This window comes from Salvia splendens, chromosome 21, assembly GCF_004379255.2.
Source record: "Salvia splendens isolate huo1 chromosome 21, SspV2, whole genome shotgun sequence".
NCBI lineage: Eukaryota > Viridiplantae > Streptophyta > Magnoliopsida > Lamiales > Lamiaceae > Salvia > Salvia splendens.
In genome coordinates this window covers 6,438,429-6,580,045 of record NC_056052.1, presented here as the reverse complement: position 1 = coordinate 6,580,045, position 141,617 = coordinate 6,438,429, and the positions used below count along the sequence as shown (strand labels likewise).

General features: G+C 38.4%; 14 protein-coding genes across 21 annotated transcripts; 6 read left to right on the top strand and 8 right to left on the bottom strand.

The window, feature by feature from the left end:
* Positions 1–27,775: 27,775 nt before the first annotated feature.
* On the top strand, positions 27,776–33,698 carry LOC121784986 (heat shock 70 kDa protein 17-like). The gene is made up of 14 exons (XM_042183296.1): positions 27,776–28,586; positions 29,238–29,470; positions 29,569–29,728; positions 30,003–30,248; positions 30,337–30,473; positions 30,564–30,903; positions 30,984–31,145; positions 31,648–31,719; positions 31,835–31,935; positions 32,015–32,084; positions 32,572–32,628; positions 32,740–32,801; positions 32,981–33,053; positions 33,243–33,698. The coding sequence occupies exons 1-14, from the start codon at positions 27,816–27,818 to the stop codon at positions 33,435–33,437; spliced, it is 2,679 nt and encodes an 892-aa protein (XP_042039230.1). The 5' UTR covers positions 27,776–27,815; the 3' UTR covers positions 33,438–33,698.
* A 509-nt stretch (positions 33,699–34,207) lies between these two features.
* LOC121785581 (UDP-arabinose 4-epimerase 1-like) lies at positions 34,208–37,102 on the bottom strand. Of its 3 annotated transcripts, none has more exons than XM_042184055.1 (10): positions 36,987–37,102; positions 36,142–36,301; positions 35,940–36,053; positions 35,736–35,843; positions 35,557–35,648; positions 35,343–35,484; positions 35,178–35,272; positions 34,973–35,102; positions 34,749–34,893; positions 34,208–34,661 (listed from the first exon to the last, which is right to left on the bottom strand). In XM_042184055.1, exons 2-10 carry the CDS (start codon positions 36,295–36,297, stop codon positions 34,438–34,440), a joined length of 1,206 nt encoding a protein of 401 aa, XP_042039989.1. In that variant the 5' UTR covers positions 36,298–36,301; positions 36,987–37,102; the 3' UTR covers positions 34,208–34,437. The 3 variants fall into 3 exon arrangements, with proteins under 3 accessions (XP_042039989.1, XP_042039988.1, XP_042039987.1); XM_042184054.1 differs by lacking the exon at positions 36,987–37,102 and adding an exon at positions 36,792–36,867; XM_042184053.1 differs by lacking the exon at positions 36,987–37,102 and adding an exon at positions 36,607–36,783.
* A 3,059-nt stretch (positions 37,103–40,161) lies between these two features.
* LOC121783212 (protein PAT1 homolog 1-like) lies at positions 40,162–44,658 on the bottom strand. Its single transcript, XM_042181216.1, has 5 exons — positions 44,368–44,658; positions 44,049–44,206; positions 43,595–43,651; positions 42,936–43,011; positions 40,162–42,520 (listed from the first exon to the last, which is right to left on the bottom strand). The coding sequence occupies exons 1-5, from the start codon at positions 44,429–44,431 to the stop codon at positions 40,488–40,490; spliced, it is 2,388 nt and encodes a 795-aa protein (XP_042037150.1). The 5' UTR covers positions 44,432–44,658; the 3' UTR covers positions 40,162–40,487.
* A 7,469-nt stretch (positions 44,659–52,127) lies between these two features.
* On the top strand, positions 52,128–56,899 carry LOC121785327. Of its 2 annotated transcripts, none has more exons than XM_042183712.1 (2): positions 52,128–52,397; positions 53,296–56,899. In XM_042183712.1, the coding sequence occupies exon 2, from the start codon at positions 53,517–53,519 to the stop codon at positions 55,101–55,103; it is 1,587 nt and encodes a 528-aa protein (XP_042039646.1). In that variant the 5' UTR covers positions 52,128–52,397; positions 53,296–53,516; the 3' UTR covers positions 55,104–56,899. The 2 variants fall into 2 exon arrangements, with proteins under 2 accessions (XP_042039646.1, XP_042039645.1); XM_042183711.1 differs by having other exon boundaries at positions 52,128–52,409.
* Positions 56,900–72,540: 15,641 nt separating this feature from the next.
* Positions 72,541–75,888, top strand: LOC121784057 (glucan endo-1,3-beta-glucosidase 3-like). The gene is made up of 3 exons (XM_042182240.1): positions 72,541–72,698; positions 72,771–74,069; positions 75,686–75,888. Exons 1-3 carry the CDS (start codon positions 72,632–72,634, stop codon positions 75,724–75,726), a joined length of 1,407 nt encoding a protein of 468 aa, XP_042038174.1. The 5' UTR covers positions 72,541–72,631; the 3' UTR covers positions 75,727–75,888.
* Positions 75,889–82,008: 6,120 nt separating this feature from the next.
* LOC121784479 (VQ motif-containing protein 22-like) lies at positions 82,009–82,688 on the top strand. Its single transcript, XM_042182613.1, has one exon. It carries the CDS (start codon positions 82,086–82,088, stop codon positions 82,563–82,565), a length of 480 nt encoding a protein of 159 aa, XP_042038547.1. The 5' UTR covers positions 82,009–82,085; the 3' UTR covers positions 82,566–82,688.
* A 3,640-nt stretch (positions 82,689–86,328) lies between these two features.
* Positions 86,329–89,389, top strand: LOC121783488 (choline-phosphate cytidylyltransferase 2-like). Its single transcript, XM_042181577.1, has 8 exons — positions 86,329–86,557; positions 87,050–87,163; positions 87,498–87,593; positions 88,095–88,137; positions 88,252–88,407; positions 88,554–88,634; positions 88,719–88,829; positions 88,895–89,389. The coding sequence occupies exons 1-8, from the start codon at positions 86,379–86,381 to the stop codon at positions 89,084–89,086; spliced, it is 972 nt and encodes a 323-aa protein (XP_042037511.1). The 5' UTR covers positions 86,329–86,378; the 3' UTR covers positions 89,087–89,389.
* A 6-nt stretch (positions 89,390–89,395) lies between these two features.
* LOC121783487 (anthocyanidin 3-O-glucosyltransferase 2-like) lies at positions 89,396–93,042 on the bottom strand. The gene is made up of 2 exons (XM_042181576.1): positions 92,889–93,042; positions 89,396–90,895 (listed from the first exon to the last, which is right to left on the bottom strand). The coding sequence occupies exons 1-2, from the start codon at positions 92,983–92,985 to the stop codon at positions 89,532–89,534; spliced, it is 1,461 nt and encodes a 486-aa protein (XP_042037510.1). The 5' UTR covers positions 92,986–93,042; the 3' UTR covers positions 89,396–89,531.
* Positions 93,043–99,511: 6,469 nt separating this feature from the next.
* LOC121785171 (36.4 kDa proline-rich protein-like) lies at positions 99,512–100,640 on the bottom strand. The gene has a single exon (XM_042183550.1). The coding sequence runs from the start codon at positions 100,608–100,610 to the stop codon at positions 99,633–99,635; it is 978 nt and encodes a 325-aa protein (XP_042039484.1). The 5' UTR covers positions 100,611–100,640; the 3' UTR covers positions 99,512–99,632.
* Positions 100,641–104,449: 3,809 nt separating this feature from the next.
* On the bottom strand, positions 104,450–114,218 carry LOC121783611 (histone acetyltransferase HAC1-like). 4 transcript variants are annotated; one of them, XM_042181735.1, is made up of 17 exons: positions 113,994–114,218; positions 112,754–113,074; positions 112,213–112,324; positions 111,765–112,077; positions 111,169–111,687; positions 109,270–111,101; positions 108,607–108,903; positions 108,242–108,520; positions 107,760–107,888; positions 107,201–107,401; positions 106,974–107,116; positions 106,566–106,878; positions 106,243–106,382; positions 105,955–106,033; positions 105,459–105,848; positions 105,038–105,255; positions 104,450–104,960 (listed from the first exon to the last, which is right to left on the bottom strand). In XM_042181735.1, exons 2-17 carry the CDS (start codon positions 112,939–112,941, stop codon positions 104,849–104,851), a joined length of 5,265 nt encoding a protein of 1,754 aa, XP_042037669.1. In that variant the 5' UTR covers positions 112,942–113,074; positions 113,994–114,218; the 3' UTR covers positions 104,450–104,848. The 4 variants fall into 4 exon arrangements, with proteins under 4 accessions (XP_042037669.1, XP_042037673.1, XP_042037670.1 ...); XM_042181739.1 differs by having other exon boundaries at positions 111,241–111,687; XM_042181736.1 differs by having other exon boundaries at positions 111,786–112,077.
* Positions 114,219–117,767: 3,549 nt separating this feature from the next.
* Positions 117,768–121,116, top strand: LOC121785026 (protein-tyrosine-phosphatase IBR5-like). The gene is made up of 5 exons (XM_042183354.1): positions 117,768–118,177; positions 119,429–119,528; positions 120,045–120,102; positions 120,241–120,347; positions 120,587–121,116. Exons 1-5 carry the CDS (start codon positions 117,941–117,943, stop codon positions 120,895–120,897), a joined length of 813 nt encoding a protein of 270 aa, XP_042039288.1. The 5' UTR covers positions 117,768–117,940; the 3' UTR covers positions 120,898–121,116.
* A 99-nt stretch (positions 121,117–121,215) lies between these two features.
* On the bottom strand, positions 121,216–123,877 carry LOC121784126 (DNA-dependent metalloprotease WSS1 homolog 2-like). Its single transcript, XM_042182310.1, has 10 exons — positions 123,866–123,877; positions 123,727–123,807; positions 123,445–123,531; positions 123,205–123,300; positions 123,047–123,100; positions 122,715–122,945; positions 122,072–122,644; positions 121,935–121,983; positions 121,822–121,861; positions 121,216–121,551 (listed from the first exon to the last, which is right to left on the bottom strand). The coding sequence occupies exons 1-7, from the start codon at positions 123,875–123,877 to the stop codon at positions 122,573–122,575; spliced, it is 633 nt and encodes a 210-aa protein (XP_042038244.1). The 3' UTR covers positions 121,216–121,551; positions 121,822–121,861; positions 121,935–121,983; positions 122,072–122,572.
* Positions 121,403–122,355, bottom strand: LOC121784127. The gene is made up of 4 exons (XM_042182311.1): positions 122,072–122,355; positions 121,935–121,983; positions 121,822–121,861; positions 121,403–121,551 (listed from the first exon to the last, which is right to left on the bottom strand). Exons 1-4 carry the CDS (start codon positions 122,353–122,355, stop codon positions 121,403–121,405), a joined length of 522 nt encoding a protein of 173 aa, XP_042038245.1.
* On the bottom strand, positions 123,733–125,235 carry LOC121785027. Of its 2 annotated transcripts, none has more exons than XM_042183355.1 (3): positions 125,127–125,235; positions 124,425–124,646; positions 123,733–124,179 (listed from the first exon to the last, which is right to left on the bottom strand). In XM_042183355.1, exons 2-3 carry the CDS (start codon positions 124,641–124,643, stop codon positions 123,925–123,927), a joined length of 474 nt encoding a protein of 157 aa, XP_042039289.1. In that variant the 5' UTR covers positions 124,644–124,646; positions 125,127–125,235; the 3' UTR covers positions 123,733–123,924. The 2 variants fall into 2 exon arrangements, with proteins under 2 accessions (XP_042039289.1, XP_042039290.1); XM_042183356.1 differs by lacking the exon at positions 125,127–125,235 and adding an exon at positions 124,821–125,108.
* Between the last annotated feature and the right edge of the window lie 16,382 nt (positions 125,236–141,617).

Sequence of the window (141,617 nt, the reverse complement as noted above, 5' to 3'; positions counted from 1 at the left end):
TATTAACTTATAATATATATTGGATCGAGAAACAAGAAAAACAAAATCAAAAAAATGATGCAGGACGGAATGTTAAATTGAAATAGGTAGTTTCGAGATTGTGGAATGCAAACTCAAAGGTTGGCTGGGAATAATACTATACCGCCCCGACTAATCGATAAAGGCTTTTACCAAATCTTTAAATGTGAAAACTTAGTAGACGGGAAAATGAATGGAATATCGTATGAATTTTCATGGAAGATATGAAGGAGATGAAATCCCATGGATTGATAACATACATAACTTACGCTGATGATTAGTTAGTGGAGAGATGAAGGAGCAAAATTATAGGAACTTTTATAACCAACGACATTATGCAATTGACATAATTAACCTTTTATGAATATTAGTGAATAAATTAATAATATCTAACAAATTAATCTAACCGTTAGATAATCTAATCTTAAGATGAGATTGGTTAATCCTGTGGACAAAAAACCGTCTGTATTTCTTGATTTAAGGCAATACTTGTTTTGATAAAAAAGGTATATATATATATATATAGAGGTGTGATAAACTACAAACCCTCTATAATACAAACTTTAATCCTACTCACTTAATATAATTAATCAACGGTTAATATAAGAGATTTTTCTAATGTCAACATTTCCTACAAATCTATACACTCCGTTGACATCGAACAATCAGAATTTGTACACCCCCGTTGACATAATTTGTACACCCTGTTGACATCAGCCCCCGTTGACAGAATTTGTACACTCCGTTGACATCAGCCCCCCCGTTGACAGAATTTGTACACTCCGTTGACATCAGCCTCCGTTGACATCAGCCCCCGTTGACATAATTTGTACACTCCGTTGACATCAGTTTGTATAGTTTGTATTATAGAGAGTTTGTATTTGATCACACCTCTATATATATATCGATCAATACCATCATCTGTCAGAGCATCTCCAATAGCAATAGCCCAGCCATAGCCCAACCACAAACTCCTCCTGCCACATCATCAGCACTAAAACTCCTTCTACCGCATCATCAGAACAAGCAACTGGACAAGCAATAGCCCAACCATAATAAACAAAATTATAAAAATAACAATCACACAAAATACAGAATTCAACTTACGACACAGATACGGGAAAATGCAATAATTTCATTTAAATTAAAAAAAGGTACATAAAAAAATTACAAAATAAAAAAAAACTAACGCCGTGCAGTCCTCCACGCCCACAACTCTTCAATTAAATCCTTTTGGAGTCGAATATGAGCTTCCACTTGGCGCATGTCGGCATGTGCTTGGAGGTGGCCGGCTTCATCGCGAGGTACCCCACTTCGAACGCTGGGGGTGGCCACGCCGTGGCTTGGACCAGCTTTATTATCGTCGTTGGCCCAACTAGTCAGTTGTACACCTTCATCTTCGACAATCATGTTGTGCATGATAATACATGCGTACATTATATCAGCAATGCAGTCGACATGCCACAAACGCGTTGGACCCCTAATTGCCGCCCATCGAGACTGGAGCACACCAAATGCGCGCTCCACGTCCTTGCGCGCCGACTCCTGTCCGCAAAGTAGGCCTTCCTCTCATCTGATGTGCATCTGATCACCTAGGATATATCTCATCCGCCAAGTAGTAGCCCATATCATGCTGGTTCCCGTTGGCGACAAAACTGATGGTCGGACCGACGCCCTGGCACTGCTCGTTGAAAAGGGGCGACGAGTTGAGGACGTTGAGGTCGTTGTTCGATCCGGCTACCCCAAAATATGCATGCCAAATCTACAGCCGGTAATCAGCTACGGCCTCGAGGATCATCGTGGGATTCTTTCCCTTGTAGCCGGTCGTATAGAACCCTTTCCAGGCAGCGGGGCAGTTCTTCCACTCCCAATGCATACAATCTATGCTGCCTAACATACCCGGGAACCCATGCTTCGCCCCGTGCATCTGCATCAGCTCCTGGCAGTCTTCGGGGGTAGGGCTTCGAAGGTACTGATCACCGAATATTTCAACCACCCCTTGACAGAAATACTTCATACATTCAAGGGCAGTCGACTCGCCGATGTGGAGGTACTCGTCCCACATGTCCGCCGCGCCTCCGTAGGCCAACTGCCTGATTGTCGCAGTGCACTTTTGAATAGGTGTGTGGCCGGGTCTTCTAGCCGCATCGTGCCTGAAGCGGAAACACAGATATCGACGCTCCAAAGCGTCAACAATACGCATAAACAGGGCCCTGCTCATCCTATAACGCCGCCTGAAATGTTGGCGTTAAACCGCGGCTCCGGTGCCAAGTAGTCGTCAAATAGCCGCTGATGTGAGGCTACGTGATCCCGATCAATCACTGCTCGACGGTGGACAACGGGTCAAGGTCGAGGTACCGCCGGCTGCAATGCCCGTTGTATCAGCCGGTCGATCTCTCAGGACGTATAGGCCTCCAACTGTTCGTTCAAACGCCGTTCGAACTCCTCAGCATCCCCACCACTACCACCACTACTACCACCCGCGTTACTCATTTCGCGTTGTTGATCTTGTACAGAAATTAAGATAGAGAGAAAACTCGTTAAAACAAGTGGTGCAAATGAAAATGACGTGCAGATCGCGTATATATAGTGTTTCGAAAATTAAAAAAAAAATGGAAGGCCTCGAGAGGGGCGCGAATTCGGACTAAGTTATACTGAAAATAACTGAACCGATTGGATCAGTTAGCAAATGTCGTTGCCACTTGATCGATTCAAACTCGCTCTCGCTCGTTTCCTACCAATGTAATTTGTAAACTCCCAATTTTGCACTACTTTAACAGTAAAGCGGCAAGTTCGGGGTCGATCCCTCAGAGAAGTTGGTGAGTCGAGAGTGTGTGTAGTGAACAGGGGGTTGGCTGCTGCCACGCTTTAACTTGGGAGTTTTTAACTACTGTTTTTACTCTAGGCAGAATTAAACTTGCTAACTTGATCAAGGTAAATTTAACTACTGGGTCAAGTGAATTGCAGGTGAAAACGTAACAGTAAATGCGAGGATGAAAACGTAATAACATTGATTAAACTAAACTGAGAGCAGTACAACGTGAAATTGAAACTAAGCTAATACTTCGGAAAATAAGAAAGCAAGTAAAACCGAGAAGAATCTCGGCGGGTAATTTAGGAATACGCCGACAGATACCAAGTATTATGCAGCGCTTCTTTAATTCCCCTTTCTAACTACGCATTACTTTATCTAAGCTAAGCTATTCTAGAGAAGTGGACTAAGCTAGAGAACTAAACTAAGCTAAACTAGACGGAAAGTAAAAGATCGGATTCTTTCTTGTGATGGCACACCCTCTATTTATAAGCTCGATTCGGCCTCCAGCTGGATAACGATCTTGACAGGGAATATTCACTCAGCTCCGTCCTTACGTCTCATAAGCTAGCACGTGTCCCTTTCTAGAACGTCGTCCTTGATAACAGAATGGTGTGCCACATCCAACTCATTTCCTCACGTGTTCTTCTTCTAGAAGCCAGCGGTCCCCACCTAACTGCTTGATCACTCCCCCTTGATCAACTCCCCCGATTCTTGGCATTTTATCGCCTTTTGTACTTGCTTGATCAGTTCGGCCTTGCTGCCTTGGTCAAGCGGCATTCCTGCACATTTAACACTTGTTTTGCGCGATAAACCGATCAAGCAGCGTACATTTTACCCTTAAACCGATGCATGAAATGAGCCTTATAAAAAATGCCTCTCGCCGATCGCTCACCGATCTGGAGCCTGCAATGGCGGCCAGGAGATCGCCGAGCGCATCCGTTTTTCTCACCGATTTGGCGCTCGCCGGCTGCAATGGTTCGGTGAGCGCCAAGAATCGGCTAGCCGGTGCACTCGCCGCTATTGGAGATGCTCTCAATAGTTAAGCCGAACATTTTACCTTGACACACGTGACATAACAAATTTGTGATAATTTGCTTTGGATTTTTCTATTCGACATATGGGAAAAAACATATTGGAATACTTATACATATAAAATTATATGTGCTCTCCTTTCTGGGTGATGAAATAATGACTTTTACAAATTTATGGTCAACTGTCATGTTCTCTTGCTAAGACGATCTCCAACCACACATTAAAATTAAATATTGGTATAAAAATCTTCTTCTATCTTACCCTAAATATTGGTGTAAAAATCTTCTTCTATCTTACACTATAAAATATAAATATGGTGTTACTATAAAAATTTTATAAGATAAAAATTCAAATAAGGTATAAATTACTCCATCCGTCCCACCGAAAATGACCCATTTTTCTTTTTTGTTTGTCCCAATCAAAATGAGTCATTACTAAAAATAGATGTATTTTTATCTCTACTTTATATATTCCTCTATTTTACTTTACTCTCTCCACTTAACACACAAAACTATATTGCATAAATTCCTGTGCCGCCCAAGGAAGGGGTCGTCTTCCTTGCGACGGATGGGGTATTAATTTGGTGTAAATAGTTGAAGTAGAACTAATTTTTGATGTGATATATGCTTAAAAAGGGGCATTAACTTGGTGTAAATGGTTGGAGATGCCAAAAAAAGAATATAATCTCATTTTTTATGCATATATTGTTATATTATTTTTTTATACATATTTTTTAGAAGAGTTACATATATACGAACAAGGTAGATTGCTTATCCGGGGTCATTTAAACTTTAAAATGCATCTGCCTAATTTTTTTTCCTAAGCTATATATCGGCTCCTGCCGACAGCTAAAGGACTAACCCTCGTCCCAACCGTCGGTGCACTAAGCTTTAGGGGACTAGCCAAATGGTTTGCTTCATTCCCATTTCTTCCTTTCCACTTCTATTCAACATTAATTAGCTGCAGCGACTTCTGAATATTGATTAAATATTCACTCTGCAGAGACACTCCATTTCTTAGGGTTTGATCCATTGATAGAGAATGCAATTAATAGTGGAATGCACTCTAAGACTAACCACAATGGTTAGGCGCGGCTCGGGGCTAGCTCGGGGCGGTCCTTAGTGGTGGAGGTGTCCGCCCACGGGGCGGACGACGAATTTAGGGCGGTAGGCGGCGGACGACGGATAGGCGAGTTTGGGGCGAGGACGCGGCGACTCCGGGGCGGACGCGGCGGATAGGCGAAGCGCCTATAGTGGAGCGGTGGGCGGACACGGCGGTAGGGCGGCGAATTTTTTAATTTTAATTATAATTTTAATTATAATTTTAATTTTAATTTTAATTTTAATTTTAATTTTAATTTTAATTTTAATTTTAAGTTTAATTCTAATTTCTTCACGTATAGTCGTTTTCTTATAATTACGTATAGTCCGATAAATTTATTCATAATTGCTTGAAACATTAAAATAAAAATTTTGGAGCTATTGGTGTCCACCATAATGGGCGGAAATAAAATTTTGAAGCTATGGAGAAAAAAACTGTGACTATGAACAAAAATTGGGGTGGGGCTATTGGGGTGTACACCCTAAGAGCAAGGGAAATCATCAAATCATAGACAAATTTTTGCTGTCTTTTCATGTTGATGCAAGAACAGTCTGTGCGACCCACCATTTCCAGAAACACATGGAATTATCGTCTCTCTTGTCTGAAATTGCTCGCAACGATTGGATTCAAAATCTACTTGAATTATACCAAAATTGTGTATCGTCATCCACCAATATTGATGAATTAATTTAATCACTACTACTTGCCTTGCAAATCCACATCTGAATATATATAGGCATCGGATAGTGATAAAATGCAAATTCTATTTATTGCATAAACTCCAAACTTTTCAAAACAGTGTCAACACAATGTCAACACAGTAAAAAAATTTCAAGATTTTGATGTCAACACAATGTCAACACGGTGTCAACCGTTGACACTGGGTTGAAATTTTCTATTGATGTTATTTTGTCATCTGTTGGTATTTTTCTAATACTCCAGATCATAGTTTGGAGTTTGTACAATATATATAGAGTTTGCATTTGATTACATCCATATAGGTGTCACTGTCATATAACTTTATAAGTGCTGAAACCGTAATTGTTCGTAAAGGGAGTAATTAAATAACGAGTTTTTAAATAAAAAAAATGAGGATGCAGAATCTTAAACTCCCCCGTTCCAAAGTAGTGGAGTCATTTTGCCATTTTAACACGTTCCATAGTAATAGAGTCATTTCCCCTTTTAGTAAAAGTCAACACATTTCTTCTTACTTACTTTTCCCTCTCTCTTATTTTATTCTCTTTACTTTTTCATCTATCCTACTTTATTAGGAGTATCTTTTTATTTAAACACTACATACATTTTTCTTAATCTCCGTGGCGAAAAGAAATGCTCTACTACTATGGAACGTTGGGAGTAGAATATAGTAATAAATAGTTTATCATTATACTATAATATAATTAGATAATTAAACCTCTAGCGACTAAATAATGTTTTTTTGTGAAAAAGTAGAAGTATAGCTCATTTTTTGTTAAAGAAAGAGAGCCCAGAGCTCTAAGACCACGTGTACTCAATAGATGAGCATTTTAAACCTTATGTATATCGAAGAATAAAATCAATAGTATCGTATAACCAAACAAAATTCAATAGATTTATAATTTTCCAATGTAATTTTGTGTAAAAGCAGCTCCTCAGGGCCTCAGCTACTGCGAAAAGATAAGCAATACGTGATAAATGCGTTAACTTTATTTTTATATAGTGACAAGAGACAAGCATTTGGGTTCCACATATTTTAAGATATTATCTACAACTTTTAATAGCAACAATTAACATTAGTCTTATTATGGTATTTCATGATCCCCGTGATTTTTTAAATTTAATAAATCCGAATTCATTTAGTATTTCGTACACCATGTCATTATCACTAGCGACCTGGCTACAGTGACTTGACAAACGAATTTATTCCACGTGGTAGATAACTTTTTGGGTGTTTATTGATAATATTTTGGAATAAATAACTGAAATGTACTATAATGAAATAAATACAAATAAGCAAAAAAAATATAAAATAAATAAATAATAAAAAATACAAATAAGCACGTGTTGAGGAAATAATAATGCACTAAAAAGTAAAAAGAATACACGCATAAAATAAAGTTTCCTATCATTTTCATAATACGCAGTAAAGTAAAAAAAAATACTACGTAGCTAGGAAATTATATGAGTGGGAGCAAAAATATATAGTACTATAGAGTAATTTTGAGAATTTTTATAAGGCGGCATTTTGTGAGTAATTTCATACTACATATTTGAAAATTAATGCGAAAATAAATTACTTGAATGAAATTCATAGAAAATAAAATGAAAAAATAGAAGATCGAATAAATTAAAGACTAATTGTATTAGTCTCCTGTAATAAGTACCTTTTGATTTTTCATAATCATTGATTGATTCTTACGTTAAATCTTGCTTTCATTGAAATTTTTTTAAAACAAAAATGTTTATTCTCAATAGTTTTTTTTATAATTATTTTGAGTGAAAAAGGCAATGTGTGATCCAATATGACTGTCATGACTATTATGCCATCTTGTATGAATGAGAAATATTATTAAATTATGGGAAGGGGGGTCAAATTTGCATAGAATAAATTTTTTTTAAGAATTTGAGGAGAGGCATTTAGTAGAAGATTAAAAGAAGTAGGAGTAATAATATAGGAAAATATGAGGTGGGGTAATTGCCCCTCATTAGCTCATGTAGAACCACCCTTGAATTAGACTCTATATGTATCATAAAATGCTCACTTTTTTGAATGTTAACGAATATTAGAAGAAGTTGTTATTAAAGGAATTAGAAATATCTTGAATGAGATAAAGATAACAAATACAGTAGATATTATTTATTTTTGTTGATTCAGCACATTAAAGTTTAAACCAAACATCAACTTCGTGGTTTGTACATTTAGCAAACACGTATTCAACAGAAATATCTTAGAAAAACTGAGATATTATCAAAACAATTTGTTTGTCATATGGGCATTTTTTAATAGTAATAAAGAATGTTAATTTGTATTTCAAAAAACATCTTTATTTTTGGTGTCTCAACTAAAATTAGAAAATATAAATAGAAATATTTTAGAAAAGTAAAAAATTAAGACAACTTGTTCTTAATTTAAAAATATTTTCTTTTGCATCCTAAATTGTGGTTATTTGTTAAAATTTCGAACATAATTAATTGCATATTTATTTTTGTGGTCTTATATAAATTTTTTGCAGTTTAGATTATTATTAGTTTCATATTGTTTTGGTGGGAAAAATAAGGTCTGGGCTTAAAAAGTTGAAATATGCACAAATAATTATTCACCCTCCAATTATTCAATTGCATAACAAATAAATAATTACTTTCTAAAAAATTTTTAATTTGACATTTCTTTATGCTTCATTAGTTCATTATAATTAGAGGTGCCCGCGGTTCGTAAACCGGCGTCGGAACCGCCGGTTCCGGTTTTGAGAAAGGTGGAACCGGAACCGAACCGTGAAGCTATTTCACGGTTCCGGTTCGAAAACCTGCGGTTCCAGTTCCGGTTTCGAACCACCGGTTTTCGGATGGATCTCACGGTTCCGGTTCGGTTTTGGCAGTTTTTTTTGGTATGTAATTTGAAATTTGGACTTATACAATAAATTGGAACAAGACAATGGATAATTTAAATTGAAATAAGACGAATAAGGTGAAAATCATATTAATTTTATTGAATTTGAGTTGTAACGGACAACGATACATTACAATTTACAATACATATACAAGTATACAACAATGTGATATAATTTACAAGTGTCGTCGGAACATAAATAAAAAAACATGAAATGGGGGGAAAAAGGAAAAAATTGAAAAGGATTTGAGCTCAACTTAAACTTTCAAAGTTCAACTTTTCAAATTTAAGTTGAGTTGCATACGTATCCACAATTTTATTGAGGAATCAAAGCCCACGTAGTTCTCTTACCTTATTGGTCGGCCGTGCTCGCCATTCATCCCCCCCCCCGTCATTGATATTGTTGAGCGCCCTCGCTTCCGACCTCGACATCGGTGGAAAAGTCTTCACCATCACTCTCTACACGGAAGTCGAAATCCAGCTCTTGTGCTCTCATGTCCGCCTTTGCCCAATCATCAAGTAACATAGTGACTTCCATGTTTTTGGCGGAGAGATTGCTCCTTTTGTCGTCTATGACACAACCGCCGACACTAAAAGCTTGCTCAACGGTGACGGTGGAAGCGGGAAAGGCTAAAATCTCCTTAGCCATTATCGAGAGTATCGGAAACTCTCGATAGCCGATCAGTTCCCAAGAATAGATACGTAAGGTTGCTTTTACGTTTTACCAGTGTTGTCTTGTCTCTTAAATCCAAATCAAATAGTCAAATCCAAACCGCCGATTCCGGTTATAACCGCAGGTTAAATTGATTTTTTTTTGTCAACGGTCATTTTAAAAAGTTACATTACCGATTCCCCTCTCTTCTCTCTCACCATAAATACAGTCGTTTCATTGCTTAAATTCAGCCGATTCTGAACTACACTCACCTTCTTCACTTTTTCAAACCACCATTCCCTTCACAATCCTTCTTTTATTTGCTCAATCTTAGCTATGTCCAGTGTAGGAAGTGAGAAGAGAAAATGCAAGAGGCTGCGAGCGGCGCCACCACCCAAAGGCGACACTCAATTCGAAAAGCTAGTAGATCCGATCGCCGGAGATCTCAAAAATGGGGGAAAATGGATTAATTTGAATTCAAAATCAAAATTAAAAAAAAATTGAAAATCTGCCGAACCCGGTGGAACCGCCGGTTTTTGCCGGTTCTGGTAAAAAAACCGCTTGAAAAAGCTGCCAACGGCTGACGCCTCGGATACCTCGCCGGAACCGTGAAACCGCCGGTTAACCGGCGGTTCGGTGACGGTTTCGGTTTGTAAAATCTTGAACCGGAACCGGCCCGCGGTTCCAAATACGACGGTTCTGGTTCGTAAAAATTGTCACGGTTCTGGTTTGGAACCGGAACCGACGGTTCCGGTTCGGCGGTTAACCGCCGGAACCGGAAACCGTGGGCACCTCGAATTATAATACCTTTCCAAAGCTAAAAAATACTGTAATGTGGTATTTATAATATTATATTTCTTCATTTAAATCCAACTCATTCAGTTTTATTTGTATGAATGAATCACGGATCAAATTCAAACTTTAGAGATTAGACAGACATCATTTTCGAACAGTAATGATTAACCACAATAAAATATACGGAGTATAAGATATTAAAAAATATTGTTGAACTTCTGAAATTGTTTTTAATTAACCAATTATTAATTAATGATATAATATGGATCATTTGATTCATGCAGTGATATTTAAATAGCTAAAGTGTGACACATGTATGATTGTCACTAAATTATTCATTTAGATCAGCTTTTTCTTGAACGCTAACATGTAAAGCTCAAACGTGTGGCGAGAATTTGACTAAAATGATATGGCAATCATCTTGATTAATTTTTTATAATTAAAACATTTTAATAAAAAATTAATAAATTCAAAAACAAAATTAATAAACTCTAATTAAATATTAATAATTTCTTAGGTAAAATTCTCGAATTTTCAGAGTTTTTCATTAAGTCTTGAGTTTATGATCAAATCTATATTACCGTTTAATAATTTTATCAACAATCTCAAGCTTTGAATTTAATCAATTTTATCCCTTTAGCCTTTTGTAATTGTGTCAATTTTTTCCCAAAATTTCAACTTACTTTTCAATTAGTTTATAAATAATCGTTTATAAATAATCGTTTCTAAAAATTAGAAAAACAATAGGTCATCTTTCGATACGTTATATATGGCACGATTCCACCGTTAGCTAGAGTGAAATTATAACAATAAAAATTGATAGACGTTAGAGCATCCACAACCGTGCTCTTGCCAGCGAGCACGGTTGTGGGCCCATCGCCACTATTCCTGTCTGCTATCTGGCAAGAGCACAACACCCACAGCTGTGCTCTTTCGCAAGGACGAGCACAGTTCAATTTAAAATTCAATTAAACAAAAACATTTCCATAATATTAAAATTCATTAAAAAACCACAATAAATATTAAAAATTACAAATAAAATAAAAAAGACATAATTAAAATCCCAACAATTAAAAATTACATAATTAAAATACTAAAAATTAAAATTACATAATTAAACTCCTAAAAATTAAAAATTACATAATTAAACTCCTAAAAATTAAAAATTACATAATTATTGGCTAATATTACCCGTGGAAGACTACTGATCCGGTGGCACTAACCCCAATTGTTTTTGGAGACCCAATATCATGGCCTCGTGCGTTTGAAGTTGTGTGGGGGTCATAGTTGACCTATCGGCCATATTGAGTTGGCCTAAGAGCATCCACAGCGAGTTGTTCGGGGGTGGAGGTGGCGCATAGGGAGCGGGTTCGGCGCGACGGCGGTTGGCCGCTGCCTTCTTCCTTCCTTGCGGTCGACGTTGTGAACCGCTCGGTCCGGCGTCGGGGCTACCCAAGTTAGCTCCGGCGAGTTGGCTAGTCACTTCTTCGGAGCCGGCGTCGGATAGGGATACCGACCTTGACCGTTTGGAGGAGCCGCTAGAGGATGATGTTACGCCTCCCATATACTTCGGGTGCGTCCGCGTATCCTGCCAAACGTTGAGGTACTTGAACGACTTGCAGTTCATGGATTGGTAGGTGTTCAGCGCGGCAGTGATGATGTCGACCTCGCTCCGGCCGCTCCTGACATTCCGCTGTTCCTGGTGGAAATAGCCATTGAACTTGCCAATTTCATCGTTGGCTCGGCCGATGGCGTTGCGCACCATACTCTCGTTGCGCTCGATCATTCCCGACGGCCGGTTTTCATTGTAGCGGCGAGCGACGCGCCACCAAAAGTGCTCTCCGGATTGGTTCGTGCAACCACCGCATCTTCGGAGATTTCCAAGTACGCCTTGAACAATTTATCCATCTCCGCCGGAGTGTACGGTGTGCGGACACCGCGAGTAGGAGGATTCAGAGTTTGGGAAGGGGCGGTCGGCCTAGGCTCCGGTGTCCACCCGTATCGCCCTTCGGAGGCACCTTGATCGTCGATTGGGTATCCGGTAGCCACCCGAAACGCCCGAACTTTGGGTTTGAGGAGGGGCCGAATATTCCGTTTCCGGACTAGGAAACAGTTGTGAACCGAACCATTCGGGGTTCCAACCGTGAGAGGGCGGGTAGTCATCGCCTTGGCCGAACATTGTTATGTTGTAGGGTAGAAGAAAGATTGAGAATGGATATGAGAGAATGAAGATGAGAATGGATATGGGAGAATGAATATGAGAATTGTGTAGTTTGATGTGAATTTTTGGGTGTGAAAGTGAGGGTATTTATAGATGAAAGTGTGTATTTTGGGGGGGGGGGAAATTAAAAAGTGGTAAAAAACGGTAATAAACGGATATATTTTTTTTTGGGAACTGAATTTTTTTTAATTTTTAATCAGCTTTTTTAATTAAAAAAAATATTCAAAGGCAACGGCTATGCCGTTGCCCAATCGCCGTTCGCCACGTGTCCTGCTCGCTGGCACGGCGCGAGCGTAGCGGCGGCGAGCCTCATCCTTGCCAGCGGCGCGGATGGACGCGGGGCCCGGCGCCACCGTTGTGCATGCTCTTAAAAAATTGTGATAACATTTTGAAGTTAAATTAATAACGATACTATTGACCCTTAGATATATTTAATCATTAACCCTAAAATCATTAACATACAAGACCACAAGATACGTACGATGAAAATTAAATATAAATTTAATAGTAAATTTCAAAAGTTGGAATACAATTGATAACCACTTAATGATAGCTAGGACATTCAACTATTAAACCTTAAATCAAATTGAATAGAATACATTCTAATTAGAATCATCATCGATGTGCACCAACTTTTCCACTACTCCTTATAATTTTTATGGATTTTATCATGTTCTTAACTCATTGAGTGTATTTTTCGTGCATAGGTCAAGGATCGAGAAGACGATAATGGAGCTCAGATGAAGTGGGAGACGAAATTGCAACCTATAACAAAACCCATGGTCAATAAGCTAAGGGTTTTTGTCTCAACTTAGTTGGGACGAAAAAAATAGGTCTAAGTTAATTGTTAGTATTTGTTTCATTCCTTGATCTTCGTTCATAATTTTATTCTGCATCATCTTAAGGAGTGGTTATTTAATCCTTATTTAATGTCTTTTTAACTTAGAAATCGAGCGAATACATAACAGAAGAACTTTTAAATTTGATGGTTTGAAAAATAATTTGACACACTAAAAACATTTTTAATGCAGTCTAGGACGCTAATTTGTGTTTCTAAATATACCACCAACAATTCAAAAGGCGTCATTGTCCTTATTGTTGGTGTCACAACTAAAATTAGCAGACGCAAATGGAAGCGTCCTTAAAAACAAAAAAAGATTAAGTTAATTTATTCTTAATTTAGGAACATTTTTATTTTACTTCTAAATTGTTGTTAAAATTTGAAATTTTCCAATCCAAGTAATTGCGTCCAAGTAATTGTGTTTTGATTTTTATGTCCTTGGAAAACAAGTTATGACATAGTAGAGTTCGATCTTGAACTTACTAAACTTTAGTTTAAGTTTAGGATTGATAGAAAAGTCATAGATTAAGGGTTTAACTAATTAATTAATCATATAGCTATAATTTGTTTAGCATGTTCAATGTCAACCTATTACAAAATAAGGCATCCTCTTTAATTAGCATGAAATAGAATTAGAGGTGGAAGATTAAAACATATAGTTAGGAGCAACATGACTTATCTCTTGTCTGATCAAAGTGTTGTGTTTTCAGATTTTATTCACGTGTAGACGTCTCCAAACCGAACCGGCCCGGATGAACCGGCCGGAACCGTCGCCGGCGGTTCCGAACCGGAACCGGAACCGTCACCGGCGGTTCGAACCGGCACCGGAACCGCCGGAACCGCCGGGCCGGTTCCGGTTCCTCATTTTATGCAAACCGTAACCGGCGGGTCGGAACCGCCGGTTCCGGCGAAACCGGCGGTTCCGAACCGGCGGTTCGGCGGTTTCCGACACAATTTCAGGCCTACTCCCTAGCCTTTTCACAATTTCAGGGTTAAACCGGCGGTTCCGGGCCTAAACCGGCGGTTTCCCACCGCAATTTTCAAAATTTGAAAATTCAAACGGTCCGTAAACCGCCGGTTCCACCGAAAACCGGCGGTTTCGGCGGCGAACCGGCGGTTTCGGCGTTATTTTTCAAAATTTGATTTTTTTTTAAATTTTTAATCATAATTTTCCCCTATAAATACCCCCTCCTCTTCCATTTCTACTCACCCCATTCTTGTGTTAATAAGAATTTCTCTCTCAATCTCAATTTCTCTATTCTCCATCCTCATTCTCTCAAGTTGTGTACGTTGTTTGCGCTCATAATTTACTCACGTTGTTCTTGTTCACGTTATCATATAGTCATATTCACATAAACACTACTATCTATTCTCTACTTCCAATTTCCATAATATCATGTCTTCATCTCGTCGTGGTGGTGATCGGGGCAAGGGAATTGCCCAAGATCAAAGTGACTCTCGTCGTCGTCGTGCCCCTTCTAGAGCACATGTTGCGGAGGAGGTGGGAAGGCGAGCCGCTCTTCGATTACAAGTAAGTTCTAAACTTCTAAATTAAATGTTTTACTATGTTAATATGTTATAATAAGTTTTAATATGTTAGTAGTTTTTTAATATGTTTTATTATGTTATATGATATAAGTTTTAATATGTTAGTAAGTTTTAATATGTTTTAATATGTTATATGATAAGTCTTTAATTTGAGAGCACCATTTGGTATACTTGCTCGGAAAAAGATTATGTGCGGACTACCGCCTTTTCTTATATCCTTGTGCAAGATGGCCTATTGTGGAATGCCTCAGCGTGGTCCTTCCTTTGATTTATATGTTAGTATGTTTTAATATGTTATATGATAAGTCTTTAATTTGAGAGCACCATTTGGTATACTTGCTCGGAAAAAGATTATGTGCGGACTACCGCCTTTTCTTATATGCTTGTGCAAGATGGCCTATTGTGGAATGCCTCAGCGTGGTCCTTCCTTTGATTTATATGTTAGTATGTTTTAATATGTTTTAGTACGTTTTAATATGTTAATATGTTTTAATATGTTTTAATATGTTTTAGTAAGTTTTATATGTTTTAATATGTTTTAGTAAGTTTTAATATGTTAGTATGTTTTAATATGTTTTAATATGTTATAATATGTTAGTATGTTTTAATATGTTAGTATGTTTTAATATGTTTTAATATGTTATAATATGTTAGTATGTTTTAATATGTTTTAGTAAGTTTTATATGTTTTAATATGTTTTTAGTAAGTTTTAATATGTTAGTATGTTTTAATATGTTTTAATATGTTATAATATGTTAGTATGTTTTAATATGTTAGTATGTTTTAATATGTTTTAATATGTTATAATATGTTAGTATGTTTTAATATGTTTTAGTAAGTTTTAGTAAGTTTTATATGTTTTAATATGTTTTAGTAAGTTTTAATATGTTAGTATGTTTTAATATGTTTTAGTAAGTTTTAATATGTTAATATGTTTTAATATGTTTTAATATGTTTTAGTAAGTTTTAATATGTTAATATGTTTTAATATGTTTTAATATGTTTTAGTAAGTTTTATATGTTTTAATATGTTTTAGTAAGTTTTAATATGTTAGTATGTTTTAGTATGTTTTAATATGTTACTATGTTTTAATATGTTTTAATATGTTAGTATGTTTTAATATGTTAGTATTATATGTTTTAATGTGTATAATTCTCGTAGGAGGAAGAAGATCGAAATGCGGCCTTGTTACTTGCCACCCTCGGCGACGAAGAGCCACATTCGGCTTCGCGTTTCGAATACGATGTGAATCTATCATCGGACGAAGGCGACGATGGATCGCATCAATTCCCACCTTCTAGCGCCGGCCAAGTTGGCGAAAATGACGAGGAGGCCGAAGCTCCTCCTCCTTCCGGGAGACAAAAGAAGAAGATGCCTCCAAAGTTGAAATCCGACATCTTCACCAAACATTACAAGAAGGTCCAGGGTTGTAATTTCTAATCCTGATGATTCGACCACTACCGTGGAGACAGGCGAGTTCAAAGCTTATTGCAACTATTGCGATAAAGTCTATCCATTTGTAATCGGTGGGGGATATGGTACTCTCACACGCCATTTGAAGGCAAAACACCCCGTGGAATTTGGGCATTCTAGATCCCAAACCCAAATCAACTTCCCCGCCGGCTCATCGTCTCAAACAGGTACGCCACTATTTAAATACGATCCCAAAAATACTACCGATACCATGGTAAGATGGGCGGCAATGAAACATTTGCCGTTCAATTTTTTTAATGACAGAAAATATGAAATGACTATGCAACAAGCTTTTAATGTTGCTGCAAAAAGAATTCCCCCCTCTACTGCTCAAAGATCTAACAACCGGCAGTATTTTAAAAAAAAAATGGAAATTGCAAAGAGTCTATCCACCTTGGGGCACAAAGTTAATATTTGCTCCGATGTGTGGACGGATTCTTTCCAACGAAATTCTTACATGGGTATTTCTTGTCATTTTATAGACAATAGTTGGTCTTTAAATAAACGTTTGATTGGTTTTAGACAATTTCCTTCCCCACACACCGCACAAGCAATTGCTTCTTTAATTATTCAAGTTTTGAATGAGTATGAGTTATGCAACAAGATATTTCGGTTGGTTTTGATAACGCAACCGCCAACACCGCAAGTATATCCGATTTAATTGCGGCTTGCTCTCCGGTGATAAGTGGTAAGTATTTTCATCAACGATGTATTTGTCATATTTTAAACTTATGTGTACAAGATGCTTTGTCTTTATGGCAAAGACATATTCAACCTATTACTACAGCTGTATCCTTGATCCACTGGAAGCCTCAAATTGGCAAGGCGTGGAAGAAGTATTGCCACTCGAAGAAAATAAGGTACACAAAGTTTACTTTAGACGTTTCTACTAGATGGAACTCTACATATGACATGTTGCAATCTACAATGGAGCATATAGACTATTTAGTTGATTTTTATAGAACTTACCATGTTGATGATTTATATCTAACATCTTCTTGTTGGGAACAAAGCCTGAGTTTATTTAAATTATTCAAAAATTTTCGAAGTGCCACTATGGAGTTATCGGGTGTGTATTATTGCACATCCGTTCGTGTTTTAGAACATTGCATGATCATATCACTTGGTTTTAAAACTGCAATGAAAAATTCCGCAAACAATCTTGAGCTTATGTGTGTTTTATATTACATGGTTGAAAAATGGCTCAAGTATTTCAATGAGATCCCAACAGTTTTTTTGCTTGCCAAAGTTTTGGATCCAAAGTGGAAACTAGTTGGTACTTTCAAAATTTTAGAATTTTATTACAACAGTTTAGCTTCTATTGATCTTGAACCACTCCGAGCTTTGCAAACTGACGACGACGACAACTACATAAACCTTGCCCAAACATTCCAAATAAACCTCCCCCACCTCCCAAGCCTCCAAAGAAATTTTGAGTTCGACTTGCGGGCTCTCTTTCACGATTACGAAGTCAAGTACAACACTACCCACCAAGTTCGACCTAGACCCCCCCGTCAAACACAGAACTTTGGCTTCTTCCAAGTTGATGACCCCGACACCCAATCCCAATTGGCGGACCTATACGCCTTCAGCAGCGGAGGAAGGACGGCACATTCGGTAAGTGAGTTAGATTTATATTTAGACTCACACTTTTCATTCAATGAGGAAGAAGGAGGTCCCGTTCCCCAACAAATCGACGTCCTAGATTGGTGGTCTTCACACGAGAAAGATTTTCCCATCCTTGCATCAATGGCCAAGGAAATCTTTTCGGTTCCGGCTTCCACTGTCGCCGTCGAGTCCGCCTTTAGTGTTGGAGGCAACGTCTTGGACGACCGAAGAAGTAGGCTCACCGGACAAAACATGGAAGCCACCATGTTACTTGATGATTGGTGCTCCGCCGAAATTAGAGACCAAGAACCGGATTGGGACAAACTAGTAGTACAACCCGACCAAGACTACTTCCCCGACGAAGAAGAGTAGGCGCTAATACTTCCGATCAAGCCAAATAGGTAAGCAAGGCAAGAGAACTACGTGGACTTTGATTCCAAAATGCAATTGAGCATTGAGGATACGTAGGCATCTCAACTTATATTTCAACTTAAATTTTAAATTTAAGTTTAAATTTAAGTTGAGCTCAAGTCCTTTTCCTTTATTTCTTTTTTCTCCCCTTTATTTCGAATATGTAATTTTGTAAATTGTAATGAAGACTTTAAGTATTTTGTAATTTATAATTTTGAAGTTGTAATTTCTAATTTTTATGTTGTAATTTGTAAATTTTAACTTGTAATTTGTAATTTTAAAGTTGTAATTTGTAATTTTGAAGTTGTAATTTGTATCAATAAAATTACATTTGTACATCGCTTCATTCTAATGTTATTTACGCAAGTTTTTTTACATTTTAAACTTGAATTACAATTTACAAAATGCAAAAAAAAAAAAAAAAAAAAAATCGGATAAACCGCCGAACCGCCGAACCGCCGAACCGGCCCGGAACCGGGTAACAACCGACGGTTAGGCCGGTTCAAGTGAACCGGCGGTTCACGGTTCATAAACCGGAACCGTGCAGTCTTCGACGGGCCGGTTCCGGTTCCAACAAATCTTGAACCGGAACCGCCGGTTCCGAACCGTGAACCGGCGGTTCACGAACCGTGGTGACGTCTATTCACGTGTTTTGTTATCCCCTTTAGTATTCAAAAATCATTCTAAAAACAATTTTTATTTCAATATCGACAACTACTACACTTGAAGATGTGATATTGCAGCAATTGAGATGTTGTTAGGTTAATTTAATTAATCGTGAGTGCATTTTTTTATATTGAATTATTGACTCTAAATTACACCTCACTCATATGTAAAAAATATTGGCTGATAGGTGTTCAAGAGACATTAGGGTTTGTGAATGTGCTGTGTGATTTATTTACGTTCAGTCCAATCCTCTTATAGAGGTGTGTTACATGTATACAAGGAAAGTATACCAATCTATTCTAGGTGAGTATAACCTATACAATGTACAAATCAATTACATATCCATATGATTATTCTCATCCTTCTTCTGATCTTCTTTCCTTATTCTGACACTCCCCCTCAAGTTGAGTAACAATATATCTGATATTCAACTTGTCCAAGACTTCACTAGACATCTTCGCATTCACAGCTTTTGTTAGGATATCCGCCAGTTGTTCCTCTGAACGGACGAAAGGCAGTCCAATGATTCTCCCTTCTAACTTCTCCTTGATGAAATGTCTATCAACCTCGACATGCTTCGTCCGATCACGATGGACTGGGTTCTCTGAAATGCTGATGGCCGCTTTATTGTCACGATACAACATGCTCTTCTCTGTAGGTGGAAATCCGATTTCTGTTAACAATCTTCTCAGCCAAAGAATTTCGGTTATTCCACTCTTGATTACTCGGAACTCAGCTTCAGCACTTGATATGGCTACAACCTTCTGCTTCTTGCTACGCCATGTTATAAGATTTCCTCCAACAAAGGTGAAATATCCAGCTGTAGACCTTCTATCATTTGGATTACTTGCCCAATCTGCATCTGTATATCCATGTACCTTCAAGTGGCTTCCTTTTCTGAGTAGGATTCCAAGTCCTAAGGTTCCCTTAAGGTATCTCACTACTCGCAGTGCAGCATCCATGTGTTCTTCTTGAGGCTGATGCATGAATTGGCTTATTGCCCCTACAACATAGGCAATATCTGGCCTTGCATTTGAGAGATAAATTAGTTTCCCCACCAAACGCTGATACTTCTCTCTGTCTGTCATTCTTGTCCCTTCTTCCCTTTTTAGTCCATGGTTTACCATCATGGGCGTGTCTGTTGGTTTGCACTCCAGCAATCCTGTCTCAGCCAGAAGATCTAGGATGTACTTTTTCTGGCGTAGGAATATCCCTGTCTCGGACCTCAACACCTCAATCCCAAGATAGTACTTCAAATTTCCAAGATCTTTCATCTCGAATTCTTTGAACAAGATCATATCATCTACATAAATGACGAGACACGTTACCTTACCCCCTTTTCTCTTCAGAAATAAGGTATGGTCGGAATTACTCTGGTTGTATCCATGTTTCTGCATAACCTGGGTAAATCTTCCAAACCACACTCTAGGTTACTGCTTCAGGCCATACATAGTCTTCCGTAGTCGACATGCCTCCATCGGTCCAAACCCATCTGTATATCCTGGAGGTGCTTGCATGTATACTTCTTCTTCTTTCTTCAATTCACCATGTAGAAAGACGTTGGTTACATCGAATTGATGGAGAGGCCAGTCCAAATTAGCTGCAATAGAGAGAAGGACTCTTACAATACTCATCTTTGCAACTGGGAATAATGTCTCTTAGCCACCAGTCTAGCTTTGTACCTTTCAATAGACCCATCTGCTCGTCTCTTAATGGTGAACACCCATCGGTATCCTACAGTGCTTTTTCCGTTAGGTAGAATACACTTCTCCCAAGTGTTGTTTCTAATGAGCGCATCCATCTCCTTCTTCATGACTTCCCTCCAATGTTTGTGTTTCATTGCCTCTTCAACTGAGCCAGGTATCTCATCTTCATAGATAGCTGCCTCGAAAACTCTTGCCATCTCCGTCATGTGGCTTTTTACACAGTTGGCTACTGAGTATCGCGCCTTTCTGGCTTTCCAATCCGGAGAGTATCGCTTTGGTGGAACACCTCGAGTACTTCTCTCGGGCAAAGTATACTGCCCAGTGTCACTGTCAACCTCAACAGATTCAATCACCTTCACTTGCATCGTTTCCTTGTCACCATGGTTAGCTTCAATTGCTATCGAGGCATCATCAGAGTTTCTTACCTCTTGGACATCAGAAGAAGATGAGTCTTGCTGGCCATCGACACCAAGTTCTACGGACACTCCTTGTGTGTTTGAAACTTGCTCGGTGGTACCACTAACATCTTTTGTTAGTTCCACAGTTGGTACAGGACTTGGCATAGGAACATGTGACCAACTTAGCGGGTCATCAACCTTATCGGTTGTTTCTTTCTCCCCCTAACAGCTAAGTTGGTGATAAAAGAATTCATTTTCTAAAAAATCACAATTCATTGTAGTGAACATGCGTTTAGTTTTAGGGTCATAGCAGCGATAACCCTTTTTATTTACCCTATACCCAACAAAGATGCATTTGATAGCGCATGGAGACAATTTGGAACGTTCGTGTTTAGAGATATGAACAAAGACGGAACTTCCAAAGATTCGGGGATCAAGAGTGAGTGGAAATGGTATTTTACACTGAGTGGATAGGACTTGAATACGGCTTTCAAGTTTCAGGCTTTTAGTTGGCAGACGATTGAGGACATAAGCAGATGTGGCTATAGCTTCGGGCCAAAAGGTTTTTGGAACAGCTGATTCAATAAGAAATGCTCTAGTCATGTCAAGCAAAGTTCTATTTTTGCATTCAGCTACCCCATTTTGTTCTGGTGTATGCAGACATGTGGTTTGATGGACAAGACCTTGATTGGAACAGAAATTTTTCATGTTAGAATTAACATACTCTCCCACATTGTCTGTCCTAAGTGTTTGGATTTTCCGGCTATATTGTGTTTCAACAAGTGTATAAAACATGGAGAATTTTTCAAAAACCTCATATTTCGATTTAAGTAAATAAACCCACGTCATACGAGAAAAATCACCAATAAATAATAAAAAATACATAAAACCACCCCGCCAACAACCGGGGCAGGTCCCCAAACATCGGAATGAACTAGAGAAAAAGCATTGTTCACAATAGTGTTATTCAGTTTGTAAGGCTGTCTATGACTCTTAGCTAAAAAACATGTGTCACATTTAAATCATGAACCTTTGCAAAATTGGGAAAAAGAATCTTTAAATAACCCATAGATGGGTGTCCTAAACGGCTATGCCATAACCAAGCCTGTATGTCCGTGGAACCGTGACTCAGCAACACAGTACCTTGTTGAGCTATCTCATCCACGTAGTAGAGTCCCGTTTCACTCAGTGCCAAGCCCAACAATCATCTTCGTCCTGATATCCCGCAACATACAAAAGTCGGGTTGCATTAGTAACGTGCAGTTCAAATCTCTCGTCACATGACTGATGGATAAGAGTTTATTGGCAAAGGATGGCACATATAAACAATTATTGAGCTTTAGAGTATGCGAAATTTTAATTGTGCCTGATCCCTCAACTGGGGATAATTCCCCATTCGCAGCTTGAAATACTATTTCTTGGTTTGGTCATCTCAGAAAAATTAGAAATATCATACGACAAAGTATTTGTCGCGCCACATTAAAAAAATCCAGTCTTTATCCTTATAAGCTGTATTAGACACACTGCATGCAATATGTAAATTCCCGAGGATATGAAACCTATTTTTGCAATTAATAAAAGGTCAATCTCAATTTCTCCTAACTTCTGGGGTAAGATTTCATATTTTCTATTATTGGAGGATTGACTGGCAAGAGCATGGGGTATTGTTTTGCAATTTTGAGGAACTAAGGGGAGCATAATATAATTTTGGCAATATATGGGGGTAAAACAAGAGATATCAATTTTTGAGGGATTTAAGTTAAATTCCTCAATACCTTTCGCTGCCCTAGCCGCCACAATCTCCTCCCCTACGATGAACCACTCTCTGTCGTCCTCTCTCCCTGTCACTGGTTCGCCGGCGTTGCTCGCCGATTTCCCGGTGCTGGCAGCCCAGTCGCCAACCACGGCTGCTGCTCTTGCTCCTCCTCCTCAGTTCATCCGGTTCTTGGCCCTGTTCTTTTTCATTTCATCCCACCACTTTGGAAATCTGACCAACAGATAACATGTCTCCTTGGTGTGCCGTTTACCTCCACAGTGGGAGCAAGTCAATCGGCTCTTATCCTCGTCATTCCGTCGATTTCCTCCCCGGTTTGGCGCGTGCCCAGGATAGCTACCGGAGCTCCGTTCGTGGACGGCGAGACCAGTACTGATTCCGCCTTGAGGTTGCTCCGTCACTTTGATGGGTGTCGATTTCAAGACCTCATCGTTGGCGGCGTCCAGTCGTATTATCCCGTAGGCACTCCTCACCGAGAGTAGTAGATTTAGCTTGTGGATTTCCCTCTTTGTCGCCTCATACTTGTCATCGAGGGCAATAAGGAATTGAAACAACCGTGTTTCTTGTATCGCTCTGTTGTGTCTTGTGATATCGCCTGGACTTTCCATTGGATTTGGAGCTAGTCGATATATCGTGATCCATATGTTTTGGAATTAAGTCCACAATTGCTCTAATATCCTCCCTCCTTGGTTTGTTGTGTTTGCTCTTCTACTCAAATCATATATTTGGAAGGAATCTCCTCCGCTGCCATACGTCACGGCTAGTGCATCCCATAGCTCTCTTGCAGTCGTGTATTGGGACACCTCGTTGACGAGATTGTGATCTATATTATTTATGATCCAGTTGAAGACGCAATGATCCGCCTGCTGCCATGCCTCGAACTTTGGATCGGTGGGTGAATGTGGCTCTGTTTTTCCAGAGATGTGAGAATTGAGCCCCTTCCCACCAATCCCTCTTGTCATTAGGTTGGCCCAGAGAAGGTAGTTGTTATCTCCGAGTTTCGTTTGAACGATAACTTCTCCGAATGACTCTGGTTTCGCCACAGGGTTTGGTCGTGGGGCTAATCCTTGGTCTGCCTGGCTGTTCCTAAAGCTTTGACACAAGAAATTTACGAATTGTGTCGCAAATTCGTCTGAAAAATTCATTAGGGGCTTGTTGTCTGACATGTTCTCTTTCCTTCTTTGGCAGGTCACTCCTTGCTCCTAGCCTTTGGGCTGAGAAACATGTATTGGGCAGTGATGAGATTTTTCCTGAACCCTAGATCAATTCCTGATCTGATACCATATTGTCCGAGAGGTGTTCAAGAGACATTAGGGTTTGTGAATGTGTTGGGTGATTTATTCACGTTCAGTCCAATCCTCTTATAGAAGTGTGTTACATGTATACAAGGAAAGTATACCAATCTATTCTAGGCGAGTATAACCTATTCAATGTACAAATCAATTACATACCCCTATGATTATTCTCATCCTTTTTCTGATCTTCTTTCCTTATTCTGACAAAAAATACTTATTAAAATTATAGGAGTACCATGATTCATGAGAATTGCAAAGAATATTACTAAAAATATGATCATATTAGCCACTTTAATTTAAATAAGTGATAAATGGTCGGTTACTCAAACTACATATCTTTAAAATTTAAATAATACAATTAATAGTCCAATTATAAAATTATTATTCTATTTCTTTAAGCAGGATAAACGTGCACATAAATATGCACTTTGCAGATGCTTCACTTCATTCATGTGACATGCTTTACTGTCAGCAAAGGTAAAATATATTTACTGTTCTCAGTTCTCACAATTTCACATGATATTTTCATGGATACTGATACGAGCATATTCCTAGATACTGATACGAGCATATTCCTAGGATTATCCCCATATCTATATTATTTAGTTAGTTATTTATTTACCATATCTTTTCATATTTATTAGGATTATTTTCTTGTTCCTTAAGTTAGGGTATCCACTATTATAAATAGTGGACATTGTTATTCATTTCGATCAATCAAGAAATATCAATTATCCTTCTATTTTATTTTCACACTCTCTTCTATTTTTCATCGTGCACAACGCACAAACCCTAATTTTTGACGCCGGATTGATCGACGGGCAAAAGCTCCCGCGATGTTTGACGCGGAATGTATCGTTGAGGAACTTCTTCCTTAACAATTGGTGCTTTCATTTCGTGCTCATCCTCCATCTTCAATCATCTTCATCCATGAATCCCAATGAGGAAATCATTTTATCTTCACTATGTGACCGGATAATGGCTTTCTGCAACAGATTAAACAAGAGATTGGACAAGCTTGATGAACAGCAACACGCCCATCATCAATACAACCTCCCTGAGCCTGTGCAGCCATTCCATCCCTACCCGCAACCACCGCTGCCTTACACGTTGCCGCGGGCAAACCCAAATTCTTGTTAGGACCCACCATGGGCGCATCTGCTCACTGCGCCGCTGCAATATCAGGCACCGTGGCAAACAACAGTTAAACCCCACTTCGACAACCAGCCACAACCCTACTTCCACAACACTGACCCATACAGGCAGCCGACGTCCCAGACCTACACCGATCCATGGCAGCAGGAGCAGCTCGTCTACAGACCGCCGCCGCAGTACTACTTCCACACTCAGCCACCGCCGTCACACGACTACCACCAGCCGCCACAACTTTCCTCCCAGCAGCCGCTGCTAACAGCAGCCCTACCCCACCAAAATTACCCGAAGGTGCCTCCTCCAAAAACCTACCAGCCGCCGCCACCGTCGCCGTTGATTCCTAATTGTGATCGAGTTGAGGAAGGCTTTGCTGATTCTACCAAGAAGATTCTCGATTCTTCTGTTGGTTTTGGTGGAGTTGAAAAGGTTGAGAAGATGGAGAAGTCTAGTCCGGATTCCGCATGCAAAGAGAACCCAGTTCAAGGTTGCATCGAGATTCAGTGCTCGCGACAATTGAATGCTTCTCGAATCAAAATTCTCCAAGTCCAGATTGGTTTGGGTAGTTCCATTGTGGACAACGCATCACTGAAATTATTGAGTGATTCATCCCATGTCAGGGTTGTCGCAAGTATGAATCATCGATCAACATCGCTCGATGCACGATTAATCCCTCCGCAAAACAACACGCCGTGTTTGGGCATTCATAGACGCCTTGACAAGCTCCAAATTGATCGATTACTTAATTGAGTTCAAATTGAGGAGGAAGAGGCATTGTTGGATGGCGATAGAGATGATGGATCGAAGCTCCTATGCGTCATGGACTTTGATAATTCTCCACTTGGTTATATTTCAACTATATGGAAAAACAGTGAATGGCGAGGGTGCATAGGGGACTTGCCTGAGTCAAATGGATATTTATATGTTGAGTCCAATGGTGGAATGAATCAACATAGCATATCGATTGGGATTGTTGTGGCTATGGCTGCCTACACCAATGCAATTCTAGCCCATTTTGTGAAGTCGGTGGAGCACGATGTTCTTGCTAAGCTGCTTGATGAGAGGATCATAGATGTTCGCCATGCTTCGTGGTTTCCACCTTTAGGACAAGGTGAATTTTAAGCGTGGGGGGGTTGATACGAGCATATTCCTAGGATTATCCCCATATATATATTATTTAGTTAGTTATTGATTTACCATATCTTTTCATATTTATTAGGATTATTTTCTTGTTCTTTAAGTTAGGGTATCCACTTTTATAAATAGTGGACATTGTTATTCATTTGGATCATTCAAGAAATATCAAATTACCTTATTTTCATTTTATCGTATTTTACTTTCTTTTGCAATCGATTTGATCGACGGGCAAAGCTCGTCGATCATTCAAGAAATATCAAATTACCTTATTTTCATTTTATCGTATTTTACTTTCTTTTGCAATCGATTTGATCGACGGGCAAAGCTCCCGCGATTACCATTTATCCCTCTGCCGATCGCCTTTGCGACGCCGAAAACTTGTTAAGAGAAATCATCTCTTAACAGATACCTTAACATTTACTACTATTTCAAAATTGAATATCATTACTACTATTTCAAAATTGAATATCAGTAATAATTGGAAGAACACATTTTCAATATGCAGATTCATGGAAGATCACATTTTCAATGTGAAGAATTCCATACATATATCATTTCAAATTCATCTCTAAATATTGAAATTTATCTTGCAATTTAGTTTGGTATGAATCTACAATTATTAAAAAAAGGCATACCAAAGATTCAATCGAATCATATTCAAATTTCTTTTGCACGAATCTATTGAGTACAGAACAAGTACAACTAAATACAACTTCGTTTGTCCACAAATAAACGTCTTATTTTGCTATTTTTGTCCATCCACCAATAAATGTCCCATTTGCTTTTTTACTACTTTCGGTAATAGACTCCACATTCCACTAATATTTTTTTCACTCACATTTCACTAGGGGCGGACGCAGAAATAAATAACGATAAAGGTTGTGATTTCTAAATTTTAATTTAAAGTATATATTTTAGCATTTTAGATTATTTTTAAGGGCTTTTACATAATAATTGGCTTTAAATTTGGATAAATTATAAAAATTTATAAAAGAAAAAAACTTAAAATACAATTTTATTAAGGGCTTTAGCCCTACCTTATACATGGATCTGCCCCTGCATTTCACTATAAAATTAATATATAAAAGTAGAACTCATCTTCCACTAATCTTTTTCACTCATTTTGTATTATAAAACCCGTGCACAGTCAAACTTGGCCTTGTATTGGTGGACGGAGGAAGAAATAAACCCTATCCATATCACGATTGATCATCCATGAAGTATATTTAAGCCCAAGTTTAATCGTCTAATAATAATGGGCCGGGCTATTATTTAGTGGCCCAATGACTTAATCCATCTTAAAAATTGGGTATAGCGGGCTCATTGACCCGACCCACCCTCCCGCGAAGTCTCGAACCCATTATCACGGCTGCACTGCACACGTTAGTTTGCACTCGGAAACTTTGACAACACCATTCACAACACATCCGGCTACTCACATCCTGCCACGTGTAATTTAATCTACGTGTAATATCTTGATTCGTTGTATGTCCCTGCTCTTTCCACGTGGACTTTAACTCCTTTACAAAAACCCCTTCCCCCAAAATCTCCATTTGATGCAACGGTGAGCTCGAAACTTCCACAACAATGGCGACGCCAAATTCACTGCACGCGCTGCTCTTTCTCTCGCTCTTCCTCCTGCATTCCTTCACCACCGAATCTGCTGTCGCGAGCATAGATCTCGGCTCCGAATGGCTCAAAGTCGCCGTAGTCAACCTCAAGCCTGGCCAGGCGCCGATCTCCGTCGCCATCAACGAGATGTCGAAGCGGAAGACGCCGTCGCTCATCAGTTTCCACGCTGACTCGCGCTTGATCGGCGAGGAATCAGCGAATCTCCTCGCGCGTTACCCTACTAAGGTGTTCTCCCATATCTCCTCGCTCGTCGCTAAACCCTACAGTTTCGCCCACGATTTCCTCAGTAAACTGTATCTGAGCTACGAGATCGCGCCCGAGGACGCCCGGGGCGTGGCGGTTTTCAAGGCCGAGGCTGGGGATAGCGGGAATTTCACGGCCGAGGAGATGGTGGGGATGGTGCTCAAGTACGCGGCGGGGCTAGCGGAGACTCACGCCAGGACGAGTGTGAAGGATGTCGTGATCACGGTGCCGCCGTTCACGGGAGTGGCTGAGAGAAAGGGGTTGTTGGCTGCGGCGGATTTGGCTGGGTTGAATGTACTGGCTTTGGTAAATGAGCACTCTGGAGCAGCTTTGCAATACGGTATTGATAAGGATTTCTCGAATGGATCAAGGCATGTGGTGTTTTATGACATGGGGGCTAGCAGTACTTATGCCGCATTGGTGTATTTTTCTGCTTATAATGCTAAGGAGTCGGGGAAGACAGTGTCAATTAATCAATTTCAGGTAACTTTTTCTTCTGAATAGTATCATATTTGAATTGTTTCATTTCCTTTCGACAATTGAGGTGTAGCATTTGAGGTAGGTGTTTCAATAGATTGAATCTGTTGAACGTACTAATGATGTTCAGGCTTGTTTGAATATGATCGGTTTCTACAAGTTGTTTTGATTAGTTTTCCTTGGCGTTCTGATTCTCTTGTATAAACAAAGTAACAAAGGCGAGTTTTCCTTGGCGTTTCGGTTCACTTGTATATACTTTTGGGCTAGCTGGGAGTATCTTGTAGGGAATTAGGATGAGGTGTTGAACTTTTACAAATGTCATTGAAATGTGTAGTCTTAAGCAATTACATATTTTTCTGTTCTAGTGGTTGTACTAATGATGATCTTGCTGGATTGCATAGCAGCTCTTGATTTTTTAGATGGTTCCTGTTAAAAGTATATCGAGTAGTTTGGGTTGCAATCTTGATGTCTAACACAGTAACACTGAAATCAACATTGGTTTGAGTCAATCTGATAAATGAAAAGGGTGCGTGTGCGTGAAATTATCATAAGTGGCCAAACTTTCCTTGCACGTGAGCCATTCTTTCCAAACATAATCATCATATTTTCTAATTTCAGTTTAGAGTTTGCCGTTTGACATTTGATAGTTATGACCAGGTGAAGGATGTCAAATGGGATGCAGAACTTGGAGGTCAGAATATGGAATTCAGGTTGGTGGAGTATTTTGCGGATGAGTTCAACAAACAACTTGGAAATGGGGTTGATATTAGGAAGTCGCCCAAGGCGATGGCCAAATTGAAGAAGCAGGTTAAGCGCACAAAAGAAATCTTGAGTGCCAATATGATGGCTCCGATATCTGTGGAATCTATTTACGATGATCGTGACTTCAGGTTAGCCCGAGAAACCAGAAAATTGCATTTCTGAAATAATCATTGATAGTTCACTTTTTAGTCCCCCGTTTTAACTTAGTGGAAATTAATTTTTCTAGGAGCTCAATTACTCGTGAAAAGTTTGAAGAGATATGTGGAGATCTTTGGGAAAAAGCCCTTCTTCCCATAAAAGAAGTTCTCAAGCATTCTGGAATGAGCACTGATGATTTGTATGCAGTGGAGTTGATTGGAGGTGCTACTCGGGTTCCGAAGTTGCAGGTACATCTGAATTTTAGAGCCACTATTTTAGGGTGTTGATGCAGTGGCTCGACTTTTCATGCTGTGTAGTGTTTCTTTCTTAGTTTCTGGAACATACCATGTTATGTCGTTCTATAAATAAGAACAGTTTTCAAGTTTGGCTACCACCACGCGTTGACTTACTCTTGGCTTAATGCCAGAGCCTCAGAACAAAACAACAGATTTCTGTTTTGAATCCCAGCTTCTCTCTTGGTATCAATGTATGGTTTGGGCTTGACAATGCTTTTCTCTACAGGCCAAGCTTCAGGAATTTCTTGGGAGGAAGCAGTTGGACAAACATCTGGATGCTGATGAGGCTATTGTTCTAGGTGCCTCACTACATGCTGCAAATTTAAGTGATGGAATCAAATTAAACCGCAAGCTGGGAATGGTTGATGGTTCTACTTATGGTTTTGTGTTGGAGTTGAAGGGTGAGGGTCTTTTGAAAGATGAAAACACCAGACAGCTGATTGTACCAAGAATGAAAAAGTTACCCAGCAAGGTAAGTAAATTACTTTTTGGATGCAGAAGTTTGATGTATCTCTTTCCATCATATTATTTTATGTATCTTCTCTTTTACTTTACTACAGATGTTCAGATCTGTTGTTCACAACAAAGATTTTGAAGTTTCACTTGCTTATGAGAGTGAAGATCTGCTACCACCTGGTGTTACCTCTCTTATGTTTGCAGATTATGATATATTAGGTCTTGCCGATGCTAGTGAGAAGTAAGGATCATTTGAATCATAAGTCTGTTTTCATTCATCAGGTAACTGTATTTTGCCATGAGGTTTTCTCAATGCCCTTGTATGTTCCAGGTACTCATCAAGGAACCTTTCCTCCCCAATCAAGGCTAATTTACATTTCTCTCTGAGTAAAAGTGGTATATTTTATTTGGATCGAGCTGAGGCTGTTGTTGAGATAACAGAATGGGTGGAAGTCCCACGAAAGAATCTCTATGTGGACAACAACTCAACATCTACTTCTGCCAACACGACGGATGCTGAAGCTAAGAATATTTCAGAGGAGAGCACTGACAAGTTAGAGACGAATAATGGCGATATTACCAATTCTGATTCCAGTGCTAATGATTCTAGTAATGTTGATTTGGGTACTGAGAAGAAGCTAAAGAAAAGGACATTCAGAGTTCCCCTTAAGGTTTATAAAATAAATAATTATCAGTTGATAGTTAGTTCATTTCTTAGTGATGTTAAAGAATGTATGTGTGTTGCATGTAGGTTATTGAAAAGACAACAGGGGCTGGAATGCCTCTCTCGAAAGAATCTTACGCTGAGTCCAAACGCAAATTAGAAGTATTGGACAAGAAGGACGCAGAAAGGAGAAGAACAGCTGAATTGAAAAATAACCTTGAGGGCTATATCTATTCTACAAAGGACAAAGTAAGAAGCTTACTTTGCCTGTGCAGACTCTGAACATGCATGAAAAATCCCAGCGCATTGATCGTGCCTGTTACTATGTGATTACTTTATATGTTAACAGTATGGATACCATTAATTTTCATATCATAATAGTCTTTTAGATGTCATCTTAGGATAATCGACTCAAGGTCTTGTGTATATTCTCTCATTGACCTAGAATCGCAATATAACTGATGATATCAGCTAGCTTTGTACCATCAAAATCTCATATGCATGATGCCACTATTTTGACATTAGTTTTTTCCATAAGACTATTATCTTTTCTCACTTTCTAAAGCCCCATTCATTGCTACCCTGGCATCTCTCTGGCTCCGAGGTGGCTTTGCCCTTGTTTTAGTTATTGGGATCATTTAACTCTCTCAGTCTTATTATGATTTTGTTTACTGTTATTTTTAGCTTACTGTGATTCTATTTTTAAAATTTATTAAACTCACACATGCTTACTTGTGTGCTGATATACTAGCTTGAATCTGAAGAGTTCGAAAAAATATCGTCTGAGCAAGAGAGGAAATCTTTCATGGAAAAACTCAACGAGGTTTGCTATCGATCTCTCTCTCCGTGTACATGCGTGCATGCTCATTGTTCCATGGATTGGTCAACACTTTGTGGTATTTGGTTTAGATACTTGTTGATGCTATCCACTGATGCAGGTAGAGGAATGGCTGTATACTGATGGTGAAGATGCTTCTGCCTCTGAATTTCAAAAACATCTGGATTCATTGAAATCTATTGGAGACCCCATATTTTTCAGGTCTTCTTTAATTCCAATGATTCAGTAAATTTATTAATCTCATTGTCTAAGTTGGCCATAATGTCGTTATTTGTTGTAGGCATACTGAACTCACCGCACGTCCTGCTGCATTTGAACATGCACGGACGTATCTAACTGAAATAGACCAGGTAAAATAACTCTAGTTTTGTAAATTTTTGCTCACAGCTGGACATCACAAGAAAAGATGTGATTTAAGTGATCAAATGATGAGAAATTGATATATTTTCTCTACAACTTGGTTTGACTTGACTGTTGGAAACCTTGACAAGCTATGCGATGATTTGTCTTTCATGATATGTTTTTTCACTTGTATGTGCAATTATGCTTATGAACTGCATGAATCGAGTCAAATATTTGAAGAGGCTGAACTTGGGTTTAGTGAACTAAAGGGCTTTTTTTGTGGAAAATTACATTCATTTGCTCGAGTTTTGTTTGCTATCTTCGAGTAAAAGCTATGAAATTTTTTGTCAAGGTTTTACTTTGTAAGATTGTTCACTTGTTTCTAGACCAGGTTTTACTGTATACGTCATTATGGCTTGAATCTTTAGACACATGCTTGAATGTGTGTTATTAGACCAATCTCTGACTACATGTCTGTCACCCTAAACAAATCAGATTGTGCAAGGATGGGAGAAAAATAAGTCCTGGTTGCCAAGAGAGAGAATTGACGAGGTACTCTTAACCTTTTATCTAAAAAGAATGAATTATCTCATGCAGACACACAGTAGACGACTATAAATGTCATGATATGCAATCATCACCTTGACGTCTGCGGTTTTATAGGTCATACGTGAAGCTGATAAGTTAAAAACTTGGTTAAGTGACAACGAAGCTCTTCAGCAAAAGTAAGTTTTACACCTTCTTTCAACCTTGCTAGTACTATTTTACTAATGGACAAGGAGACCCTCTTTTCATTTTAAGAAAATATTGGTTTCTACTACAAAATATATATTAGAAGAAAAATATTTTTTGTTCTTTTTTGAAACTTTCCCATGTACGAAAGCATTAATGTAACCTCTAACAGGACCACTGCATTTAGCAAACCGGCTATCACATCCGAGGAAGTATACGACAAGATTTTAGATCTCCAAGACAAGGTACTTATGTTCATAATCTTTAGTCGTGCCTTGTTTGTTATTCTGGTTCCAAGCCAAGGGTTAGTGTTCGAAACTGAATGCGTACGATCATTTTTAATCCTTTCTACTTGCATACATTTTATAATACAGTATGAATATTTTATCTATTTACTCATTGATTTTTGTTTATGCTTGTCTTCTCATGTACAGGTTGGAAGTGTGAACAGAATCCCCAAGCCAAAACCTAAGGTTGAGAAAACCGTGAAAGTGGAGGCAGAGAAAGATAGCGATAAAGATAAAGCAAACAACACAGATTCTTCATCTGAAGAGACCCCATCTGCAGACGATCCAGCGACGAATGAACCAGAGGCTGAAGCTGCATCCAAAGGCCACGATGAGTTGTGATATCATTTAGGGTACACATACAAAACTGAAGGTGCCAATGCTCATCGATATGCAATACAAGGATAGATATAAATGCTGCTGATGATGATTAGAGGTAGGTACGAATAGGGAAAGCTTAGCGTTGAGCCATTGTTTGGATGGTGGGTTTTTTCTTGTGCCGCCGTGGATCGGATTATACTTATAATTGTATTACTAAGAAACTCACAAGAGAATTGTTATTGATGAGCCATTTTTGATTCACTCATATAATTTTGTTTTGTATGTGCTCGTCTTTGTTTAGTTAGGGGACATAGCCGTTCTATTGTTTGTGTGTGTAAGTTTCTGCTCTTTGTGCTTTGTGTAAATGGAATTGGAAGTCCATTTTGTATGATGTGTGCGATTGATTTGGTTATTTCAATCGGGCTAAGTATAAATGCCATTTTCTAACCCCACAGAAGAATAAATGCAATTATGTAGCCAATATATAATTTGCATTTTTTAATCTTATAAACAGATAAGAATGCAATTATAATTATCTCTTAATTATTTTGAAAATTAATTTTAGATTAAAGTTCAAAATTGGTTTTCCACATTTTCTAAAAGAACATTTTTTATCCTACATATTTAGGGGTGGCAAATCACGTGGGTTGGGTATATAGATATAAAGATTATTATAAAAGAAATCGGACGGGTTGGATCGTTATCGAGTCAACCTTATAAAGACTCGTCCCACTAAGGCCTAATCCGAACCCGACCTGTCAAGAGATTTACTGTAAGTGGCGCAAGACAAATGAGATGACAAAGTATTATATTTTGACATAAATGTCGAATGTATTTTAATATTACGACGATGCAGAATCTCAGCAACCTGTCCGGGACGTAAAATTCGACTAACAAGCCTTTGTTAGTATCAAATCTCCTCAAACTTGCATCACTACTAAATCTCCTCACTCTGTGACAGTTTTTGGCCTTTGCAATGTCCTCAGCAGGAAAAAAATCGCGATTTTGAAGAGCGCGAAGATCAATCATCATAGCCGTTGTGATGCGCCTTCTGCCAGCCCCAAGCAACGCTCAAACTCTGCTCCAGGTCCGTGTACTTAGCCGACCAGTTGAGCTCCCTCAAAATCTTTGAAGGGTCACTGTAAACCTCCGCATAGTCCCCTGGCCGCCGGCTAAGGTAATCCACCTTTATGCTCGCCCCAGTCGCCTTCTTGCACGCCTCCACGAATTCCTTCACTGAACTACCTGTTTTCACACAAACTCTTTTTAGTCCAATCCCCCAACTAATAGTACTACTACATGTTAGATGCTTTCTTGCAAGATATGACAGACCTTTTCCTGTTCCAACGTTGTAGATCCCGACTTTCCCAGGCCTCGAGTGGGCTAAGGCTTTCACATGCGCGTCTATCAAGTCAGTCACATCGATGTAGTCTCTTACGCAAGTCCCATCTCTAGTCTTGTAATCAGTCCCTCTCACCTACATTGTTACATACACGTTGATAAATGTGCGCGTTTTTCTTTTAACATGTACAGATTGTCTCGAGCAGTTATAGTACCTTGAGCCCGGGTATGATTCCCCTGGCTGCATCAAAGCAAGCCCCGGATATTCTCCCTTGCTCTCGTAGCTCGGGTCGTGGAGCTTCTCCAAGCCTTCCCTCGGGATCCGAGCCAATCACGTTAAAGTACCTGATGCAGAGACATGAGTGAAGTGATCAAATTTGACAGCAAATTTTTTCAAGAAAACATGACAAACACCAACACCTCAAGATCATGACAGCCATGTCCGTTGTCTTTGAGAAGTCGATGATTATGTCTTCCGCCATTTTCTTCGCCTTACCATACGGATTTATGGGGACCTGAAACTCAGCCACAGGTTAAAGAGCCATGATCCGAAAACCAAGTATCTCTTGATGCAAAAAAACTCACTTGTGGGGTGGTTTCTGTGATGGGCATCGTGTCGGGCTCTCCATAAGTCGCGCAAGTGCTTGAGTAGATCAATGTTTTCACACCACGAGCCGCCATTGCCTTCACAACCAGCAATGTATTTGATGTAATATTGTGGTAATACCTGCATATTTGGTCTTGAGAATCAACAAAGGATCGATCATACGAAGAATTTAAGCAGACGAGACAAGAACACCTTAGAGGTTCGGATGTGCTCTCGCCTACATAAGCAACAGCAGCAAAATGCATCACAGCATCAAAGGCATTCTCTGTAAATATTTTCTCTACCTGACATCAGACTTAAGGAAGAACTCAATGAACATGCTAAATAGTCGAAACACATGGTAAAATCGGAGAAACAGTAATCAGGGATACAGCTGCTGCATCTCCTAGATCAGCATGTATGAACTGAAGTCTCCCTGGCTCCGGATACAGCCCTTGGAGGACTCTAACGGCCCCCATGTTTCCACGAGAAAGATTGTCCTAACGAAAGATTCAGCGAAGAAAAAGTCACATAATCACACAATATTTGCAAGAATGAAACACAACACTTTTCTGATTGAAAAGTTGTTTAAGTACCACAATAGTCACACGATACGAATCTCTCAGAAGGCGAAGAACAGCATGGGAGCCGATGTAGCCTGCACCTCCCGTCACTAGGACATGTGTCACGCCTACCTCGTGCATAGAAAACTAAAGAGACATTCAAGAACAACAAACACAGTCTATTGTTTTCAACCATACAGATGAAACAGAAGCAAATTAGGCCAATTATATATACCTTTGCAGAGCCACTAATGCTAGAAGGGCGTTTAAACATGAAAATCAAAAGCGCGAAAACAACGCAAACAAAGAGGATCCTTCTCGTGAAGTTGCCCCGTCTCTTCATCTCTATGTAATCCATCCCTGCACTTGAACTCTGATCCTTCAGCAGCATAGCTCTGCACCACAAGAAACCAACAACGTCTAAAAATTGAAAAAAAATCTCATCTTTATCTATCCCAGAAGACAAATTAAACAGAACATCAACAAGAAATATACAGCAACAAGATGTCAAAGAAGCAAGAAAACCTCTTTTTTCTAAAATCAAGGCTACAATTCACAAATAAGCTAAAATAAACAAATGTATTGATTTTGTAATACTAATACTAATCAATTTAGGAAGAAAAATTGCACATTCATATTTGAAGAAGCAATCAACAGAATCATATTACATAAAACAGCAATCTCCAAGTATAGTAATTACATTAGCACATTAAAGAAATCAAATCCACGTGATCAATCAATAGTGATGAAAAATCATATAGTGAGCAACAGATTTTTCCACATATTCTCAACTGAAAATGGTCATTGAGAGAGAGGAAGGTGAAATAATCAACTCTCAAAAATCAAAAATCAAGACTTTTTTTAGAAGAATAATCAACTCTCAACCTAATTAAATATCAAGGTGAAATAATTAAAATCTTTTGACTTTAAGCTTGTTTGCCAAACTCTCGAACAATAACCATGCAAATCAATAAAATAAATAAAAACTAGCTCAAAGCATTAATTTCAAAGTTAAATTGGTATTAATGAGAAGGTTGGTAAATGAAAAAGACTGGATTTTTTTAATGAATAATGACTTACCAGAAAGATGAAGAAAAAGAAGAAGAAGATCCATTGAGGAAAAGTAACTGAAGTTTACACAAACATAATTAAAAACGGCAAGTGTGTGTGTGTGTGTGTGAGTGAGAGAGAAAGAGGGAATGAGATAACTGTGACGAAAGAGGAAAGATGAGAATAGCAACAAGCGGCGATGAAGAAAGCCATGAAATGAGGAGGAATTAAACGTATATTCACAGCGATAAAAATGCATTTGAACCATGCATTGACGTTTTAGTCTGTGTGTGTCTTTGTGCGTGAGAGAGAAAGAGAGAGTCTTCTTTCTTGTAAAAATTGGACTTGGCCATGACCAAAAATTATTTAAACAGCATAATTATGATGTCATTAATTCGCCAAAAGTTTAAACGTTTGAAAAATTAAAATGGTTATACATTACACATAAAGACATGAATTTTAATTTTTGTGCAAAAATTAGAATCAGGACAAATTTCGTATATTTAAACAAAATTATATGAGTCATTCGATGTTATGACTCATTATCATATGATTATTCATTGAAAATAATATTATGAGATTCAATCCCATAAATTAAATATAATACTCCACTAAATAAATATTCAATCATAAGATATAATCTTTTAAACCGAACTTCTTTGTACGTTAATATAACATCACTAGAAGAACTTATGTATACTTTTTAAGATTTCTTGGACCAAAATAACTATAAGAGCATTTTTTTTGTCTTTTTCATTAGAAAGAGAACCGTCATTTCGAATTCACTCACTTATGGTGTATTTCCCCAAGAGAGAACTGTCACTTTGGTTCATTTATTTTCGTTAATGTATGTATCGCAACAAAATAACCCTTATAATTTGAAGGGTATTTTGGTTCAAAATAATATTAAAGTCCTTTCAAACTATTATATCAATGTCTAAGGATGTTCAAACTATTATATCAATGTCTAGGACGTATGTGATATTTAAAAAAAAATAAGAACTATAAACGATAGTTCTCTAACTTCAGTCTATTCTTCTTTTTATGTCCAATCACTATTGAAAGATAACTAAAAGGGTTAAGTGATAGAATAGTATAGGTGCCAAAATTAATTAATAATAGCTGTATAAATGAATAGAAAAGCTTTTCTATGACAAAACTATTCCACGAATGGATATGCTACGTGAATATAACATGTGTATTAGAAGAAATAAACGTGAAGCTGGGGTATAAGGCAAGTTGAATAACTTTAGATAACGACTAAAATTAAATATAATATTTAAAGTAATAATAGTAGTATTAATTAATTTCCTAGCAAAGTCGTTGCGATTTTTCTCATAAACGATTATTAATGAGATAGTACTCTTATAACTTTTTTCACTATTATTTCCAAAAGAGGTCGTTATGGTGTATAAAAAAATTAATTCCCAAATACAAAGAGAAAATAATACTTTAGTCGTATATATCTCTTACCAAATATAATCAATCATAGAACATGTGTTACTACTTACTAGAGCTTCTTTACAATTATAGACCGTCTCAGTTAAAGATTGGGTCGCTAATAAGGTGATGGGAGAAAGTAAAATCGTTAAAAAAATTTACTTTAAAATTCTTTTATAGATATTTCCATGCAATAATCTATTTATATAAAAGAACAATTTCGGCCCAAAGAATTAGTGCGGTCAATCATGATATTTACAAAATAAGACCTCATAAATTTAAGTATTTAACTTAAGTTGAAATTCAAAATAAATTTAAGTCAACCAAAAAGAAGAACACTAGTAGTATTTGTTATTAACTTTGAATATTTTTTCATTTTTCTATTAAACTTTATTTTTAAAATTAAATATACAAACTTTACATTCTTATATTTTTTCCCCCAAATTCATTTTTCTATAAATTAAAGCTAACATGTCCATCAGAAATGTTAGGGTGGAAAAAACGATGATCATTAAAACAACTTCATTTTAATAGGTGAACTTTTGAAATTTTCATATTTTTTCTTGAACTTTTGAGATTTTTTTTTAATTTTTTCAAACGGAAAATGTTTTCCAAATACACAAGAGTTATATAAAAAAGCTAAATCAATTATACAGTTTCAAAAAGAGCCAAATTAGTGCAATGCAAAAAAGAATAAAAAATCCCAAAGTTAATACGTATAAATTCAAAAATAATAGTACGAGTACTATTTAAGTTCGTTTAGAGAAAAAATAAAAAATTATCTAAACTTCGAGTAATTATTGACAAATAACCCGAAAGATTGTCTTCTCATGTTTCACCACGTAAATGGTAGTACTAGTAATACTTATGATATATAGTCCACATCAATTTAATTTGATCGAAAATATTCGTCACGTAAAGAATAAAAAATCTCAAAAAATCTTGAAAATTCGACAGATAACCCAAATAGTATACTAATACTCCAACTAAGTTAATTCAAAACTTTTAGACATAGATATTAAGAAATTGTGTAAAAAAATAGGAGGGAAAAATAGAAAAGATAAAAAGAGAGTAAAGTAGCTGATGAATAAAGTAAAAGTAATTGAATATTTTGTTTTTGGATAAATTGTCTGTAAAGTCATGAACTTTTAAAATAGTTTGATTTTTCCCGTGAACTTTAAATGTCGTATGAAAAGTCATGAACTTTACCGGACTGTGTAAATTTCTCATCTAACCCAACCTGACCAGATAGATTTCCGATACAATTACTTTTCCTACGTGGCGCGCCGGAGGAGTGACATGGCAAAACTCTACTAATTCTGATTGTTTCTTTTCTATCTTTGCAATCTTTGACTCTGGACTTATCACAAAAATACAAGTAGAACAAATGAAAACATACAAATCGAATTCAGCATACAAATCAACATAAACATACAAATCGAATTCCACACAAAAGTAGCATTAATTCCTCAATTAGAATTGAATCATAAATTTGTCATTTGTCAAGTCACGCCTCCGGCGCGTCACGTAGGATAAGTTTTTTTCAGAAATCTATCGGGTCAGGGGAAATTTACATTGTTCGATAAAGTTCATGACTTTTTATGCAATATTTAAAGTTTACGGGAAAAACCAAACTATGTTGAAAGTTCATGACTTTACAAACAATTTGCCCTTTTATTTTTTGTTAAAAAAGTAAATAACTCAACTTTGTTTGGACATCCCAAAAAGAAAAAACAACTCAACTTAGTTGGGATAGAGAGATAAGAGTAATGAAAGAGACGGATCCCTAATCTCGCCGTTTTTTCTCGATGATACTTGTTCATTTACACAGAAAATGGCAAAATGCTTATCCAGACTTTACACAAAGACACCTCCCCGTAAATAACAATAACAATAACAATAACAATAACAATAATTAAATACTAGTAGAAAGACAGCTTTGACATTATCCAAAGCTTGCAAGAAATTTATTACTTATTTGAAAATGAAGACATTTCTTCCCAAACGACAAACTGCAGAGGCATTAAAATTCTGCCAAACCCCAAAGCAGCAGCCGCAGATGCGGTTGACAAGGGAAGCACAGCAAACGCTTTACAGTTCACAGCTCACCGATTCAGGATTCACTTGTCCACCACCCTGCCAGCTTAACCCCGTGGCGGGTATCGACCGCTGCGCAAAATTCAGCAACACTTTCTTCTGGCTCTCGCTCGTGTGTGGTATGCTCGCACGTATAACCTCCACCGGCATCTCTCCGCTTACAGCTCTTGCAGCCTCTGAACCGATCTCCTTGTCTTGAGAGATCAGGGATTGCACTATACTTTCATACTTACTCACACAGTACTTCGTCAGGAGGCCGAAGAAGGCATCGAATGACGCCTGCCAAAGGGCCCGGTTAGGCGTGCTCAAGTTGCTGGCTGGAAGAGGATCTCTCAGTAAATGAGTAGCTCGTTCTAGAACGGACTTCAGGATGACCGCTGCACCATCTCCAGCAGGACTGCCGATTGGACGAAGGGGCGGCTGCTCGGAGGAACAAACAACAGCAACAAGACAAGCACTAAGGGAATTCAGATCCATACCACCAATGCAGATTGAGACCGTTTCAGCGAGATCATTAACTGTTTTTGCATCTTCTGGTACGCCCCCGAACAGAAACCTTAGATGGCAGAAGATAGCCATGCATACTATTCGAGCAAGTTCACTACCGGGTAAAAGGAGCTGAAGAAACCTTGAAATGAGTTTCCGGCCCTTGCCAACAGACACTATCCTTAGAAACACAATATCATCCTTGGGAGATAGGCCGAATGAATTGCCACTTTTACCAAGTGGGTCAACCAGCTGCAGAGAGGCAGCTAATCCTTCCAAGAGGATATGGCGCTTTCGCCTTAACTGGTGTCCACCATCCTGAGTTTGAGTAGCTTGTGAAAGACGATCTATGTCATCCACCTCTAGAAGGACACAAAATCCATCTTCAATTGTGACCCTTGCTGCAAACATCGGCTCCTGTTCCAGAGTCTTATCGAATACTTTCTGCTCAGAACCACTATCTCCACAGGCACATGGAGGGGGTTCAAGTTCAAGAAGAGGGGACGGCCTGCGAATTGAAGAAAAAGAAACCCTTCCAAGAGCATCAACCTGAAGACGTGGTTGTGATTCAATACTGTTACGGGATCGAGTAGACTGTTCCCGAGGGACAGGTGGGCAAAAACAATATTTTGACTTCATTTCAGCAGATTTCTTTGCTAGGCGAGCTTGGTGGTAGTAATCGTCTACATAAGGGTCATTTCCATGTGCATGCTGCATTTTGAGTATGCTCTCTATTTCATCAGCAGTCATGTACTTAGATTTGATTTGTGGGAAATTACTCTCAGCCAGGTGGACACTAGCATCAGAACCTTGATTAGAGAACTGCACAGAATGTTTACCTTTCTGTGATGATTTAGATTTTGACTTGCTCTTCTGAATGAATCTATGTTTGCTCCGATCTGATGAAGAAGGAATACTATACATTTGAGATTGTAAGGCTGAAAGTTGAGCCAAAGAAGGTTGAAGAGAAAGGTGTCGTCTTGGCTGCTGTGGGGATAATATCTGTGGAGGTAACAGTCCATTATGATACTGATGCTGCAGGATATTGTCCAGGAGGATGGATTGATCCCCATGAAGAACACCAGCATGGCTAATCCAGTGGTTTTGCAAATGATTATTATGAGATATATTTGGATACATTAGGTTCAGATTAGCATTATATTGGAACCCTCGAGGCAAACTGGACCAACTGAGGGTAGAGTTAGAAAGCAGAGAGTTATTCTGTGCAGAGAACGGTGACTGAGGTCCACTAGAAAGAGATGACAAATTGAAAGAAGTTTCTTGTGAACCCAGCGGAGGGAAGGAAGTGAATGATGACTTAGGAGGAAAAATAGGTTCGCTTGAAGCATGAAGCAGCTGTGGCTGTTTCTGAGGGTAGGATGATGTTCTACATAATGGTTTGGATTCTGAGAGAAACATTGACGACGTATGGGGCTGAGATGACCATCTCTTATTTTCTTCGTAGCATTCTGAGTCCGACACATGATGATCAAACCATTCAGGAAAATCTGTGTCCCGAGTCCACTCTGTAGCTGATGAACCTGAATCAACATTAATTAATCAGAGGGCCAGAAAACAACCAGAAACAAAAAAAATAAAAATTGAACATAACATGGAATGATGGAACGGAAAGCAAGTTAAAGGCGTGCCTGTGTCAAGAAAAAGTAATCATAACTGTGAAGAAATTGGGGAAAGGGGGTCTGATGCTTATCTTTGCCTTGAGAGCATTCACTCTACACAGGGTATCAGTATTTTAATTGCCAAAAAAAAAGTTAACCGCAAAGAGTCAGATTGAGAAAAAATGCTTTAATATTTTGAAACAAATTTTCTTTAGAAAAAGGGTCAACTAATTTACGCATGTGTGGTGAACCACGGTGCCTGCATATTTACAATCATCAGCATTTGAATCAAACGGAAGGCAGTAATACTGCAAATAGACACAGAGTAAGAACTCACTCTCTCTAGAGAAAGATCCAGATCCTCGATCACCAATAACTCCAGGATGTCTTGGTCCTGAAACAACTTTGTTCAACTGCACAAAACAGCACAATAAATATAAGCAGGTAATAAAGTGATCGAAACTGAGCTAATATTGGACAAATGTAAATACCTACGAGTTAATAAGACTTCAATTAGCTGAGTATTTTATTATTTTGTTTGTACATCCTATTATTGTTGTAAATTTTTAGAATAAATGAATAGAAGCAACTTAATATTGTTCTCTAGTATCAATCATATCATCCCAGATCTTTAACCCAACTGGACTTTCTTGGACATACTATTTTCCCATTTACTCTTTTCATATCACATTCAGCTGCGTTTCTCTTTGTATGTCTTGAAACACCCATCATTCCAACGGTCAAATTCTTTCTGCCGAATGTATTATTTCTTGTACTCCATGTGTGGTGTGGCTATACTTACATTTCTTAATGGTGCATTAGGACATGCTTACAAAGTGCATATTTCCAATGCACCAATGTTATTGAAAGTTGAGATGGAGTGGAGATTCAAGCATACATGATACAACAATAACATGAGCAAGTTGATAGAAAATATCATTCCCATATCACAAAAAAACACTATAAACCAGAAGTACATGTTCCAAAAGAACTCACTTTTGCAAATGTAGTTGCCAGGTCATCAAATTCTGACAAAGATCCCATTCCCGAGCCCTGAAAAATGTAATTGTATTCAACACATTAGATAAAAAAAAAATAGATGTATGCAAGAAGTCCGGGCCTTATACAAGATGTCAAGAAGAATTTCAAAGTGTGACGTAGGAAACAGGATTTCCATAGCTAATAAATAAAACCATCTAAAGAACTCTAGCAGCTCATCTCATCAGAATATGCTAAATATCATTTGAGAGACATCCACTCTTCACTATGCAACATGCAAAACACAGCTATCCTTTAATAGCCTTCATATGCTGATTAAACTTGTTACAAGAACAGCTACAGTTCTAAAACTATGGCTCTACAACAACCATTAAGATAAACAACAGCAAAGGAACATATGATCTAAGTTAAATCAAAATAAGAGTTGCACAACAACCATTCACATATTCACCTCATCTTTCTGAAACAAATGATACTCATTCAATTCCTCTCCACCACAAAATCCTCCCCCAATCGAACGAACAACCTCCTCCCCATCCTCCAAACCCCCCAATTCCACTTCATCCTTGCCGAAAAAGGCATACTGTGACGCGTCAAACATCGCACCACCTGCACGAAGTAAACAGACGTCATATCAGAACCAACCTCGCGTCTACAAATTCCAGCTCAAAAACACATCCACACTCAATTCATAAAGCTCGGAGACAGATCAAAGGCGACAAACGAATGGAATCAAAGCAAAAAATAATCAAAACAGAAAAGCTTGCTACCAGAAGCGGAGCTGCTGGAGAAGTCGGTGTAGTCGTTTAAATCCTTGGCGTCGGATCTCTCCATGACGACGCAATTAAGCAAAACCTAACTCCAATCACGGAGAAGGAGATGATGATTCGCACCTGCTGCTGGTTCCCCTTCGCTTGGAGATTCTCTTTAATTAGGGTTTAGCAGCAGACAAAACAAAGACTCGACAACTGAGATATTAACACAGTTCACACAGTAAGCGGTTAGAGAGAGATTGTGTGTAAATAAAATTTTTAAGTATATATGGATTTGTCAGTTTTAGTGAGAGAGAGAGAGAGTTTATTTGTTAGGACGTGTTTGGCATTTTCAAACAATGCAATGCAAGGTACTTCTATTATGTATAGTTTGTTATATCATTATCATATCTAGAGCGAGTTTTTAATTATCTTGATAGCATAATATTTATATGATGGTAACTATGGAGAGAGAGAATTATATTCTTGATGATTGATTCTTGATTTTCTTTCCCTTTTGACGTGATTTGTTTTCCTTTCTAACAATTTACGTTCTGAACAAATGAGTTCGTGATCAATGTCGAACTAACTTTAAAGACTGAACTAGAGATTAAATTAGGGCCATTAGATCTAGTTTTTTGATGAGATGCGTTGATGTGTAAATTATTTCGGTCTTCATTATAAGTCTATTTTACTTCATTGTAGTAGATTTATTACTTTATTCTCGTACGTAACACCTTAAAACTACAGTATGTTTTTACTTACTTCCAGTAGGTTTTGAAATGATTCAACACATGCTTCATTCAAATTCATTGAACTGTATTTTTACTTTATTCACTTTAAAAATACAATTCATTCAAATAGGTTTATTACTTCATTAAAAAAACGTTATTACTTTATTAGACAAGGTTTTTACTTCATTTCATTCAAATATATTAGACAAGAATAGCACAATAGTCCTAAGTCAAAAGTTTAAAACCGGAAAGGTCAAAGCTTTTGTCCGTTTTTGAGTGAGTTGATGCAAGAAAACTAAGTAGACGCACATAAGAGTGAGAAAGTTTTAGACAAGAATAGCAAGTCAAAAGTTTAAAACCGGAAAGGTCAAAGCTTTTGTCCGTTTTTGAGTGAGTTGATGCAAGAATCCTAAGTAGACGCACATAAGAGTGAGAAAGTTTTAGACAAGAATAGCAAGTCAAAAGTTTAAAACCGGAAAGGTCAAAGCTTTTGTCCTTTTTTGAGTGAGTTGATGCAAGAAAATTAAGTAGACGCACATAAGAGTGAGAAAGAACTTGGAAGGCACGCTGGCACGATGACGGTCTGTTGTGTGTATTTACTGGAAATATGAAGTTGTTAAAGTGCAATTACACCACTTTTCATACATACATATACATTCTTGATACAAACGAAAGAGTTAGGCCCCCAACTACTAATGTTTTGAGTTTTAAATATTTTCATTTGCAAAAATTCAATCTCTTTTTACATTAATAGTGTGTAATTTTAAGATATAATTGTACTTATAAATGGATTATATTCCCAGCAGTGACGTCGGTTTAACTTTTACTAGTGGTTATTAAATGATGATTATTCTTACTATTGTCTTTTTTTATTTTAGGGAATCTTATGATAAATGTCAATGAAAATATATCGAGTATATTGCACAAAATAATATGTATTTAAATAATAGAAATAGTGATTTGGTCGAGTCAACTTTTTCATCTGTTAAATTAAATTTCAACTTAGAATTGTACTTTTTTTTTCATATTTTCGATATATGTATCTTTAGATCTGATTATACATTATATAAAAACTAGAAGAATAAGGGTGGGTAAGTCTATACAAAATTTGTTTTTACTTTATTTTGTTTTAGAAAATCATTTGAATTGGACTATTTAACCGTTTGCAGTTCTTCGATTGGTCTTTTGTGTGTTACTAAATATGCATAAAAAAAGCTAATGGGAAAAGCAAAAGACATGCTACCAGAATGGCACCCAAGTGCAAGTAAACTAAGTTTACAGTGGTGGTATCAGTGATTCGTAGATTTCAATTTTGAATCAATTCAATAAAGACTAAAGGTCCAATTTGGCCTTAATATATTGCAATTTATTGATTTTGGTTTAAAATATTATTTTTTGAATTATTCGGTCCCTCATAAATAAAAACGGGTCATATTTGGTCTGAATTTGATGGAACCGTTAAAAGTTAACGGTCAACGAATCTTAATTCTATTTTGACCGGATTAAGTTAATAATTATGTTTTATTAATGTCTACTATTTAATTAAATAAAAACTAAAAAATTAAAAATGTTAAGTTAATATTTTAAGCTTGACGAGAACCTCGCGGTAGACGCCGAGATATTGCAGTTTTCATTATCAACCATAATTGGACCAAAATGGACCTACTCCGTTCCTCTCGATGTAGTAATCCGGCGGGTTTGACACAGATTTTAAGATATATTGACGCTGAGATATATCTTAATAAGAGCCTACTATGTTCCTCTCGATGTAGTAATCCGGCGAGTTTGAGTACCAGAATTCGTGAGCATCGTGGGCGGAGACGTAGACCTCGATCACTGCTCTGTACGTGTTGCTAGGGATTTGAATCTCCCTGGAAACGACGTCGTTCTCGCTCTGGATTCTGAACCAGAACCTTCCTCCCCTGCGGCCGACACCGGGATGATCAAATCGGCAGGGATTTGGTCCAATTCGAGCGACGCAGTGGGAAAATTGCGTATGACTTTTCTAGGGCTTGAGATTGGGGATTTTCTGATGTTGTGAAGAGGAGGGTGATGTTGACGTGTAAGATGCCAGTGTATGTGTCGTTGATGATGTTTCTCGAGCATGACGGAGAGGGTGAGGTTGGAGCGGCGGAGGAGGGAAGAGTAGCGGATGATGTCTTTGCGGAAGGTCCAGGAGATTCCGTGAGGGGTGGGCTCGGGGGTGCTGGTGGGGAGGAGCTCGGTGCCGGCGAGCCAGACGGCGGAGATGCGGTCGTATTGTGAGCCATTGGAGGCGCCGGAGAATTGGAGGGCGGCGTTGGACCAGGTGCAGTCAAGGGGGGAAGAGTAGTTAGTGGCGGCGGGGGGAGATTGTAGGTATTGCTGAAGCTGTGGGTGAAGAGGGGGAGGCTGCAGGCGGCGGGGGCCAGGGGGAATTATAATTTTTTAGTTTTGGATTAATTAAGTATTAGACATTAATAAAATATAATTATTAACTTAATCCGGTCAAAATCGAGTTAAGATTTGTTGACCGTTAACTTTTAACGGTTCCGTCAAATTCGGACCAAATGTGACCCATTTTTATTTGTGAGGGAGCGAATAATTAAAAAGATAATGTTTTGGGCCAAAATCAATAAATCGCAATATGTTAAGGACCAAATTGGGTCTTTACTCTTCAATAAAATAGTAGTAACATTTTCATCCAAATTTATTAATTTTTATTTGAACTACTTCATGTTATTGATTCTAACCTTATTTTAATATAACAATTTGCCATTTGCAGAATTGATGTTCATACCTTGTCCAATTCTAACTCTAGCTCAATTTATCTGATGTTTACGGGACCCCAAAACGACAACTTCGGATGTTCGACTACAGAATGATGAAAAAGGAAATACACGCTTTGGGGTGGTCAAAACATCCACAGTCGACATCACTTCTTATGAAGCAGGCATGGTCTCCAAATGGATTGTATCATTGTATGTATCTTGTGGATCAATTGGCCATGAAATTAAGATCTTTGATATCAGAAACAACGTTCAGACTCCATGTCAGTTGATAGGAGGCCATAGGCGACGAGTCTACAAGGCAGCATGGCACCATGCTATCTCGCTCTACAAAACCAATTTAATATACATCATTTTATCATTTCTTGAATTTGAAAACTGAAAAAAAACTAAGCTTGCAAAAATTAACATCTAGGCATTTACAAAATATTTATAATAGACATATATATAGAATACATGTGTTTTAAAGTTTTCATCCTATTTTTTCTCTTCTAGTATTCTCTACTTTTTTCTTATATATTCTATTAATTCCTAGATGTTTCTATTATAAATTATCTTCAATTTGAATTCCAAAAATTAGGTTTATTGTTTATTTGAACACATTTCATGCAATGAAAATACTATTCAAAGGGACGACGTCGTTTCTGCTCTTTCTTGCTGCGTTTTTTTTCTTTTTACTTTTTTCCTAATGCTTTTTCCTTCCTTACATTTAGTTATGCTACTTCAGAATAATAATGGTAAAATACACCACATTCTTTTTTTATGCGTTTCTTTTCTTCCTTTTTTATACTTCCATTTCTTTGATAATTAAATTTTTATTTAGTTTTTTATTATATTTTTGTAACAACAAAACAAAAGTTAGTTTAATAAAATTTGCATAATACTATTAGTATTTTTTAATACAACAAAAAACTAAAATAAATTGAATTTGGAATTAAAAAAGAATTATGGGCTGAAATTATATACTCCCCCTATTCGCGAATTTGAAATTTTATAGTAATTATGAACTGGGACTCCTATTCGCAGACAGACTAAAATGAAAAAATGGAACTCCTATTCACGGACGGAGGGGGTAATAGAATTAGGGGATCCAATCTTTATTCATATCAAAATCCTATATTTTGTCAATCGTCAAACCATGTGCATTTTATGTCGTTTAATGTACATTTTATGTACTTATAATGTATTATCATGTAATAATGTAAAATATAATTATGTACATTATTAGAGATAGTACATAAAATGTACATTACTAGTGTGTATAATGTACATTAATAACGTTTTACATGTATAAATAATTAATTAATTGCTCAAAGAAAAAATTATATTTTTTACTAAACACTTAATTTAATTTGGTTATAGAACTTTGGAAAATAAATAAATTTGTTAAACCAATCGAAGGAGAAGTCCATATGTTAGAATAGTGAATGTTTAAAAATTATTTTGCTATGATTTTAATGTATTAAATTTTATTTCAGATTAGTATTTTTGGTATATTAAAAGAAACTATTTTTCAACTTGCATTTTTCTATTATAAACATTTTGTAAAATTGTTGATTAAAATTAAATACTGTAGACATATATAATCCTGACAAAATACTACTACTAGTATTATACAGATATTATTAAACTATCTTTCATTTCCTAGTTAAAACATATAATAAAATAACTAATCACAAATTTTATTATCAATGAAATAGAAATATAAAAATGAAGAACAGAAACACATAAAAAATGCGGCGTCTTTTATTAATTCTAGTTATTAAGAGCATCCACAACCGTGCTCTTGCCAGCGAGCACGGTTGTGGGCGCAGCGCCACTATTCATGCCTGCTCTCTGGCAAGAGCACAACACCCACAGCTATGCTCTTCCTCAAGGACGAGCACAATTCAATTTAAAATTCAATTAAACAAAAACATTTCCATAATATTAAAATTCATTAAAAACCACAATAAATATTACAAATTACAAATAAAATAAAAAAGACATAATTAAAATCCTAAAAATTAAAAATTACATAATTAAAATACTAAAAATTAAAAATTACATAATTAAACTCCTAAAAATAAAAAATTACATAATTATTGGATAATATTACCCGAGGAATACTACTCATCCGGCGGCACTAACCCCAAATATTTTTGGAGACCCAATATCACGGTCTCGTGCGTTTGAAGTTGCGTGGGGGTCATAGTTGACCTATCGGCCATATTGAGTTGGCCTAAGAGCATCCACAGCGAGTTGTTCGGGGTGGAGGTGGCGCATAGGGAGCGAGGGAAGATGGAGTCGCGGCGCGACGGCGGTCGGCCGCCGCCTTCTTCCTTCCTTGCGGTCGGCGTCAGGAACCACTTGGTCCGGCGTCGGGGCTACCCAAGTTAGCTCCGGCGAGTTGGCTAGCCACTTCTTAGGAGCCGGCTTCAGATAGGGATACCGACCTTGACCGTTTGGAGGAGCCGCTAGAGGAGGATGTTACGCCTCCCATATACTTCGGGTGCATCCGCGTGTCCTGCCAAACGTTGAGGTACTTGAACGACTTGCCGTTCATGGATTGGTAGGTGCTCAGCGCGGCAGTGATGATGTCGACCTCGCTCCGGCCGCTCCCGGCATTCCGCGTCTCCTGGAGGAAATAGCCATTGAACTTGCCAATTTCTTCGTTGGCTCGGCCGATGGAGTTGCGCACCATACTCTCGTTGCGCTCGATCGTTCCCGGCGGCCGGATTTCATTGTACCGGCGAGAGACGCGCCACCAAAAGTGATCTCCGGATTGGTTTGTGCCAACCACCACATCTTCGGAGATTTCCAAGTACGCCTTGAACAATTTATCCATCTCCGCCAGAGTGTACGGTGTGCGGACACCGCGAGTAGGAGGAGGCGGAGTTTGGGAGGGGGCGATCGGCCTAGGCTCCGGTGTCCACCCATATCGCCCTTCGGAGGCACCTTGGTCGTCGATTGGGTATGGCCGGTAGCCACCCGGAACGCCCGAATCTCGGGTTTGAGGAGGGGCCAAATATTCCGTTTCCGAACTAGAAAACGGTTGTGAACCGAACCATTCGGGGTTCCAACCGTGAGAGGGCGGGTGGTCATCGCCTTGGCCGGACATTGTTATGTTGTATGGTATGAGAGAATGAAGATGAAAATGGATATGGGAGAATGAAGATGAGAATGAATATGGGAGAATGAAGATGAGAATTGTGTAGTTTGATTTGAATTTTTGGGTGTGAAAGTGGGGGTATTTATAGATGAAAGTGTGTATTTTTGGGGGGAAAAATAAAAAAAATTAAAAAGTGGTAAAAACGGTAAAAAAACGGATATATTTTTTTTGGGAAGTGAATTTTTTTATTTTTAATCGGTTTTTTAATTAAAAACTGATTTTTTTATTAAAAAATGTATTCAAAGGCAACGGCTATGCCGTTGCCCAATCGTCGCGCGCATCGAGCAGCGCCGTGCCAGCGGCGGCGAGACACATCCGTGCCAGCGGCGCGGACGGACGCGGGTTGGGCCACTACCGTTGTGGATGCTCTAAGAATCGCTAATTAACTAGTACTATCAGTAATAAGTACTCCATATCGAACTAAACACTTGCAGCAAGAAAGAGTAAATACGACGTCGTCCCTTTGCACAGCATGGTGTTGTGATTCCTCCCCATTACAGAGGATCCAGTCCCTAGTACTAAAGGCTAAAGCTAAGTACAAAGATGGAGTAGTTAATATTTGGTCAGTTAATTGTAATTTTGGCTAATGCATTTTTTGCAAATTTGGTCAAATTGCTAATTCAATAAAATTTAATAATGATGATGTGTATTTTTCGAGCTTCTATATCAATGAACTAATAACACACAAGTATAACAAATAGCTCTAAAATTACAACCTTTCTACAAGAGTACAAATGTAGTTATAGTAAAAGAGTGTCGAACCACAGGGAGGCTGATAAACTCGTGGTTTGGCAAGTATTTTGGATGTTTAACGTGAACATTTCAGTGTTTATGTAGCATACTACTTGAGTTTACATCCATTATCCACTACATAAGTGTTTTGACGAGTTTGTCGAGTGTTTGGAGCTAAAACAGGTGAAAATGACTTGAAAACAAGCTTGAAGGAAGAATCGCCTGACCGGGCGCGCTTCAATGCGCGACCTTCGTATAATAGCCATAACTCTCTCATCCGGACTCCGATGGGGGCGTGCAAGATACTCACGCGAAGCCCTTTCGAAGACGAAGACAATGCTTTTGGAGGATTTCAGAGAAAACGCCCGACCGGGCGATTTTTAAGGGGAAAACGCCCGACCGGGCGTTTTGGTCGCGACTCCAGAAAGTTCGCCCGACCGGGCGTTTTGGCGACTTAAAATCGCCCGGCCGGGCGATGTGTTCTGCGAGATTGAATATTTCCGCCCCGGGTATAAAAGGAGACCTAGGTTTTCGACCTCAAGAGATCAGACACGCCCCATAGCAGCTTTTGAAGGTTTGGAGAGTGGAATTGAGAGGAAAGGCGTCCCAATCCTCAACAAGATTGAAGACGAAGACGAATTTCCATTCAATCCACCCTTGGGAGTATTTTCATTGGTTTTCATGTTTTATTCAATTACTATGGTTTATTCCTATGTTTTTGAGTTGAATATGAGTAGCTAAATCATTTGTAGAGTTTTGGTGAAGACTACAATGAATACTTGTGATTGATTCAATAGCTTTTGATTACCTATGCTCTTGTGATTATTTTGTTTCATTCTTGTGCCTTTCAATTCAATTGCCTAGCTACCAATTGGATATATTGACCTAGTTTTGAGTAATCGAGAGATACCTAATTAGGATTGATAAAAGAATGAATAACACCTAGATAATTTGCATTCGAGAGAAGGAATTCTAGAGTGAGGACTTGAATCTTTTGAGTATAGGAGTTAATTGTGAAGTATAGAAGGAGACTTCAATATTAATAGTTAATCAACGGGTTGAGTGCACTCGAGAGGGGGCTTAGCCTAGAATAGCGATTGTCCTTCTAATCCTAGAGCCTTCAACGGGTAATCAAAGTTGTTGAGTTGTTTACATTGTGGGTATTGTAGTCGGATCCAAAGCTCTACCCCGTTCTCTTATTTGAAACCTATCCTTTGTTGCGTGCTTTTAACTTGTTTATGTTTAATTGTTTTTCCAAGAATCAACCAAACCTTTGAATCGTCTAGATAGTAGTTAAAATCGGTCCGTGGTACTTGAGTTTATACATTTTGTCTCTGTGGGATACGATACTCTTGCTTGCTTTGTGCTACATTAGCCCCGTACACTTGCGGGAATTTCTTGTGTTAAAATAAGTTGAGTCAAGTTTTTGGCGCCGTTGCCGGGGACAATTTGTGTTACTTTAGCTCAATATCGTGGTAAAGATAGAGATTACTAGTTTAGACTTTATTGTTTTCATTTTTATTTTATTTTTAAGCTCTCACATTGTGTTTTCTTGTTCCAGATTGTATGCACACACGCTCTAGAGGTCTACCTTTAGAGCCTATCGATCTTGAGATCGAAGCATCCAACAGAAAGAGAAACGCTTTGAGAAGGCTAAATCAAAGGATCTGAGTCTCTTCTCCGGTCCATAGACGATCACCTTCACTGGTTCAAGAATCACTGTCACCTACTCCGTCACCAGTTCACTCCCCTATTCAGTTTGAGCCACATTCTCCTATTCTGATGGAGAACGGAGACGAGAATAATGTTCCACCACCGCCTCCTCCAACGAATGCTCAACTTCAACAACAACTCGAAGACTTGCAGAGGCAGTTAAATCAAAGGCAGAATGTGGTACCTGTTCAAAACATGTATGCCTATCATGGGGTGGCAAACCCAACTGTTGGCAACAATGTCAATGCCAACACATTTAAACTCAGAAGAGGACTACTTCAGATGGCTGAGAACAATGCTTTCAGAGGCCGACCCACCGAGGATCCTAACAAGCATCTCACTAAATTCATCCAGATTTGCAACACGACGAAGATAAATGGAGTCACAGATGAGCAGATCAGACTAAGGGTGTTTCCTTTCTCTCTGGAGGATGATGCCAAGGATTGGCTGGACAGTATGGAGCCCAACTCCATTCGTACGTGGGAGGCAATGGTGGAAAAGTTCTTAGAAAAATACTACCCACCGAGTGAGGCGTTGAAGAGGCAGTCAGAAATCATTTCTTTTGAGATGACTCCCCAAGAGAGTATTCGAGGAGCTTGGGAAAGATTTAAGGGACTGATGAAGAGGTGCCCCAACCATGGATTGAATCCGACGCATCAAGTCCTGACATTCTATAGGGGGTGCCTGCCTGAAGCAAAGCGGGAACTAAATTTGAGCGCAGGGGGATCACTGCTAAAGAAGGGAGAAGCAGAGGCCATGGAGGTGATTGAGAAGGTGACCTCTAATGATGAAGGCTGGAACAATGAGAGGAGTAGAGTGCACAGGGTAGCCTCTGCCACAGAGAGTAGCCAGATAGACAATATGTACAAACATATGGAGCTCCTCCACAAGAAGTTAGATCTCATGGGGATGGGACCGGTGGTGCAGGAGCGACAAGAGGGTGTAGAGGATGTTAACTACATACACCAAGGGGGCAACAACTACTATAACAACTCCCGCCCCACTCTAGTGGGTGGGGGCTACAATCATTTTGGGAACAAGGCGCATCCTAATCTGTCGTATGGGAACCCCAACAATTCCCTCCAGCCACCATCGGGGTTCACAGTTTCCCAAGGGATGATCACTGAGCCGCAGAAGAAAAGTACAGAAGATATACTGAGTGCATTCATGTTACAGTCACACAAGAACATGGAGCATACCAATCAAAGGCTGGAGAAGGTTGAGAATGATGTCCACAGCATGACATTACATATGAAGGGCATAGAGACGCAGATGAGTCAGATTGCTCAAGCTGTGAGCAGTCAGCATAAGCCAGGGCAGTTTCCAGGACAGCCAAATGTGAACCCCAAGGATTGCAAGGCAATCTACTTAAGGAGTGGGACAAGCTATGAGAATCCTCTTATGCCCGAGGTGGAAGCTAAAGAAGTACCCGAAGAGAAAGAAGAAGAGGAGATTGAGATGGAAGCACCTCTTATGCAGTCTGAGATTCAACCCGAGGCAATTTCTCCTCCCACGCCACAAGAGGTTAAAATTCCTTTTCCTCAAGTGGTGCAAAAGAAGAAGTTGGATGAGAAGCTTGTTAAGTTCCTTGAGATCTTCAAGAGAGTGCACCTCAATATTCCTCTTATTGAGGCTCTCCAACAAATGCCCGGCTAACTCAAGTTTTTGAAAGAGATTGTGTCCAAGAAGAAGAGGTTGGTTGATTATGAAACCGTAAACTTGACCGAGAATTGTAGTGCAATCATCCAAGAAAAGATGCCGGCAAAGATGAAAGATCCGGGGAGCTTTAACATTTCTTGTGTGATCGGGAATGATAGGCAAACTAAGGCCTTGTGTGACTTAGGGGCAAGCATAAATCTCATGCCTTTAAGCTTCTTCCGAAAGTTGAAATTTGGTGTCTTGAAGCCAACTACATTTACCCTTCAAATGGCGGATAAATCCGTCAAATACCCGAATGGACTCCTTGAGAATGTATTAGTAAGGGTAAATGATTTTATCTTCCTCGTGGATTTTGTTGTTTTGGACATGAAGGAGGATCCAAATGTCCCTCTCATCCTTGGAAGACCATTCCTAGCAACTGGAAAAGCTCTAATTGACGTCACTAAGGGAGAACTCACCCTTAGGCATGGAAACAAGACGGTCATTCTCTCCTTGTTGGACAAGATGAAACGTCATGAAGTGGAAGAGTTCAAGAGAGTGAAAGAGGTGCCCTTAAAAGTTGAAGAGTGCAAGATGATACAAGCGGCACATGTGAGGGCTACGGATGATGAGGTTGAGAATCCTTTGGAGGAAATATTTATGCCTGAATGGATGTTTAAAGATGAACATGGATTGGGGGGTAAAAAGATGAAGGTTGCCAAAGTGGAAATTGGAATACCTAAAGAAGGTGTTGTTGGGGCCGATGTGAAGCCCACTTGGTGGAAGAAACGTCTACACAAGCTCTACTTGACCGCTAAAGTGAAGAAGGGTCCCGATGACATTATCCGAGTGAGATTGGATCATTAAGTGAAAGCTTGAAATCCGTCGGGCAAACGACGTTAAACAGTTGCGCTATGGGGGAGGCAACCCCTAGTAGGTAAATTTTTTATTTTTGTGTGTTTTGGTGTGCTTTTGTTTTGTTCTCGTTTTGGTGTGTTTTTGTGTTTTCTTTGTGTTTTGAGTGGAACAGGGAAATAGGCTTTGATGGGTGAAAAACGATATCAATGCTCATGGCCAGTGGCGCCTCTTCCTCGGTAGTGAAGGTACATGAGAGATCCACTATCTTTCAAACTTATCCCAGCTTTGCTTGGAATAAGTTTGGGGGGGTGTCTAGTGGATTCCTTCTTTTACCTCTCTCTCTCTTTATTTGATGGTACCGTAATTGATTTGTTGATTAGTGAAGTTTTCCTTGTGTGTGCTTTGTTAGTTTGTGTTGTTTCTTTTTGTATACTCCCTTGGGTGAAATTGAATGGGAAGTTGGAGACATTTGGAGATGAATTAAGTAGGTTTGTTGGATGAATTGCCTATGATGAGAACTTGCGTAAAATGTTTGTGAAAACTTGTTGATTTAGCTAAGTAACTCGTATTTCCTTCTTGTGATTTGCCTAGAGTGAATTGCTCGTTGCTTTGTCATTTGCCGAAAAATACCATGTGAGAATTGAGCCAATATCTTTTTCCAAAAATGTGTGATTTTTCATCAACTATGTTATATGTTTCTAGAACTTGCTCGCGGTCTTCTTGAGTCTACATAGTGATTATAGGAATAGGAGAGGACGTTAGGCCATCCTTCTTAGCTACTTTTGATATCCAAATTTATGACCTTATTCATAATATTTTTCCCTAGCTAGCCACTTTGAGCCTTTAAAGCCTTTTTCTTTGGAAGCTAAATAAAAGGGAATATCCATACACTCTTGGTGAATTTTAGTTTATATTTTGTGAAAAGAGTTGGAGAGATAAGGTAGAAAGAAAAGTAGCGCGTTTACTTGTGAAAAGTGCATAGACATCTTTGTTTGAATGAAAGAATTGGTTGGGCATAAGAAAAAAAGGAAATGATGCACACAAAAAAAGATCTTGAAAAGAAAAAAAAATTAAAGGAAATGGGAAGTGAGAAGAAATCTTGACAAAGTCTAGAATTTACTGAGATTCGAATGGTTGGTGGGGTACTAAGTTTGATGTAGTGAAATTGATCACTTTTGCTATAATTGGGTTTAATCACTTTTTAGCCAAATATTTTCTCACCTTACCAAAGAGCCTTACATTACAACCTCTAGTAAAGACCTTTCGGATCCTAAATCTGTAGTCACAACACAGTAGAGGAGAGTCTAGACTTCGAGCAAGCTTATGGTAAGCTATACATTTTTGATTGATTTGAGAGGTCCATTTTATACACATACACTTTGAGAGTGAGAGAAAGAAGAAAAAATTTTATCACACTATATACTTCCGGTGAGGGCAAATTGACAAAGTGGAATACGTGCTAGTAGCATGAAGCAATGTTCATTTTGGTGTACTAGTATGCGAAGTTATTGATGCATGATAATTCTGTTTTCTTTTACTGAGGCAGTGATGACAATCCAACATACTTACACGAGTTCGCATTCTATGTTTTCTACTTCTTATTTGAGGACAAATAAGTGTTTAAGTTTGGGGGAGTTGATAAACTCGTGGTTTGGCAAGTATTTTGGATGTTTAACGTGAACATTTCAGTGTTTATGTAGCATACTACTTGAGTTTACATCCATTATCCACTACATAAGTGTTTTGACGAGTTTGTCGAGTGTTTGGAGCTAAAACAGGTGAAAATGACTTGAAAACAAGCTTGAAGGAAGAATCGTCTGACCGGGCGCGCTTCAATGCGCGACCTTCGTATAATAGCCATAACTCTCTCATCCGGACTCCGATGGGGGCGTGCAAGATACTCACGCGAAGCCCTTTCGAAGAAGAAGACAATGCTTTTGGAGGATTCCAGAGAAAAATCCCGACCGGGCGATATTTAAGGGGAAAACGCCCGACCGGGCGTTTTGGTCGCGACTCCAGAAAGTTCGCCCGACCGGGCGTTTTGGCGACTTAAAATCGCCCGGCCGGGCGATGTGTTCTGCGAGATTGAATATTTCCGCCCCGGGTATAAAAGGAGACCTAGGTTTTCGACCTCAAGAGATCAGACACGCCCCATAGTAGCTTTTGAAGGTTTGGAGAGTGGAATTGAGAGGAAAGGCGTCCCAATCCTCAACAAGATTGAAGACGAAGACGAATTTCCGTTCAATCCACCCTTGGGAGTATTTTCATTGGTTTTCATGTTTTATTCAATGACTATGGTTTATTCTTATGTTTTTGAGTTGAATATGAGTAGCTAAATCATTTGTAGAGTTTTGGTGAAGACTACAATGAATACTTGTGATTGATTCAATAGCTTTTGATTACCTATGCTCTTGTGATTATTTTGTTTCATTCTTGTGCCTTTCAATTCAATTGCCTAGCTACCAATTGGATATATTGACCTAGTTTTGAGTAATCGAGAGATACCTAATTAGGATTGATAAAAGAATGAATAACACCTAGATAATTTGCATTCGAGAGAAGGAATTCTAGAGTGAGGACTTGAATCTTTTGAGTATAGGAGTTAATTGTGAAGTATAGAAGGAGACTTCAATATTAATAGTTAATCAACGGGTTGAGTGCACTCGAGAGGGGGCTTAGCCTAGAATAGCGATTGTCCTTCTAATCCTAGAGACTTCAAAGGGTAATCAAAGTTGTTGAGTTGTTTACATTGTGGGTATTGTAGTCGGATCCAAAGCTCTACCTCGTTCTCTTATTTGAAACCTATCCTTTGTTGCGTGCTTTTAACTTGTTTATGTTTAATTATTTTTCCAAGAATCAACCAAACCTTTGAATCGTCTAGATAGTAGTTAAAATCGGTCCGTGGTACTTGAGTTTATACATTTTGTCTCTGTGGGATACGATACTCTTGCTTGCTTTGTGCTACATTAGCCCCGTACACTTGCGGGAATTTCTTGTGTTAAAATAAGTTGAGTCAGAGGCGAATGATTATTTAACAAGGTTTGACAAGATTAATAAACTAAATTTTAAAACTAAAGTACGAAAATATAGAAACTCAAGAGATAAAGAACATCGCTCCTAACAACATACGGATGAATCACTATTGTATTGATTCTATATTCAAGTTCATAAGCTATTGAGAACGATGTATCAATTTTACATTCTAAAAGTATTGAACATACTTAAAGAATTATAGTACTAGTGCTAGCTGAACACATAGCCAAAAGTACCTACTCATTAGACTATTATTCCCGCGGAAGCGCAGTAAATGCTAGACTAACTTCTCAAAGCCAACAAATATTATGGTTAGTTGAACACTAACACATAAAATCTTCTCATCAAACTAAAACTCTCACGGAAGCGTAGTAAGTATTAATTCAACTTTGAATACTTTTTTACATCAATATTCACTTATGCATTTTTCTCTGAACAAGGTAAAATTCATAAGTTTTTCATTTATATTATCATCCAATTTACAAGCTGAAGAGACATTAGAAAGAGGCAAATAATATATTACTACATTATAGCACCCTCAACGCTTGGGGACGGGCCGCAATGAGCGAGTCCCGGCCCGAGACTTGCGTTAAATGGAGGAGATTTGCGGCCTGGGACGGTCCCGATGCCGCAGTTGCATCCCGGGGCCGCTCCCGGGGTCCGGCCCGGCACATGGTTAAGCGAGACGGGACGTGAAGCGATGCGGTCCGGCCCGATATTATATGGGGTTCGGGCCGGACCGGAACTTCAATTCTTTTTTTTTAATTCAAAAAATTATCTATACATACCGCTCCATCCATTTTCATTTTTATTCAACTTCATTTCTCTCCCTCTCACTCAATAAAATTCAAAAAATGCCTCCTCGCCGTGAAGGTCAATGAGAAATCGAAGCTCAAATGGCTCGAATGTTAGAGACGGAGATGCCCGCAATCCAAGAAGAAATCAACAACGAGGTAGAACGCTACCAAGCTGCTATTTAAGCTTGGAACGAACAACACGTCCGGTTACCACATACTCGGATGTATATCCACCGAGACCGTGAACAAGCTGGTTTGCGGCTTTTCACGGATTATTTCTCTAGAGATCCTCGATGGAGTGATCAGATGTTCCGGCGTCGGTTCCGGATGCGTAGGCCTCTGTTCATGCGCATCGTCAATGCAGTTGTTGCTCGTGACTCGTATTTCATGCAAATCGTCGATGCTGTCGGGCGGCAAAGTATATCGACTTTGCAGAAATGCACATCCGCCCTACGCCAACTCGCTTACGGAACGACTGCAGATATGTTTGATGAGTACCTCCATGTGAGCGAGCAAACTAGACGCGATTGCCTAGCTAGATTCTGCCAAGCAGTGGTCGAAGCATTCAAGGATACATACTTAAGAAAGCCAACGACCGACGATGTTTGCAAGTTGGTGAACATACACGAGCAGACCCACGGCTTCCCGGGGATGCTGGGCAGCATCGACTGTATGCACTGGCAGTGGAAGAATTGTCCAATGGCTTGGAGAGGACAATACACTAGCGGGCACAAGGGCACACATCCAACGATTGTGTTAGAGGCCGTTGCCGACGAACGATTGTAGATTCGGCATGCCTACTTTGGTGTCGCTGGGTCGAACAACGACCTCAATGTGTTGAACGAGTCTCCATTGTTCAACGACTTGTGTGTCGGGCGAGCGCCGGACGTAGAGTTCATGACCAACAATCGTCGGTACAACATGGGGTACTATCTGGCAGATGGGATCTACCCTCGATGGCCCGTGTTCGTGAAGACAATCACATGTCCGACAACGGATAAGAGGGCATTGTTTGCCCAAAAGCAAGAGGCAGCTCGGAAAGATGTGGATCGTGCATTCGGAGTCCTCCAAGCACGGTGGGCCATGGTGAAGGGAGCGGCGCGTGGTTGGCACCGTCCACTGATCGTCGACATCATGTATACATGTATTATAATGCATAACATGATCGTTGAGGACGAGGGAGAAAAAGTCACTTTGTGTAGCGACAATCCACTCTCCAGCACCAGCAGTAGCTACACTATCACTGACCCGCCCGTGCAGGGTGTTCCTCCCGACGTGTGCAATGTCATGGCCCGTTCAGAGGCGATACACCAAGAAGAACTACACACTCGCCTCCAAGCGGATCTAATTGAAGAAATTTAGACACGCAACTACGTTTTCCAGCATTGACTTTATGTTTTAATGTTTTTTTGTTTTGGGAATTTTTAAATTTCAATGTTGTAATTTTCTATTTTCGATTGAACAATGAATTTTCTCAGTTTTAATTGTTCAACGTATTCTATTTTACGAGTAAAATAGGTTGGAGTTGTGAATAATGCAATTTAATAGGTGTGGCCCGGGTTGGGGCCTGCAGGGTTAAAGCAGTTGTGGCATGAGACTCAAATTTAGGAAAATGATAACGTGGAGGGGACTTGGGGCCTGAATTGGGGATGGGGTTGGGGATGCTCTTATATGCATTAAAACATAGCATATATAAAAAGCAAACTATAGACGAAAACCAAAGCGAATGATTAAATATAGAATCTCTACAATCAATTCATCCTACTAGTGTTAGGAGCAATGAAGACAAACTAGCCACACATGCTGAAAGGAACCAGGCGGAAGCAAGAAGATGATTGTATTTTCATATTGAAAGTGTTGATTCAATGTATATCAAATTATCACAATCCGTTTTTTTACATAAGTCAAAAGATACAAATGACATGGCTATATATAGATATAGCCTAAATTCCTATCAACTAGATACACGTCAATAGCAATGAACAATTACATCAACAAACTTGACTTGCCACTTCTTTCACAACTATTTTTTGTCAGTTACCACTTCTTTAACAACTCCTCTAGTTATCATCGTCTCTTGATGGATGTCTCTCCAATTCTCACGTTAGCACGATCTTGAACATTACTCACGTTCATGGCTCCTTGGTCAGTTGAGGATGCATCGCTAACACATGCTAAAGAAGAAAAATCGTAAGACTAATGGTGTTCCCCGATAACCGGCAGTAGTCCATCTCCGAGATGATGAAGATTGGATGCCGGATCCTCCTCCCTTCTTCTTCCTCTTCTTCTCCCTTCTTTTCTCTCAAACTTCAGTCCAAACCGTCCCACCAAAGAATCTACCCACGTCTCCTTTTTTTATATCCCCACACGTCCACTTCTCTATCTTTTTCACATAAAGAAACAAACTCCAAAACTGCTCCAATAATTTATTTAGTAACTGCCGGACTACAGCAAATCTGGCGGGTCGCCAGATTCACCTCAAATCCAACCCGGCGAGTCGCTAGGAGGCTGCGGGATTTTGAAGTGCATTGCCGGCTAGTCGCCGGCTTCGTCCGTCTCCAACCTGGCGGGGCGCCGGTGCTGTTCTGAGCTGATTACGGAGCAGCAACTGTGTTGATCTTTGCACATGTAGATCGATCGCCTCACGCAGTACCCAACTGCTTATGTCCTTCTCTTTTCCCTCCTCAAGTTTCTGATGCAACTCATCTATCTCTTTGACATCTCAGTTCTTCCATCCCCTGCTCCATCATGTTCACTTGAGCATTGTTTGTCACTTCCTTTGCCCTGATAAACAAATGTGTTACGAGATTGTTCCACATGACTTGTTGCTGGACTCAAAGTAAATACAATGAAGAAATTCACTTTTACTCTCAGATTGTTTGATGAAAAGCTTCAAACAGAATTCATTATTGTTAAACTATATAGAAAACCACTCAAAGTTAGAGGATATAAATATTGAATATTTGATCTGCATCAAATGACTTTTAGAAAAATGGCTACACATATAACCATTTATTTATAGTTTTCTTTTCTTCATTCAGTTTAATATTATTCATTTCGATCCAACTTACTCGAGTCGTTTATTTGGATATGAAATTTTAAAAATTTATGTTTGGATATTGAGTGAGATAAAATAGAACGGATATTATGATTATGATGATAGATAATATGATAGGCAAAATGTCAATATTGCATGTTCATTGGATAAGAGCATCCACAATAGTGGATGAGCGCGCGACAAGCGACCTGCGAGCCGCTTGTTCGCCACGCTCATCCACTATTGCAACCGGCGAGCCCGCGACGGACGAGAGGTCGTCCGTCCGCTCGTCCGCTATTGTGAGTGCTCGACGGACGAGAGCATTTTTCGATTTTTTTTTCAAAACTCTATATATACGGCTCGATGCACTCCATTTTCATTTGCACCACTTGTATTAACGAGTTTCTCTTCTTTCTCTCTACATTTCTCTCTACATCCCGAAATGGCTAGCGGTAATGGTAGTGGTAGTAGTGCGGGTGGTAGTGGTGGGGATGCTGATGACGTAAGCCGGTGAATTAACGAAGAGTTGTGGGCCTATACGCCTGTGGAGATAAATCGCCTGATACAAGCGGCCTTGCAGCAGCAGCAGCAGTCGGCGGTACCTCGCCCCATCCAGCATCGAGTTGTAGTACCCCGGGACCACGTCGCTGCACACCAACGGTTGTTTGACGACTATTTCACTAAGCAGCCGCGGTTTGAGGACAACTTTTTCAGGCGGCGTTTTAGGATGCACCGGGATCTATTTATGCTTATCGTGAATGCTTTAAAGCATCGGTACAAGTATTTCCGGTTCAGGTTGGATGCGATGGCAGACCCGGTCACTCGCCTATACAGAAGTGCACTACCGCAATCAGGCAGTTTCCCTATGGAGGCGCGCCCGACATGTTCGACGAGTACCTCCACATCGGCGTCATCTAATCGTCGCCCCTTTTCAATGAGCAGTGCAAGGGCGTTGGTCCGGCCATCAGTTTCGTCGCCAACGGCAACCAGCACGATATGAGCTACTATTTGGCAGATGGGATATACCCTAGGTGGTCCGTCTTTGTGAAGACGATCAAATGCCCAATTGATCCAAACAAGATCTACTTTGCGCAACGTCAGGAGGCGGAGCACAAGGATGTGGAGCGGGCATTTGGTGTGCTCCAGGCTCGATGGGCAGCGGTGAAGGGTCCAACACATTTGTGGTATGACTACTGCATTGCTGATGTCATGTACGCGTGTATTATCATGCACAACATGATTGTCGAACAAGAAGGTCCAGAACTGACTGATTGGGCCAATGAAGATGTTGATGTTGCCGGTCCAAGCCACGGCATGGCCATCGCCAATGTACGAATAGGGATACCTCACGGGGACGCCGATCGGGTCCGTGTATTTGCCGATCGTCGACAATAAGAAGCCCATATTCGACTCCAGAAAGATATAATTGAAGAGTTATGGGTGCGGAAGAGTGCACGTTGATATTTATAATGTAATTTGTGGAAATTGTTGTTTTTTTTGTTGAATTGTACTTTTTAAATTTTTTTATTTAATGAAATTATGATTGCACTTTCTCCGTCCGTATTTGAAATTTTAATTTCGTATTTGTGAATTTGTTTGTTGGGATGTCCTAGTACTTGTCCACTATTGTGCAGTGGGATGTCCTAGAGATGTGATATACCCGGATTTTGCACGGTTTTAAGGCCATTATTTGATCTGTTTTGAATATCAAAGTTGCAATACATGTCTATTATTTGCATGGTGGGAACTCGGGAGAAAAGCGCGCAGATTGGATCAAGCTATATGGAAGATAACCGAACCGAGTGGATCAGTTAGCAAATGTTGTTGACACTTGATCAAGGCGTTATCTCTTGCTCCACCGAAAGAAATATTTATAACTCCCAAATTTGCACTACTTTAATAGTAAAGCGGCAAGTTCGGGGTCGATCCCACAGAGAAACCGGTGTGTTGAGTGTGTGAATAGTGAACAGGGGTCGGCTGCTGCCACGCTTTAAGTTGAGAGTTTTTAAGCTACTGAATTACGCTAGGCAGAATACAAACTATCTACTTGATCTAGTAACTCATCATGCTGGAAAAGGACTTAACTACCTAGGCTTGCTATGAAAACACAAAACACTTTGCCATTCATCATGATTAAACACTGGATCACAGACTTTAACGTTGAACTAGACTGGAACAATAATCGAGATGACGAAAACAAAATAACTTTGATTTTTATACTCCATGCTCAAAACAGAACTGTAAACATGCGGAATACAAAAAGATCGATTCTTTAACTACGGAACAACACGGAATTAAACTAAGCTAACAACTTCATAAATAAGAAAGCGAGTAAAGCCGAGAAGCTCTCGGTCGGAAACTCGAGACGGCGCCGAACAGATATTGAGTATTCTGTCGCGCTCCCTTCGATCGCTCTCTCTCTAACTGACCATTTCTCTAACTAAGCTATCTTCGGAACTGGAAACTAAACTAGAAACGGAAAAGAGAAGATAAAAAGGAAGATCAAAAAAAGAAGATAAAAAAAGAAGCTCCTCATTATGGTGGCACATCCTCTATTTATAAGCTCGTCGCAACAATCTCCAGCTGGGGTAACGTCTTTGGCAGCGAATATTCATCCTTGCTGGGATTGAGCACCTTATCGATTGATACGTGCTCTTCTTCTAGAATGCATCGGTTCTTCAATAACGGAATGGGGATTTTGCTTCGTCCTTGCGTCTTACGCATCAACACGTGTCCCCTTCTAGGATGTCGTCCTTGATAACCGATTGATGATCGCCATCCAGCGCATCGGCCTCACGTGTCTTTCTTCTAGAATACAGTGGTCCCCACCTAACTGCTGGATCACTCCCTTGGTCATTCCACCCGATTTTTGGCCTTTTTCGCCTTTTGTACCAACTTGATCAGCTTTTCCTTGTTGCCCTTGGTCAAGCGGCATTCCTGCACAATTAACACTTGCTTTACGCGATAAACTGATCAAGTAGCATACATTTTACCCCTAAACCGATGCATGAAATAGGCCTTATCATTGCATATTTTATATATTTTGGTATTTTGACATGTTTTGTGAGAAATGTGCATATTTGAGCTTAAAAAGGGAGTCAAAACGCGAAATAAGAAATCTAGAGTTTTTGGGAGCGACCAGCGACCGCCACAACACTTCCGGCGACCACCATATCTGTAGCAGTCCGCTTCGAAAAATTTGTGCATAGAATGAAGACACGCCCAGCGACCGCCACCCAAGAGTCAGAAGCCTCGGATCAATGCATGGCGACCGTTGGCCAAGGTGCAACGGTCCGCCCCAAAAGAGCGGCGAGCAGATTTGCCCTAATTTTCTCTCCAAGATTTACCATATTTTGCAACCATTTTCCTTATTTGAGAAGGGGCGATTTTTCCCTTATAAATACTCCCTCAAGCTTCATCATTAGAGATCCTCTTTTTGCAATATATTTCCTAGAGATTAAAAGTTAGAGTGCTTCATTGTGCAAGGAGTTGAAGAAGGATTCAAGAGCATCAAAACTACAAGGATTCAACCTTTGGGTTTTATTTGCTTTAGTTTTATGTTCCAATTGTTTTCCCTTCAATCTGTCTTTAGATTATTCTATCATGTGTAACTAAATTCATAGGATTCTAGGGATGTGTTAGTAACGACTTTAGTTATACAATTCCTTTTCTTTTTTAATATCAGTTTTGTTCTTACTTTGTTTCTTTCTTAAGTTGTTGGATAATGTTTCACGTTTGAGTGACACATATTGTGATGATTTAATATAACTTGCTACATAATCGTGAGAGGAGCTTGGCGAGTTAGATCCACTTAATAGACACTACAATTAGCTTCCTTTAAAACAACACTGTTAATTGAGAGTGAGGGCTTTTCAAGGCTCTTAGGAGCTTTTAGGAGTTACGTATTTATGATTGACAACCCTAATGTTTGTAACCAACGTTTGCATCGCATTAGCATAAACTAGGTGACTCATTCTATCAAAGTAAGAACAGTGCTAGGTATTATAGTTGGAATTTTTATAACCATAACTGTGAACACACATCCTAGGAATTCTCTTATCTCTGTAATTTATCTGCAATTAGTTGTTTATTGCTTTCAAACTGTTCTTTGTTTTCAAAAATCCAAAAATCTTTCGGTTCTCCAAATAGTAATTGAGTTTTAGTAGAAGATAGACAGTTTGTGTATGTTTTCCCCGTAATCGATATCCGGTACTAATCTTTAGCTATACTATACATACTCTGTATATTTGCAAGTATTTATAGTGCTAAAAAAAAGTGCATCAAGATGTGGTAGTGCAGTGGGATGTCCTAGTGACGTGGAAGGATGTGTTTTTGAGATGTCCTAGTGCTTGTCTGCCAGGATATCCGCCCTATTGAGTATGCTCTAAGTGCTAACTCATCGTTAACTGTTGATTATACGATATTTGCGGACTTGGAAAATTTTAGAGAAGTTTAAGGATTAGAAAACATGGTGTATATTCCAGTACAATAAAATAAATCTTGTGCATAAGATACGACTGAATAATTTGATAGTGCCTGAAATCTAATTTCATAACATACATTGGTCATATTTTCGAATTTGTTTGAGTTTAAGTCTTTAATTTCATCATATCTTATCTTTATTTTTACCATATTTTGTAATTACAAATTGTTCTTAGTTTTAGGAGAAATTGAGAGGGGCCATGAGTAGTGCCTTAAATGGTAATGCCTATATATTTCAGTATTGGTGATTTTACATATACAATAGAAAAACTTAAAATTAAATAATTGCTTAACCCAGTGATGGAAATGAACAGTTTTTCCTTTAATTAAATTTTGGAAAATATGAGTAAAAACATAAAACATATGAAATGTGTAGTAAAGTGAGAATCATCTTTTTATCTCTTTTTTTTACTTTGTCATTTTCTATCCACAGATAAGAATGAAGTTAAAAAGTATTTTAGAGTACTTATCAAAATTGGGAAATTAAATAGTGAAATTTTACATTATTATTGTCACTATTATTAATATACAAAAATAAATAAATAAAATATTTTCGTAAGATATGCATTTCCTTTATTTCTGGTTTTCTAATAACTGGCAGATCCAGATTTATAATTCTGGAGTATTACAAGGTTTTAATTCTATCTAATCTAATCATACACACACATATTCTTCTCCAACATTTTGACTTTATACGATGTCCATTACTAATAGATTCTTCTTTACAATGCCCTTTATAATTCTTTATGCACTAGTTCAACTTTCTTGATTTGCTAAAGATTAGATAAACTAAAGTAAAAAAGGGATTGTTATTTTCTCTTTTTTGGATATTCAGTCCATCTTTTGCCAACTCATTCGTAATATATTTTTTTGGTTATTTTTGGAATCTATAATATATGAATGTAATTCATGTGACTAAAGAGAGATCGAGCTTATCTAAAATACACCAGTCTAGCTCCAAAGTAGTAATTTTATTGCATTAGTGATGGATTGGATTGTTAAAAGAATAATGCTATGCGGCCACATTATGGCCAGCCATAAATTAAGTAAATAACAAAAAAAATTGATTTTTTTTCAAATTTTTAGTTTAATACTATTTGATTTTACTTTTATATCATCTTCATTATATGTTGCTCAACATGTTAGTGTTGTTCTTTCGTAGTTTTTGCTTAACTTATTACTACTGTCATTTCTTGATTGTTGCTCAACGTATACAGTAATTCGTGATATTAATGTGTTTTACGTAATGGAATTCAAAGATAAGTATCAACTCACAAGTTCATTCACACACATATAAGTTTATATCGGTAATTCTAATTTTTTTATACATATAAATGGACTAAATTAACTTTTTATGGCCGGCCACATTATGACCATTTAGCATCACTCTTGTTAAAAACAGTTGGCATGAATTTGGCTTACTTTGATAAATTTTGATTGGATTATATTTGACCTTATTTAATCATCATATCTGCGATAATCGTATACTATTATTAATGTTAGCGCAATCGTAGCGGCCATGAAACTCAACATTGAGTACACCGAGTAAGCACAAGGTCACGTGCTTCGTAACGCCTACACATAATTATCTTTCTCTAATAACAGATTCTCAAGCTGGTGGCATGATTTTATCTTTTTACTTAATTTAAAATTTTTATTTAAAAAATTATTGTCAACTAGTACTCTCTCCGTCATAGTTGAGTCATTTTTCCATTTTGGGAAGTTTCCTCATAGTTAAGTCATTTCCCTATATAGTAACTTTTTTGCTCTCTTACTTTATTCTCTCTACTTTATTCACTTTCTATTTTATTCTCTCTACTTTTTTCCCTCTCTTACTTTTTTATCTATTTATTTAACACATTCAGCGTCCCTTTCTTAAACTCCGTGCTGAAAAGTTTTGCCTCAACTATGAAGAAACGGAGGGAGTACTAAATACGTTTCCTTCTCATTCTATTTTTTCATAATCTTACATTACCCATACATAGACTAATTACCCAGAAAAAAAAATATGTCAAATCAAATACTGAAAAGTTGATTTAAATGGAGTACTACTAAATTGTAAATATGGACTAGACGTTATCAATTTAATGCAATCGAACGGCTACTATGAGACTGAAGTGAATGCTAATTAATCAGCATAACAGTTTCCTAACCCTATTCTACCTAAATTATTCTCTCTCAAACTGATTTATGGATCTCAAAACAAGTACTACTACATTATTTTTAATGATGTTGATGATAATATCTTTGGTTTTGTGTATGGAATGTGAATATGTGATGACATTTTTGTGGTGATATATGCATTTACTTTTTCAAAATATTAAAATTTTTTAGGGAATACTTTTAAAAATCAGTTAGATCGAAAGATAAAATAATACTACTCCATAAGCTTATTCATATTTAGTTGAATACATTGGAAATTTAAAATATCTCAAGGTCACTGATAGTAATTTCTATATTATTCTAGCTAATTTTGTTTATTTCATATTATTGGAAAATGACTGACAATTAGAATAAAACTATTTACTCATGAATTTTATCAACCATGAAAAGTAAACCGTCATTTACATGATTTTAAAATATTTAAGTGTGTTGTAATTTAAAAACATGTATACTAGCAATCATTGATTGGGAAATGAATGTGAAACCTCATAGATCTGTCCACAATAAGACATTGAAAAAATATATTTACAATATGCAATCCAATCATCCCATGTTGATTAAAACTCATGTGACCCATACAACCTAAATCAAGGAATACCATTATACTATTATTATTGAACACTTAAAAAAAGTATTGAAAAGTTTAGTTCGAGAAATATATAAGACGATACCCATATTTATAGACACAAAAGATCAGTAAAAGTATAAATATACGGCTTCATACAAATTTGCTTTCAAATCAACAAATCCCATTATCATTTCATTAATAAAACAAAGTCTTCATATCGAAATTATGATATCATCCACATCAAGTCATCAACTAAAGTGAGCTTTAAGTAACGGCACACTCAATTTTGCCCACTAATTTAATAATAATTCCAATTACCCAACTTAAAGAAAAATAAAAAAAATTCCTTGTGATGGGAAAAGCAAATTAAAAAGGTCTTTTATTTCACAGCAGTAGTCAATAATTTCCGACTAAATAGATACTCCCGGGGAAGTATTCTGCCACGTGGCACGCATCATAGCCGTTGATGCTGCATCACATCGTAATTCACCAAATTACACAATCATAATTCCATTAAATTCGACTTTAAACTACAATTAAATTAGAAAACGGTCGACTCTAGTGGGGCCCAAACAGCCGGGACCATGTGCTGCAGCCTACAGGTTTCCGTGGGACCCGCTAGCCTCGAAAATTCACTTTTTAGCAATATTTTGAAAGTTTTCTTTAATTCTTAATTATACTGTACTATTTTAATACGGGAAAATTGATATTTAATAACTGAACTGCTACTGTAATTAATTTTGGATTAATTTCTTCCTTTATAAAAAAACACTAATAATAATGCCTTGTTTAATTACATGGGTACATTTTTTATACTCCATTTCTTATGCAGCGAAAAAATTATTGCTCATACGATTCTATCTCTACTATAAATTATATAATGTGATTATCTTAAAATTATGAAAGCTAAATAGTCAAATTTATGGCTATAAATAAATTGTGAAAATATATTTATTGTCAGTTTATAAATTTTATGATAATGTTGAAATTATACTCCACATCAGTATATGTAAGCTACATAGTCTTATTGTGGCTATGAATAAATTATGAAGATATATTTATTAGGTTATAAATTATAAATTCGATTCTGTTAACACGTACAAGAAATCTAAATAGTCTTGTTGTCGCTATACATAAAATGTGAAGATATAGTTTTGTTGTGGCTGTAACTAAATTGTGAAGATAGTATACTATATTTTTTGAGTTTTGAGGTTTGGTATTAGTATATCTGATTGATTATGTGATTGGAAATAAAATAGTTCGACTATTAAAATATAACTCTTCCTTAAAAATAGTTGTAATACTTACGATATTTAGTTTTAGCAAAAAGATTTCATTAAATAGTAGAATAAAAATCAATAGTGGTCTTAAGAGCATCCACAATGGGGCGCCCGAAGGCGCGCCCGATGCGTGCCATCGGGCACCATTGTGGGTGCCCGGACGATGCGACGCCCTAAGCCCACGCCCTATGCTTCGTCCGCGGTAGAACCATGCTCGATAGGCCATAGGGCGTGCCATCGTCCGCGCCATCGGGCGCCATTGTGGGCGACACGGACGATGACACGCGTTTTTTTTTAATGCTAAATTCGAAAAATTTGTTTAAATACCACATACCCCACCTTCATTTGTAACATTTCATTTCACGATTCCACTCTCGAAACTCACATTTACTACGAAATGGATTCAAGTCCCAATAATCTCAATAAACGCGGACCTCAACCGGACGTACGCAGAGGATGAGAGTTCCGGCACACCAATGTCCTCTCGGCGTTCCATATGCGTCAAGGCTGCGAAGAACAAGGGGAAGGCGACGGCGACGGCGACATCATCCTCGACTGCCGCAGCCCCATCGCCGATCCCGGTCCCGATCCCGACCCCGAGCCCGACGGCCGCCGCGTATGTGGAGTTGGCAACAACCTCAATGGCACAGATGTTGTTGCAGACGCACAAGGCCCTCGAGAAGTGTACGGACCCCGCCAAAGTCGAATACCTCCAGGGGTTGATCGATGAGCTGCACCGGAAGTTGTGAATTTCGTAGATTAGCCAACTTGAATCGTGTAACTTTTATAAGTTCTAAAACAAAAATGAATGAATTAAAAGATATACTGAAACTACGATTCATTATTTGAATGATGGACCAACTATTGAAAATAAATACAGTATATTGTATTTTTCAATGCCTGAATAGAGTTTGTATGTACTCCCTCCGTTCTATTAAATATGACTAATTTTCCTTTTTAATTTATTTCAACTAAAACGACTCATTATTAAAAATAGAAACACCTTTCTCTCTACTTTATTAGATCTATATTAGTTTACTCTCTCCACTCTAAATACAAAATAAAATTATATAAATTCTCATTCTAGTTAAATCTCTACGCTGAATAAATAACGTACGACACTTCTCATAATTCGCGCACATTCGTAACAAACATTAGTTATGTTTATTGACCAAATGTATCAAGTATGTATATGTCCATTACAAAATTAATAATAGAAATTCTAAAAATAAAACCAATAAATCTCCACTCCACCCCCAGGCCCCATCCTCCCCACACTCTCCACTGTCTCAGTCTCTCTCTAAAACAGAGAAAAGAAGCCCAGCTCGATGCATTCACCATCCGCATCAATGGCGCCAATCTTCATCCTCTTCCTCTTCCTCATCTCCGCCTCAGGTAAAAATCTCTCACCACACCTCACATTTTACACACACAATTCACTCACCTATCTCAATTTTCCCTCCACAGACGCCGCCACCGGCGCGATTGGCGTCAACTACGGCCGCATTGGCAGCGATCTACCCTCCGCCACGCGCGTCGTCCGCCTCCTGAAATCCCAACGCATCGACCGCGTCAAGGTCTACGACTCCGACCCCGCCGTCCTCAAAGCCCTAGCCGGCTCCGGCATTAAACTCACCGTCAACCTCCCCAACGAGCTCCTCTCCTCCGCCGCCCGCCGCCCCTCCTACGCCGCCGCCTGGGTGAAAAACAACATCGCCGCCTACCACCCCGCCACCGCAATCGAGGCCGTCGCCGTCGGAAACGAGGTCTTCGCCGACCCTCACAACACCACCCGCTTCCTCCTCCCCGCCATCTACAACGTTCAAAAAGCCCTAGCGAAGTACAAGCTGGATGACGTCATCAAGGTCTCATCCCCCTTCGCTCTCTCCGCTTTACAGAATTCCTACCCCGCCTCCGCCGGTTCGTTCCGCCACGATCTGGTCGAACCGATCATCAAACCCTTACTCGAGTTTCTCAAAAAAACCGGATCTCCTCTCATGATAAATGTTTATCCCTTTTTCGCATACGAGTCCAATGCTGACGTCATCCCCCTCGATTACGCGCTTTTCCGCCCCAACGCCGGCGTCGTAGACGCCGGCAACGGCTTAAAATACTTCTCCTTATTCGACGCGCAGATCGACGCCGCATTCGCGGCAATGTCCGCACTCAAATACGACGACGTTCCGATCGTCGTGACCGAGACAGGCTGGCCGTCGAAGGGCGATTCAAACGAGATCGGCGCCAGCATTCCAAACGCCGCGGCGTTCAACGGAAACCTAGTCCGCCGAATCCTAGGCGGCGGCGGAACTCCGCTCCGTCCGAAGGCGAAACTGACCGTTTTCCTCTTCGCTCTATTCAACGAGGACAGAAAATTCGGGCCGACGTCGGAGAGGAATTTCGGTATATTCTACCCGGACGGGAGGAAGGTCTACGACATTCCTCTGACAGCGGAGGGGCTGAAGGGGTACGTGGAGTCGGCCGCGCCGCCGCTGAGCGACGGGGCGAGGATGAAGACTGGGAGCGGGGAGACGTGGTGCGTCGCGAAGGGGGAAGCGGGGAAGGATAAGCTGCAGGAGGGTTTAGACTTCGCGTGTGGGGAGGGAGGGGCTCACTGCCATCCGATTCAACCGGGATCCACGTGTTTCGATCCTAACACGGTGGAGGCCCACGCGTCGTATGCGTTCAATAGCTACTACCAGAAGAATGGTCGCGCCACGTCAGCCTGCTTTTTCGGTGGGGCCGGCTCCATCGTAACGCAACAGCCTAGTGAGTTTTTTATTTCTTATTCATCAAAATGCTACTAATATTATTGCTGTTGAATTGAATTTATAGCTGTGGATGCCATAATAATTGATTGTTTCAGTAATGGGGCATACAAAATGTTGGGCTCAGTTTCTGTTATCCACTACTGTTGGATCGCAATAAATGAGACCAATATTTATTCAACTATATAAATCAATAGTTGGATCCAATTAAAAACCAGACCATTATCTTGTGAATTGGTATGGGCAAAATGGGGGTCAGGTGAATTTATGGAAAATTGAAATTAGTGCATTGGTTATAGAGAATATTGAAGATTCCAGAGAATAGATTGTGTTGTGTTTATTATAGGTAATTAAAGTGGGCGTAGGTTAGGAAGTGGGGGGAGGAGTGGCTAACATGTGCGGGGGGTGAATAATGGTGAATGAGGTGGGGGCCCACTAGCACAAGGAAAAGTGGTGGTAATTGAGTAGCACGTAATTGACGGACACACCTTTTCTGACATGTCTCATTGTCTTGTGCTACTTGAGTCTTGAGCCACCCATCTAAAAGGAATAAGTTTTTTTAAGAGTATAAATAAATAAACAAAACATTAGTTTTGGAGTATGTTTATTAACTTCTATATTAGGGCATTAGCAATGGGGCGCCCTAAGGCGCGCCCTAAGGCGCGCCCTATGGCGCGCCACGTCAGCAGTTTTATCCTCCTACCTCCCCACCTGCAGTGGGGCGCCCTAAGGCGCGCCCTAAGGCGCGCCCTATGGCGCGCCACATCATCATTTTATTTATTTGTTTAATTGATTTAAATGTTTTCAACTAACAATTAATAACGAGTAAATAAAAAGGTCGAAATAACAAACGGGGACACATTAATAAAAAAAGAAGTTACACCGTTCAACTTACAAAAAAAAAAACTAAGTCGGTGCAATTCCCAACTTCCGACGCAGTTCATCTATCAATGCCCGGAGGTATTCGGCTTCGTCGGGGTCGGTACACTTCTTGAGGGCCTTGTGCGTCTCCAACAACGTCCTCGCCATCGACGCTGTCGCCAACGACGAATACACTTCGGCTGCCTGGGGCGGGAGCATTTCCGGGAGCGGAGGTGGGGTTGCAGCGGTCGAGGATGAGGTCGCGGCCGCCTTCCCTTTGGCCTTCGCAGCCTTGACGCCGGGAGGACGTCGGGAGGACATCGGTGTGCCGGAACCGCTGTCGTCCGCAGCCATCGTCCGTGTACGCCACAATGGGGCGGACGATGGCGCGGACGATAGGCATCGGGCGCGCCATCCTCCGCGCCCTTAGTATCGGCCGCGACGATCGTCCGCGACCTATCGTCCGTATCCGCAATGGGCGCGGACGATCGATGGCGCGGACGATGCGCGCCATCGGGCGTGCCATCGTCCGCCCATTGCGGATGGCCTTAGAGCATTTAAATGTATTCTTGCAAAAAAAAAAAAGAGTGAATATTTATTTTTCAAGTCTAAAGTTTTGAATTTGAAATACTAGAATAATGCTTTGACTATACAGTATTTATTTTCTTTGTATGCTTTTGTGGTTATTTCAGTGGTATATTGATTTCTTTGATTAATTGAAGTATTTTGTTACTAATGTATTCTTGGTTCTTGTAGAGTACGGCAAATGTGCGCTGCCCTCTGGAAATGAAAATTGAAGAGAAGAAAGAGAGGGGCAATGAAACTAGAGCTCAAGTGAATTGAGAGTAATATAATTCCATTGTAGGTATAATATTATATTAATTTGCTTTTTTGGTTCCTATAATTACTACTAGTGTTACATAACTGCCTGCCCCAATCAAATGAACTTTCTTAAACTAGCTTTTCCTACTTATTTCGTATTAGTATTTCTTTATGAGCAATGCTAACACCAATAATGTGGCTAGTTACCAAAAATTTTAATTTACAATCTTAACTTTTACATTAAACTAGTATCACGCCCGTACGATGCACGGATCATTTTAATTTCTTCATATTTATTTCATTATGCGAAATAAAATTTGTGAAATGATAAACAAAAGAATATTAGACATATTCTTACTTTGGATTATACTTTTTCAATCACAATAACCCCACATGGCCACAAGAGTGCGTTTAAATGCTAACTTTTCTTTAAAATGTCAATACGATCACATTAAAATTTTAATACTTATTTGTGTTGACATTTAAATAGCAGACTTAAAATTAAAAAGCATTTTAATTCTGTGAAAATATGAATTAACCGTTGAGTTATAACTGCATGAGCAAGTTTACGTTGCAATAATTTAAGATTGCACTGGTGAGACACTTCCTAGTCGAGCTTCATTTCATTGCAATATAGTGACCCTATACACTAATAACCAAAACCTTGAAACCTAAATCATAAACCCTTAACTTTAAAATATACTCATCATGACCAACAAATGAGCCAAATATCAATAAAATTCTCCCTCCGCCCCAGTTAAGAAAAATTTAATATCAGACCAACTATAATTAAATTATTTATATTTTAGTATATATTCAATAACTCAATAATAACAAATTTATAAAATTAATATGCAATAAACAATCAATTAAAATGTAATTAACTAACAATTCTGATAATATTAAAATAACAAAATTTCATAAAAAACATAAAGAAAAAAATTCAAAATCTATCGTGCTTCCAAATCCAAAAAAATTAAATAGGAATATCACCTTATATCAAGATGCAGATACAAATGGTTCTTGTAAATTACAAAACTTCCCCAAAAAAATACTCCAAATATTTGTAGATATCCCAAAAAGTCATTGATTTTATAGTTTGTACATGTTATAAAAATGCACAACATAATACATAATGAAAAGGTGGTTACAAAGTAAAGATGGAAAGGATTACAAATTTAGGATTCATACAGCCATTTCATCTTGGCTTAGAGTCTTTACGACCAAGCCATCAAATTCATTAGACACCCTTGTATCAGTACAACGATAAATTGATTCTTGAGACAAGAAAGCGACGTCACCAAAAATCCTATGATGATATCACGTGGATGTTAAGACCACGTGATATCATCATAGGATTCAAATACGTTATGGCTGTGCAAAAAAGCATGTTATGGCTGCGGAAAAAAGGGGTTCAAATACGTTCTAAAAATAACAAAGCAAAACAATTTTCAACACTTACTCAGAAGGCTAAATTCATTTATTCCAAAAAATACCTTCATATTCTAAAACTTGAGCTCTTCTCATGCGTTGCATCTCCATGGCGGCCTTGACTCCTCTTGGCGGAGATATATCCCCTAATTTGGTAAAAGAAGTACCCAAGAAAGCACATTAGATGGAGCAGAAACTTAAATGATTTTTTTCAAATGCACACACAAATATTTCTTCTGATAAAATCTACCAACTTATTTCACAACCAAGGCATTGTAATCCCCAACTTTTATAAGAAAAACTCCACAATAATAGATAAAAACTAAAAGTTAGCATAAATTTTCTAAACCTTTAAAATTCTACCGTACATCATAGAAACACATAATGTAACCCTACATTCAAAATATACATCATACAACTTCGATGCAGCAAACAAACTTACTGTATCTTGCGAAATAGTCTAGCAATATAAAAAAAATATAAGCATCTATGGTTGAATTTATAATACATGCATTCAATTAGCACTCCACTTTCCTTAAGAACAAAATCATGCCATAATATCATCTCTTCATCTTCTAGTCACTTCAAATCCATTCCCATAGAAACAAAACTTTCCACATTCATAATTTTAATAAAAATCTATATTGTCTTATTAAAAACTTTTCACTATCCCTAGTTATTACAAAAATAAATAATATTGTACACTTTTATTTAGAAATGTGATACTACCATTTAGTATAAATTAAATCATAATGAATGTCTTATAGCACTTTTTTTCACACTTTCAAATCACGTTCGTATAACTGCCATATCTAAAAAATCTATTGATAATACTAATTTTAATCAATATATAGCTTCTTAATTAAAATGGCATTTTTGTAAATATACCCAAAACTCTCCTTTTATATATGTATAGATTGTCGTCATATGATTATGAATCTATATTAGTTACGAGGCACATGTTACACTTGATGACCCATATGATTTTAAAAGATGTTTAGTGTGTTAAATAAAGAGTGAAGTAATATGTGAATGTATTAATAGTGAAAATTAAAATAATTACTCATTTCGTCGTCCCATTAAAGATGATTTATTTTTCTTTTTGGTTTGTCCCAATCAATATGACTTATTGCTAAAAATGAAACACATTTATCTCTATTTTATTCTTTTTTTTAATTCATAACAAATAAAGCTGCATAAAATCTTTTCTTTTGTGAGGTAGAGGGAGTATTCAAAAAAAAAATATAACATGTTTTTAAAACAAATTTAAAAGTAAAGTGACATATCTATATCCTGATTGTATTCTTATAATTATATTACCAATAATTAATGTAATAACACAAGTTATCATATTGGTCCAATAATTGTATCACTAATAATTAAATCATATGCTAGGCGATATATTAATATAAACAAACCAATGATAATATAATATACTTACTATAACTGAAATTAATATTACTAGTTTAAAATAACAAAACATGTAGCACCGTTCGTATTTCAGAATCAAAATTAGCATCCTGTGTTTATGAAGTTTAGTCCTGATTATTGATTTTCAATTAAAGAAGTGAGGAGGAATAAAGGAAACGAGATATGAATGTAGGATAAAAAAAGTTTTTAATAATTTTGTGTGGGTGGATATAATGTGACTGCAGAGTTTTATTGTTACTATAATTATTTTCAAATTTTCCCCTGTTTCATCCAAATTAATATTTTGCTACTAGTATTATTATAGAGAAAATGGAATTATATTTCTCTCGTTTCACTGAAATTACAAAAATGATTAAGTTCGGCAAAAGTAAATCTAGTAATTACTATCTAAGTTAGTTATATGACCTTGAACGAAAAAACATATACTCTAATATTGAAGGATAATTGTAAGAATAAGAATTTGACATAAATGGCTAACGAAAAAGAATTTAGTATACATGACAAAAAAATACTTACGTTTAGTTAATTAATTCTTCAATATTTTTGCAGTAAACATGTACCCCAAAAAATTGTAATCACATTCCTCATAATCCCTAATTCCAGTTACTCTTTTATATAATTTGGTCAAAGATAACTCGGTGAAAATTGCAATAGTCTTCATACAATTCGTATAATAGCCATTTTTAAATAATGTACATTTGAAATTTCATAAATAGGCGTCACTGCTGACGTGCTTCTGATGTTCACCCCTTTCAATATCAGTTTAAGTTAAACTTGAATTATACCCAATTTTTACTACTATTACTAATCATCATAGAGAAGATTGCATGAATTCTTTAATTTGACCAAATTAAAGTTCTAATCTGCGTCGACTCGAATAGTACCAGTTCTAGAATGCTTACCATTATGTACACATATTAAGAGCACCCGCAACGCTGTGTCGTTGCGGTGCCTAGGCTGTTCCGGAGGAACGGTTCCGCGGCGGCACGCGTTGCAGCCGCCGTGTCGTCGCCAAACCGTGCCCATGCCGTGCCGGGAGTCGTTGCCGCGGCCCGCGGCACGACACGTTCCGCCACGCGCCGAGGCGACGTGGCGGCCTCCCATTCGACGCGTGACGCCCACTCGCTGCTCCGAGAGTGGGTTTCGTCACGTGACGCAATAATTCATTTTTTAAAAAAAAAATCGAATTTTAATTTAAAAGAAAAAAATTTGCAACAATATTGTTACCGTTTTTTTAGCCATTTTGTAATTTTTTTTATTTTTTTTATAATTTATTTACTCTATAAATACTCCTATTTTATATTCATTTCACTCACAAACACACATCTATTCATCTCAAATCCTCTCTATTTCCACCCCAATTTTCATCTCAAATCAACTTTGTTTTTCTTCTCCCAAATTTAATCAAATTAATGGATCCTTTTGAACAAATGCGTCAAATATTGGAACAATCACTTGAAGAAGATCGACGACGGGAGGCGGAAGAAGCCGCGCCACCCCAACGACGCTCCCGTACGTACATCCATCGTAACCGGGAGGAAGCCGCCGCAAGGTTAGTACACGACTACTTCTGCGATAACCCGGTTTGAGGAGATACGTACTTCCGTCGTCGTTTCCGCATGGGGAAACCGTTATTTCTCCACATCGCGAATACTTTGGCAGCCCGGGAAGAGTTCTTCCAGGAAGGGTTCGATGCGGTCGGCCGTCCCAGCCACACGACGCTGCAGAAATGTACTGCAGCAATCCGCCAGCTTGCGACTGGACAAACGACCGACATGTTCGACGAATACCTCCACATCGGAGACAGCACTGGGCGAATGTGTTTGCTCAAATTCTGCAAAGGCGTCCGGGCACCCTTCACCGACGAATTTCTCCGGAGGCCAAGCACGACCGATTGTCAGTTCCTGCTCAACCTTCACGAAACAGTGCACGGATTCCCCGGGATGCTCGGCAGCGTCGATTGCATGCTCGGCAGCGTCGATTTCATGGAGAACATGGTCGACATCATGTATACGTGCATAATCTTGCACAACATGATTGTCCAAGACGAAGGACCCGAGGCGGGAAATTGGTTCGACCCCGAATCCCCTGGAAGCTCAACCGCAAGTAGTCCGCCTCGAAGTGGAGCGCATCCGTCTATACAAGAACGGTTATCTATTCGTGCAAGGACACGCGACTCTAGCGCCCACACCCAACTCCAACAGGATCTAATTGAGCACATTTGGGCAAACTTTGGCGGATGAAATTATTAAAATTGTGTAATTTTATTTTTTTAGGATTTTAATTGTGTGCTTTTTATTTTTTTTAAGTTTAAGTTGTAACTTTGTTTGAATGTTGTGTGTTTTTTATTAAAGTGTGTTTTTTTAATTGAATTGAGTTGGAAATAAAAATAAAAAATGAAATTGAATGAATAGTAATTTAAGGAATGGTTAAGGAACGGTTAAGGAACGGAGGGTTGCAGGTTCCGTTCCTTAGTTAAGGAATGGAGTAAAAAAGTACAGTGGGGCCCGCAAATAGTAGTTTAAGGAACGGTATAAGAACAGCGTTGTGGATGGCCTAACACACATCACTCTCACCTTACATTCTTTTTGGTTTATAAGTTGATATTAGTGACGATAATCTAAATTACTAAATATTAAAGAAAAGTCATTGCTTTGACTAGTCTACAAGTTTCATCAACTCTTCTTTAAAAATACTTCTTGTGTCCGCAATTAGAAGTCTCATTTCTTGGTGACACGAATTTTTAAAAATATTAAAAAAGTGAGCGGAATTTTTGTCCTACACTTTATACATTGGTCCATAGTTCACTACAGAAAATGGTGGTTTCCTGCTGACATCACCGACGGAGGACAATTCCTCGGCAATTACTGATGATGGTAAACAATGTTACCGACGAAATATACAACGAAATGACCGTAGCCGGTCGCTAAAAACTTACCAACGGAAACGAAAAATTTCCGTCAGAACACTGTTATCGAAGGAAAAATAATTGTCTTTATTTGTTTAATGGTCAATCGTGATTTTTAAAATTCAAATTTTGTCTTGTATATTTGCACGAAAAAATCTATTTGGTCATATAGATCAAGTGTTTTAGCTTCCGATGCTAGAAAATATGTTTAGATATATTTCACTCATTAATTAGGTAAAAATGTGGTTGGGCGTTAATTTTTAACGAAAATTTTAAACAAGAATTAAAACATATTGTTTAGGACCAGGAGATAGCATATTTAATATGTAGATCTAAAAAACCACCAATTTTAGAGTTTTAGCCTTTCAAAATTCTAATTTGCATAAAAATTCTTGTTACGTATACCTAACATCATACTACTAGCAACATTATAACTATATATATTACATGGAAATCGAACAATCGTAGTCCTCAATAAATACTCCTAACCACCCCAATCAACTATTCAATCTTCCCAATTTATCAAACATCAAAAATAAGGCAAAGGAAAAAAAAAGCACTCAAATGTCATATCCTCACGATTGGATGCAACTCAATTTCACCAATGAAAATCAAACAAACACCCCTCCAATTACCGCCGCCGCAAGTAACAACACTCCGGCCGCCGACGAAGGCCGCGGAGCGAGGCCAATCCGGCGGCGTTCGAGGGCCTCGCGGCGAACTCCCACCACCCTGCTCAACACCGACACCACCAACTTCCGCGCCATGGTGCAGCAATTCACCGGCATCCCCGCCGCCACGTCCACCGCCGCGCCGCCCGGCCACCTCGTCAACGCCGCCGGGATGTTCGATTTCACGCAGCGGTCCAATTTGTATCAAGGGAGAGGAGCTCAATCTCATGTCCAATATCCGATCCATATGCAGCAGCGCCATGTGCTCACGGTAGCCGACGTGCATGGGCGCGGCGGAGGCGGTGGCGGTGGCGCTCCGCCGGAGTCTTCTTCGCCAAATGAAAGTCGTGATTATGAGAGCTACATGCTTTGATCAGCTGACTTTTCATTTCTAGGTTTTGTAAATTCTTTTCTCATACAAATAATGCTGCCTATTTTAGGCCACTTTGTTTTTTTTTGATGTTGAATTGAATAAGAGGGATTACATTTATACTAAGATCTTTCGAGATTAAAAAATTTGTAGTAATAAAAAATTTCAAAAATATTTGATCCGAATTGGTATGTATTTAATTAGATTTATCCATTTCATATGCGTTTTGCATAATTGGACACAATAATTTGCTTTGTTCCAAAATCATGTGTTATTTTTTTGTTAGTAGTAGTAATTGATATGAACCGGCAATTTTTTCCAGCTTGAATATTGACTCCATTTCACACTCTAATTTAGTAGTAGAATAATAACTGGTCGCCTAGCTATGATATTTATAATTTCAAAATCTTATTTATTATAGTAGTAAGTACTCATTTTAACATGTATCGTGTCAAATAGGCATATTTTAATTAATTGGTGCTAAATATAATTCTACCTCCATTTATAAAAATATTGTTAGTTGTGAAGGACACAATTTTTAATGTAAAAAATTGATAAAGGAAGAGAGGTAGAAAAAAAAATAAGGGAAGTGTTGCTATTAGGCCATCCACAACGTTGTTCCTATACCGTTCCTAAACCGTTCCTTAAACTACTATTTGAGGGCCCCACTGTACTATTTTACTTCATTCCTTAACTAAGGAACGGAACCTGCAACCCTCTGTTCCTTAACCGTTCCTTAAATTACTATTCATTCAATTTCATTTTTTATTTTTATTTCCAACTCAATTCAATTAAAATAAACACGATTTATTAAATAACAAACACACTTTATTTAAAAACACACAACATTAAAAAAAATTACAACTAAAACTTAAAAAAATAAAAACCACACAATTAAAATCCTAAAAAAATAAAAAACACACAATAAAAAACACACAATTAAACGTGGGAAAATTAAAAAACTACTCCGCCGGCGAATCATCCTCCGGAGGCGGTCGAGGTTTAGGGGGAGTCGGAAGGTCAAGTTGTGCTGCCATAGCAACAATTCCGTTCCACCAGGCCGTGAATTGGGCGTACGAGAAGCGGGAAGTGTCCGCCATTGTGGCGGTGATGTACGCCACCATAAGTGTGTCCGAGCGTCCCCGCGAGCCCGATCCCGAGGCCGGCTGGCTTGATTCGCCTCGGCCCTTCCTCGCTCTAGCCGCCTTCGCCGCCTTCGTCCCTTGCGGCCGACGGCGCCCACGGCTGGATCCGCCGTATTCGTCGGGCGTTGGATACCCCGTACTCCCAAACACCTGCGGTTCACCCTGGCTGGCCTCACCGGTGTCACCAGACGAGTAGTTGCCGGTCGCCGTGTGCTTCGTGCGCTTTGAGGTTGAGCCCGAGCTGGAGCGGACACCGTCGGCCCACCTTTCCTCGTCCTTGACGAGCTGCCAAATATCAACATATTTGTATTGGTTACCGGTGTCCTGGTGGAAGGCGCGCAAAGCCGCCCTCAGAATGTCGGTGCCAGAAGCTCCGCTTTGGTATTGCGCCGCTTCTTGCGAGTAGATGCCGCAGATTTTTTTACCTGTACGTCGACTCGGCGAAAGTGAGCACAGAGCATTGTATATTTGCGCTTCCGGGCCCCTTTCGGCTTAGTCTGGTGGTAGACATCACAGACCTTTTCCCAGAAGCACTTGGCGGCCTGTTGATTCCCGACGATGGGATCGTACGAGACGGTGAGCCAGGCGTTGTACACCGCCTTTGTTTCTTCGTTGCTGTACGGATGCCGACCCAGATCCTCCGGTTCATCCTCATGTTCCTCCTCCTCCTCCTCCTCCTCCTCCTCCTCGGCCGCCTCAGACGCAGCCCTAGAGCTTCCACCGCCTCGGCCTCCTCCCTGGGTGGGTGCAACGGGGATATCCTCCCGAATCTGGGACAATCCCTGCGAAGGCCGCGAGGCAGAGGGTCGAGCGTATGCATCCACATCGAAAGTGGGTGGTTGGTACCCACCCGGCGTCGCCGACCCCTGGGTGCCCGGCGTCGACGAATTGGAACCACCAAGTGTGTTGTACATGGTCTCCCAATCGCCGAACGCGTTGAGATCCCACCCACCGGAGCCGCCACCGCCGTAGTTGCCGTCGCCGGACATTTTGTGAAGAGATTGAATATGAAAATTGGAGAGGAAATGAAGTTGATTTAGGAAGAATAGATGTGTAGTTGTGTGTGAAATGAGGATGAAGTAGTATGAGTATTTATAGAATAAGAAAATAAAAATAAAAATTAAAAAAAAATGAAAAATGTTAAAAAAACGGTAATATTACGGTTAAAAAAAAATTTAAAATCGAATTTTTTTAAAAAAAATGAATTATTGCTTCAGCAAGTGACGACGCCCACTCGCGGACTGGCGAGTGGGCGTCACGCACGACGCGGGGAGAAGCCACGTCGCCGAAGCGCGTGGCGGCGCGGACCGTGCCGCGGGTCGTGCCGTCGGCACCCGGCACAGTTTGGGAACGGTTTGACATCGGAACGGAGGCTGCAATGCGTGCCGCCGCGGTTTCGTTCCGGCGGAACGGCCCGCGGAACGCCGACGGCCCGCGTTGCGGATGCCCTTATGAAATAAGATCTACCTAATTAAAGATAAAATATTTACCATAAATAGATAAATGTTGATGTTAGTGGACGGTCCAAAATAAAAAAAAATGATTATTTTTCATAGACGAGGATAGTATATTTCGAATACTTTACTACTACTGGAATTAATTTATATATTTAAAATTTTAATATACTTATTTATTCAAAATTTTTAATTAGTTGCACTTGAGATGGTCCTAAGAGCATCCACTATAGGGAATATGGGGCGGACGCCCCGGAGGGGGCGACGACGGGGCGGCCTATAGTGGGAGGGACGTCCGCCCCGGGGCGGACGAAAAAATGGGGGCGAGGCGGGGCGATAGACGGGGCTATCTATAGTGGGGCGGCGTGGTGATAGGCGTCCGCCCCCTTGAATTTATTTATTTATTTTTTTTTTTCAAAAATTTCCCATATAAATACCACTCCTCCACCATCCATTTACCCCATTTTCACACACTCTCCCTTCATTCACTATCTACACTTTCACTCTCTAAAAATGCACGGTAGAGACGACGAATCCCCCCGACTCGCACGAATCGGGATATGGCGGCAGCGAGGGAGACGGAGAAGGCGACGAAGAAGAGGATGAGGAATCAGACTCCGCCACCGATTAGACGGTGGCAGCGTTTTTATTTGTATTTTTTTTAACGTTTGTTGTATAATTTTACCTTTGCCAATACAACGAATATTCTGTCTTAATTACCTCGTTTTATAATTATTTCAATTTAGCTGATTTAAAAACGAAACAAAAAAATTAAAATGAAAATTGTTTATAAAATTTCGGGGCTATTGGAAGTGTCCGCCTATAATGAGGCTGTGGACAAAAAAATTAGGACTATGGACAAAAAAAGGGGGCGGGGCTATTGGGGAAGACTGCCTATAGTGGATGCTCTAAAACATATTTTATCCAAATTTTACACTCCAGTTAGTTACTTTTTTCATAATTTATGTGGTATTTTGATTTGATAAGATAAAATCAATCAACCAAGAAATCACACATTTAAGTAAAAAAAAAACAAATGATAATATATTAATTTTTCCATATTAAGGAATTTACTAAGATTTTCATTCTCTTTAATTTGCGATTAATAATAAGCGACCGTATGAGGCATGAAGCGGTAATATCGGAATGATGTCGAATAAATTAAAATGCTAAAGTTATAATCACAGAGAGATTTAGATAAAAAAAAAACGGTTGCGATGGGAGATAAAGTTACCGGAAAAGCAGAGGAGAAGCAGCAGGGGACCAGCGCCGGCGATGCTGCGAGCTCGAAAAACGGCGGGCCTCCGGTTGATCGCCCCGTACGCGTCTACGCCGATGGAATCTACGATCTCTTCCACTTCGGCCACGCTCGTTCCCTCGAACAAGCGAAGCTCTCGTGCGTTTTTCCCCTTTTTTGCGCTGTTGTTATTCTCGCTCTCATTGATTCAGTTTACGATCACCTGATTTCGCTTAATTGCTGAGAAATCCGCTTTCGACCGTGATCGCGGCTGCTAGCTTGATTGCAGTTCGGAGGTCGCGTCATTGATTGTGAATTGTTTGTGATGATTGTTTCCAATACTTTCGGCTATTGAATGAAATTTTTGTTTCTCAATTTGTGTTGCTGAAGGGGAGAATTGTGATGATTGTTTCCAATTTCGATTACTTTCGACAATTGCATGAAATTTTGGTTGCTCGATTTGTGATGTTGAAGGAGAGAATCTGAAGCATTATATTTCAGCTTTTTACTTCCGTTTGCATTGGAGTATTATTTTGAGATGAATTTATGAATGTCTTGATGAATTTGATGTTAAGCCATCAAGAGACGATGCTTAAACGTATTCTCTCACTCAATTACTATTAGTCTGAGTGGTGATACCTTTCTCCGTAGGTTTCCCAATACGTATTTGCTGGTTGGATGCTGCAATGATGCCACTACGCATAAGTACAAGGGAAAGACTGTTATGAATGACGCTGAGCGATATGAATCCCTTCGTCATTGCAAGTTTGTTTCCAACTCCCTTGCACTTCATGTTTATTTTCGTATGTATTTCTTGGTGATACACTAGATGATGCATTATTAATCCTAATCTTGCCAGTCTCTAGATTGTGGTTCCATTATTCCATGCACGAATTATTAGTGTACTTATATGCATCTATTATGGATATGCCATCTGGATCAAGTTCCTTTTGGGAGAGAATTGTTTATGATTTAATGTTTTCATTGTTTCCAATCCCATGTCATCTGGATACTAATTAGTATGCGTATGTCTAAATGCTTGGTTGCACGAGATATTCCGTAATTTAACATGTTAAGGTTTTCTACATGACAATGGCAGGTGGGTGGATGAGGTTATCCCTGATGCTCCGTGGGTAATTAATCAAGAGTTTCTTGACAAGCACCGTATCGATTACGTGGCTCATGATTCTCTTCCGTAAGCCTTTCTCATCTAGAAACATCCTTTTCAGGACAGGAATTTGACACAGTTACTAAAAGTTTTTAAAACTATAGACTATATATATGTGGTTCTTTGATTTGTAACATTTGTTAGATTTATTTGTCGAGGCTGTAGCAATTTGATACAGAAGTAATAGTGTCTTTTGAGGTCTGATATTAATGTGCCAGGGATTTACAATGGATATGAGATTAGATCAGTTGAAGTTCCTAAAACCAATACTAATGGCTACAAACATTAGTCTTCTAAACCTTAGTGATCATGTTAAACATTATCCCCGGCTATGCTGCCAAATAATCTTTTTGGTGAATGTTCGTTAACTTTTCAACACTGGAGCGAAATTTAGTGGATTTGACATCTAATAGCTGGTCTAGTTGTTGTTGTGAACTGGAGTAGTACATAAGTATAGTTGAAAACGTGTTTGAACTTCCAGTAACCGAGCATTTACTCCCCTATGATGATGTAACCTCTATTTTTCAGTTACGCAGATACTAGCGGAGCTGGAAATGATGTTTATGAATTTGTAAGCATTGCTTCTGTTCGCATATTGTCCTTTTGGTTACGTAGATGTTATTTCTGATGTCTTTTTTGCACTTCTGAAGCCTACTAATCATCTTTTACTTATATCTAAATTCAGGTGAAAGCTGTTGGACGATTCAAGGAGACTAAAAGGACTGATGGGATTTCAACTTCAGATGTAATTATGAGGATAGTGAAGGATTATAACCAATATGTGATGCGCAATTTAGACCGTGGGTATTCAAGGAAGGACCTTAATGTCAGCTACGTTAAGGCATGATACTCTTGTTCTTGTTTTGATGTCATCAATTGATTTAATGTACCTCGATTCGTCTATCTGGTTACGTGCCAAAGGGATCAGTGGTATTAGTTTTCAGTGAGGCTGGCGTTTTTATGATATCGTTCTTTTCTCATTGGCAGGAAAAGCGACTGAGAGTGAATATGAGACTGAAAAAGTTGCAAGAGGTTGTCAAGGAACAACAAGAAAAAGTGGGAGAAAAGGTTCACTTTCTTTCAGATGGAAAAGTTGGATTACGACCGACATTTGTTGTTTCATGTTTTCATTCTAACATCATCTTCTTTCAGATACAAACTGCAGCGAAAACAGCCGGCATGAATCCCAATGTGTGGGTCGAAAATGCTGATCGATGGGTTGCTGGGTTTCTTGAGATGTTTGAGGAACGTTGCCATAAAATGGTAAGCAGTACTGTTATGGATTTAGATACATGCTCCAATTTTTAATCTTCTGAACTTCTTCTCAGGGGACAGCCATTAGAGATCGTATTCAAGAGAGTTTAAGGGGACAGCCAGCATTGGAGTATGAGACCAGTGAAGAGGAGGAGGACGACATCTATGGAGATGATGAGTATTACTACGACGGTGGAGACCTCAACGACGAGGAGGAATATTACGAAAGTGATCTCAAATGTGATGACAAAATCGAAGCCAAATGATTGTAAGTTAACCAGTTGATTGCTGCAGCAAGGTGCAACCTGCATGCTAGTAAACCTGTATAAACTATTCTAGAATTCTTTCTTTTGTTTTGTCGATTTCATAGGTTGTTACTGTATTTTGTTCGTTTTGTTTTTCGTTCTTTAAAGCCGTTCTTTCGTCTAGAACTCGGCCTCTGGCGAATCATATAGTTTTATACTGGTAAGGTTGGAAAGGAAACTGTATATGCTTATGAAACTTAGTTTGTATTTGGTGTTTATGTTCATTTGCAAAGTTGTAATTTCAACCTCTTTTGATCTTTGCTAGAATCCTTTTTAACAAAAACTCAGCATATAATGTTGCATTCGTGACTCCAGTTTTCAACTAAAAAGTTGCTGTCATGTTTTAGTGTTACATTTATTACAAATCAAGTCTCTCAATGTGTCACGAAAATGATTGATGAATTCATTAGGTTGAAGCATAGCTCATCATATCATCAATTAACCTCTTGAAAGAAGCATATGAAGATCCACCTTCAACCACAGTCATCCTACTCTTCTCCTTCATCTCTCTCACTCTCTCCTTCACCTTACTCCCACTCTCCATCACCTCCCTTATCCCTCTCTCCACCTCCGCCACGGCCACCACTGACCCATCCCTGCTCCTCTCCAAGTAGCTCAGCGTGATCTCCACCGCCAGCCCCAACTCCCTCACCAGCTGGAACGCGTTCATCTGTTGCTCTGAGTGCAAAGGCCATGTCGCCACGGGCACGCCACACCAGAGGCTCTCGAGCACCGAGTTCCACCCACAGTGCGACACGAACCCGCCCACAGCTGGATGGGATAACACCTCCAGCTGTGGTATCCACCCCACAACCTTACCCACTCCACTAGTTCTGTCTAGGAACCCCTCCGGCAGGACTTCTCTGTAGCTCTCGTACTCTCCCGGGAAGCTCGCCTTCTGGCTGCTCGGTGCCTGGCGCCGGAGCGACCAGAGGAAACGCTGGCCGCTCCGCTCGAGCCCGATTGCCAGCTCCCGTATTTGAACCTCGCTCAAACTCCCCTGGCTCCCGAAACAGATCAATACCACTGATCCAGAATGTTGCTCATCCAGCCACTTCAGAACCTCAGGGGAGCTTTTATGAGAAGGGCCACGGTTCAAAATCGGGCCAACAGAGTACACCGGTGGGACCGGTGCAGCGCCATATGCCGAATCCACGACGAACGATCCCAACGCATGAGGCTCGAGCTCAACAAAAGTGTTGACAATGATTCCTCTAGCCTTCCTATAATCACGAGCATAGTGAAGGAACCTATCCTCCCACTGGCTCCTAACCACCAGCACCTGAGACAGGACGCTAGGAGGCAGGGGGAGGCTGAAGCTCGGGATATCCAGCTCGGATCCCGAGTCCTGGAGTGCGCAGACGTCGTCGTTTTGCTCGTCGTGGAGGGTCTGGAAGTGGAGCATGGCGCCGAGGAAACTGGCGGGAGAAGTGAAGAAGATGTAGGCAGGGATGCCGAGCTCGGCCGCGACGCCGATCATGGAGGTGCAGAGCATGTCGACCACCACGGCGGCGACGTTGGGGAGGCGGGAGCGGAGGAAGTCGGCGACGTTGGGCTGCTGGCTCACCACGAGGCTGTGGACGAAGTAACCCCGAGTTCTGGCGCTCCACTCGGGCGTAGGCTCGGTTGCGGGGAGGTGGACGAAGTTGAGGTGCACGGCGGCGCCGGCTGATGTGGAGGAGGAGGAGAGTAAGTCGGCGTAGGAGCTGCTGACGGAGTCGATGTAGTCAGGGAGCTTCATGAGGAGGACGGTGACTGAGAGAGTTTTACCTGCATGCTTCCAAATCCAATATTGATGCATAATCTTTTCATTTCAAATCTCACCATATTTTGCAGTTATTTGTAAAAATTACTACTAATTTACAAAATATAGTACTAGTAGTATTCTTATAATCGCAAATTATAAGAATACACTGTCCGTTAGCATCACACTTGTTTAATGCAGGTTAACAGTTGTTTATTTGTTTTACACACGTAACAAGATAAATATACGACAATATGTAAAAATCGTTTCTCAAATTGTCATTTATTTCATTTATATGAAGTTATAGAGAAAATGAATAAATTAGATGTTGATAAAATGAAAATTTTAGTAATGTACTTAAAATCAAACAAAAGGAATAAAATAAATAACGCTAAACGTGTAGTATTAAAAATAAGTTTGGTGCTATGGATGATACCCATTTAAAGTATCTAGCATATCATTTTTAATTGTTACTCATACTATAAAACACTCATTTCGTTCTATAAGAGTATGTACTCTTTTTTTTAGTCCGTCTCATAATAGTACTCTCTCCGTTCCACTATAAACGAGACACTTCTTTTTTGTACTCGTTTCAGAAAAACTATACTTATAAAATAGTTAAAGTAGAAAGAATGTAGAGTAAGAGAAAATAATGTGAAAGAATGTAGAGTAAGAGAAAATAATGTAGAGAAGAGTCAATAGTTAAAGTGAAGAGAATGTAAGCTAAGAAAGAATAATGTAGAGAAGAGAAGAGAAGAGTCCACTTTAACTATTCTATCATCATTTTTCCAAAACGAGTGCAAAAATGAAGCGTCTCGCTTATGATAAGGGGGTATGCATTTTTGAATTTTGGAAAGTCTTTTCTCTCTAATGAGTTGATACTAATTTTCCGCTAATAATATTTTAATTATTTTTTTTCTTTCTGTTTCTTTCTTACTTTATCGATGTGCATTAAAATCTATATCTAACCAAATACACATATTCTTGTGGAACGGAGAGAGTAATAACTTTTACAATTACGGACGTTCTCCCTCCGTCTTAACGAAGATGACCCACTTTTCTTTTTGATTTATCTCAATCAAGATGATCCATTACTGAAAATGGAAACACTTTTATCTCTCTCTCATACTTTACTCTCTCTCCATTTAATATATAAAATAAAGTTGTATAAATTTCTGTGTGCCTCAAGGAAGGTGTCATCTTTCTTAGGACGAAAGAGTATTATTCACCACAGCACTTATTGGACGTAAATTGACCACATTTTTTCTATAACTCGCAATCATTAAAATGACTATATTTTGCGTAAAATTTAAAACCACTAAACCCATTAATTATGATAGTAGTATATTTCACAACCACAAAAAGTTCTTGGTTGTGAATTAAGGTTAATTAAAAATCAATATAGTTTTTTTACGCACTCCCTCCGTTCGCTAATATGAGTCCCAATTCTTTTCGACAAGAATTTTAAAAAATGCTAAAAAAAAGTAGATTGGAAAAAAATTAGTGGAATTTAAGTCTCACTTGTATATATTAGTTTTAAATCAAATGCGAGTAGAATGACTTAGTAGAATGTGAGATTCTATTAAATACCACCATTTATAATAAAGATGAACAGAACTTCTGTTCGCGGTAGGACTAAAATAGAAAAATTAGACTCCTAACGACAGACAGAAAAGTATAACTAGCTTTAATAGTAGTAGATTCTTTTTTTATAACTATTTTTAAATTTGATAAAATAAACAACTTTTAGCCGAATCTACTGGAAAAGTACGTCCGCCATAGTAGACTGTGGAAGAGAAATCATTAACATTTAATATTTAAAACTTGACTATCAAACCATAGTATAATAATGAAGGTCGTAGATCTCAAAAATGAATCAATGTAACGCAAATAAAATAAAGAGAGGTAAGTATTGGATGCATTCACGACTATACTGATAAACGAAGAGTAGAAATAAAAAATAAACAAAGAAGAAAAGTTTATTGTCTGCTAAAAAAGAAGCAAGTGAAATATGCATACCGGGAGGAAGAAGAGTTTGACGGTGGATGATGAGCTTCGCAAACTCCACGATTTGCACGTGCCCCATCACTGGCCATGGGATCAACACCACCTCCATTAAAACAACCTCTTTGATTTTCTCTTTATCCAACTGCACTCTGTCCTAAATACTGGAGAGCTGGGCCTCCCCACTCAATAATTTAACCTACTACTTTTTATTGGGATATTATATTTTATATCTCCATCCTTTTCACTATATTATTTATTTTCTAAAGGAGAATAGTGATGAATAATTACAGAGCGGGAATACATATATGCATGTGAGCTATAAGAATCATACTTGAAGACTAACTTTATGTATCCCTAAACCTATCTTAACAAACTCTATTCGGAAAGGGAATATAATCTATAACACTAGCCATTTTATTTCTACTTTACTTGGCCTCATTTCCACGTTATTCATTTTAGACTCTTACACGATACTCCCCCCTCCCCGTCCGCCGTTAAATGTTCATTTTTCCTTTATGTCCGTCCGCCAATAAATGTCTTATTTCACTTTTATTATATTTAGAAAATGTACCTTTCATTCCACTGACATTTTCTTATAAAACCAACGTATAAAAGTATCCTGCATTCCACTAACTTTTTCTGCCGGTCATATATGAGGCATTTAATCATGGACGGAGGGAGTAATCTCTTATTTGCAAGGATTCTTACGAAATCCTAATTGTTTAATTATATATACTATATTTGACTGTAAATTTTTTTATATGAAAATACAAAAATCTGGATTTAATTTGTACTCTAAAAAATCAGTATATGCACCATCGATAATCCTCATATTTAAGATGCTAATATGTATACAATGAATCTGTATAAAAAAAGTAGTACTAGCTAAAAATGCCAAAATCAGAAAATAATCTCAGAACCGACTTCAAATTCACATGGTGGGTGCAAAACTGGCCAGGGAGATCGTTTAAGGGTCGAAATCGTCGTTTTATTATTATTTTTCCAATGAGTATTTTCATTTGTACAAATTTGGCTATATATTGATTTCAATATGTGATACATGTTGATTGAGCTTGTAATATATGTTGATTGTAATTTTTTTTATTGTGTTCATAGTATATGTTAGATTGAGTTTTTAATGTATAATGATTCAATTCTTAACATATGTTTATTGAGTTTTGGACATATGTTGATTTAGTTATTGTGCTGATTTACATGATTCGATATGGATGAGCCGGCCGTCCACTAGCTAGATCCATTTAAATCGAATTCATCGAACAAGGTACCTCGTGCGATTTGATCAAACTAATAATTTAACATGAAACACAATTATGTTGGGAAATAAACACAGACAATCACGAATATGAAAGAGAATGAACACAAGAAATTGTTGACCCAGTTCGATACAATGTGTATCTACGTCTGGGGGCGATGCCAAGCCAGAGATTTCACTATATAATTTTAGAATAAGCATAATTTAACAATGAGGGAGCACCTCTATTTATAAGCAACTAGAGAGCCCTAATTCTAGTCAAACAATGAAACATATATCACAAGGAAAAAATACTTCAAGGAAACAAATCCTAAACATGGTACGAGATAAATTAGGCTCCATAATTAACAATCTCCCACTTGGAGACTAACAACTCCTAAACAACCATTTCCTCGTGATCTCATCCCTTCATCCGCTTAGCATCGCCTAACTTTCTCTTCAAGTTCCAAGGCCAATTGAAGCTATGCATAGCTTCAATTTCTCTAAGGTCACCACCTTAGTAAACATGTCTGCAGGATTCTCACTTCCAAGTATCTTCACAAGTTGCAGGATTTTCATCTCCACTAGGTGTCGGATGTAATGATACTTCAACTCCACATGCTTTGTCCTAGAATGAAACGCTGGATTCTTCGCCAAGAAAATAACACTCTGACTATCACTATAGAGTATGCTACTCTTGTTCTCCTTCCAAAGTTCATCAAAGAAACTCTGCAACCACACCATCTCCTTGCTTGGCTCTGTCGCAGCTACATATTCAGCCTCCGTAGTAGACAAAGCAACAGTCTTCTGCAACTTAGAAGTCCATGAAATAGCAGTACCACCATAAGTAAATACATACCCGGTTGTGCTTCTTCTCCCATCAAGATCATTGGACGCCAAGACTGCATCCACATAACCTGCCAGCTCGACATTCTTGCCATTGAAGCATAAGACACTTTCTGTAGTACCTCTCAAGTATCGAAGGATCCATTTAACTGCTTCCCAATGTTGCTTGCCCGGATCACCCATGAACCGGCTCACTACTCCCACTGCTTATGCAATATCAGGCCTCGTACACACCATTGCATACATAATACTGCCAATTGCTGAAGCATAAGGAATTTTCTTCATTTCAGCACGTTCTTCTTTTGTACTCGGCGACTCCTTCTTCGACAGCTTAAAGTGACTGCCTAAAGGCACACTTACTGGCTTCGAATTATCCATGTTGAATCTTTCCAAAACCTTACCAATGTAAGCAGCTTGCGAAAGATACAATTTTCCTGCCGCCTTGTCACGCTCGATTCTCATGCCCAAACTTTGATTAGCCTCTCCAAGATCTTTCATGGAGAATCGTTCAGACAATTGCCTTTTCAACTTATCCATCTCCTTTTGATCACCTCCTGCGATCAACATATCATCAACATATAATAACAGGATAAGATAGCTCTTGTCAAACCTCTTGTAGTAACAACAATGGTCAGCGTTGCATCTTTATAGCCAATCTCCATCATGAATCCATCAAACTTCTTGTACCACTGCTTTGGAGCTTGCTTTAAACCATACAAGCTCTTCTTCAACTTGCACACAAGATTTTCCATTCCTTTTACTACGAGTCCTTCAGGCTGTGTCATGTACAACTCATCCTCCAAATCACCATGAAGGAATGCCGTCTTTACATCAATCTGATGTAACAATAGATTTTCTGCAACTACCATACTCAACACTAAACGAATAGTAGTTAGTTTCACAACAGGAGTGAACACATCTGTATAATCAATACCGTATCGTTGCTCAAATCCCTTGACAACCAGCCTAGCCTTGTAGCGCTTGCTACCATCAGCTTCACATTTGATTCGATAGACCCACTTGCAATGAAATGCCTTTTTCCCTTTAGGAAGTTCCACAAGCTCCCATGTGCCATTCAGGAGAAGAGAGGCAAACTCATCATCCATGACAATTTTCCACCTTCGTTTATCAGGGCCTTCTCCTGCCTCTGCATAACACTCGGGCTCACCACCATCAGTAAGTAACAAATAGAAATTAGAGGGCGAGTACCTATCAGGTGCACGTCGCTCTCTAGTCGATTTAGGCAGCGGAATAGTCGGTGGTGGAGTGCTTGGTTCTTCTTCAAGCACCTCTTCAGTATTCTGACTCTCCTTGCTCCCACTCGAGTTTGAGATGTCTAGCTCGACCACTTGTGGCTCAGAACTGCTGGGACTCGACGCCTCCAATCTATCCTTGTACAATACTTGTTCATTGAAAATGACATCTCTACTGCGAATAACCTTACGGTTCTGCTCATCCCAGAGTCTATAACCGAACTCATCGCCTCCATAACCAATGAACGTACACTTAATAGATTTAGCATCCAACTTACTTCTCTCAACGGAACTAACATGAGCATAAGCAACACAACCAAAGATGCGTAGGAAAGATAGATTTACCTCTTTTCCTGTCCAAACCTCCTCGGGTATCCGAAACTCCAAGGGAACTAATGAACCTCTATTAATTAGGAATGCAGCTGTGTTGAATGCATCTGCCCAAAAACTCTTTGGCAATCCACTTTTCAATCTCATGCATCTTGCTCGCTCGTTCAACGTTCTGTTCATGCGCTCTGCGATTCCATTCTGCTGTGGAGTTCCTTTCACAGTTTTCTCCATGCGGATTCCATTCTCGGTGCAGTACTCCTTGAACTTTGCAAGTTCATATTCTCCTCTATTATCGGATCTTAGACACTTCACCTTCAGCCCGGTTTCAGTTTCAACAAGGGCTTTCCACTTCCTAAAAGCGTCAAACGCATCGGATTTACTCTTCAGAAAATAAACCCATAGCTTTCGAGTAGAGTCGTCAATGAAAGTCATATAATATTCAGAGCTTCCTAGGGACTTCACAGGTGCTGGTCCCCATAGATCCGTGTGGACCATCTCCAACTTCTGTGTCTTCAATTTTCTGCCTCCTCTTGAGAAACTCACCCTTTTCTGTTTCCCAAACACGCAATCCTCGCTCAGGCCAACTTCAACAGTTTTCAGGCCAGGCAGTAAACCTCTTGAGCACATTATCTTCATCCCTTTCTCGCTCATGTGGCCAAGACGACAGTGCTTCAAATCTGTATTATTTGCCTCACTTGCAATATCAATGCAATCTTTGGAGTTAGTTGTGGTATACAACGTACCCTCCTTCTTACCTCGAGCTACTATCATAGCTCCCTTGGTAATCTTCCAATTGTTGCAGCCAAACGTCACGGTGTACCCTTCAGCATCAAGCTGCCCAATCGAAATCAAACTTCTCTGCAATCCAGGAATGTGTCTGACTCCATTCAGTTTTATCACGGATCCATTTCACTACCTTCACGTTTCCCTTTCCCATGATATCTAAGGGCTCGTCATCAGCCAAATGTACCTTCCCAAAATCGCCAGAAACGTAGTCTTCCATTATCTCCACATTGCTGCAGGAGTGGAACGACGCTCCAAAATCCAATACCCACGATTCCATCGGAATACTGACACTCAAGACCAACGCCTCACCATCGTCATCAGACATGGTAGCGTTTGCTGTCTTCTTGTTCTTCTGATCCTTATTCTTATACTTCTTCGGTGCCTCACACTGATTTCTAAAATGCCCAAACTCATCACAATTCCAGCATTTAACTTTATTCAAATCCTTCTTGGATTGGCTCCTTCCTCTGGAATTTGATCTTCCACGATTTTGCTTTCCCTTCGATCTGTCTCTCTATTCTGTATTCAGTGCTGATCCCGAAGTAGAAGATCCTGATTCTCTCCGGCGAACTTCCTCACCAATCATCAGATCTCTTACTCTGTCAACTGTTAGGTTTGTCTCTGCAGCAGTAACTGCTGTCACTGTGCCAGCCCAACTCTCAGGCAGAGACGATAGCACAATCAGGGCACGAATTTCATCATCGAATTTTATATCAACCGAGTTCAGTTGCGAAGTAATCATGTTGAACTCGTTGAGATGTTGTTGCACCAGCTTTCCCTCTTGCATTCTAAAATTAAACAATCGTCTAATCAGATGTACCTTGTTTGTCGTTGATGGTTTCTGATACATGTCCTCCAAGATCTTCATCATCTCCTTTGTCGACTTTGCTGCAGTCGTGTGATAAGCCACATCCTTGGACAACGATAGCCTAATCGCGCTCATCACTTTTCTATCCAGCAGCTCCCACTCCTCTTGTTCCATCTTTTCGGGTTTGGTTTTTAAAGGCTTCCAGAGATCTTTACCGTACAGGTAATCCTCAATCTGCATCTTCCAAAATCCGAAATCAGATCCGTCGAACTTCTCTACAGCAATTTTCTCGTCGATCCCCATCGTGATTTCTGCCTCTTAAACCCTAGGCTATTGATACCAGTTGTTGGGAAATAAACATAGGCAATCACGAATATGAAAGAGAATGAACACAAGAAATTGTTGACACAGTTCGATACAATGTGTATCTACGTCTGGGGGCGATGCCAAGCCAGGGATTTCACTATATAATTTCAGAATAAGCATAATTTAACAATGATGGAGCACCTCTATTTATAAGCAACTAGAGAGCCCTAATTCTAGTCAAACTAGGAAACATATATCACAAGGAAAAAATACTTCAAGGAAACAAATCATAAACATGGTAGGAGATAAATTAGACTCCATAATTAACAAATTAGACAATAATTTTAAGACAATTAAAAATTCCACTCAACAAATTGAATTTTTAATTGGACTGAAAACAAAGGTACTAGTATATAAATCCCTATTGGGCTCAGAATTCTACTCAACATATTATATAGTATAATCTCAGAATGTTTTTGGGCCTAATCCCGAATTCATTTCTCGGCCCTCATCACACTTTTTACAAATAAACCAATATATCAAGTTCGTACTATTTTGCACTTTTAAAAAGCTTTTTTCTTTTTATATTTAGGTGACATATATTACAAAATTTCTGATAATTATTTTTAGATGATAACTATCCACAGTTATTCTGATAATATTAGTTTAGATAACAAAGCCCACTCCCTCTTTCGACCTAATATATGTTGAACACGATTAATTCCTTATGTAAATTGTCATGTACACTAAGGAAATGACACTCGACAAAATTAAAATACTATGGAAATGACAAATGACTAAATGAGGCACGTGAATAATATAGAAATAAAGGCATCGGATAAAATCAGGAAAAAGCCAAAATACATGATTTAACACTGCCATAAAGGTTGACGATGGCCCATAAATTTCTAAATTGATTAAATATTATCCGTGAACCTTTTTTGTGCACAGTGAATAATCAAGTAGGCTTCAATAATTCATGCCTGCACGTTGTTACTAATAATTCATTTGCATCAAATCTCAAGTAAAAAAAAAGCAAAAAAAGATAAATCCATGTTACGAATAGTAGTACCAACGTTCGTTTCGAATCAGAAAATTACAACGCAAATTCAAAAAAAAAAAGGAAACGATAAGCCCTAACACAATTAATTTTGGAGAAAGGTAGCATAGATTGTTCAAGCAGCGCATTGGAAGCCAGAAGGTGGAGTCTTCCCGCATTCGAGGAGGAGTTGAAGAGCTATAGGAATGATGATGTTGATGTTGAGCAGCTTCGCTTTAATGGTCGTGCAGAGGCACAGCGCCGCGTCTAGGTCCAGCAGCCCGCCGAGGACCGGGCAGCACGTCTCCTTCGCCCCGCTTCCGATCCCTATGTGGATCAAGCCGCCTAGCACGTCCACACACGCGTCTAGCTTCAGCGTCGGGCATGTTTGTGGCGGCGACACGGGCGGTGGAGGCGGCGGACATGGCGTCTCTGGCGGCGGTAGGGTTGGAGTTGTCGGTGGGGTCACGGTTGGGGGGCCGGGATTGGTTGGTGGGGCCGGGGTGACCGGAGGGTATACAACGGGCGGTTTAGGGTTAACCGGGGGGTATACAACGGGCGGTTTAGGGTTTACCGGGGGATAGACAACGGGTGGTTTAGGGTTAACTGGGGGGTATACAACGGGTGGTTTAGGGTTAACTGGGGGGTATACAACGGGCGGTTTAGGGTTTACCGGGGGATAGACAACGGGTGGTTTAGGGTTAACCGGGGGATAGACAACGGGTGGTTTAGGGTTAACCGGGGGGTATACAATGGGTGGTTTAGGGTTGACCGGGGGGTATACAATGGGTGGTTTAGGGTTGACCGGGGGGTATACAATGGGGGGTTTAGGGGTATGTGGCGGTTTAGGGTTGAGCGGGGGGCGGGGAACGGGGGGTTTAGGCACGTGCGGTGATGGGTTCGGGTGGTTAGGGGGGTGGTGGATGGGTGGCTTAGGCACATGAGGGGTATGGTGATGAGAGGGTGGCGACTCGGGCGGGCAAGGCGGCGGTGGCTTGACCTTTGGTGGGTGTTTAGGGCTTGGGTTTGGACAATATGGGCATGCTAGGGAGAGGTGCAAAAACCCCAAGTTGAGAAGAAGAATTAGGGTTTGGAAGAGATTGGGGTTGCCCATGATTGAGAGGGGTAGGTATGGATGTGTTGCAAACCAATTCTTTTATAGGCAAAATGGAGTCCAAAACTATGTGCTGTCTTAGATTGTCTACAAAACCACAAGATGTTTACTTTTTTTGAGATATCATATCAAAATTATGAGTTTCCACTAAAATTCTTCTTAATTGAAATTATAAGTACTACATTGCATATAGTGGTTAAGGCATGATTGAGTAGTGACAGCAATCTTGACATTAAACAGGCAGAAGTGGGCCCCAAAAAATTGAAGCTTTGCAGCTGCAAAATTTTAACATTTTGTGAAGCTGTTGAACCCGTGATTGGTCAAATTCAAATGTGTATTTATTTTGATGGAATATATATGTGAGCCAATGAAATTACCTAAACTAAAAAAGTAAGGCTACTGCATGTGAACTTGCATGCGAATCCACTTTGGTGTACAAAGTTTTGGGTGTCACAAGACGCCATTGTTTCACAAGAATGCAATAAAAATCTTATCCTTTGTCGACAAGTTGAGTGATGAGAGAGAAGAAATTGCCGAAATCAGCGTAAATTGCGTCGGATCTGTCCATTTTTATATGTTTCTACCAAAATGTCATATATAGATAATATATTAAAGCATTACGTATATTAATTATTCAACCAGCGAGTATTTACTACTCCTATTTACAATGAAGATCTTGGTAATGATTACACGGATTTTAATATAAAATTAATAATTAAAAAAAATTGTAGATTTGTATAGCATATAGTATCCACGATAACATTGTCCTTTTCAGCCACAATATAGTTTCAACCGCAACGATATGCAATATAGTAAAACTCTATTTGTTGTGGAGTTTCCGGAGATCGTGAAACTTTCTTTCTATTGGTATATTTGATGATTTGGCATTTGTGTTGGAGATTGTAATGAATGTTATGGTGATGATTTTATCGAGATCAAAGAATAAAGAGTTTAGAATTTTGGTGTAGAACAATAAAAAATAAAGATATGTGGAAAAGTATAAACATAGTAGAGAAAACTTAGTAAGTGTGTCTCGTTGCTCAACATAGCACATAGTACTAAACATCCGTATCCAAAGAATATGCACTTTGGGTTCAGTGGGGGTTTTAATGCAAAATTGGTAAAATAAGAGAGAGGTAGAGAGAAAAAGTAATTAAAGTATTATTAGTGGAGAATGAGTCTCACCTCATTAGAGAAAAAAAGAGTTACCAAAATTAGAAAGTGCATATTCTTGTGGAACGTACTAAAAAAGAAAGAGTGCATATTCTTGTGGGACGGGAGAGTATAATATTTGGAGTTTTGGTTTTAGAATATTTTTATGCAATTTTGGATATTTTAGTTATGACCTGTTTTCTTGGTTCGGATTTCCAATTTTTGGATTCAGATTTTCAGATTATCAATTTGATTCGGATTTAATTTTTTTTATAAAAAATTAGATTGTAGAATCAGATGAGATTAAGAAAAAATCAGAACAGAAATTCGAACACTCACCCTTTCAAGCATCATCATCTAAATTCTCATATAGTATTTTTTTTCTCGAGCAGCCGAATCAGTGTATGATGACATTGTCGCTCGATTTTCAGACATCACCAGCATGTCCTTGAGGATCGATGACTTGTACGTCTTAAGGCCATTCACAGTGGGGCGGACGATAGCGCGCCCGATGAGGATCGATGACTTGTACGTCTTAAGGCCATCCACAGTGGGGCGGACGATAGCGCGCTGGATGCATCGGGCGCGCTATCGTCCGCCACTGTGGCTCCGCGGACGATAGGGCATCGTTCACGCCATCGTCCGCCCACTGTGGGCGACACGGACGATGCAATGCATTATAGTTTTTTTTTTAATTCGAAAATTTTGTTATATATATACCCCAGCTTCACTGTTCATTTGTAACTTTTTGATTAACTTTTACACTCTCAAATTACTATAAAATGGATTCCGGTGGATACTCAAGTCCTAGTAGCCCGATGTTTGGAGATGGCGCACGATGGCCGGGTACACAACCTGGTGAATATCGGTCGTTCGACGCCAACACGCAGTACGATCCGGACTTCAGTACGGATTCGTACGGTCTCTCCGACATGGAGCTGTCTCCAACTCGCCCTGCCGACGCCGCCCCCGCCCCCGCCAGAAAGAAGCGGACCAAGCACTGGGCGCACAAGTTGCCACCTCCGACAACTTGTGAAGAGTACGCCCCGGCCGTACGAACTACCAGCCGGATGAAACCCTCGTCTTGGCGAGGTGTTGGGTGGATATATCGGAGGACCGGATATTCGCGAACAACCAAAGGCAGCTCGCGTACTAGGAGCGCATCGCTGAGCGCTACAATGAGGCGAAGCCGCCGAGCGCGTACAAGCGCCAACGGAAGCAGCTCTGCAAGCACTGGGATCAGGTGAAGAAGCAAGTCAACCTGTTCGCGGCGGAGTACGAGAAGTACTCGAGGGATCAGGGAAGTGGCGAGAGCTTGAGCGACGTGCGCGATAGAACGTTGTTGTCGTACCAGTCCATGTACGACGACTTCAAGCATTTCAACATCTAGGCACTTCAAGGCGGGATTCTGTACACCGGTGCGGCGAAGAGGACGAAGACCACCGACACTGGTGGTTAGACTACCAGCTAAAGCGGAACTCGTCCGGTGGACCTCAACCAGACGTGCACGGAGGAAGAGACTTCCGGCACACCGATGTCCTCCCGGCGGCGTCCCATAGGCGTCAAGGCTGCGAAGAACAAAGGGAAGGCGAAGGCGACATCCTCCTCGCCCCCCTATCGCCGATCCCGACCCCGACCCCGGTGACACTTGCCTACGCGGATTTAGCAACGGCTTCGACGGCACGAACGTTGTTGGATACGCACAATGCCCTTATGAAGTGTACGAATCCGGCCAGAGCCGAATTCCTCCAGAGGTTGATCGATAAGTTGAGCCGGAAGTTGGGGCTTTTGTAGCATAGTCAATTTTTTTATTTCTAACCCGTGTAACGTTTTTTATAATCAATGAATTTTTTGCCGTTCTTAGTTAATCGTTGTGTTTTTTCTAAGTTTGCATTTATATATTTGGAAACATTTAAATTAATTAACAAAATAATAGTAAAATGCTTAGGACGCTCCACTGCAGGTGGAATAGGAGGAAGATAAAATACTGACGTGACGGTGCATAGAGCGGGCTTTAGGGCGCCCCACTGTGGAGGCCCTAAGAACCATCACATTGATCTGAAGGGTCAAGTTGGAAGCCACTTTGACTGGGGCTGGGCTGATTGTGTGGAGGCAGATGCATCAGAAAAATTACAGAGAAAAATAGTGAGAATAAGATTGAAGTTTGACAATTTGATATGAAATGGGTGATATCAAAAAACGATTTTTTTTACAAAAATAATAATAAATCAGCCACCCCACACCCTTGGTCACCATGCATTGACCGGCCGATAGAAAAAACAGAATATTAAAAATAGTAGAGTATAAATTTAATTAATTTTTTGCATTGAAATGCAAAAAAATAATTTGGGTTGCTGTTATTACAGCAATTCCAACACTAGGCTTTTTTTTAGGAAATCGAAATTTAATCAATTTCTCAATGAAATGAAAATTTAGCCAAAGCAGCATCATTCATTCAAAATATAGATATAGATTGAAATAAACCGAAATTAAACAATGTCATGGTAAAACAGAAAAAAAAATGTAAGATAGTGATGCGCACTTTGCAATTCCTAAGAAAGTGTTTGTGATTACAATATTTTTTTAAATAGTTAACCCCTTATTACCAAGACAAATCCAACTCTCTCTCAACCACACACTCTTAAAAGTGAAAATTAAATATATCTGCAATCACAAATGGAGGAGGATGAAGAAATCAATATACATATATATAATAAACTATGGTGAAAAACTGAGAATTTCTCTTGTTTCTTTGCAAGTTGGAATCTTATACATATCAAAACAGCTATGTTACACTCGGCCATCAAATGATGATAGCAAAACAGATGAAAGTACAACAAAATCAATGAATAACTTATCAACTCTCCTAACTTACAAACTTCCCTAGCAACCTTACCAGGACAAGTTATGAACAAAAAATATTGAGCTTCGTTGTCATCGGAGAACGCAGGTTGGTCATGCGGTGAGAAACACAGATTTCATCTTCTTTAAAGTCGAATAAAACAGTTATATCAACATCAAATTACCTCTATGCAAGAGCTTTTTTCCCCTTTGAAATGCTGCCAATATATGTACCTTGTTGGGCATCAAGAACTGCCACCGACCTCTGTGGCCCGTTGCCTCATCATTTCCATCACAGCAGCCCTTCGTCGAGAATCGGACTGCTGCTGCAACCTTCTCATGTGCTCATTCAAGTCTCTGCATAAGTATGTTAGTATGAATGTGGGTTTTATGATGATGTGTGAAAATGAAAGAATAGTGAGGCATGAGTTTACCTGCAACGTGGCACACTGCATTTTGATTCTTTGCATGCCCGTGAGTGAAGCTGAAGGAGATACCACATTTTCTTGCATAGAACACAACCTCCTGAAGCACGTATCTTGCAGCTCATACCGTGTCGGAAGAGTCCCTTCACCTTGCGACAGTTTGGATATTGGCAGTGTAGCGTACGGCATTGAGAGGCGTGCACCAAGAGCTCGAGCATTTTTCTCAACTGCAAGTTCAAACATTAAGGATTACATTACTTCCTGTAAAGCACCAAACAAATAACCACAGCATAAAAAGAGAAGCAACTTCACTTGATTTTCGTTGCAACTGTTTAAGCAATTTTGATAGTATTTAGATAACACTTAGTTATACCATTTCCAATCTAGTAGTGCATCTCATTTACGTTGTTATGATTACTAGCATTAGTACCTGTGTCACTCTCATCTGGCGGGCCTCTTTGTTCTGTGCATCACGGTCATTAGACGGATGATTTGTCAATACGTGAGGATGATTGATTCCCCCATCCTTCGAGTAACACGCATTGCATACATCATATTCGGGGCATGTCTCGCAGCGCCAACCTTGTCCGGTTTCAATGTCAAGGTTACATACATTACATGTTGTCACAAAAGCTGGAGCAGTCGGATTATGGAGGTGATAGAGGACCATCATCGACGAATGCTTAGCTCGGCGAAGGGTATCATACTGATAATGGTTTCCTTGACAAAGACTAAGGAAAGCCTGTCTGGTGTCAAAGAATTCACTCTCAAGAATCTCATCTTTGTCTTTAGTATCATCTGGAACACCGTTGATTTCCACCTACCGATCCATGAATTGCTTAGTTAAAATGTTAAGTATCTGAATAAACAGAGTAAGATAAGTGCAGAAGAGGAAACGTACTCCCATGTAACGATAAGGGACTTACAGGATATAGTGAATGCTTGTCCTTCTGATTGATTGGGTGTCTCTCTCTGTCGTCACGCTTTCTTTCCACATCATAGCACCTGAAGTGAAAAAGATACGTTCACTTCGATGAATTAACCGGCTGGATTCACATCATGATTAGTGTACCCTAAATCCATTAGCTCTCATAGATTGAAAAATTATGATTTCCACCGTGGATGATTCCAAAACAAAATTATAGTATTATTCACAGCAAGCAGTAATTAATCTCTCAATTGGCAAAGCGAGACAGAGGCGAAAAATTCCTCACCTGTCACAAAGCTGAAAATTCTTGCACTGTCTGCAAGCCCAACTTTTTCCCGAGTACATCAGAATGCAGCAATGTGAGCATGAGGGCTGCAAGTGAACCATGATAAAGTCTTCCTTCATTGTAAGTATTGTCTCGCCCAGCTGCGGAAAGAAAGTTAGTAAGAAGAACTAGAAGAAACAAGCAAGACTTACACTTCAATAGGCGTTAGCCAAAAAAAGGTTGTTTCGTCATAAACAACAAAAATAACAATAACATAAAAGACATACTATATGCTAAAATTTAATAATAGCATTTGTTGATAAAAAAGAAGCAGTTGACATTACTTTATGCATTAACATCAAATCCTTCGATGCATTGCCAGATAGATCTGTTTGGCCAGATGCTTTGAGAGATCTTTTGGTAATGGTCTTTTTTAAAGGTCCTCTTTTATGCTGTTTTCTCCCATCCTCATCTTGTTGCAATTGGAATATGATGTCCTCTGCAGCACCAGGCCAATAATCTCCATCGAAGTATGGCAACCTAGCTGCAGTTACCTTTGCTCTACATTCAGCAGTGGTGACAAAGAAATGATCATACAGATTAGTAAGTTCGACAACAATATTTTCCTTTGCAGCTTTCCTCAACATGGCTAGATACCTGAAACCAAAATAAGATTCAAGGGTGTGTATTAGGCTATGAGCAAACAACCCAAGACTACAGTCTCCTCATAACCATAAAAGTATCGAACTAACCACTCCCGAAGTTTATCAGATTTTGGAGTCTTCTGAATTTCTGGATGGCAATACAAAATGTAGTCTTCTCCCTTCAAAGGGGGGCAAGCCCAAATATAGCAGCTAGTAAAACCACGCTTCTTACAATAATCCAAGTATCCAATCTGAAAAAAAGAAGACAATATACTTGGTAACTGAATGCAAACAACAACTTTGTATTGCAAAATAACGAATATCTAGAAGCTTGCCAGAATTTCATGGTACACATATGTTCGAAGAGCCTCTCCACTCAATGCCTTGACATCTGGCCTGAAATACTTAACAGAGTCCAAGTAAGAAAGGTAGACCCTGCGGTGATTGGGTTGTTGACATTCTGATCCAAATTCTTGAACATACATGCCAAACAGGCATACTTCAACACCTTCTATCTTTTGAAATAATAATATAACCTGGAGCATAGAAACGGAAGTGTTAATAATTACAGATGTCACATAAATCAAATACTACCAGTTAACATTACCTTCGTTTGCTACACGCAAAATAGCACACTAATCTAAGTTAGCATATAAGGATTCCATCAAATCAAAGCAATAATAGTAACCTGTTTAGTTTGGGCATATTTTAGAGCTGTCTTTCAATTAAAAATGACAATCTCTTGTATGCCCGGGTGAACGTTTTATAATGATAAATTATTAAAACTGGACGCTCTGCCAATTTTTGATTGCTTTTAATGTACTAGATGAACAAAACAAGGTACTGAAACTCTTGTATTGGGTAATTCCCAATAAATACATGTATATATCCCACCTTAGACTTATACGGGTACTCCATTGGATAATTTTCCTCCTGGAAAATTTCAAGAAATCTTGGTTTAACTTCCAACTTCTTGTCCACTGATGACACCACTCTAACAACAAGTGATTCTGCTCCTGGGACCTGGAAAAGTAATAACAATAACATATTAACTGGAATCACAAAAAACTTGGAAAATTATTTTTTATATTTAGATTCAAGTCAAATAGTTTATTTTCCACTGAAGGAAATTGATATTCAGTTCAGCATACTCTTAACATCTTCTCGCATCATAATTTGAAATTGGAGATATTTGTTAACCCATGTAAGCTTAATGGAGAATATGTGAGGTTTCAAACTAGGTGTATCACATGCACATATCTCAGACAACTTATAACAAATCTCAATATTCAGATAAACACATTATTAGCAAACAACTCATCATGTCCATAGGAGTGGAAACAGAAACGCAAAAAACATAAGCAAAATCAGATCACCTCATCATAACTTTTTCCTTGAGCCCTTGCTCTATCCTGCCTTTCTTGCTTCAGCTTTGCAAACAATCGCTGCTCCATATGATCACTCAAAATTGTTCTAGGCAAATCTTTTGCTCCTAGAACAGCACTCTGTGGTAATGGCACCCGTTCTCCTCTTTCAACTTCTTCCACATAACAATTTGGACAAGTATATTCAGCTTGTCCGCCATCATTTCTTTTACCATTGAATAATGCACAGATCTGGTGCTGCCAAGCTTCACATTTGTCACATTGAACCCACTGCATATAGTACATTTCAGTAACACATTGAAAATTTACTAAGTCATGGTCAAAACAGAACATGTGGTCGAGAAGATATGACATACCCATTCTTCAGTTTCCTCGTCATTTTTCTTTTTCTCCATCCTTGCTTTTGGAATAGGAGTTCCATCAGCCACTATGGTGTCCCCACGGGTCTCATTATAGCATAAAATGCAAAAGAAATGACGAGTATCACCAGCTCCAATGGTATAATACATATTATTCCTTTTGACCCGGGCACCACAGGGTGTACAATATATAGGGGGTGGTTCAAAGGCAAGCTTCTCAACTGCGCACAACTGGCAAGAATTTTCACTCATTGAATGCTCCATTGCCTGGTTCTTTTCTGCTTTTGCTTTGCTCTATGAACAAAAGGTGAAACGTATTTCAGCACAGTGATGAATAAGGGTTAAGTTTCATAAGATGTAAAGGCAAAATGTACCAAGTTCAGCTGAAGACACCACATATTTGTAAAATCTTTTTTCCAATGCCAAAATATTGAAATCATATTAAAAGGTTGAATACAAACAGAAACAAAAGAAGAAAGTAAGGGTAGCGAACAACCACATAAATTAACAAAAAATATGCTTCCACATGTAAATGATAATCAGGTGCATATAAAGGACACAAACATCCATGTAGCATGTCTGCAGAAATCTTATCAATAAGAAAAAGAACGCAATTATAGGCCTCGTAAAGTAGACATGACAGAAGAGTACTAAACTGACCTGGCCAACCCAACGTCTAAGACCTGCAATATGCTGCCGGACTTGCTCAGGAGTGAACAACTCTGTCAATGATACTCCCTTGATTTTTGGCTTCCCGGACTTGGATGTACTCTCAGAAGGTAACGGTGGATTTTCCATCTTAGGTAGTCCCATCTCCTTTTCACTCTTAACAATCTCAAGTGTACCATATCCAATAGGATTTTTCAATGCAGTAGTATCCCCTTCAGGTTTTGGGGGCTTTTGGACATACTTATCGTCTGAGTTATCCCCTTTCATTTCGATGTTCTTGGAACTCAACTGTCCAAGACTTCCAGGAATTTCCACTTTTACTTGAGTACTTTCATGCTCCATAGGAATGTGAGGATCATGATACTGTTCAGGATGCTGTGAGTCCTGAATGGGAGATTCATTTACTGCAAAAGACAGTGCAGCGGGAGTTCCAGTTTCAGAGACTACAGGCTGCGGGACTTGTTCAATTTTCATGCGTTTAATGGAAGGATGTATGTCTTCAGGAGTTTCATGCATCACAGGACTCATCTTAGGCATTGACATTCCACTAATTTCAGCAGCATCGCATGATTTACTGGAACCATTGACAGAGTTAGCCTGCCGAGAATTGATCTCAGCACGAGCAAGTGCCTTCATTTGTGCCTGTTGCACATAACTCTTCACAGGAACACAGACAGGACAGCTTACATCACGACAGCGTCTATGATGATTGAGTAAAACTCTAGTAGCACAACAACGTGGATACGGACACTGAAATACATTGCAATATTCCATATGTTTTAATAACTTTTGAACTGTCAAGCAGTTAGACTCTTGGCATTTGCCTTCTGGAGCAGGACATCGACGAGCATGCCGCAAAAACAAGAGCCATCGCTGTTGGTTCTTGAACTGTCGTTCACGATTAAGGTTATTAGATCGGCGTGTACCGTTGCTCGTGCTGGGAGGTTCAGCTGATCGAAAAGCATCCGATTGACCAATTACTGATCCTTCAGATGATAAATTATTTAATTGAGCTACATCTTGGCCTACTAATCTATGCTGGAATTCATCTTGCACATTTTGGTCCTGTGAGAGTCTTCCAGATACATGAGACACATCTTGAGAATTGGAATACCACTGACCATGCAAGGCTGCATCTGGTTGAACTCCACCAGGAGGACCACCAAAATCACTTTCTGAATTAGAAATCTGTGGTGGAAGCAAAAACTGTTGCATCTGATCAGAAGATTGACTGAGTGACGAAGTCATATCCTGTGGACCAGATTGGTTGGACAGCATCTGACCTCTAGATCGGTCTTCCATAGAGTTATGTTGGAATTGATTGTGTATATCAGAGAAACCGAAGGGGTCAGAGCCTCGTGATTGCATACTTCCATCACGATTCTCTGACCCATGCCCTGGCTTTGCCTCGGAAACTGTATTTGTCGAAAGGTGAGGTTGAGTAAAAGGTTCATTCTTTACCGCAAGCTGGTTCTGAGTTAGCCTTTGTTGGACCTGATTCTGGACAAGGTGCTGGCGCTGAAATTGATGAGACTGCTGCTGTAATTGTTGGTGTTGATGAGGCTGCGCAAGATTTTCTCTAATTGAATACTGTGGCTGAAAATTCATTTTCTCCGATTGATCAATTGGCTGAGACACTGTTGTCGTCGGTTGTTGCACAGAGTGTACATGTGACTGACTATTAATCATCATAGGAGAGTTTGTCGTTGGCATTGACTGGATGGACACACCATTCAAGCTCTGATTATTTATCATTGATCCAACTGATGAATACAAGTCTCCCGACCCTGAGGCCTCAGAAGCACTAATTCCATATCCATCACCTATCACACAAAATACCTTGCAGTGAGAACAAAACCTAAGAGCTCAATTGAAATAAAGTTTCCATACCCTGCATTGCTGGTTGCTGCTGTTGATCAAAATTTTGATGCATGGGCTTGTTGGAGTTTCCATACACTGTACCTGATAAGTAGCCCTCCGTTGTTCCAGGTCCATTCATCATGGACATATTGTTACCCATCATGCCCAGCCCTCCATTTAAGGGCCCATTTGATAGTCCATAAGACTTCTGCTGCAGTGTCGATCTGATTCCACCACCCATGTGACCGCCAATATTATGTAGGATACGACTGTTTTGACCAATACTGCGCTGCTTTTGCTGCATAGGCTGTGATGGCATAGAAGATTCACCAGCTTGAAATGTACCAACATTATTGGATGACTCCATATTCATGAACGACTGGTTATTAGCATTGCTATTCACTTCACTCGTGTTGGAGTTATTGAATCCAGGAGTAGGCATCATTTGACTGGCCATCCTCTGAGAACCCATGGATGTCACCATGCTATTTCCCCCAGAATTGACAGAGAAAGCAGAGGATGACTGTTGATATCCACCAGAAAGAGCTCCTAAAAGAAATAACGTGTGAGATAAAAGTGGATGGTCAAGTCAAGACTAATGCCATAGATCAGAATACAAAAAGTACCATCAGATGAACTAAAAGTACCACCACGAACATGGCTAGAAGACCCATTTCCATGCATCATGTAGTTCCCAGAATTGACACCGTTTGGTCCAACCGCATTGGAGTTACTGTTAACCATAGGTGAGCTATCTACAGACTGAGTCCCCTTTATGTTAGAACTTCCACTTTGTTGCAATCCAGGAGTTGGAATCATTGTACCAATAGAAGGAGACGAACTAGTATGAGAGAACTGCTGGCTGTGATTACTCATAGGCAGTCGTTTGATCAGAATATGGAGACGGCTTTCCAAAGTTGCTAGGTTCAAGTACTCATCCTGACACAATCCGCAGGAAAATGAATCTTAGTTCTACTTAGATACACCTGAAAACACTTTAACACATTTTTTTCACAAGAAACAATGGTGCAGTATAAGAATAATGTCATTAGAGAAGAATAGCATGCAACACACCGTTGTCATGGCACTCTTAAACAAAGCCTCTTCTAAGCGTTTAACTAAATCGATCATCTTCTTACGGGAAACCTCATGAGACTGTTGACGCCGCTGCATAAGAAATTCCCATCTGCAAAAGAGCAAAGCATTAACTTAGTATCTCGGGGAAAGTATAGCAGCACGTATACAAAGTGATATATAGCGCTTAATTCATGCGAAACATGGAATCTTTCCAAGAAGCTTGTCTTCCATTACAAGTTAGCAAGTGCAGAAGTTTATCAGGCTAATATTTTTTAGAATGCCTTGTTTTGGATAAGTCTAAGGCAGACATGTATCTGACAGCTCATCTATTGTCAAAAATCAATAGAATGTGATCGACTACCTGGAATTAAATACTGCATTCTTAAAAACACATTTCCAAGAAGTAGCTTTACATATTTTGTATTTCCAAAAATTCAAAATCATGTAACCTGACATTGAGAAAGCATAAACTAGTTCCCTGTAGCAATCATAAAACATGGAAGTATTTCTATAATAGATAAAATAATGAAATTCTTACATCTTTTCTTGCATATATCTGCGTATTTTCACATATTCAGGATCTGTATTCTGAATACCGCGGATTATACTCTGATTTTGAATCTGGTTGGGCATAGGATTGCCATTTTGCTGTGGTAGCCCAGGCAACATGGTACCAGCTTGGTTCGGTACCTGCCCTGGGAACTGCCCAGAATGGTGCGTTTGCATGTTCACAGTTTATTTGGCTCAACATATATGTAGTCAGAGTTCCATATAGAAACCATTAATAACTAGTTGGATGCCTGCAGCTATAAATAGTCAAAGTTCCACTGATCGACAGAATCCAATCTGACCAGAGTTCCTGTAAAATGAAACCGTTAAGAACTTCAGAAAGAAAGGGTATCAAGCTATCAACTGAGATTTCAAAAATATATACTCCCTCCGTCCCACAATTAGAGTCACATTTTGCCATTTTGGTCCGTCCCACAATAGGAGTCACACTTCACTTTTACCATAAATGGTAAGTAGGTCCACATTCCACTAACTCACTTCACTCACATTCTATTATAAAACCAATATAAAACAGTGGACTTCATATTCCACTAACTTTTCCAACCCACTATTCTTTACATTTCTTAAAACTCGTGCCCACACCAAATGTGACTCCTATTGTGGGACAGAGGGAGTAACAAAGTTCAGCATGCACACATGATGCAATCCCATTGCATGCAGGGAGCTATTCGTGTACTTGTGTAGCAAATCACAAACTTAATCTTGAGTCCTGAAGTTTCTATGCAACATTTAATTCACATAGTTTCAAGGGTCACACTATTTAGAACATCAACTAGGATATTATCACTTCAAACAAAAGTTATGATGGAAGCATCCCAGTAAATGCGATGCATCTTGGTGGTGGCACAAGTGAAAAGTCTGAAGCCCCTTAAGTCCAATAACGAAAAAAACTCAATCTTCAACTGATAGATACATGCCGGGGGACAATCTTAAGCATAACATAAACATTAAACAAGATTAGTACCAATTGCTTGACCAGCATCAAGCCACAACTAAATCAATAGCTAATAGCATCATAAAAATAGTCAAATGAAGCATCCCAATCAAATTCCCAGGCTCAAATAGATCGCATAGAGCCGGCAAAGCTAAACGCGACATCCAGCTAGGGCTTAATCAAATGTGGGGGAATTCGAATTCGAGCATCAAGTTTGATAAAAAACAACATCAATTGACAGATGAATCCAACAAATTGTCAAAAATCAACTAACCCAGTGAAAATCAATGACGGCGAGCAAAAACGCAATCGCGACAAGCAGAGGGTGAGGCAAGCAATCAATTACGCAAACAAGCAATTCAATGGCCAGCAGAAGATGGCGGCGCCGAGTGGGTTGAACGGCGTCGTTCGTTGTCGCGGTGGAGTTGATTTAGGGAGGAAATGGATTGATTTAGGCGATGGGCATTTTCGTTAATTGTTTCTTTAGTGGACGGCAATTTCTACAATTTCATCAATTTAGTCCCAATATTAAAACTAATTATTTTCTAATTGACACCATTACTTTTACTGTATATTGAGTTAGTCCGTATTTATAAGGTGTAATGTCAATTTAGCCCGTAACCCGTGGGCTGGCCCGAATAGCCCGCCAAATTTATAGGGTGAGGGCTGAAAATTTTCAACCCGATAAAATTACAGCCCGATTAGCCCGCAACCCGTTAGGGCCAGACCCGAAAACCTGATGGGCTGGGCCGGAAACCCGATAAAATTTCTATTGTTCTATTTATTTGACTCTAATTCGACACTTCATTGATTATTTTATAATATAGATTACTGAAAAAATAACTTTCCATTTTATATATTAAATATATAAATTATATATTAAGTTTTTATTAATATAATAATAGATAAATGAATTAAAAACTTCAAATTCACTAAAAAATATATTTAAATTTTTAAACATGCTTTAAAATTTCTTGATGTTTATGTTTTATTTTGCATAAATCTCAAATATTAGTATTTGATCATATTTATGTTTGAGTTTAAGCATATATCTCAAATTTATCATAATTAAATATTTTACATTTTAAAATTTTAACTAATTTCCACCATTATTTATTGGATTGATCGCATGTTAATTTTATTGGTAGCAACCCGATTAACCCGATGAGCTAGCCCGAAACCCGAGCTTTTAGGTTTAGGGTTGAACTTTTATAACCCGGAAAAATCACAACCCGATTAGCCTGCACCCGATTGACCCGCAACCCGAAATTATGAGATTTACTATTTCAGTATGAAGATATAAACTTTATTTTGTGCATAGTATCTAAAATTCTGAAATTTATTATATCTTAACTTTACTTTGGACATAGTATCTAAATTTTGAAATTATGTGATAGCCATTACTATTACAATTAATTTCAAAATTATTACTATATCGATATGATATAGGGGTCCATTTCAAACTATCATTGAGAAAAATATGATTGTGAGTGTGAATTCTATTAGAGGAATACTAGTAGGAATTCCTACTAAGACCATACCAATTATATAATCGATATGATCGTTGTTATAGATTTCTTATTACAGTTTCTATGATTTAACAAATTGAATTTGATGCATATACAAACATCATACTTACTATTTTAAGTTTATCATCAAGCTAAAATATGGGAGTTATTTTAGTCATTATAGTATTTAATTAATTTTGTTTGCATCCCGGCAAAATCTATCTATCTAGTAGTATAAAATTACATAGTATACTAGTAACTGTAAAGTTATCATGACACTACTATAAATCTATTGTCATAGTTATAATATTAAGAGTGAACTTCAAAATTAGTCCATAAAAAATGAGATTTGCACCTTTTTTTAGTTCCTAAAATAGGAAAAATCACATTTAATGGCCTTGACACGTTTGATATACACCAACTAACTATTTTTAGTTATAACTATTTCATCATTACATTGTTTTTTCAATAGTTATTAATGTAATACTCCCTCCGTCCCACTATAGGAGTCCCGGTTTACCATTTTTGGGTATCCCATTTTATGAGTCTCGGTTGGAATATTACATAAATAATATTAGGCTCCACATTCCACTAACATTTTTCCACTCACATTTTATTATAAAAATGTAGGACACATGTTCCACTATTTTTTTTCACCAACTTTCTTTTACATTTCTTAAAACTCTTGTCGAATTCAACTGGGACTCCTAAAATGGGACGGAGGGAGTAGTTAATCCACTAATGACATTTTGACTTTTAACAAGATAAATTTGACATATAACAGGATAAATTTGATACTATATTTTCTTGTTTTCTTAATTCCCACATGAATCTTGTCAAAAGTTAAGACGTTATCACTCACTAGTGAGCTAAGTATTTGCATTAAATAATTGTTAAAAAAGCATTGTAATGATTAAAAAATTGACATTATTAACTTCATCAATGATAATTGTATAAAAATAAAAATGAAATGAATAAAATAACTTACACACACTTCACAGCTTCAGCCTTCAGGTCTTACAAACGTAATTTTTTTTATTTAAAAACCCAAAAAGTGTAAATCTCTAAACAATTTTGAAGTTTATTACTCCCCCTCTGTCCCACTATAAGTGAGATGTTTTTTTCGGCAGTTAATTTGTGAAGATGATACTAAACGCTAGAAAATAAAGTAAGAAAAAGAATAATATTGAAGAGAGTAGTATCTACATTACTTTCTTACTTACTTTACTTTCTATCCACTTTAACTATTTAGTATATCATTTTTGCAAACACTAACGGCTGAAAAGAAACGCCTCACTTATAGTGAGACGGCGAGAGTATAATTAATCAATAAAGTTATCTTATTCATTACATGTTGACCATATTATCATTTTTATGAAAATCCAAAAATTAGTAAAATTAAAATAACCTAATATAATGAGCAAAATTTTAGAATTATAAATAATCCTTATCTATTGATTTGAATTAAACTGATTGTTATATGTACAAAAATTTAGTCCCTATAAATACTAGAATTATGTCAAAATTTGTGATTTTATGGACGAATAATATCTCTATATATAGTTTTATATTTACTTATAAAAAATAATCACAATTTTATATTTTGGATATTTTATCAAATTAGTCTCTATTTATTTATAGTAATTTTTTTCTTTCTAAGACGCGTTCCATTTACATAGACAATACTTCATTTATTTATTTTTAGGAAAATTGTCCTGTAAAGTCATGAACTTTTAAAATAGTTTGATTTTTCCGATGAACTGTAAATGTTGCATGAAAAGTCATGAACTTTATCGGACTATGTAAATTTCTCATCCGACCCGACTCGATAGATTTTCGACACAAACTTACGCTACGTGGCACGCCTGAGGTGTGACTTGGCAAATGACAAATTTAGGGTTCAATTCGAATTGCGGAATTAATGCTACTTTTTTGCTGAATTCGATTTATGGAACTCGATTTGTATGTTTTCATTTGTGCTACTTGTATGTTTGAGATAAGTTTGGGGTCAGAAATTGTAAAGATAGAAGAGAAACAATCAAAATTAGTGGAGCTGCCAAGTCACATCTCCGGCGCACCACGCAAGGACGGATCCAATGTATTGGCAGGTGGGACATATGCCCCACCTCAAATTTTTCAACATACATATACATATCTATATTTTTTGCTAATTTACTCCATTCATTCACTAATTGCCCCTTCTTAAATTCTTCAAAAATATTCTCCATATATATTTTTGCCCCTCTTGAGATTATTTTCTGGCTCCGTCCCTGGCGCCACGTAGAATAAGTTTGTGTCAGAAATCTATCTGGTCGGATGAGAAATTTACATAGTCCCATAAAGTTCATGGCTTTTCATGCAACATTTAAACCTTACGGAAAAAACCAACCAAATTTGAAATTTCATGATTTTATAGACAATTTACCGTTTATTTTTTCTCTCTCATTTAGTACCAGTATTTTATTAATATTGCTATTTAAACTAACTTCTTTTGTATTTAAGTTTATTTTTTGTGAATAAGAAAGTTAATATTCAAGCAAACCCCGTTACTATATCACTGTTGGAGAATATTCAGTTCTCCTGAATCAACCGCTATTTGTAGAGAAGATCAATCAATTCAGCCATCCAAATCTCAAAATCAACGATTCAATAAATCTCAAAATCAATTATTCAATCCAGTGACGGGTGCATTCGGTCAGCAGCAGTTGGGACTATGAGGAAGAGGGAGAGAGAAAATCCCTGCGCGATTTGCGGCCACTACCACAAGTTCGAGGAGGGCGAGGTCTGCGGCATCTGCGGCCACCGTATGCCCGCCGGCGCCGATAAATCCGCCGCCCACGTCAGCGCCTTCCCCTCCGAGATCCTGTCCGAGTTCCTCTATTTAGGCAGCTTCGACAATGCTGCCCGCAGCGAGCTTCTCAAGTCCCAGGGCATTTCCTGTATTCTCAATGTGAGCTGATTTTAATCGATCACGAATTCTCAATTCTGGAATTTGATTTTTTGCTCGTTATTGATGGTTGATTTAATTAGGTTTCCGATTCGGATTGAGTATTTGCACTCGATTTGTGTTGTGTAATTGAATGTGCAGATGAAACCAATTGTTTTGGTTGAATTAGGATTTTATGGAGTCATGATAATTGAATCTCCTAGTTTTATCGACTGTCTTGAATTTCAAAATTTTGTGGAAACAATTACTATGAGAAAGTATTGTTATACTTAGTTGTGTACTCTGTGTTTGTGGAGTAGTAATGGTGTATATGTTGTTTTCTTGTAATGCTTATAGTAATGAAGCTGGGAGTGAGGGTTTTACCTCACTCGGGTGGAGTGGAAGCTCGTCTTTGTCTATAATTAACTTGTAGATTGAGTGGTGGCTCGTCCGATCCATTCCTTTTTATACTTGTGAAACTGATAGACAAGTGGATGATTGGTGTTAGTATGGTTTACACAGCATATAACTCAGACGAGCTTCTAAATTAGAATCTCAATTGTTCAAATTCTCTCTTTATTGATTGTCTATTGTCATTGGGAGGATACTCAATAAAACGTGTTGGATTTGCAAGTATCTCGATCTGAGACTATTTAGGACACCTATGAACGCATCAAGAGGTGGAAAGCTAGAAGTGTAGAAATCTATCTTCAATTGTTGGAAGTCTTATCTTCAAATGATAGAAGCTATAAGTCTTATCTTTATTTTATTAGCCTTTTGAGAGTTCTAATCCTATAAATATAAGTCCCTTTATATGTTGAATCTTTAGTTTAATTTAAGGACTAATTACTGTAGAGCCTTGTAAGAAGATTGTTCATCAATATTGTTTCAGTTCATTGCATTTCGTTTTGCATCCATTTTCTGTTCTTACTATTCCTTCCAGTTCCCTCGCCTCTTTTGTATGTACTCTTAACAACGTAATTACTCTATTAACTACTTTCCACTCTTATGATTGGAGATGACATGATGAGCAAGTTAGTTTTTCCTTAAAAGCATGGGCTCTTTCATACACAATTTTCAACATTATAAGTAGTTTTCATTATTACCATTAAAGAGAACAGTCTGTTTCTTTCTAGTTGCTTGAATTTGATAGTCTCAATTCAGTTAGTATTTTCAATATGCTGAACTTTAACATACATTTTCTGTGTGCTATTCGATCATATGGTAAAAATTAGCTTTTCATTCTTTTTGAAGATACTATTTTCTGTGGTGCAGACTGTCCCTGCTTGTCAGAATTTGTACAGGAACACTTTTACCTATCACTGTCTACAGTATGATCAAAAATTGCCATTTGAAGATGCAATTCAGTTTCTGGGTAAGTTTACCTGACTAAGAGCAATGATTCTGCTCAAAGGGATCATAAGAAGTAGAAATATCAATTTTAGGATACTAATGATGACTTAATTAAGATGTAGCATAATCGGAGTTCCAACTGTATGTAAATTCTCTAGAAATTAAATGGTCCGGTGAGATACCATTCACAATGCGTGTCAGTGTATTTTTTATTTTCACTGAAAGATTAAGAAACATAGGGCATCTCGAGTTTTTTGATGTTTGTTGCTATGCAGAAACGAAGTTGTGAATTCCTATTATGAGTTTCCATATTCTGCAATCTCGTTGGTCTCTTAACCAAAATATGCCTTTTCAGTTTCTTATCCTTCATTCTGCCCTCGTAATCCACTTCTTGTTTTGATCCCTATGATTTAACTCTCTTGAAGCTACAAATTTTGCACAATTCACTTATTCTTTTTTTCGCATCTGCCATTGCTCCATAGCATTTGTATACATTCTATAATTTGATTGAGTCATCACAGTTAACATGTTTATGCAGAGCAATGCGAAAAAGAGAGGGCTCGTGTTCTTGTGCACTGCATGACTGGTAAAAGCAGGTGAACTTATCATCGCAATAACGATGTTATTTCGCCTTAATTTCCTCATGCATATATCAATTGCTCTTGCACTTAATAGTATTTTGAGTGGAGATTATAGTCGAGATTCCTATGAACGTGACATAATATATTCGACAGGTCTCCTGCCATAGTAATGGCTTTCTTGATGAAAAGCAAAGGCTGGAAACTCTCACAGAGCTATCAATGGGTGAAAGAACGCCGGCCTTCGGTCGAACTACATCCAGGTTTTGGTCACACCTTTCTTGATGAGCTTGTATTAGCTTCAATCATCTCTAATATATAAATATTTTTTTTTATCAAAATTAAAGATTAATATCAAATAATTGGATAAGAAAAGCTACGGTTCTTCAAGAAATACGATCATGGTTTGTGCTTGGGATCTCACATGTATATATATATATCTATTATGTTGACCCACACAACCTCGTTTCATCTAACGTGTTCAAGCTCCGATTAAATGTAGCTGTGCACCAACAACTCCAGGAATTCGAGCAGAAACTGTTTGACTCAATACAAGATAGTGCTGCGGGCATGTCTTCTTTAAGCTTTGGCGTTTCAAGGGGAAATGATACACCATTAGCCCCAGCAGCAGCTCCAGTTTTCACAAACACTAGCAGTGCGTCGGTTTTCGCCTGTCCCTCACTCAACGTGCCATCTCAAGAATTCACCTTCGGAGCAGGCCTAACTCCAGAAGCCACACCACATAACTCTGGTGTCACAACCAGCACCGCCAATATCCCTGCTGTCAACGACATTTCCATGGATGGTTCTTGACTGGTTGGGTTCAAATCACACGTTGCTCACGAGAAGTAGGGTTTTATAGCGAAGGTGGGATGGTGAAGTGATGATTTTCAGCACTCTAGCCTTTGATGAACTCATTGGAACCTAGCCACCCGTCTGTCTCTCTTGTGAAAATCCATATAGATGAGAATTTCTTGGTGTTGAATTTTATTTGTTTTTTGTTTTATTTAATAAAATACGTTGCTTTCTAAATTCATATATTGGTCCTGTTGTTACAGATATGACTGATCAGCTAATGAATTAGTAATATCTGAAAATGAAGTGAATTTATTTACCTGCACAGTTATCGCGTACGAAATGAATGTTTACATTTTATTTCGAATTCAGTTCATATTATACATAAATGGCTCTTGCAAACCACTTGAATGGTGATGCTATTACAGTAGTAAAAATGTAAATATTATAAACAACAAATCCTGCAACACCAAACCATTCTCAGTGTGTCTGTATATGGACGAGATGAACCCCGTTCCTGCAGCTACAAAATGCATGTCTCGAGGGATGATTTGGCAAGCCACAACAAGCCTCGATCGTTTCTTTGGAGCACAAAATAAGGTTCAGTGTTCCCTGATTCGACGACGATGGCTTGTTCATGGAAGCCGATCAGTTTGAGTGTTTCCATAGCAGCTGCAGGGCAAATAATCTACTATTAATAGGGCACTTAATTTGACATAGAAAGGAGAATATACTGTAGTAATTTCATTATCTTGAATTCCCCTTTACAAACTTAATCCACTAAAGGAGTGTTTAGCTTGTGTGATAAGATGATCAAAAGAGTTCAAAATTAATCAATCCATCAAAGTGATTGATAGTTTAACCTATATATATTATCTCTGTCTATCTTATTACAAGAAGATGGAGAATAGAAGTCGACCGGGATTACGGGTAAAATCATACCTTTGTAAGTAACAATATTTCTTTGGATTAATGGATTAGCCTGCAACATTTAATCGGAAATATTAGTTTAGAAATAGGTGTAGGATCTAGTGGACTAACTGCAGGTAACATACCTTTCTGAGTTTTCTGAACTTCACATCATTCGGGTATTCCATTGCGTTACTGCAAGCAATGAAAGAGAACATCCCTCATTCCTTTTTCAATGTCTGATTACATAAAATAAGTTGATGTTAAGACAAACTAGGCATACCTGACTATCTTGATTAAAGTTTGTAGAACCCTTTCAGTTACCGAGGGCATAGCTTCATTTTTTAATGACTGCACAGCACTTTGAAGACGATCACAAAACTCGGTAACAGGGTCTTGAATCATCCACAGCTCAGGATCATCAAGATCAGGTTCAGTGATGTGGCTTCTTATTGCCAACCCACTGGAATCGGGCTCTGTTTTAATCTCTTCTGGATGAGAATTGCTTGGACGTGCTTCACCAGGAGTCCCACTTGCATGATTTGGTAACTCTGAAGTCAAGTCCATCTGAATCGGCCCAGCGTTTTGATCTCTTGGTTGATTTGGGTCTGCTTCAGCACTATCAAGTTCAGGTTCTAGTATAGCGAGCCTTTTGTCAAAATCTCCATCAAGGCTGGATTCAATGGGACTAGTCCCGGAATCATTGGGATTATTAGATTGTTCATCTCAGGCAGACTCAAGGTGGTCTCGCCCTGATCCCGTGTAAGGCTCAAGTTGCATGTAATCATTCTCCATCACAGCCATCTGGATTAGGTTTAGACTCATTTGGAATGTCGTTGATATTTGGATCAGGTGCCTGCAAAACCATCTGTTAGCTGAGATCTCTTTCTTTATTTGAAATCAATATCTAGAGTGCCATCACATACCACAGATGACCCTGAAAGAGGAGTGGATGTGTCAGCCAAACGAGCAAAAGCTGCATACGCTGAAGCAGCACGAGCAGTAGGAAGAACAGAAACTCGGCCTCCAAGCTTGTGTGATGAAACTACATTACTGCCGGGGTCAAACTCCTCATCATACTGTTTGGAAGGGGTACCTCCAGTAAGAGTGTGACCCCTTGATTTAGTCCAATCGAGAGTAATAGCTTCTTTGTTAAGCTGTTGCACCAGATATACATCAAATGAGCCGTTCAAGCACTATATGCAAGAATCGGTATGCAATAGGGATTGAAGAAAAGCAAAATCTATTCTCTCCATACCTGTGAATCCAGAGCAAGGAAATTTGAATCATGCTCGGAAAATACCATATGTGCCTAAAAGAATACACATGCCCAATAATTAGCTTTTTGTAAGTAGTAGCTGTAGAACGTAGAGGAACACAATGAAGAAGACGTGTATATAGGAAATGAGAACGTACTAGCTCATGCAAAAGAGTCTTCTTAATTTTTTCATATTTCCTGAAACCCTTGAGGTCATCAGTTCGAAGTCTGAGTGAGATCTCTTCTCCATGATTCTATGAATTCACACACAAAGAGTTCCAAAAAGACATGGTCAATTGTCAATTGATTCGTGATACATGAAGTTCGAGGATAACTGAGGGGAGCAGAATTTTAAGCAGCCACAATAGAATAAATCAACCTCTAATGACAAACGTTACCTTGTTGAAACCAAGGATGCACTCAGGACTGATTCCAACATAACCTTCAGGTGCCATCTCAGTCAAAATTCCCACCCGCCAACGATGCTTTAAGAAGGAAATTTCAAAAACATTTCATCACAATTAAGATAATTTCTAAGTTACAAAAAAGAGAGGGTGAAAAAGAGTATGAAACAAGAAACACAAATCTGTTATCCCACTATATGGGGTTGGCCATATAGATTATATTTAACAATCACTATGCATTACTACAAGCCAACAGTAAAACTACATGTAAGGTACCTTATTCATAATTGCAACAATTCCTGGATCTGAAGCAAGCTTATGCAGCAGTTCTAGTGCCTTCGATGCAGGAGGGTTCAACTGCAATTATCCAGAAAACATCAGTTAGCTAATATGGATTTCAAATCCTAGTTAATGCATCATTTACCATTACCTAAAACACGGCTCTCCACGTAAATTAGAAAAGTTCAAAACTGATTAGCAGACACGAATATTGATTATTGAGTACTGAAAAACATAACAAAATATTCCAGTAAGGCTAAGTGTTCGAAAATCACAAAAGATATAATTTCCTTGAGGAAGTTTCAGTGAGTTATATGATCTTCGGGAAATTCTGTGCTTCAATCTCCTTTCTTCTTCATCAAACCCAGCTATCCTCAGGTCTACCTTTGCCTTTTGTAGGACTTCATCAACCTCACCTTTGGGCACTCCCATCATTCTAATAGCTTTTCCCTAAAACATAAGGTAGAGAAGCCGTAGTCGATAATTCAAAGACAGGTTCAGGTAAAAGTCGAGCAATTATATATACTAATGGATACGAAAAAAGATGCAATAAAATTGACAAAAACCGTATTAACAGCTAATGAGACTGCATTCACATTTATGATCCCTTCAACACTTTGAAAGGTAGCATTGCTTTTCATTCCAATCCCAGGGAACATTGTTAAACAAAACAAGCTAAAGAGTGGTCTGTGCACCTTAAGAATTGATGCTGTTTCCAAGCTCATCCGAGACCAAGAATGTTCATCAGAAAAAGGATACAGCAGCTTTGAGTTTTTCTCAACCGGAACGAGCAGCGTGACTTCTCGCAGCTTATCACCTAACTCCTTAAGAGTGGCGCCTTGATTCATCTCAACAACAAACTTTTGTCCCCTCCAAACAACTGAGAAGCTTTGCAAATCCTGCTGCTTCTCCATATTCTGGTCATATAAATCGAATTGAAAGAAGAAAATGCTCAGGATTTGTGTTACTACCACCAAACACCCTAAAACTCTCAATATCCACAATAGATTCAACAAATGCTAAATTCACAGCTACGTATTGGGATAAATCAATCTGACAAATTTTAACTCGCTATTAATTCATGAATATACCTAATTATTTCCATCCAATCTACAGAAACCAGTCGAAATTCACAGTTCATTAAAATCTCATATTACAACTTAATGAAAACGGAAAAATTCAGTCAATTGATTGTTCGAGAGGCGGTAAGACTCTCCAAACTTTAAATTGAGCGGAATTTCAGCTGAAGCGGAACATGATCAGAAGTCCTCCGACTATAATTTTAATTCAGCACAACCAAATAGGACGGAAACTTCTAGATCACTTTTTCACACCATAAGTACAATAATTTTAGAAAAAAATGCTATCAAAGAAGAAGGAAATTCGAGATAATTCACCTGAATTCTGGTGTTTTTGATGATGTCTTCTTTCTCAAGACAGTGTAAATGAATTTAGCCAAAATTATGAATGAATTTGTTATATATACACGGCGCCTGGGGGAAGCGGGTGGCGTAATTTAGCTTGACCGGCAGAGAAACTGCTAACATAAGCGGTTGGCGCATAGTTACGTATCTGCTGACGTATTGAATGGTCATTATATTAATCCATCCCACTGAATATGAAACATTTATTTTAAAACATTTTTTTTCTAACACAATATTTTACCAAGTGTTCTTTCTATTTATACTACCTTCGTCCTTTAAAAATAACAACTTTTAAATAACATATATTTTAATAAATAATTAATAAAATAAAAGATAAACTCTCCATTCTATAGTAGTGAAGACATTTTGATACAAGATTTAAGAAAAAATGTGTTTAAATGAGTTAAATAAAATAATTATAAAGTGAAAAATGAAAATGGTAAAAAGATAAAGAGATAATAAAGTAAAAAGAAATATGTTGAATTTTATTTAAAAATAATACTTCATCCGTCCCTGAAAATTTGTCACATTTTTCCATTTCCGTCCGTCCCATAAATTTTGTCACATTTTATTTTTTTACCATTTTGATAATGGACCATATATTCCACTAACTCATTCTCACTAACATTTTATTATAAAACTAATACTTTAAAAGTAGGACCCACTACCTACTAACTATTTCAACCCATCTTCCATTATATTTCTTAAAATCTGTGTCCGGTTAAATTGTGGCAAAATTTAAGGGAGAGGGTAATAATTAAAATAATAGTAGGAAAGAATGAGGCTAAGAGAAAAATGTATCGTAAGAGATGGATACATTATTAAATGTATTTCATATTTTTTTTCATCCGTCCGTCATTAATGTGTCTCATTTATTGTTTTCTAATATTGAAAAGTCATATAATTTTTTAAAATCTTTACAGGTCCAATATACTCCTAAGATATTTATTCTTGTACAAATAAGTTGTCACGACCACACTTTGCTAAGGATAGCAAAAGCGGATAAACCGCGACTAATAAAAGGATTTAAAGAAATAGGGAAGAAGTGAGAATTGAACTTGCACATTGAAAAGTTAAACAATATCATAAGATAGGATCCAAGCATTCGAATACAAGGATTTAAATGACAATAGCATTCCATCAAAATGAACCAGAGTTACGATGATGAGAGTTCACTATTCTCTCTTAACAAACTGCAGCGGAAAAAAGTTTAGAAACGACTTCGCAAGACACGAAGCGTCGAAAGATCCACACTTGTTTACTTAAGTATCATCGACTCAGATCAGCACGCCTCCACCCCAATGCTTAATCTGCACATTAATAAATACATGCAGGGCTGAGTACAGGAGTACTCAGTGGACACTTCCCGAAAATCAAAACATACATTATATACAGTTGTCATCTATCACCGTAACACACGGGGGTTTTTCTTAAAAGGCCGAGCTTACTAAACTCTTTTGTGAGCTAAAAGTTCAACTGCGCATACTTAGTTTTTTCATCATTCATCATTCATCATTCCATCGTTCATCATTCATCATTCATCATTCATCATTCCATCGTGCCGGTTGGCCACAGCCGGCCAACCCTCTTGGATGGCTCATAGCCCTCGTGCACTCTATTCCAAATCATAACGTTTTGGCGTAGCCAAAACCAACAAACATACAGTCCAACAGATAGGCCTCGAAAACAAACATTTTATGACATGACAACAACTTGAAACAAATAATCATAGCTTCATTTTGAGAAAAGATGATATTTCATAATTTCACAAGTATTTGATTTATATCCACACTAATGTGTTGGATATTAAAAGAAAGCCCGCCTGATATGTTTACTCCTCAATTAAAATTCTCGCGTCGACCTTACTTTGTCTCCCAGCCAAAAATATCATTTTTAACAAAAACAGCGTAACACGCTAATTAGTACTTGAATTATTTCTCTTGAGAAAACAATGCATGCATTCTATTGGATAGCACTTATATCTTAGTCTCGGCTTATAGGATTTTTCTTAATCCTACCTCGGATTTACTACTTCGTGGGATTTGATTATTCACTTTACTAATTCCGGGGAATTTCTATTTTCTCGAAAATAACCACTTGGACACTTATTTAATAGAGTATGGATTCATGGAAAATCCCTTTCTAAATCTTTTCTTTGAATTTTCTTAAGGCCGCCCATCATTCCATTTATTTCTGCTGGCCCAACTTAGACGTATTTGGGATCAGGCCAAACTAAAATTAGTGCACTTAGCCCAAATAAAATTGGGGAGCATTTACTACCTCATCAACCTATCGATCCCTCTCTTCTTCCCCAAGTTACATCCTCAACTCAAATCCCTAAAATTGAAGATGGAGAAGCAGCGCCTCCATCGTCTACTCATCTCTCCTTCTCAAATTCTCCTTCTCAAATTCTCATTCTCAATTTCTCATTCTCAAAAACCCGCCGCCAGCTCTCCACAGCGCCGCCTCCGGCTCCCGTCGAGCTCACTCTAGCCGTACAGCTCCACAGCTGTCGGATGTCCCATCGGTCTTCTCCCTATCTCTCTCTGTTTCTCTCACCGTCGCACCCTCACGGCGACAGGTTCCCTCTAGGCGGCATCGCTATCTCCGTCGCTGTGCTCATCTCGGCATCGCGCAGTCGGTTGGCACTGCTCTCCGCCGCCTTTCTGCTCGTCGCTGCCGGCTCTTGTGATCGCCGTTGCTACCGCCGAGGAGTCCGCGCGGCTGCCCTCGTGGCTTAGCCGCTGTCGGAGGTCGTGGGGCAGCGCTTCGGCTTCAAGCTAAGTCCTCTAACTTCTACTAAAACTTAATTCTTTATGTTCGAGTTTCTGGCAGCAACTATGTGTGATCATAGAAGCATGGGATATGGTTGAGATTAAAGGCTTGATCTTGATGTTGGTACTAATTGTTGATTGATGCTACTTCTATGTTCTCTATGTCCTATCTTACAATTGCTATGTTGGGATCTATATGAATGCTATTTTCGTAAAAGGTGCTGGGGAGAATTACCTTGCTTTGGTGATTCCTTAATTGTTGTGGCTATTACTTGCTGCCACTATTTGCTCTTCTCCCTCCCCACTGCTGCACTCCTTGTGGTGTATAAAATTTTGGGTGTCGAAAGGGGTGGGAAAGAAAGGGGGTTTGTGGCTGTTTATATAGCTAAATTTCTTGGACTTTTGAGACAGACATTGGGAGCTTCCACTCCTACTTTGAGATATTGTCCCTTTCACCTTTTGAATTTGAGCTTAAAGCTTCTATGCCTAAATTGGTGTAAGACATTGGAGAGCCTCTATACTTGCTATTTCTCAAATCTCATGGTTATTGTGTGGAAGATGCCAAATTCCCTTTTGAGCTAATTGTTCATCTCTCTTTTGTTGAACTAAAAAGTTTCTATACCAAATTGGTGTAATGCCTTGGGAAGCTCATTATTTGATGAGCTCATTGTCGTTTATTCCTTTGGAAGAGGGATATCAATGCAGAGGCTCTTTGCAAGATCTTAAATGGCTACTTACCATTTTCATGAACAACCTTTTCCCTTGGTTTTTGCTGAAGAAGAAATCTGACTATTTTTAGAAATTTCCTTAGGACAACTCATGCTATCTCTAGGAGACTACAAATTGACCCCTTGGCATGGAGTGGGGATCAAGAATCGAGATATGTGTAGAAGGAGTCTCAAGGAAGATTTGAGGATCTTGTAATTGACTCTTTGCTCAATTTGGTTTGATGATGTAGAGTGACCTTTGTAAAGAAGTTGTACTTATTTCCGTTAAATCCTCACATAGGACAAGTATCCTACTACTTGTGGAAGGTAGACTTGCACCTTTATCCATTTGACTTCCACATTTCCTTTTTGATGAAAATGTAGCTTCTAAATTCTATACATAAAAGTAGCATGTACTCCCACCTTCACATATTCATGCACGCAATCATCTATACAACTTATATTTATCTTGGCATTTCACATGAAATCCTCTTTTCTTGGCACTAAAGTGTTTTTCTTAGAAATAACAATCTCTTGCACTTTATTTCCCCAAAACAAAGTATTAGATTAAACCGAATTTTTGCGGTCACCACAATGCGAATTTTACACAAGAGTCTTAACGAAAAACTACGCTTCGAAACCCGGCGTGGAATTTTCGGGGCGTCACAAAAGTAGTATATTTATTGCGTTAAATAGAAAGAGAAAAAAATACAAGAAAAACTATAACTCAGAATAATGTTTATACTTTCACTAGTTTATGTCATTTGACAATCAACCTTACACGAGTAGTAATTACCAATCTTACTCCTAATACTTGCTACAACAATATCAACATTTATACCCTACAATCCTATTGCTATTGCAAAAAAAAAAACAGATAAAGAATATTTTTTTATGCTATTAGGATGTTAATTTGTGTGTCTAATTTCACCACCAATGCTTTATAAAGTATCCTTATTGTTAGTGTCCTAAGACTTCCAACTAAAATTAAGAGACACAAATAGAAGGGTCCTAAAAGAGCAAAACAATTAAGATAATTTGCCTTCAACTTAGGGACTTTTTTTCTGTATCCTAAATTATAGTTATTTTTAAAAATTTCCAAACACTATTTGTGTCTTAATTTTTGTGTCAAAGATAAGTTTTTTGTAGGGTATGTTTTTTCAAATATTTATTGTTTAGTTATTTAGAAACAATAATTGTTTGATGAAGATAATGGACATTCCAAATGGCGGAAAACTAGTCTCGTGATAAATTATTAGAATATGTTAAAATAGGAGTACGTTATAACATTGTGTTCCAGGAGCATTTACTCAAAACATTTTTTTCCTCGTGACGTTATTTAAAATATGATGAAAATTTTGTGTGTTAGAAATATTAAAAGCATGATATTATTGAGAAAAAAACTCAAAACATAATTACATATCTTCTATTATTGTAAGATGATACTTGTGACTAATTGTGAGTGTACTATTTTAGATAGATTCTATTGATATCTAGAAAATATAGGTAAAACATATAACCACAGCAAGCTCCTAAAATCATGGAGAATAGCAATTACAAGGAATGGTATTCCTCAAATTTCTATTTCAAAACAACAGACACCATCAGGAGAAGTTCATTCAACTTATATATATATATATGCTAGCTGTAGAAAACTGATGAATAAAACATTTTAATTAGAGGAAAATGAAAAGCTATATTATTAAAAGAATGGAGAAAAAGGTGGTGGCGAGTTTGATGGTGCTGGTTGTGGTGATGGGCGCTTTTGTGGAGAAAACGAGTGCGGAAAATGAAGGTTATGAGATGCTTCACAAGCCTGAGACTAAAGGAGGAGAAGGCAATTTTGAACAAAGTAACGCATATATTACCTACCCGGCGCTCGGAATGGGGAGTGGCTATTACAAAAAGCCGCCAGCGCCACCGGCAAACGAACACAGTCGGGGTTGCACTCAGGAGGCCAGATGTCGCAATGATGATAAGTTTTAACGAGTGAGAAACTTTATGTAAACGAAAGGAATTTTATTATTTAGATATGAATCATTGTATATGTATATAATACAATAATGTGAGGGTTTAGTTTATCAGTCTACAATGGCGTATACTATTGATTATTGGCCATGTATGTACTACCTCATTTATTAATGTAATTGAACTTGTGAATATATAAAATGTAGGTTCCCAAACGGAAACCTTTTTTGTATATACAAAAACCGGATACAAGCATTGTTCAAGTAAATAACCTGAAAACGCATCACCAAAATGCGTGACTTGAACAAAAGTGCAGAAATTCTCCCATTTTCGGACCGAACAAATTCCCAAAGTTTCCACCGGTTCCGGAGGCGATTTCTTCAAATTCTCCGGTAAGTTTTGATTTTTTTGGTTGTTTCTTTACCAATTATGTCTATTCTTGTTGTATTTTTTGGTTTTAGGCTAAGTTGTTGGATTTTATGGTTTAGATAAATTGTTGGATATTAGATGAAATTGAAGTTCAAATTGATTATTTTTTATACTTTTAATGATTGTTGTGTGAATTTATGAAATTTAGTTAAGTTTAGTAATGTTGATTTTGTGTGTTTGTAGAGTAGAACATCTAGGAAGATGTACTGTGGCGCGGAAGACCCTTCTTTTGCAATATTCACAAGATGCTCATATATCATCTAGACTTTGGAATGGTGAAAAACGGAGATGCTTTAAATGTAGGCGATATGAACGTGGATTGTGGAATGTCGGGCCCGTCCATTCATTTGACCGAATGTCAGGCCCGTAATAAAATAGAAATAATGACGTTTCTATTTTGAAAAAGGTGTCGATTAGAGTGGGACATGCAAAAAAAATGTGTTAGTTAGAGTGTGAGATGAAGGGAGTATTTAACTGTGGGAGGCCAAAGCCAATTGGCCATTCATTGATTAGTGCTTTGATTGAGCGTTGGCTGCCGGAAACACTACTTTTCAACTACCAGTAGGTGAAGCCACAGTAAGTCGAGTGTATGTATAAATATATCATTTTCCGAGGAATACAACACATCTCCTATGATCACAACTTTGCTCTTATTCATGCTTATTCTAATTCTTTCACAACTCATATCAACTAGCTCATCATATGAAACAATTCCATCCAACCTTAAAAATTCATCCAAAGAGGATGGCCCATAAGTAATACCCCTAGGCCCTAATATAAGTTCACGCAGGCCGAATTCACTCATGCAACAAGTTTGAATAAGATAGATTCAAAATTTCTAGAAAACAAAAAATTTCAAAACTCAAGATTCAAAAGAAGTTTATATAATACCAAAAATTCAGCCCCAAAATAATGTAATCAAACAATTTGGGAAATATCTTGCACAAATGAATAAGAACTGACTTCAATATATTATCACAAGTTAATGCATGTTCAGGTTTCATATTCTTTTAATGTCATGTTAGTCTCTCTTGTTGTCTCCAACTGTTATGAATTGTTGTACCTTAGGCCAACTACAATTGCAGATACACCTATGGACGGGCACAATTTTCCCCCCCCGATAATGCTGTATTTTACTTCTCCCCTTCAAAAAATATGAACTATTTCTATTAAATTCTATGCCTTAAATTATAAACTTTCTATTTAGGAAAATTCTCTCTCTAATAAGGCGTGACACAGTCTCTACTAATAAATACTTCATTTATCTTTCTATCTTTCTATTAATTTACCAATAGTGCATTAAGTCTCGTACCCCTTCTAAATTTCGTAGTTTCAAGGGATAGAGGAAGTATAAATTTTCCCTCCGTCCACCAATAAATGTCTCATTTGTTTTTTACTACTTTTGATAATGAACCTCAAATTTCACTAACTTTATTTTACTATAAAAATAATAGAACTATATAAAAAGTAGGACCCAACTTCCACTAATCTTTTCCACCTATTTTCTACTGTATTTCTTATAACTTGGTCAAACTTAGCCTTGTATTGGTGAACGAAAGGAGTATTTAAAATGTCGAAACGAAAATTTTCCTATGATTTATTTAGTAATAGGGGCATTTATACAATACTCCCTCCAACCTGTCAAAGATGGCCTACTTTCCTTTTTTTATTTGTCCCAACTAAGATGCCCATTACTAAAAATGGAAACACATAATTTATTTCTACTTTATTCACTCTCTCTTACTTTATTCTTTGCACTTAACATACTCCCTCCGTCCCACAAAAGATGTCACACTTGTGGGACGATATGAGATTTTAGGAGGTTTTGTTTTGTATGTTAAATGGAGAGAGAAAATATAATTTTTATATTTATGTGAGAGAGAACTTTTTCTAAAAATAGAAATATGACATCTTTTGTGGGATAAACTAAAAAGGAAAGTGTGGCATCTATTATGGGACAGAGGGAGTACAAAATAAAGTTGCACAAAATCTCGTGTCGCTCAAGAAATGGGCCATCTTCCTTGGGGCAGGGGGAGTAATTTACATAAAATATCAAATGTTTAGCAATATGGGTGGAGTATTAGTAGCATGTGGGCTCTACTTTTATATGGAGTATTAGTTTTATAATAATTGTGAGTAGAGTGTGGGGTCCACTTACTAAAAATAGTACTCTCTCTGTCCTGAAAAGTATGAACTATTTTCTTATTAGTCTGTCAACTTTCAAATTTTAGAACAACTAAATAACACTACATTACTAATGATGTGAAACTCACTCTTCACTAACATTACTTACATTATCCTTTATCTATCTCTCTTACTTTATCAGTTATACATTAGAGCATCCACAATGGGGCGGACGATAGGCCGGCCGATGCCTCGGCACACCATCGTCCGCCCACTGTGGGTGCGCGGACGATGCCCGATGCATCGTCCGCGCCCTATAGATCGTCCGCGGACGATACGCGGAAGATAGGGCATCGTCCACGCCATCGTTCGCCCACTGTGGGCGACGCCGACGATGGCGCGGACGATGCAACGCGTTTTTATTTTAATTTTTAATTCCGAAAAAATTTATTTATATAAATACCCCCTACCCCACCTTCATTTGTAACCTTTCCATTCACTTTTCCACACTCAAATTACACTATAAAATGGATTATGGTGAATACCCAAGTCCGAATAGTCCGATGTTTGGGGGTGGTGCACGTTGGCCGGGTACAGACCCTGACGAATATCGTCCGTTCGACTCCAACACGCAGTACGATCCCAAATTCAGTACGGATTCGTACGGTCTGTCTGACATGGAGCCGTCTCCAACTCGCCCCGCCGCCCCCGCCCCCGTCAGAAAGAAGCAGAACCGGCACCGGGCGTACAAGGTGCCACCTCTGGAAACGAATGAAGAGTACGCCCCCGGGAGGACGAACTACCAACCGGATGAAACCCTCGTCTTGGTTAGGTGTTGGGTGGATATTTCGGAGGACCCAATATTCGCGAACAACCAAAAGCAGGTTGCGTACTGGGAGCGCATCGCCGAGCGCTACAATGAGGTGAAGCCGCCGAGCGCATACAAGCGCCATAGGGAGCAGCTCCGCAAGCACTGGGATCAGGTGAAGAAGCAAGTCAACCTGTTCTCGGCGGAGTACGAGAAGTGCTCGAGGGAGCAGGGAAGCAGCGAGAGCTTGAGCGATGTGCGCGATAGAGCGCTGTTGTCGTACCAGTCAATGTTCGGCGACTTCAAGCATTTCAACATCTGGGCACTCTAGAAGGACAAGCAGAAGTTCCAGGGTGGGATTCTGCCATCGGCTGCGCCAAAGAGGACGAGGACCACCGAAGTCGGTGCTTACACAAGCAGCGAAAGCGGCGCATATCCGGTGGACCTCAACCGGACAATGTACGGGGAGGAGGAGAGTTTCGGCACACCGGTGTCTTCCCGACGTCCCATTGGCGACATCCTCCTCGCAAGCCGCGGCACTTGCCTACGCTGAGTTGGCAGCGGCCGCCAACCGAAGGACGTTGTTGGACACGCACAACGCCCTCATGCAATGTCAGGACCCGGCCAAAGCCGAATACCTCCAGGGGATGATCGATGAGCTGCGCCGCAAGTTGGGACTTTTGTAGAGTAGTCAACTTTTTTTCATTTCTAACTCGCGTAAAACCTTTTTTAATCAATGTAGGATTTGCCATTTTTAATTAATCGTGGTATTTTTTAATTATTTTGCATTGACATATTTGAAAATATTTAAATTAATTAACAAAACAACAGTGAAACCTATAAGGCGGCCTTTAGGGCGTCCCACTGTTAATGCTCTTAAACTCGTATCGCACCAAATATTCATACTTTTCAGGGACGAATGGAGTAATAGTGAAATAATATATTTATTGGGGTCCATCCAAATAAAAAAATATGTGACATTTATTTAGTACAAGAGAGTAAGAAGAAGAAGAAAAAAAGTTAGTAGGGGCTTGAGCCCCTGGAGGCAACACCATTAGTCGAGGCAACACCTCATGAACTGTCAAGGTGTTAGACTTTGATTAACTCAAAATTTTCATGTAATTTTCGATTATGACTATAAAAAATCCTTAGGACCTCGGCTATATAAATATCATATCGTATTTTATGATATTTACTTCATATGGCTTGGAGAAGACCCTTAGGAAGTCAACAAAGCCAGGGATGTTGCAGGAAGTCGTGCAGAAACAAAAGTTCATCTTAACGGGTGTATCTAGTTTTGTTAGAGATGTTATGATTTCCATTGATACCATCTTTCAAGGTCATAACCTTGAGGATCGTAAAGGGGGATGCCATAATTATAGAATTATCATCCTAATAAGGGAAGGAGAAATATATCAAAAGGTATTTTACTGATTTCTTATTGTTTTAAAATGGCCAGTCATCCTATGTCAATGGAGGCAAGCCCAAAAAAACGCCAAAGCATCGGCAGCAACGGGCGAATCCAGACCCAAGGAAATAGCCATAAAAATCAATAATTAATCAAACCTGGATATATCTTCCTTTTGATATTAAAATTATATTTCCATAATTAATTCCTTAGTATCTTATCGTCTAGTTTATCCAATACTTATAAACTTAGCCAATCATAAATAAAAACTTAAAAACAGAGGAGTAGAGGAAACTTACAAAATATATATTGCTAAACTTTTCCCGAAGGATAACTTACAAAAGAGTAAGGATGGAGGGATACAAGAGAGAGAGAGAGAGAGAGAGAGTGTGTGTGTTCTTATCTCAACACATGAGATCCTGATCTCTTCCTATCAAAAGACCTTATTTAAAGACAACAAAAGTCGGATTTCAAATCCGGATTTGAAATTTATAATTTTCCAGCTGACGTAAGGGCTGACGAAAGTGCTTGCACCCTTTATTCTTTCATCTTTCCACTTTGTTGGCTCCCATTTGCCTTATCTGGCATTTTCTCGATCATCTTGATGAAGTTCTCAAAATTATCTTCTGTTGAGAAGCCTTCTTCTTCTTCGTATGGATCCTGAGCATCCCTAAAATTTTTATGCTCATCATTGTTTGGAGAGAGTTCTGGAGAATTAATATCTGTATCTCCTTCTTCGTTTTCATCTTCATCCATATGATCAATGTCTTTTCCAATACTAGCCATATATTTTGCTATAAGTTCCTTCTCATTCATTTTTGAGATATTCTTCCTCAAGAATTCTTCAAAAGGAGTAATGTCTTTTTTCAGAGATTTATTAACTCTCTTTTTGTTCTTTATAAAAAGAAACTCTTTCTTTTATTAATTGAAGAGTCTGGAGTCTTTGGATATCTCCTGACTTGTCCTTCTCCATCATTGTAGGCCAAAACCTAGTGGAGAACTGCCTTTTAAGGCACGAAACATTGTTATGATCAAAACCAATTTCTGGTTCCCATTTCCAGATCCACGGGATACCAAACTCTGCATAAAAATGAAGAGTCTCCATATTATGGAAAAATCTATTTTGATTCTCTGCTTCTATTAATGCAGGAGAAACTTGTTTCCATTTGAAAAATAAGGATTTAAATTCTTCTGGAAGTATTTTCTCAGAAGTTCCAAAGGTCTGCCACCAGTCATATACCCATGTTGGCAGTCCTTGTTCATAGACTTTTGGGCAGATTTTAATCCACCACGAATGTTTATGATAAGGATTTTGGTAAAAGAAGGTTTTATAATAAGCTTCCTTTATATCCCAATAATTGAAGTTTATAACTTCTCTGGCACCATTATTATTCTTAATCTGACATTCTCTTTCTCTTAGGGTTCCAAAACCCCAATCTTCAGCTGTTATTATTTGCTTAATTATTATTTTGCTAAAATTATAAACTTTAGCCTCCTTATAAGTTTTGAAATGCCTGATCTCACAAGCTCCCATACTTGTCAGGAATTCTTCATAAAAAATTCTTTTTTTATAAGCAGGAGCAGCATATGATGCTGTATCCATATAACGCTGCATAAGCTTCCAAGGCTCTTTTTCCCATTTAAGGTCATGAGTTTCAAGGAAGATAATGATATCTTTGAAGGGAGAAGGAATATACTTTTCTTTCTCTTCTGATGAAGTTATTACCTCAGCATAGGATGTTGAACCTTGTACTTTATTAGCCCAAGATGATGAGGTTCCCTCACTATCCTTTTTTGAGTTCAGATATTCCTGAACTTTCTGAAGTAATTCTGGATTATCTTCCAGTTGGTCGATACCTGTGATATTTTCCTTAAAAAGTTTCTTATTACCATGCTGAATGATGGGGATTCCACCTCCTCTTCCTTTATAAAAGGAAGGGTATTGGCTCCTTTGGCCTCTTCCTCTGGGGAGCATAACTACAAAATGAAACGTTTTAGGTTAAACCAATGAGAATAATTATATTAATTTTTCTCTCACAATCTCTTATAAGTCTTCTGAGATTAAGAGCTTCCTCCAAGATAGGTCTGAGGGAAGTAGCAGGGCGCCACCTTCTAATATAATACCTTTCTCTATCAAGTTCTTCTATTCTAATCTTTAATTTAAAATCATATTTTGGAGATCACGTATCTCCTGGTTATAGCAAATCCTATATCGATTAACCATTAGTAATAAATTCTTTAGTTAGGAAATCGGGTAAATTATTGTCCGATCCTTTTTTATAAATGATTTCAAAATCAAAAGGAGCAAGTTGCGCTTGCCATCTAGCAAACATCTGCTTAGAAACATCGTGCTTAAAATCTTTATCAAACAAAAATTTTGCTGCCTGGCAATCTGTTTTTATTAAAAAACTCTTATTATATAAATCGTCTTGAAATTTCAAAACGCATTTAAGGATAGCCAGGATTTCTTTAACAACCGTAGCATAGTTCTTTTGACTACTATTCCATTTTCCCGAGTAAAATCTAACAAGATATTCTTGTTTCTTTTTGGGATCAATTTGTTTAAGGATACCTCCATATCCTATATTTGAGGCATCGGTTTCTATAACTTTTTTCCAATCAGGATTGGCAATTAAGAGGCAAGGGATATTTTTAACCTTTTCTTTTATTTTTTTAATAGCTTCTGTATGACTATTATTCCAGGGCTTAGGATCCTTCTTAAGCCTTTCATAAAGAATAGCTATATCCTGAGCAAGATTTTTATAATAAGGAGAAATATAATTAATACTCCCTAGGAACCTTTGTAATTGAGTTTTATCCCTTATTTCATCTGGAAATTTAGATGCAAACTCGATGCTTCTATCTATAGGAATTATTTTTCCTTTCTCAATATTATGACCTAAAAATCTAACACAAACATGAAACAATTTCATCTTAGATTTGGATATAACAAGGCCATTATTTGAAATAAGATTTTTAAAAATTCTAAGATGCTCAAAATGAGTTTGGATGTCTTTTGAAAAGACTAAGATATCATCGATATAAACGATGATAAAATCACTGTAAGGATTGAATATATCATTCATGATTTTTTGGAATTCTGAAGGTGCGTTTTTTAAACCAAAAGGCATCACCTTCCACTCGAATTGTCCAAAGGGAACATTAAAAGCAGTTTTATAAACATCCCTTTTATCAATCTGAATCTGCCAATATCCAGATTTTAGATCAAATTTTGAAAATATAATAGCGTTTAAAAGCCTATCTAATAAATCTTTTTTATTGGGCATCGGATATCTAAACCATTTCAAGGCCTTATTAAGCGGTTTATAGTTGATAACTAACCTTGGAACTCCTCTTTCTTGTTCAGCTTGCTTATTAACATAGAAAGTTGTGCAAGACCAAGGAGATTTAGAGGGTTGTATGAGGCCCTTTTCTTCAAGACTTTTGACTTCTTTTTTACAAAGATCCAGATACTCCTTATTCATTTGACCTGGTCTAGCTTTAGTAGGGATTCTAGATTCATCAAAATCTTCTTCATATTCAAGGTTAACAATATGCTTTTTTCTATCCCAAAAAGCATTGGGATGTTCATTACAAATTTGTTCAGTAAAATTATTTTCTATTAATTTAATTTTTTCTTTAAGCTTCGGGTTTTCCAATTGTGCTTCAATATTAATAGAATTAATTTCTTGTTTTATAAAATTAATTTGGTTTTGTTTATTAATAATATTTTCTCTAATATTATTCAGAACTCTGCTAATAGGTTCTGTGACGAAGGGAAACTCTAAAGATATATTACCGAAATTTCCTATTATTCCTTTGTTATCAACTCTAATAGGTAAGATTTTCCTAAGGAAAGGAGTTCCTAATATAATTTGGTTGGAAATATTCTTAACTAAAAGAAAGCTATTAGGAATACAAGCTTTATTTTTACATATAAAGGCTTTAGGAAGTTTATAACTAATTTCCATTTTTTGATTATTAGCAGAGAATAAATTATGCGAGGTTTTCTCAAAGTATCTAGTAGGTATTAAACCCTCCTGAATACAATTAAGATCTGCTCCACTATCAACAAGAGCAATTAATTCTTTTTTATAGTTATTATCAATAAGAAGTTTTGAAAGGAATAACCCTTCATCGTTGCTGTTTGTAGTAGAAACTTCTTTTCCTTTTTCAATTGTTGAGATACGTAAATCTTGGATCCTTAAGTTATTTCTTAATTCTTTAATTTCTTCTTTAAGGTTATTTATTTCTGAATTTAAATCTTTTACCACTGGTTTATTAGAGTATTTTTGATTCATTAATCTTTTAACTTCGGCCATAGTATATGGCTCCGAATTATTATAAGTCATAGTATAAGGTTCAGAATCATAGTTATCTTTCTCAATTAAATCTTTGTTTTTTAATTGATCAAAGATTTCAAGTCTTAATTTCTCATCTTTTATTATTTTCAAAAGTTCTGTTATATCATTACTAGTTATGACATTTATATTACTACTACTTCCTGCTTCATCTTGAAACTGGGCTATGATTTCGTAAAGATTATCACATTTACAAGAATCATTACTGGAATCTGAAACAGAAATATTTTCCGTTTCCTCACAAGTCATATCCTCATCGGAATTTCGATCACTAAATTCTTCTTTTTGTTCTAAAATTTCTATAATAGAATCTTTGAGATCTTTATCTATCTCAAGATTGTTAATTTTTCTTTTTATATTTTTTTTATTTTTTATCCAACAATTACTAGCATAGTGACCTGGTTTTTTACAAAAATCACATATTATAGGGATATTCTTTTTCTTTCTATAATTTTCCATTTTTTCTCTTTTTTCCCTTCTTTTATGAGTTTTTCTAGTGGGAACATTATAATCTTTTCTTTTATCATATTTTTTAGTTTTTTCTTTTGTAACAGGGATATTTTCTACCCCAAATTGCTCACAAAATTGCCCTAATTGTCTCTTCTCATTAAGATTATTTTTCTTAATTTGTCTATCAAGTTTTATCTCATTGCAAAGAGATAATCCTTCTTGGATACAGAATCCTATTAATTTACCATAAGTAAAATTATCATAATTGATATTAATATTTCCTTGTCTTAATTGGGTTCTTACTCTTTCAGCAAAGAGATAAGGTAACCCATCTATGAATTTAGACTTCCAATGAGCACTATTACTTTCTGGGAGTTCCATAACTCTACTTAAAAAGTATCTTTATACCATCTAAAATTAGTAAGAGTTTTGCATCTTAAATTTTGAAGTAGTGTTCTAATAGTCTCACTATTATCAGACCATCTTCCTGTAAAGTGTTCCATAATATTTATGACAAGAGTATAAACAGAATTTTCTGTAATATTATTGTCTTCTGTTTTTACCGAGGTAAGAATAATATTTCTATTTTCTGCGGTGAGATAATTATCCCACCAACCTTTTAACTGACCTGTGAAGCCTGCTGTTATCATCTTCGCAATTTGGCTATCAGTATTACCAAGGTTTTTTGCTACCGTACTATACATGAGCATTCTATGGATAATATTTTGAATGTGCCTATCGTTATAACCATCAATATTCCATTCATAAATATTTTTTCCATTATAAGAATTATTTATCGTATACTCCTGTTCTTCAATAAGGACATCCTGGGGAGTTGGTCTATTATAATAATACATCCTTTGGGTTGGTTTATCAGCAAATTTAAATTTTTCCAGTTTATAAATTTCTTCTATATTTTGACCATCACTATCAGTTTCCTCCATTTCTTTATTGAGAGTATTGATCTTAAACTTATTGAATTGTTTAATTATAACTTCTTCAATATTATCCTTAGCTTTCATTTTAAAATCTTTTATGATAGGAGGAGGTTGTATACTAGGAGTACAAACAACCTGTTTGACTTCTTTTTCAATATAAAAGTGTTCTTTAATACTCTTTAATTCAGAAGTTATTTTTTCAATCTTATTTGTTATACAATTAATATTTTCTCCAAGCCTTATAAGGTAAAGGTTTGTAAAATTTCTTTGTTTAATTATCTCGTTAATATAACCCATGGTATTAATAAAGGATTCGTTATCAATCAATTTATGAAAAGCTTTAAAATATCTAATTTCATTGTCTTCCTCTATTTGAAAAGATCTAGGAGGAGGAAAACTAGACCTAATATTTTCTCCCGTTTGGGAAAGAGTATAATTCCTTTCAATTGTAGAGATGTAATTTTTTACGTAAGTATCTATGAACAAGGACTGCCAAC

What these genes read in the sequence shown, in the direction of transcription:
- LOC121784986 (XM_042183296.1), top strand. Translation starts at nt 27,816, where the DNA reads ATGGCGACGCCAAATTCACTGCACGCGCTGCTCTTTCTCTCGCTCTTC. An exon ending in ATCTAACTGAAATAGACCAG is followed by an intron (nt 32,085 to 32,571) that starts GTAAAATAACTC and finishes TAAACAAATCAG; the next exon opens with ATTGTGCAAGGATGGGAGAA. An exon ending in CAAGAGAGAGAATTGACGAG is followed by an intron (nt 32,629 to 32,739) that starts GTACTCTTAACC and finishes GCGGTTTTATAG; the next exon opens with GTCATACGTGAAGCTGATAA.
- LOC121785581 (XM_042184055.1), bottom strand. Translation starts at nt 36,297, where the DNA reads ATGCTGCTGAAGGATCAGAGTTCAAGTGCAGGGATGGATTACATAGAG. An exon ending in CGTATCGTGTGACTATTGTG is followed by an intron (nt 35,844 to 35,939) that starts GTACTTAAACAA and finishes ATCTTTCGTTAG; the next exon opens with GACAATCTTTCTCGTGGAAA. An exon ending in CAACGTTGGAACAGGAAAAG is followed by an intron (nt 34,662 to 34,748) that starts GTCTGTCATATC and finishes GTGTGAAAACAG; the next exon opens with GTAGTTCAGTGAAGGAATTC.
- LOC121783212 (XM_042181216.1), bottom strand. Translation starts at nt 44,431, where the DNA reads ATGGAGAGATCCGACGCCAAGGATTTAAACGACTACACCGACTTCTCC. An exon ending in ATTTGTTTCAGAAAGATGAG is followed by an intron (nt 43,652 to 44,048) that starts GTGAATATGTGA and finishes TACATTTTTCAG; the next exon opens with GGCTCGGGAATGGGATCTTT. An exon ending in TGGCAACTACATTTGCAAAA is followed by an intron (nt 43,012 to 43,594) that starts GTGAGTTCTTTT and finishes TGTTTTGTGCAG; the next exon opens with TTGAACAAAGTTGTTTCAGG.
- LOC121785327 (XM_042183712.1), top strand. Translation starts at nt 53,517, where the DNA reads ATGGAGAACGGAGACGAGAATAATGTTCCACCACCGCCTCCTCCAACG.
- LOC121784057 (XM_042182240.1), top strand. Translation starts at nt 72,632, where the DNA reads ATGCATTCACCATCCGCATCAATGGCGCCAATCTTCATCCTCTTCCTC. An exon ending in CTTCCTCATCTCCGCCTCAG is followed by an intron (nt 72,699 to 72,770) that starts GTAAAAATCTCT and finishes TTCCCTCCACAG; the next exon opens with ACGCCGCCACCGGCGCGATT. An exon ending in CATCGTAACGCAACAGCCTA is followed by an intron (nt 74,070 to 75,685) that starts GTGAGTTTTTTA and finishes TGGTTCTTGTAG; the next exon opens with AGTACGGCAAATGTGCGCTG.
- LOC121784479 (XM_042182613.1), top strand. Translation starts at nt 82,086, where the DNA reads ATGTCATATCCTCACGATTGGATGCAACTCAATTTCACCAATGAAAAT.
- LOC121783488 (XM_042181577.1), top strand. Translation starts at nt 86,379, where the DNA reads ATGGGAGATAAAGTTACCGGAAAAGCAGAGGAGAAGCAGCAGGGGACC. An exon ending in GAAATGATGTTTATGAATTT is followed by an intron (nt 88,138 to 88,251) that starts GTAAGCATTGCT and finishes ATCTAAATTCAG; the next exon opens with GTGAAAGCTGTTGGACGATT. An exon ending in AGGAACGTTGCCATAAAATG is followed by an intron (nt 88,830 to 88,894) that starts GTAAGCAGTACT and finishes ACTTCTTCTCAG; the next exon opens with GGGACAGCCATTAGAGATCG.
- LOC121783487 (XM_042181576.1), bottom strand. Translation starts at nt 92,985, where the DNA reads ATGGAGGTGGTGTTGATCCCATGGCCAGTGATGGGGCACGTGCAAATC. An exon ending in TCAAACTCTTCTTCCTCCCG is followed by an intron (nt 90,896 to 92,888) that starts GTATGCATATTT and finishes GGAAGCATGCAG; the next exon opens with GTAAAACTCTCTCAGTCACC.
- LOC121785171 (XM_042183550.1), bottom strand. Translation starts at nt 100,610, where the DNA reads ATGGGCAACCCCAATCTCTTCCAAACCCTAATTCTTCTTCTCAACTTG.
- LOC121783611 (XM_042181735.1), bottom strand. Translation starts at nt 112,941, where the DNA reads ATGCAAACGCACCATTCTGGGCAGTTCCCAGGGCAGGTACCGAACCAA. An exon ending in TACTTTTAGTTCATCTGATG is followed by an intron (nt 111,688 to 111,764) that starts GTACTTTTTGTA and finishes TATTTCTTTTAG; the next exon opens with GAGCTCTTTCTGGTGGATAT. An exon ending in ACAAGCATTCACTATATCCT is followed by an intron (nt 105,849 to 105,954) that starts GTAAGTCCCTTA and finishes ATGGATCGGTAG; the next exon opens with GTGGAAATCAACGGTGTTCC.
- LOC121785026 (XM_042183354.1), top strand. Translation starts at nt 117,941, where the DNA reads ATGAGGAAGAGGGAGAGAGAAAATCCCTGCGCGATTTGCGGCCACTAC. An exon ending in GCATTTCCTGTATTCTCAAT is followed by an intron (nt 118,178 to 119,428) that starts GTGAGCTGATTT and finishes TCTGTGGTGCAG; the next exon opens with ACTGTCCCTGCTTGTCAGAA. An exon ending in TGCATGACTGGTAAAAGCAG is followed by an intron (nt 120,103 to 120,240) that starts GTGAACTTATCA and finishes TATATTCGACAG; the next exon opens with GTCTCCTGCCATAGTAATGG.
- LOC121784127 (XM_042182311.1), bottom strand. Translation starts at nt 122,355, where the DNA reads ATGGACTTGACTTCAGAGTTACCAAATCATGCAAGTGGGACTCCTGGT. An exon ending in ACTTTAATCAAGATAGTCAG is followed by an intron (nt 121,984 to 122,071) that starts GTATGCCTAGTT and finishes CATTGCTTGCAG; the next exon opens with TAACGCAATGGAATACCCGA. An exon ending in AAATATTGTTACTTACAAAG is followed by an intron (nt 121,552 to 121,821) that starts GTATGATTTTAC and finishes TTTGCCCTGCAG; the next exon opens with CTGCTATGGAAACACTCAAA.
- LOC121784126 (XM_042182310.1), bottom strand. An exon ending in GCATCCTTGGTTTCAACAAG is followed by an intron (nt 123,301 to 123,444) that starts GTAACGTTTGTC and finishes GTGAATTCATAG; the next exon opens with AATCATGGAGAAGAGATCTC. An exon ending in TCCTTGCTCTGGATTCACAG is followed by an intron (nt 122,946 to 123,046) that starts GTATGGAGAGAA and finishes CTGGTGCAACAG; the next exon opens with CTTAACAAAGAAGCTATTAC.
- LOC121785027 (XM_042183355.1), bottom strand. Translation starts at nt 124,643, where the DNA reads ATGGAGAAGCAGCAGGATTTGCAAAGCTTCTCAGTTGTTTGGAGGGGA. An exon ending in AAACAGCATCAATTCTTAAG is followed by an intron (nt 124,180 to 124,424) that starts GTGCACAGACCA and finishes CTTATGTTTTAG; the next exon opens with GGAAAAGCTATTAGAATGAT.